Source organism: Pan paniscus, chromosome 4 (genome assembly GCF_029289425.2).
Source record: "Pan paniscus chromosome 4, NHGRI_mPanPan1-v2.0_pri, whole genome shotgun sequence".
Classification (NCBI taxonomy): Eukaryota; Metazoa; Chordata; class Mammalia; order Primates; family Hominidae; genus Pan; species Pan paniscus.
In genome coordinates, this window is record NC_073253.2 from 86,819,937 (window position 1) to 86,964,115 (window position 144,179).

General features: G+C 37.0%; 1 protein-coding gene across 5 annotated transcripts; it reads right to left on the reverse strand.

Moving 5' to 3' along the window:
- Positions 1 to 2,076: 2,076 nt before the first annotated feature.
- PRDM9 (PR/SET domain 9) lies at positions 2,077 to 89,558 on the reverse strand. 5 transcript variants are annotated; one of them, XM_055112484.2, is made up of 13 exons: positions 85,984 to 89,558; positions 66,805 to 66,939; positions 35,950 to 36,094; positions 20,116 to 20,239; positions 19,682 to 19,789; positions 11,807 to 11,856; positions 8,561 to 8,717; positions 7,333 to 7,434; positions 6,853 to 7,124; positions 6,380 to 6,447; positions 5,207 to 5,400; positions 4,369 to 4,452; positions 2,077 to 3,501 (listed from the first exon to the last, which is right to left on the reverse strand). In XM_055112484.2, the coding sequence occupies exons 1-13, from the start codon at positions 86,022 to 86,024 to the stop codon at positions 2,486 to 2,488; spliced, it is 2,496 nt and encodes an 831-aa protein (XP_054968459.1). In that variant the 5' UTR covers positions 86,025 to 89,558; the 3' UTR covers positions 2,077 to 2,485. The 5 variants fall into 5 exon arrangements, with proteins under 5 accessions (XP_054968459.1, XP_054968462.1, XP_054968461.1 ...); XM_055112487.2 differs by lacking the exons at positions 35,950 to 36,094; positions 66,805 to 66,939; positions 85,984 to 89,558 and adding exons at positions 20,607 to 20,759; positions 22,072 to 22,211; XM_055112486.2 differs by lacking the exons at positions 35,950 to 36,094; positions 66,805 to 66,939; positions 85,984 to 89,558 and adding exons at positions 20,607 to 20,759; positions 21,997 to 22,211.
- Between the last annotated feature and the right edge of the window lie 54,621 nt (positions 89,559 to 144,179).

Sequence of the window (144,179 nt, forward strand, 5' to 3'; positions counted from 1 at the left end):
TTTAAGCTTTTCCCCATTCTCTCCCCGTTCATCTGCATCTCGTTATTGGGCTGTGAGAACAAGCAGCCCGACCCTCGGTTTGATCCGGGAACATAGTCATGGCTTAGATCACTGCAGTGGAACAGAAAATATCATTATATTTAACTATAATGATAGTTAAATATAGATCTGAAGCTGCTTCACTTGAAATGCCTCTGAACTAGCTGATATGTAGGACAATCCTTTACATGTTCTAGATTGTAAAAGAAGACAAGAAAAGAAAAATAGCTCAGAGCAGTCTGAGCTATGGGAGGTGTGCAAATTTTATCGGGCCCAGAGTGACATAAGTGTGGGACTTCAATCATGATCTCTACACCTACGCCTGGGGGCAATTGTTTAAAGGCATCTAGAAATCCTCTCCACTGACTGCCCTGTGGACTCAGAAACTGAGTTTCCAACTATTAGCCTTTGTTTTTGTTTATTTTCATAGAAATGTCCTCTCATTAAATGCCTGATGGCTAGTACCATCTAGCAGATACCACCTACTACCAAGTCCCAACTGAGGATTCTGCTGGCTTTAACTGAATGAGAAAAGGGACTTAGATTGTTCAAAGCGGGGAACTGACTCGATTTTGAGCACTCCATTTCCCCTCTTGACTCTACATGCCCTGGGGACATTTTGGTCTGAGAACCCTTCTCTCACCTCAAGAATCAGATTCAGAATCAAAGGCTGAGCTTGTTCAAGGCAGCAAAGCTGATGGCCCGTGTATCTGGGGCACTTCCTGCTTCTCTGCACCACCCCTGTTCAACTTTCTTCTGAGGGAAACTTCAGCACATTTCAGTCATGTGTCTGCTGGGATGTATACGGAGGCTTGATTCCGAAGCCCTTCCAGGAGGACAGGAAGGCTTCTTCCTAGGCCTGCAGGGATGGTCTGTCTTCCCTCCTCGAGCTTGGCTGGGTCTTGACAGACAGTGTGGATCTTAATTTTTTAAAAAAAAAAAATCCCTTTATTTATTTTCATAATCTTTTGTTAAAAAAGAGTAAGGTGTTTGTTTTTACATTTTTGTTGCTCTGTGGAAAGAGAATGAGGATCTAGGATTCCCCTGGAAGAAGCAGGGGCATTCCTTCTCTGATTGGTGCCCTCAACTGGACACACACATGCACACACAAGTACCTGCACATACGTGTGCAGATACACACACATGCACACACACCTGTGGGATATGATGAGGTTTCTCTTCAAATAATCTGATCAATCTTTTATTCTTTAATTCATAGTACCCCCCCTCCTTTCTCCTTTTTCTTCTCTTTTCCTTTCTGCCTTTGTTAGATGCCCAGGCACACCACAGTACTAGGCGTTATGAGTACCACCAGCTCACATTCCTTTCCTTATTTGGAAAGAGGACTAACTTCCTAGCTCATTACAGACACCCCTTCCCCTTCGTCTCCATTTTTTTTTTTAACTTGCCCACCTTATCTAAAAAAATCAAATCTTTAGCCAACTGGGATTAGTTTAGATTGTACGACCCGACCCCAGCCAATGGAAAAAGGTACAGGGGCAGGACTTGTGTCAGGAATAAAGGCTCTCCTGCCTCTTTGTTCAGGTGTGCTGTCATGGCGACTGGCCAAGGAGGCACCCCTCTGCACAGAAGTAAAATTGCTTTGCTAAGAATCCTTTGTTCGAGTGTTCAATTTCCTTAGGATTTTGAGCGTTGTTCCTAACACACACTTGAAACCCCCCACACTCACACAGTTACCTACACGGAGGGCACATACCCCCACACCCGAACACATATATACACACACGCGTGTTCTTGTCTGGCTTTCACATCTTGGGCTACAGAGATTGGAGGAGATCAGGAGAGGAGACTGGGGAGCCAAGGGAGAGTATGGCAGCAGAGGAGAGGGGTCCATTAGGAGAAGAGGCCACACTTCCCAGGAGACCAGGGAACTCCCTTTCCTGCTGCGACTTTCTAGAATCTTACATTTCTCTTCCTGGACTTGGGAATTGATTCTCCAATAATTAAACCAGACGGACTCCAAGTTTATGTCTTTCTGGGGGTTGAATTCCTGTGGAGTCTTGAGCTGAACACATGAGTTCTCTGTGGCCCTTCTGGACTCTTCTTGCCTTCAGTGATAAGGGAATAATGAGGTACACACTTGGGGTTCAGATTTGTATGGAGACAAAATTTATTAGAACAGGAGCAAAAAACAAACAAAAAATGGAGGGGATCGGTGCGGGAAAGAACCACACATGCTGATGTCCCCCGAACACTTACAGAACTATCCCCTGTTCTTCCTCATCTCTAGTCATGAAAGTGGCGGATTTGTTTAATTAGTTATTTCCGATCTCTTTATACTCTCGGTGAATATAAGGGGTCAGCAGACTTCCGCTGAAGCCACCTCACAGCTGGGGTGTGCAAGTGTGTGGTGACCACATTTGTCTTCTTGTGGCTATTGAGATGAGGTTTTATTACTAATGACTTACTCATCCTCCCTGCAGACCTAGGGCTTCTCCCCTGTGTGTGTCCTCTGGTGAATGAGGAGGGCTGACTGCCGGCTAAAGCCCCGCCCACACTCCCTGCAGACATAGGGCTTCTCCCCTGTGTGTGTCCTCTGGTGTCTGAGGAGGTGTGACTGCTGGCTAAAGCCCCGCTCACACTCCCTGCAGACATAGGGCTTCTCCCCTGTGTGTGTCCTCTGGTGACTGAGGAGGCTTGACTTAACGCTAAAGCCCCGCCCACACTCCCTGCAGACATAGGGCTTCTCCCCTGTGTGTGTCCTCTGGTGACTGAGGAGGCTTGACTTAACGCTAAAGCCCCGCCCACACTCCCTGCAGACATAGGGCTTCTCCCCTGTGTGTGTCCTCTGGTGACTGAGGAGGCTTGACTTAACGCTAAAGCCCCGCCCACACTCCCTGCATACGTAGGGCTTCTCCCCTGTGTGTGTCCTCTGGTGACTGAGGAGGTGTGACTTCCAGCTAAAGCCCCGCCCACACTCCCTGCAGACATAGGGCTTCTCCCCTGTATGTGTCCTTTGGTGTGTAATAACATCTGATTTAACACTGAAACCTTGCCCACACTCTCCATACTTGACTTTTGCAATTCTTGAGATTCCTACCCCCACAAATAATTTGCCTGTGTTCCCTGGATTCACTTTCTGGCCTGTTCTGGACTCTTCTTCCATTATTCTTTTTCCCACTCTACAGCTCCCCATTTGTCCTTTGGGTGGGCTAGAAAAGGCCCTTGAAATCTCCCTCTGCCATGTCCTTTTATTCAAGAGTTTGGACCTTTCTTTGATCTCTTGACCTTTGGTTTTGTCATTACGGCTGCGTGGATCAGGATATTGCTGCTCCTGATTCTGATCCCCTGGGCAGGGATTCTCTGGTTGGAGGAGTTTTCTTGCAGATGGTCCTGGGAAGTTCTGAGAGGAGTGATTGCGTTCTACATGTTGACTGAGAAATTTCTGACTTGAAAAGGCCAGACAGCATGAGGGACATGGATGGATCTCTGGCTTTGGTTCTGAAAGAGGAAGTTTTTGGTCAGGGTAGATGTTTTGTTCAGGCCTTACCACATATGCAGGTATGAAGATCAAATGAAGAAACAATCATTCTTCATATGTTAACAATGCAAGCTGTTTCCCACCAAGTGCTGGATGGACCTTTACAGTCCATTTTTCCATTCCACTTTTATTCACTACATCTTAAAAAATCCAGAAATCCCACATCTTGGGCCTTTTCTACATATCTGCCAGACTAGGTAACCTCAACCAGCATCAGGGCAGTGTCACTCCTTACATAGATGGAACTGCAGTGACCTTTTCCCCACATTGCAGGTATTTTCCAAGTCCTATAAAGCCTTCCCTGATCACCCTCTGCCACATCCTCCCTCCCTGGTCCCTGGGCACTTTTGCTGACATGAGGTCTTCAGCTATTTTATTCTATTGAGAAATAACACTCTTGATGACTTAGGTGAGATTGTCCTTAGTGACTTCCTAAGAGGGGAAAAGGATCTATTAACAGCCCTCAGTCTGGAGATCCACAAATGTGGTTAAAGAGAAGATGTGCGAGCAAATCTGAATTTGAGTCTCCTCATTCAAAAGGACATATTTAATTGAGGACTGTTATGTGCCTGGTTCTCCATCAGGAAGTGGGATTCAGGTTGGCCAACACAGAGTGGTCCAGGTCCCACTGACTAAAGGACTCTGGGTCCTGCTACCCCAACTAGGTGCATGGATTCCATTTCAGATTCCACAAATCATGAAATGAGAATATGTTCTCTCTCAGGCTGCCCATCAAGTATTCATTTTTGACATATTTCATTCAGTCTGAGCCCATTTCAAATACAATAGGAAGTCTTGTTTCAAAATATATCCCTACTCAGACTTACCTCTGTGCTCCCCACCTTCATCCTGCCAACCATTCTCTCTCATCTGGAAACCGGAGCAGCTCTGAGGGGATGACCCACTGCAGCCTATTTTCCAAAAATGAACCAAAGCTGAACTCTTTCTGGCCTTAGGACCATTGCACTAGCTGCGCCCTGTGCCTGGAACCCTTGGCCCACAGGCACTTGCACTTCTCAAATGCTGTCTCCTAAGAGAAATCTTCCCTGACAATCCCCTGCAACACTCTACTCTCACCTCACAGGGATCCCCAGGTATTCTTTCTGGATTCATTTTCTTCAAAGCACTAATCACTGTCTGATATTACACGTATGTCTGTATGTAATCATATGGTTCCCTAATTCACATGTCAAGAGCAGTTTTTCTGATTGTCTTGATCAATCTGTATTTACACTTCCTGCAACATGGTCTGGCACTGAGTAGGAATTCACATGACAGCTAATTGAGGTAATTAATGAATGAATAACAACACATGCATATCATTAGGAAATATCAAGGAAATGCCAGAAGAAACTACCTTGTTGGGAGAGCTGGTAGGTATTTGAGAACTTGATTTTTCTCTTTAAGTCTTTCAGCACTATATGCTGTTATATACTTTGTGCATGAAGTACTTAGAATATAAAATCAGAACAAAGATTTAAAAATATAAAAATTGTTCCAAAGAGGCAAAGGTATATAACGTGAATGTTTAATTTTGGAAGCCACTGATTTGAAATCTTACTGACTTTAGATGGCATTTTACTGTACTTAAGAGTTAAACCATGAAAATTCTCTAGGATAATTCTTTCTTTCCTGTCCTTTTAAAAGAGTAATAGTGATGCCTACCTCTCCCTGCCATGAGCTCTTTCTTCCACTTGCTGCCCCACTTGATGCCCAGTTCCTGGCCATATTCATCCCCATACCAGACCAGCAGTTCACAGCCTGGCCTAATGACTCGGCAGGTTCTATAGAAGATCTGCCTGTGGTACTGGAAGGCCACCAGGTTCTGCTCTTCATCATCCCGGGCACAGTTCACATACCTGGGGTCAAGGCAGGCAAAGGGAAAGAAAAGAGGCAGTGAGTTCCCAGTATCTGTCAGATCCAGGTCTGGCCCATCACCTGCTGGTCTAGGCCTCCATGGTCTAGTGCTGACCACTCCCCCACCACTCCTCCGGGAACCTTCTGCTCATTCCTAAATCTCTTTCACAATGTCATATGAACTTGCACTTCTGACTACAGTGTTCATCCTGCCTAGAATGTTTCCCTGCCATGCCTAATCAACCATTTTTTCAAAGCCCAACTCCAGACTTACCTCCACCTTGACTGGCCATAAAACACATTGACTTCTAGCTTCTTTAAACTCTAAATTAATTCTGTTTTATACCACAGAACTTGGTGCTTGATCATGTACTCTGCTTCTAGATTAGTGCACATCATTCTATACTCAGCCCAAGTCCATCTTTCTTTGACAGGCCTTCCTCTAATCACCCTACAGTTCATTCAGGTGCCATTCACCTGACTTCCCCAGAATCCCAGAGAAACTTAGAAGTCTCTTTCTCTCGGCCCAATAACATAGAACAGTAATAGTTGATTCATTTTTCTATTCTCTGATAGAACGAGAGCCCATTGTGGAAAGGGGCTGAGTCATCCTGCAGCTCACTTCTGTTCAAGTAGTGAACCTCACTTCCTAACCTGGAACATACAAAGTGCTTAATAAACGTGGATTACATAAATTAAAGCATGAATTCAGAGTCCCCCGTGAATCTAGGCTTCTCAAGGTTTATCTTGGTGCCTCAATTTTGTCTAGCATACATATTTATGTTTTGATACCAATAAATCATAATATCTATATTTTTATTTTTTATTTCTAAATGTTGATAGTATAAAACAGCATTATATGGAGAAAAATAGAAATAGGCAATGTGAAAATCATTGAGGGAGGCATAATGATAAGGAAGGAAATCCAGCTTTGTGAGAGATGAAGGTTCTCTCTGAAACTCAGAGAGCTACTGGCCTTACCTCATCCAGTTGGCCCAGGATTTATCTTTTCCGTCCACATACTCATAGCAGTTTCTCCCCTTGGTGATCTGAGTTTCAGAAAAATAAGGCAAAGGCTTTTTAGAGGGTAAAAATCAGAAGAATTATTTTACTCCACTGTCATCAATGGCCTTTGGGCCTGCATAGCTTCAGCTGCCAATTGAGACCACATGGTATGTACCTTAGTCATCATCTATCTACACATCTGAGTTGGTTTGTCCAATCAGAGCAGAAGCTCCACAGGGAGCATGCACTTCTTTGTCTTTGTACCACTCTGCTCCCATGTAACCTCTGATCTCTAAATAGGAGTTCCACGTTCATGCAAAGACCCTTGAGTACACAGAGCTAACCATGTTATCCTTACCTATATACTAACATGTAGAAGATTATGTCCCACCAAAGGCACAGAAGGGATGTGGGAAGACAGAACAGGGGAAATGGCAGGCTCTTCTTACCAGCCAGGAGTATCCATTGTTGGCCGCCTCTTCGTCTTCTGTAATTCGGCCCTTATAGGGGCCAAAGTGCAGACCCAGCGGCAGATCAGATGCCTCATTCCATACTCCAAGCCCAGCCTGAGGGATGCCTGATGGCCCAATTCTCAGCCCTGGGGGCAGACTGAGGGCTGAACGGTTGGGGTGCCGCTTGTCCACTGCACTGTCCTTTACAAATGTAGGGGGCCCATGGGCAGCACAGCTGTCAATGAAGAAGTTCTGACACATCTCACAATCTGGAAGTGAGGGAAGCAGAGATTAGGAAAGTTGTAATGCATGTTCCTTGATATAAGAGCTTCAGAAAGAGCTTGGCATTCACATTATTTAGCCCTAATCCTGTACTCTAATTCATTAGAGTAAGGGAATGATTTGTGGGCCAAATGATGAAATTATTGCACCAGGACATAACAGCAAGCTGTGTGAGTGGCCAAAAGTGTCACTTACAGAGGTAATCATCATCCTGCGGCTCGCTGACCTCTTTGTATGCATGACCCTTTCTTTCTCTCAGGCTATACATTTTTCCTTCAGTCTCCTTCTTCCTGAGTTCTAGGTTGGAGAAGAGTAGATGGGTAAAATTGGGAATCTGGGGTGTTTGTCCTTGTTTCATAAGAAAATGTGAAATCTACCATCAAATTAGCATCTACCTTTCTACATACTCTAGTGTCCCCCTCTTTAACTACTGCTTCAGAGAGACTTAGACCCCATACCCACACTGACTGCAGATGCCTATTTAATATTAGTTTCTGGCTGTTCTCATTATACCATTAACTTCCCAACATTCCTACTTACAAAATGGTTCATTCATGCATTTATTCATTTGGAAGATATTTCTTGAGGTCACATTACATCTTAGGCATTGAACAAAGGCCTGGACATACAACACTAAGATAAAGTATGATCTCTATAGGGGATCTTCTACAAACTAGTAGACATGTGATGGAAGAGGAAATGTAGAAATGCACAAAAGAATATCTATTATCAGAGAGGTACTTATTGGACACCTTGCATGTATCGGTTCATTTATATTTAATTTAATGCTTTCAAACAATATACTTGGTCTATATATACTTGGTCTCATTTTACAGATTACCATTCAGGAGCTCAGAGAATTTATAAGATTTGCCCAAGGCCCCAGTGCTTCTATGTAGATTATAACCCAAGTGAATGACTTCAAAGTTAATGTTCTTACATGCTATTCAATACTGTATCCAAGGCTGGGCATGGTGGCTCAAGTCTGTAATCCCAGCATTTTGGGAGGCTGAAGTGAGCAGATCTCTTGAGGCCAGGAGTTTGAGACCAGCCTGGTCAACAAGGTGAAACCCTGTCTCTACTAAAAATACAAAAATCAGCCGGGCACAGTGGCGCACGCCTATAATCCCAGCTACTCGGGTGACTGAGGCAAGAAAACATCTATTTTCATGGAGGCAGAGGTTGCAGTGAACCGAGATTGCGCCACTGCACTCCAGCCTGGGCAACAGAGTTGAGACTCTGTCTCAGTGAACAAATAAATAAATAATTTTAACAAAATACTGCATCTACCTTCTGGTCTCACAGTTGAGTCCAGCTTAAGCCCAGGCCTATGCAAAGTCCACCCCACATAGGTAGACCATACTCATCAACCTTTCTAGAGGACATAGAGGGACTAAAGTCCCCCCCAAATATTTTTTCTTACCCAGTTTTAGTCTTGAGTGCTGTCCAGAGGTACTTGCTTCTCCAGGAGGGGACACTGGTTTCTGAGCCTGCTCTGAGCCACTTGCATTCAGTAAATTTGCTGTTCTTGACAATTCTTTCAAACTAGATTCATTACTGAATGATGCCTTGGGCATTCCCTTTAATGTGAGAGTCACATATTAAAAGACAACATGAATTTCTTTAGTTCTTTACGGCTTGCAACATGTTTTCATATGCATGACTCTAGTTAATGTTCAAACCTTGAAAATACCTAGAGTGTCTAAATACTAGAGGGAAAAGAGAAGGTCTAAGTGAGTAGTGAATCTGGGACTCTAACCCATGTCTTAAGGCTCTTTCTTTCAACTTTCTCTAAAATGTTCTGTGTAAGTCAAAGGGAAGGAGGAGGAATACTTGGGAAGACTAGCTGGAGAATCAACAAGATCTGTGAAAGAAGGGGGTAAGGGCTTACAAAGAGAAGGAGGGAATCTTCCATAAACTAGTAGACTTTTGATGGAAGGGGAAATGTAGAAAAGCACAGAGGGACAAAGCACATCTGGAAAATGAGGTAATAGAGCAGTAAGATTGGGAACAGAACAAAGAGACAATTGGCAAAAATATATCTAGACAACCAAGAAAATGATGTCAAAGTTGCATGTTGCCATATCCTGGAAAGAATATTTGGCTTTGGAATTAGATTAATTAGTTCCTGTACCAATTCTGCTTGTCTGCTTGAATAGGGGTGTATTGTTAGCTAATTCTCTTTAGTTTCCTGATCCAGAAATTGGCATACATGTTTTTTGTTTGTTTGTTTGTTTGTTTGTTTTTAGAAGGAGTCTCGCTCTGTTGCCTAGGCTGAAGTGCAGTGGCACGATATCAGCTCACTGCAGCCTCCACCTCCCAAGTTCAAGAGATTCTTCTACCTCAGCCTCCCGAGAAGCTAGGATTACAGGCATGTGCCACCATACCCAGCTAATTTTTGTATATTTATTAGAGATGGGGTTTCACTAGGTTGGCCAGGATGGTCTCGAACTCCTCACCTCAAGTGATCCACCCACCTCAACCTCCCAAAGTGCTGGGATTATAGGCATGAGCCCCCGCACTCAGACCATGCTAATTCTTTTTTTTTTTTGAGAGGGAGTCTCACTTTGTTGCCTAAGCTCTAGTGCAGTGGCACGATCTCAGCTCACTGCAGCCTCCACCTCCCAGGTTCAAGCAATTCTCCTGCTTCAGCCTCCCGAGTAGTTGGGATTACAGGTGTCCACCACCATGCCCAGCTGATTTTTGTAGTTTTAGTAGAGATGGGGTTTCACCATGTTGGCCAGGCTGGTCTCGAACTCCTGACTTTGGGTGATCTGCCCACCTCCACCTCTCAAAGTGCTGGGATTACAGGTGTAAGCCACTGCCCCTGGCGCTAATTCTTAATATTGTAGTGAACATGAAAGATAATAATGTTCACCAAAGTGTTTTTTGAACTACTTACTACAGTATGAATGTGAGATTAATAATTTTTCTCACCAGGTGCAGTGGCTCACACCTGTAATCCCAGCACTTTGGGAGGCCAAGGCAGGTGGATCACCTGAGGTCAGGAGTTTCAGACCAGTCTAGCCAACCCCGTATCTACAAAAAATACAAAAAACTAGCCAGGTGTGGTGGCAGGTGCCTGTAATCCCAGCTACTTGGGAGGCTGAGGCAGGAGAACAACTTGAACCCAGGAGGTGGAGGTTAAAGTGAGCCGAGATCACGCCACTGCACTCCAGCCTGGGTGACAAGAGTGAAACTCTGTCTCAAAAAAAGAAAAGAAAAAATAATTTTTCTCACAGACTGGGTGCAATGGTTCAGATCTGTAATCCCAGCACTTTGGGAGGCCAAGGTGGGAGGATGGCTTGAGCCCAGAAGTTCAAGACCAGCCTGAGCTACATGGCAAAACCCTGTCTCTACAAAAAATGTAAAAATGAGCCGGGCATGGTGGTGCATGCCTATGGTCCCAGCTACTCAGGAGGCTGAGGCAGGAGGATCGCACTAATCTAGGAGATGGAGGCTGCAGTAAGCCGAGATTGAGTCATTGCACTCCAGCCTGGGCGAAAGAGCCAGACTCTGTCTCAAATCACCCCCCTACCACCCAGAAAAATAACAAACAAATGAAAATTATCTCATAGTCCTGATAACATCTCTACAGTTGAAATCTAACTCAAAGATATTTTCAGCATTCCTTGACCCTGTTACTTATCGTTTAATTCATAAACTTGGAATCAGTCATTCAGAAAACACTAAGGAGGCTCTCAGAGGCCCTGATCTGGGCTTGGGAGTTCTGAGAAGAATCAGATATGGACCAGACTCCTGAAGAGCTCACAATGAAGAGGCAGCAGGCAGGCTAAACAAATAATTCCAAACAACATGACAGTTCCCTAATTGGAGCCCAGAGGAAGGAGCTGTTACTGCCTTCTGTAGGAATGAGCATTTGAAATCAGTTCCAGAAGAATATATTTTTACTTAATAGGATGTAACCTATATGAAGTCCTAAACCATTTTCTTATTTGTTGTTTCTCAGTCTTCAAACCTGAAACTCCTCAGGGCTGGAAGCTGTTTCCTCTGATCAGAATGGGTCCCTTATGAGGGTAGGGACCCTATCTCCTTCTGGGACCAAACACAGTATGAACTGTGTATTTACCTGGAAGCTTCCCTTAATCAGAGTGTTTTAGTGCAAATCTCACTTTACCATAACAGAGAAAAACTGAGGTTGAAAAGTCAGTTGGACGAATGATGTAACACATATGGGTAAGACAGCATAAACTTTATAAAACTATGAAACTTTTAATGATCTTGTGTTAATGATCTTGTAAGTGCTTTAGAAAGGAGTTTTGGATTAGACTGCACCAACATTGAATGTGAACCCAGGGATATAACTGAACATTTTTATACCTCAGTTTTCTCATCTGTAAAATGGCTATAGTTACAACATCTACTTAATAGGTACTATATATAAAGTTGAATAGGAACTATATGTAAAGTTTATTCATGTAAAATGCTTAAAATAAAGTCTGAAAATACTGAGAAAATAACACCATGGTAGCAATTATTGTTGCTGTTCTTATTAACTCTTAAAATAATGATGATGTCAGACACTGTGCTAAAGAGATCAGGAAAAGAAGGCATTAGTTCCTATGATAGTCTGTACATTCTCCTCCTCTTACCTGTGTTTGGATCCATGAGGAAGGTTTCTTGTCAATAGGATTTGGGAAATACTTACCTTCTGGTGTTTACGCTGTTCCACTCTTAAGGCCATCCAAGGAGGTTTGACTAAAAGGTGATGAGAAATCAGTGGTTTGGTTGGTAAATGTTTCCAAACACTAGAGATTCTCTCTTCTATTTTTTATTTTTATTTTTTATTTTTGAGACGGAGTCTCCCTCTGTCGCCCAGGCTGGAGTGCAGTGGCTCAATCTCCACTCACTGCAACCTCCCTCTCCCGGATTCAAGCGATTCTCCTGCCTCAGCCTTGCGAGTTGTTGGGAACTACAGGTGTACGCCACCACACCCGGCTAATTTTTGTATTTTTAGTAGAGACAGGGTTTCTCCATGTTGGCGATGCTGGTCTCAAACTCCTGACCTCAGGTGATCCACCTGCCTCCGCCTCCCAAAGTGCTGAGATTACAGGCGTGAGCCACCATGCCGGGCCTAACTCTGGAGTTTCTCATTAGAGACAGAGAATTCTGAATCAGAGAGTGATGATTCCAAGTATTATCCAAAGGCGATTTGGAAATGTTTTCTGAAGTATCATTAAGGCCTATGTTTCTATTAGAGGCATTGCTAATTTTCTTAAGACTTAAAAAAATAGATAAAACTTCATCTTTGTTTCATCCTGTCTATTAAGGTATACCTAATAAGGTATCTATTACATTAATTTTTAAAATGTAAATTGACCTTTCACGACAAACACACTGAACAAACTAGGAATAGAAGGAAATCACTTTAACATAAAAAGGTCATAAAAGAAAAGCCCCCCCAACCTTTTTTTTTTTTGAGACGGAGTCTCGCTCTGTCGCCCAGGCTGGAGTGCAGTGGTGCAATCTTGGCTCACTGCAAGCTCCGCCTCGTGGGTTCATGCCATTCTCCTGCCTCAGCCTCCTGAGTAGCTAGGACTACAGGCGCCCACCACCATGCCCAGCTAATTTTTTAAATTTTTAAATTTTTTATTTTTAGTAGAGACAGGGTTTCACCATGTTAGCCAGGATGGTCTTGATCTCCTGACCTCGTGATCTGCCCATCTTGGCCTCCCAAAGTGCTAGGATTACAGGTGTGGTGGGCGCCTGTAGTCCCAGCTACTTGGGAGGCTGAGGCAGGAGAATCACTTGAATCTGGGAGGCAGAGGTTGCAGTGAACCAAGATCGTGCCACTGCACTCCAGCCTGGGCAACAGAGCAAGACCCCATCTTAAAAATAAAAAAAAGAAAACTATAAAGATTTTTACCAAAAAATTGTTAGAAGTAATACATGAATTCGGGCCGAGCATGGTGGCTCATGCCTGTAATCTCAGCACTTTGGGAGGTTGAGGTGCGCAGATCACGAGGTCAGGAGATCGAGACCATCCTGGCTAACACGGTGAAACCCCGTCTCTACTAAAAATACAAACAATTATCCAGGCATGGTGGCGGGTGCCTGTAGTCCCAGCTACTCGGGAGGCTGAGGCAGGAGAATGGCGTGAACCAGGGAAGTGGAGCTTGCGGTGAGCCAATATCACACCACTGCACTCCAGCCTGGGCAACAGAGCCAGATTCCGTCTAAAAAAAAAAAAAATAATACATGAATTCACCATACAAGATCAACACCCCAAATCAGTTGTGTTTCTATTTAGTAACAATGAGCAATCCACAAAGGAAATTAAGAAAAATATCCCAACCACAATAGCATCAAAAAGAATAGAATAATTACAAATAAACTTAACCAAGGAGGCAAAAAACTTGAACACTAAAAACTACAAAACGGTGCCGACAGAAATTTAAGGAGACACAAATAAATGGAAGGACATCTTGTGTTCATGGATTTGAAGACTTAATATTGTTAACATGTTCATACTATCAAAATGATCTATAGATTCAATGCCATCTCTATCAAAATGCCAATGCCATTATTTTCAGAAATGGAAAAATATCCAAAAATTCATATAGAATCTCTAAGGACTCAGAATAGCTGAACCAATCTTGAAAAAGAAGAATAAAGTTAAAGGCCTCATAGTTCCTGATTTCAAAGCGTATTACAAAGCTACAGCAATCAGAAAAGTGTGGTACTGGTATAAAGACAGATATATAGACCAATGGAACAGAATAGAGAGGCCAGAAATAAACCCTTGTGTATACGGTCAAATGATCTTCAGCAAGGATGCCAAGACTACACAATGGAGGAAAGGACAGTCTGCAAGAAATGGTGTTGGGAAAATTGGATATACATATGCAAAAGAGAAGACAGACTCTTACCACATATCTCATATAAAAATTAACTCAAAATAGATTAAAGACTGAAATGTAAAACCTATAAGTACAGAACCTCAAGAAGAAAACACAGAGGAAAAGCTTATGACATTGAAATGAACAATAACTTCTTGTATATGACACCAAAAGCATAAGCAATAAAAGCAAAAATAGACAAATAAGACTACATCAAATTTAAAAACTTCTGTGTAGCAAAGAAAACATTCAACAGAGTGGGAAGGCATCCTGCAGAGTGGAAGAAAATATATATGCAAACCATATATTTGATAAAGGGTTAATGTTGCTGAGTGCAGTGGCACATGACTATAGTTCAGCTATTCAGAGGCTCAGGTGGGAGGATAACTTGAACCCAGGAGTTCGAGACCAGCCAGAGCAACATAGTGAGACCTCTGACTCAAAAAAAGAAGATAAAGAGTTAATATCCAGGCCAGGCGCTGTGGCTCTTGCCTGTAATCCCAGCACTTTGGGTGGCCGAGGCAGATGGATCACTTGAGGTCAGGAGTTCATGACCAGCCTGGCCAACATGGTGAAACCCTGCCTCTACTAAAAATACAAAAAATTAGCTGGGCGTGGTGGTATGTGCCTGTAATCCCAGCTACTCGGGAGGCTGAGGCAGAATAATCGGTGGAACCTGGGAGGTGGAGGTTGCAGTGAGCTGAGATCGCTCCATTGCACTCCAGCCTGGGCGACAGGAGCGAAACTCTGTCCCAAAAAAAAAAAAAAAAAAAGAGTTAATATTCAGAATATATGAAGAGCTCCTATAATACAACAACAACAAAACAAATAATTAAATAATGAGTGCTATGGACTGAATTTTGTTTCCCCCAAATTCATATGCAGAAGCATATTTAATACCTCAATATGATGGTATTTAAAGATGGAGCCACTGGTAGGTAATTAGGGATAGGTGATGTCATGAGGGTGGGACCCTTAGGATGACATTAGTGCTTTTGGCCTGGCGCAGTGGCTCATGCCTATAATCCCAGCACTTTGGGAGGCCGAGGAGGTGGGCAGATAATTTGAGGCCAGGAGTTTGAGACCAGCCTGGTCAACATGGTAAAACCCCATCTCTACTGAAAATACAAAAATTAGCTGGTGTGCCCCTGTAGTCCCAGCTACGTGGGGGGCTGAGGCAGGAGAATTGCTTGAACCCAGGAGGTGGAGTTTGCAGTGAGCTGAGATCGCACTACTGAACTCCAGCCTGGGGCAACAGCGTGAGGCTGTCTAAAAAAAAAAATCTTCTAGTAGATATTATTGCTTTTATAAGAAGAGGAAGAAATTCCTTCTCCTTCCTGATGTGGGAACACAAATAATTCACGTAAATACACAGTGAGATGGAGGTTGCCCACAAGTCAGGAAGAGACCCCTCACCAGAACCCAACCATGCTGGCACTCTGATTTTTTACTTCCAGGCTTCAGAAATGTCAGAAAATAAATTTCTGTTGTTTAAGCCACCCAGTGTGTGGTATTTTCTTGTGGCAGCCTGGGCTGACTAATACAATGGGCAAAAAACTCGAATAGACCTTTCTCAAAAGAAGATATGCAAATGGCTAAGAAGCATATAAAAATATGCTTAACATCACTAATCATCAGGGAAATGAAAATTAAAACCACAGCGAGATGTCACTTATCCTGTTATGATAGCCTCTGTCAAAAAAACAGAAAATAGCAAGTGTTGGCGAAGATGCGGAAAAATTTAGAACACTTGCTTATTGTTGGTAGGTGGCTTAGTCTGTTTTCTGCTGCTTTCCTAGAATGTAACAGAGTGGGTAATTTATGTGTGTGTGTGGTTTTTTTTGTTTTTGTTTTGACACGGCATCTCGTTCTGTTGCCCAGGCTGCAGTACAGTGGTGTGATCTCGGCTCACTGAAACCTCTGCCTCCCGGGTTCAAGTGATTCTTCTACTTCAGCCTACCGAGTAGCTGGGATTATAGGTGCATGCCACCATGCCCGGCTAATTTTGTATTTTTAGTAGAGATGGGGTTTCATCAAGCTGGCCAGGCTGGTCTCGAACTCCTGACCTCATGATCCACCTGCCTCGGCCTACCAAAGTGCTAGGATTACAGGCATGAGCCACCATGCCTGGCCCAGAGTGGGTAATTTATAAGGAGAAGAATTATTTGGCTTGTGGTTCTGGAGGCTGGGAAGTTGAAGAGCATGGCCCTGGCATCTTGCAAGGGGCTTCAAACCGCATCATGACATGGTGGAAGGGTAAGTGTGCTTGTGAGACAGAGAGAAAGACAGGGAAGGGCCCAACTCATCCTTTTCATCAGGAACCCACTCCTGCAATAACTAACCCACTCCTGTGATAGTGTCATTAATCCATTCATGAGGTTGGAGCTATCATTACCTAATTCACCTCTTAAAGGCTCCACCTCTTAATACTGTTACAATGGCAATTAAGTTTCCCATACATGAACTTCCACACATTCAAACCATAGTAGTGGGAATGTAAAATGGTGCAGACACTGTAAAATACAGTATAGCACTTCCGCAAAAAATTAAAACCAGAACTACCTTATGATCCAGAAATTCCACTTCTGGGTATACAATATATTAAAAAGAATTAAAAACAGGATCTCAAAGAGATATTTGCACACTGATAGTTATTACAGCATTACTCACAATAGACAAGAGGTGAAGCAACCTAATATCCATTGACAAATGAATGGATTTTAAAAATGTGGTATATACATGGAGTGGAATATTATTCAGCCTTAAAAAAGAAGAAAATCTTGTCACATGCTATGACATGGGTGAATCTTGGGGACATTATGCTAAGTTATTAAATAAGCCAGTCACAAAAAGACAAATATTTAATGGCTGATTCCATGTATATGAGGTATCTAAAGTAATCAAATTTATAGAAACAGAATTGCAGTTGCCAGGAGCTGCAGGGAGGAGGAAATGGGGTGTTATTGTTCAATGGGTATAGGGTTTTAGTCATGCAAGATAAAAAGTTCTAGGGATCTATTTCACAACAATGTGCATATAATTAATAAAGTTGTACACTTAAAAATTGTTGGAAGAGTAAATATATGTTATATGATTTCTTATCACAGTAAAAAATAAATTAACTTAAATTGGGGATTTTAACTGAGTTCAGATAAAGATGTATAGATGTGTGGTAAACCACGGGAGATAGATTCCCTCTAAAGAGCCATTCTTTTCATGTCAAAACATTGGCAGAAAAGCAAACACTGGCCTTTCATACCTCTTACACCATTTTTAGGTCCTAAGGAATCTAAAATCCATAGATGGGGAAATCGTAGACCCAATCCAAGTTGCTTTCTCTAGTTTGGGCAGATTGACTCTTTTTACTTCTAAACTCTCCTAACCAAGCAGTAGAAGAGGAAATGAGCTTCACACTTCTATTTTATAATTATGATACATTATTTTATTTACCTGATGCTGTCTCTGGTCAGTGACATATGGGAAAGATCAGGGAAACTAAACAGCTCTCTCAAACTCGCTCCAGAATCGAGACAAAGAAGTAGATTCATTTTGGTATAAGAGGATTATATAGTATGATTAAATGTACATAAATGATATATCTTTACTTAATATTATTTCTTCTTCTAAGAAATTTAAATCAATAACTAAACTATTATGAGATTGGTATTAGAAGGCTTTTTCGTGGATTTACAGTTTAATTAAGTTTGCTTTCATTGTTCTATGATGTATTAACAATGTTTAGCAAAAACAATTTTAAAAAATGACAAATTTTAAACATATAGAAAACAATGGAGAATGGTACTGGAAAACCTATACATCCATCACCATTCAGTCCAATGTCAACATTCTGTCACAATTGTTTCAGATCTTTTTATGTTTATTTCAAAATTTAAAAACAAAAATAAAAACATATAAAAAAACTAACCAAGCCACAGTGAAGCCACCTGCCAGCCCTTCCTTCTTTTGTTGTGATGATAAATGTTCTGAATTTGGCACTCTTATTCACATTTAGGTTTTATACATTTACCACTTATTATTGTATCTATAAATACTATATATATTTTACAAGTTTTAAAACTTTATATGAGGCCAGGTGTGGTGGCTCATGTCTGTAATTCCAGCACTTTGGGAGACCAAGGCGGGTGGACTGAGGTGGGTAAGGAGTTAAAGACCAGCCTGGCTAATATGGCAAAACCCCATCTCCACCAAAAATACAAAAATTAGCCTGGCGCGGTGGCACATGCCTGTAGTCCCAGCTATTCAGGAGACTGAGACAGGAAAATCGCTTGAACTTGGGAGGTGGAGGTTGCAGTGAGCTGATATTGTGCCACTGCACTCCAGCCTGGGCAACAGAATGAGACTCTATCTCAAAAACAAAAACAAAAACAAAAAACAAACAAACAAACAACGTTATATGAATAACCTCTTACTGTATATACTGTCTTGCATTTTGCTTGTTTGTTGAACATTTATGCTTTTGAGGGAAGATTCTTTTTCCTTTGTTAAATTCTGAAATGTAGCTGAGACCTAAACCCAGGCTGGTTTCAGGAGGTCACTATTTTTCCCCGCCCTGAGATGGAGTCTTCTCATTCTGTTGCCCAGGCTGGAGGGTGGTGGCACAATTTAGGCACACTGCCACCTCTGCCTCACGGGTTCAAGCTATTCCCCAGCCTCAGCCTCCTGAGTAGTTGGGGTTATAGGCACCCACCACCACACCCGGCTAATTTTTTTTTTTTTCTGTATTTTTAGTGCAGACGGGGTTTCACCATATTGGCCAGGCTTGTCTCAAATGCCAGACCTCAAGTGATACGACCACCTTGGCCTCCCAAAGTGCTGGGATTACAGGTGTGAGCCACGGTGCCTGGCCAGGAGGTCACTTCTAATTCTTCCTGGGGGCTATGCACGGTGCCTCATGCCTGTAATCCTAGCACTTTGGGAAGCTGAGGTGGGAGGATCGCTTAAGCCCAGGAGTTTGAGGCTGCAGTGAGTTATGACTGCACCACTGCACTCCAGCCTGGGTGACAGAGTGAGACCTTGTCTGTAATAATAGTAACAATCATCATCATCATCATCATCATCCCAGCACTTTGGGAGGCCAAGGCAGGCGGATCACTTGAGGCCAGGAATTCGAGACCAGCCTGGCCAACATGGTGAAACCCCATCTCTACAAAAAATACAAAAATTAGCTGGGCATGGTGGTGCACATCTGTAGTCCCAGCTACTCGAGAAGCTGAGGTGGGAGAATTGTTTAACCCGGAAGGCAGAGGCTGCAGTGAGCCGAGATTGCACCACTGTACTCCAGCCTGGATAACAGAGGGAGACCCTGGTCTCAAAAAAATAAAAAATAAAAATAGGCCAGGTGTGGTGGCTCATGGCTGTAATCCCAGCACCTTGGAAGGCCAAGATGGGTAGATCACCTGAGGTCAGGAGTTCGAGACCAGCTTGACCAACACGGAGAAACCCCATCTCTACTAAAAAAAATTTACAAAAAATTAGCTGGGCGTAGTGGTGGATGCTTGTAATCCCAGTTACTTGGGAGGCTGAGGCAGGAGAATCGCTTGAACCTGGGAGGTGGAGACTGCAGTGAGCCAAGATCACGCCATTGCACCCCAGCCTGGGCAAAAAGAGCAAAACTCCATCTCAAAAAAAAAAAAAAAAAAAATCCTACTTCCCTTCCCTCTTACCTTGCTGCCTAGGGGTCCATTCTTCATCAGAATCTTCTGTGTCATCCACCTGGAGTTTGATGGCCTGCCTTCGGTGACACATGAAAGCTGGTCGAGTGGCTCTGAGACCTGAAAAGAAGCAAAAATTTTGTTCTAAAATGGAAGAGCTGGGAGAAGGAACAAAGGGCAGTGACAATGGAAAGCACCACAAAGCCAGTGCTGCTCAGTCTGATGAGCTGGGAGAGTCTTGAACAAGGTCAAGATGTGACCTCTGCATGGTCAATATCCACACTCAGCCCCACACTGATGCAAAATAACAAAATTTCCCTCCAGATTTGTCTACATGGAAAAGGGAATTGTGGGCAGATGCCGCCACCTGAGAACTAAAATAATATAGGGACCAAAGACCTGTTTTATGTCTCCCAGGCTGGTCTGTTCCCAGCACTTCCTGTTACCTATAGTAATCAGTGCATTATAGTTCCTTTTCACATTCCTATAGCGAGTTTTCTCCCAGTCTCCCATCTCTGCCCATTCTTCCTTGGTGAAGTATATGGAAATGTCTTTGAAGGCATCTTTGACCTAGAGGAAGTAACAGATTCCATCAGTGATTTACTAGTACACATCAAGATGGTCCTTTTCCTCTACCCTGTGTGTAGGACATAGCCTGGGGCCTCTGGGAGTCTCTGTGAAACATAAAGATCTTCCCTCCTTCTCCAGATTGTGTCCCGTTTAACTGAGCAGACCCTGAGCATTTTCCTAGCTCTCTGCTGACACAGAGCAGTTGCTGATGCTAGTGTTCTTTTCTCCCCCATGTCCTGGCCAGGACCAGCTGCCCCCATTCCATGCACATTCAGATAGGGTCCCCCAAGGGTACAGGCCAGGAGTCTGCAGCACTCCAGAGATCAGCTCCTGCTAGGAGTCCAGCTTCGCCTCCTCCACTTCTCACCATGGGCTTCCGCTCTGTTCTCTCTGTGTCTTCTTCTGGGCTCTCCTCTTGGGACCTTTCAGGGCTCATGGTGCTGGGACTGTCTCGAAGGCCCTGCTCCAATTCTGAGTGTGAGAAGGGCCCTGAGTCTCCCAGCTCCTAGGCCAAAGGCTCCTGTGGAAGGAGAAGGTGCTGAGAGGGGGCAACAGCCCTGAGCACTACCCAGAACCAGGCTCTGTCTTCTCCATCTGGCTGGGTGTTCAGAGCAGGAAGATGTGGGTTCCTGGTGAGGTCTCGAGCACCCCAAGGAGATTTGAGGGTACTGATGGGATGGGAAGGCCTCCACTGGCCATGAGCTACCACCTAATGTAAGCTGGATTTTGTTCTTTTAGTTCCCCTGCAGCTAGGCTTATTTGGAGAAGGGTGGCACAGGTGCCTGGAGGGTTGTAGCTACCGGTGTTTGAGGGGAGTCCTGAGGTGTGAGAGCCAGAGGAGTCCCAAGGAGACCTTGAGGCCCCCCGACTGCTGAGACTTGGGTCAGACTGAGGGGCAGAGTTCTGTTTCAGCGAGGCAAAATGAACATTTCGCATAGACAGGATTTGGGGACCTCTACCTGAGGATTCTAGAAAAATCCAGGAGTAAAGCAGTCTGCATCTCTAAGGGGAAGTTATTTCTCAGGTTGAGATTTGGGGTCCCTCAGGCTGAGGGGATTTGAGATGTCTTAGACTAAAGAAATTGGGGTTTCTCAGGTTGAGGGAATTTGGGGTATCTCGAGCTGAGGAGCTTTGGTATCCCTCAGGCTGATAGTATCTGTGGTTTTTTCAGGATGAGATTTGGGGTCTTTTAAGCTGAAGAGATTTGGAGTGCTCAAGCTGACAGGATTTGAGATTCCTCAGGTTAAGGGGATTTGGGGTTCCTCAGGATGAAAGGATTTGGGATCTTTGAGGCTGAGGAAATTCTGGGTCTCAGGTAAAGGAGATTTGGATCTCTCATTAAGGGGTTTTAGGGTCTTTGACACTGAGGTTATTTGCTCCTTGAAGCTGAAGGGATTGAGTTTTCAGGCTATTTAGGTTATCTGAGGTTGGGGAAATTTGGTCTGTCTGTGGGTGAGATATTTAGGGTTCCTCAGGGTGAGGGATTTGGGTTGCCTTAGGGTGAGGGGAATTGCGGCTTCTCAGGCTCAGAATATTTGGTGCTCTAAGCATTAGGAGATTCGCTGTTCCCCTGGGTGAAGGGATTTGGAGTCTCTGAAGCTGAGGTACTTTGGCGGTTTCATGCTGAGGGGATTTTAAATCCCTCAAGGTGGCAGGATTTGGGGTCTCTTGAGGCTGAGAGGATTTGGAGCTTCCCAGGGTGAGGGGATCTGGGGTCTCCCAAGCTAAAATTTGAAGGTCTCGGGATGAGGGTTTACAAGGGTTTCACGCTGAACGCCAAAGGCTCCCCATGCTCTTCACAGTCTCCCGTGCTCTCCTGCCGCGGTATTCACCCTGGCCGGGCGTCCTCTCAGAGTCCCTCACGAGGTGAGATGTGGTGGAGGGCGAAGTGCCAGGCTGTACAGCTGCCAGCCAATCAGCACGGAGACCAAGGCGAGCCCGCCATTCGGCAGTCAGGAGGCGCTAAATGGGCGGGGAGTAGGGCGGAGCCTTGCCTGTCAGTCACGGGCACAACCCGGTTTTGGGCTCAGGAGGTGGGGGAGGGGCCTGGCTCTTCCCGCTCCTGAGGAAGGTCCCTCGCCTCCCAGAGGGGATTGCGTGTAACCCTCCGGCGCGCAGGCGCAGTTTCGAGGGTTTTATTACTTGGTTTTCCCCAACTCCGGTGTTTGCGACTGAGTCGGGAGTCGGGGCTGCTCCTTACGTCCCTCCGCAGGCCTGGGTCTTCTAAGGGGACACTGCGTCTTTTTGAATTGCCAGAGTTCTTGCACTGATTCTCATCTGGGAGGGTTGGTGTTCCTTTAACTGTGCTGTAAGTTGGGTATTGTCAGCTGCCTTCGTTTCTGGATGCTTCATAGGGCCAGGGTTCTGTACAGGACCCTTACGTGTGGGTGAATTGTGCTTGGTTTCACAGATGTTGTATTAGCTGGCCAATTTTGGTGTTGTAGTTAGGGCTGTGATCCAATAGATGGTGCTTAAGAGGAACGGCTGCTATCTCCGGTAGCAAGGCTCTTTTGTACTTTGCGTTCGCAGGCGTGCTTTGCGGTGAGACGGGAGAGCAATAGCCCTTTACCAGCTCCTGGGCCTTGGGGGAGCCTCCTGTGATCACTGGCGGCTGCCTGCGTTTCTTTTGTTAGGTGTTCTGGGCTGCGGGGCTCCCTCGGGCAGAGGCTGCATAGGTCGCCCCTTTTCTGGACTGGCCCTCTGGAGGGAGGCATGCCTCGCTCCCTCGCTGCCCAGTGTCCCAAATGTCTCACCTCTCTCAGTGCTCTGAGAGTGGGGGCTCCTCCCCCGTTCAAGTGCTAGCCACAGATCTCCCCCCCCCCGCCCCCGGTATCCCTAGCTACGTGCCACAGCCCTGGGGACACCAAGAAGTATGGCTTGAGGTTGGGCTCTCGCTGTGCTGGGGAATCCAATGTACTCCTGGGTCACGGGGAAGGTACTCAGGTGGAGCGATGCACTCAGGCTGGGCTGCAGAGGCTGCACTGTGTGTGCACCTGCTCTTGCAGAGTGGCTAGGCATGGGCCCTGGGAGGGGCCAGTGGGCAGGAGGACTTGCAGAACAGAGGCACCCAAGTCCCACAGGGAAGCTGCCCCTGCTGTCTCCTGGGTCAGAGGTCAGCTAATGCCAGAGTCTCCTGCAAGGAGATGCAGAGCCTGGGGGATTGGCATCTGTATTAGTCCGTTCTCGCACTGCTATAAAGAAATACCTAAGACTGTAATTTCTAATGAAAATAGATTTAATTGGCTTATTGTTCGGCAGGCTGTACAGGAAGCATGATGCTGGCTCCTGCTTGGCTTCTTGGGAGACTTACACTCATGGCGGAAGGTGAAAGGGGAGTCAGCACTTCACGTGGCCAGAGCAGGAGGAAGAGAGAAAGGCGGGGAGGTGCTATACACTTTTAAACAACCAGATCTCACTATACAGTTCCAAAGAGGGATGGTGCTAAACCATTCATAAGAAGTTTGTCCTGTGATCCAATCACCTCCCACCAGGCCCCACCTCCAACACTGGCGATTACATTTCAGCATAAGATTTGGACAGGGACACAGATCCAAACCATATCATTCCATTATATGGAATGCTACCGTATGATGCATTATCTATTATCATTAACTCAAAATAAATTAAAGACTGAAATCTAAGACCTAAAAGTACAGAACTCCAAGAAGAAAAAAAGTAAAATCTTTATAACATTGGAATGAGCAATTACTTCCTGGATATGACACCAAAAGCATAAGCAACCAAAGCAAAATTAGATAGATGGGAGTACGTCAAACTTAACGTCTGTGTAGCAAAGGAAACAATCAACAGTGACAAGGCAACCTATATAGAACGGGAGAAAACATTTGCAAATCATATAACTGATAAGGAGTTAATATCCAGAAACTTATAAAAAAAGTCTTAAAGCTCAACAACAAAAAATAACTTGATTAAAACATCAAAGGTGGGATGCAGTGACTTATGCCTGTAATTCCAACACTTTGGGAGGCCAAGGAGGGAGGACTCTTTGAGGCCAGGAGTTTCAGATTAGCCTGGGCAACATATTGAGGCCCATCTCTACCAAATTATGTTTTTTTAATTAGCTGGGTGTTGTGGTCCGTGCCTTAAGTCCAAGCTACATGGGAGGCTGAGGTGGGAGGGTCACTTGAGCCCAGGAGTTCAAGACTAGCCTGGGCAACATAGGGAGATCCCGACTACAAAAAATTAAAAAATTAGCTGGGAGTGAGACTCCATCTCAAAACAAAACAAAAAACAAAACCAAACAAAAAACCCCCCAAAACCTAGGAGTGCCTCTATGGTGAGAGTATGTTTAACTTTAATAAAAACTGCCATATTGTTTTCTGAAGTTGCTGTATCATTATGCATTCCACTAGCATTGAACGAGAGTTCCTGTTGCAACTTATTTTAATTTTATTTATTTATTTGTTTTTTTGAGAGAGAGTCTTGCTCTGTAGCCCAGGCTGAGTGCAGTGGTGCGAACACTGCTCACTGCTGCCTCTACCTTCCAGGATCAAGCAATTCTCCCACCTCAGCTGGGATTACAGGTGTGTGCCACCAGGGCTGGTTAATTTTATTTTATTTTTTAATTTTTGGTAAAGATGGGGGTCTCACATGTTGCCCAGGCTGGTCTTGAACTCCTGGTTTCAAGTGATCCTCCCAACTTTGCTTCTCAAAGTGATGGGATTACAGGGATGAGCCACTGTTCCCAGCCTCCTGTTGTAATTTTTATTACATTAAAAAAAGGTTTTAGTCACATTAGTAGATGCTCAGTGGTATACCATTGTTGCATTAATTTGCTTTTCCCTATGACAAGTGCCATGAGCATTCTTTTGGATGCTTGTTTGTTGTCTTATCTTTTTTAGTGAGGTGTCTACCTTTTAATTGTGTTGTCTTCTTGCTGAGCATTAGAATTTCTTTGTATATTTTGCATATAAATCCCTTTCAGGTTTGTTTTATAAATATTTTCTCTCAGTCTGTGGCTTGGTTTTTCATTCTCGTAGCAGGATGTTTCAGAGTAGACATTTCAAATTTTAATAAAGTCCACATCATCAATTTTTTTTCTTTTATGGACTTGCTTTTGCTATTGTATCTAAAAATTTATCACCAACCCAAATCCATGTAGGTTTTCTTCTATAACTTTTACAATTTTATATTTGGAAATTTAAGTCTATAGATTATCTTGAGTGATTTTTTGGTTGAGCCATGAAGTTTGTGTCTTTGTGGGTAATTTATAAAGAAAAGAGGTTTAATTGGCTCATGGTTCTGCAGGCTGTCCAGAAAGCATGGCTTGGGAGGCCTCAGGAAATTTACAATCACGGTGAAAGGCAAAGAGGAAGGAGGCATGTCTTACATGGCTGGAGCAGGAGGAAGAGGGTGAAGGCACAAGTTCTACCCATTTTTAAACAACCAGATCTAATGGGAACTTATTATCACAAGGACAGCAAGAGAGAATTTACCACCATGATGTAATTACCTGCCAACAGGTCCCTCCTTCAACATACGGGATTACAATACGACATGAGATTTGGGCAGGGACACCAATCCAAACCATATCACAAGCATAAGAGAAATGTGTTATCTTTCATTGCTTCAAGTATGTATGTGTGTGTTTCTTTGTAAAAAAAAAAAAAACATTTTTATCTCTTGCCATGTCAGTGGGGGAATCTATACAGCTACAATTATAGACCATACTTTAAAAGAGTTAGTTGTAAGTTTAAGATGAATAAAACCTGAAGCAAATGAAAATCCATACTTTCTCCAGGATTTTATAAAGTGTTAGAGGATAGTGGTTTCATATCAGTCTCTTTAAGTGCAAACCGTATGCCAATTTTGTAAAAACCTGCATTAATAAAGCATTATTTTAAGGATCATTGGGGAGATGAAAAATAAAGGATAAATTATCTTATTTCTTAATGCACAATTTAGTAGATGAAAAGACATACTTCAATAAATTGGTATTTGTACTTTTTAGTTTGCTAATTTTATCTTTATTTTTCCAAATGAAGAGTAACCATGCTTTTTAATGTGTTAAACAAAACTGCTATTACCTTATATGTGAGATTCAAGTTCTAAAGATTCAAAAGCTTTAACTCAAATTTCAATAATGTTTGAAAATATCTTGCTGAACTTTAAAGAAATGTGTGCAATCAATAACAGTGTGGCAAACTTACTTTGCATATTGCTTTTTTTTTTTTTTTTTAGATGGAGTCTCACTCAGTTGCCAGGCTGGAGTCCAGTGGCACAATCTCGGCTCACTGCAATCTCTGCCTCCTGGGTTCAAGTGATTCTCCTGCCTCAGCCTCCCGAGTAGCTGGGATTACAGGCACACACTACCACACTCAGCTAATTTGTGTATTTTTAGTACAGACGAGGTTTCACCATGTTGGCCAGGATGGTCTCAATCTCCTGACCTCGTGATCCGCCTACCTTGGCTTCCCAAAGTGCTGGGATTACAGGCGTGAACCACTATGCCTGGCCCACATACTGCTTTTATGTAACTTTGTTTTATATCAGTAAACTTCTGGTTTATTTCTCCTACAACCCACCATGAAAAACATCAATGAGATAACTAGAATATCTGCTTTTCCTTATGACCAATTAGTGTGTGTCCTAGAAGGATTAATCCTCCTGCAAAAACAAAGCCACACTAATGACCTTACCAGGTTCCACTTGAAAGAAAGAATAGGCAATACACAGAAGGGAGATTCAAGACCGTTCTTTTTTTTATCTCTTTCCCTGTCGTATACTCAGGCGACCAAAGAGCATATGAAGACATGATTAAATATCCTTTTGGTCATCAGCTTCCAAACCTTCCTGCCAGCCAAAGCTGGAATTTCCTTCTAAAAAGGAGGAGAAAATTATACTCTCAGACCTAAATATTAAAAAGTTGAAATTGCAAATGGTATACTGGGGGGGCATCTTGAGTACCTTCAGGAAATAAAATTATCACTGCCCTAACTAAGGCATGAATGAAGCCACCAAAGGATGAATAATTACGGGTGAGTTTGGAGGGTCACATCAAAAGATGTAAGATAGAAGAATCAAAAGAACTTGGAGACCAATTAGGTATGGAATTTGAAGAGGAAGGTGTAATCAAGTATAATTCACATTTTCCATCATAGCTATTCACTAAGATGATGTTTCTTCAAAACAAATTTTAAAAGACATACATAAGTATTATTTATTTTAAACACTTGCATAGTAAGTCTTTTAGTACATAGTTGCACATACAGGAAGACAGGGACCATTTATTTATTTAAAGCTTGTCAAGAATTCAGCCATATATTTCCCAAATATTTACTGAAGGCAACTATGTACCAGGCACTGGTTTTGGTTTGGATATAAAACGGGCAACTAAGTTACAGTTTCTCTTTTACTTATAGTGTTGTATTTTACTTAATACTACATTCTCAATCAAATTGTTACCCAAATAAATTTGTGTTAAATTCTATGAAGGAAGAATGTGTATTGTGCTAAAAGTTCATAACTGAAGGATCCTCTGCTAGTGGGGCAGGATAAAGGGTACAGGAAGCAACATTAGAACCAGGGTCTGAAAGATGACAATACACTAGCCTACAGGGTAAAATCAGTCTGATGGGAAGAGGAAGAGAAGGTGAAAGTATTTCACATGGCACCAATGTCATGGAAAATGTAAAAAAAGATGAAGATAAAAATGCAAGTGGGAGATAGACCATATGGGTACATATAAATTTTATTCTCAGTTGTATTACAAGTAGTGTTTTGACTGGCAGTATAATACGCATAACCACAGCTTATGAATGTCAGAAACTGTACACTTGGCTATAAACAACCATATGCCAACAAATCGAAAAGCCTGAAGAAAATGGGTAAGTTTCTAGACACATTCAACCTGCCAAAAATGAACCAAGAAGAAATAACAAACCTGAATAGATGAATAAGTTGTAACAAGTTTGTGTCAGTAATAAAAAGTTTCCCAACAAAAAAAAAGCCCAGGACCTGATGGCTTTACTTCTGAATTCTATCAAACTTTTAAAGAACTAACACCAATCCTCAAACTATTCAAAAATATTGAAGAGGAGGGAATTCTTCCTAATTCATCCTATGAGGCCAGCATTATCCTGATACCAAAACTAAACAAGGACACAAAAACAACAAAAGCTAAAGGCTAATATCCATGATTAACATAGAAGTAAACATCCTTAACAAGATACTAGTAAACAAAATTCAACAGCACATCAACAAGACAATATACCAGGATCAAGATAATTTATTCTAGGGATGCAAGGATTCTTCAATATACACAAATAAATAAATACGATACACCATGTCAAAAGAATAAAGGACAAAAGCCGTAAGATCATCTCAATAGAAGCATGAAGAGCATTTGATAAAGTGCAAGACCTATTCATGAAAAAAACTCTCAATAAATTAGTTATAGAATAAACATACCTCAACACAGAGTGCAAAGTTTGGAATATGTGCAGTCTGGCAAAGTGGTAGGGAAAAAAATAAATTTCTGCAGAAGAATTCAAGCCAGATGCTGAAATCTGTGTAAGTAAAAAGTAGCCAAATGTTGATAACAAAGATAATGGAGAAAACGGGCATTTTAGAGACCTTCATGGCAGCTCCTCCCATTAGAGGCCTGGAGGCCTAGGAAGGAAGAAAGATTTCATGGGTCCAGGGCCCCACTGTTCTGTGAAGCCCCGGAACATGTGCCCTACAGCCCAGGCACACCAACTTTAGTCATTACTAAAAGGCCCCAGATACATCTCAGCCTGAAGCTCCAGAAGATGTAAACAATAAGCCTTGGTGGCTTCCAGGTGGTGCTAAGCCTATAGGTGCAGAGAGGGAAAGAGTTGAAGCTTGGGAGCCTCTGCTTAGGTTTCAGAAGATGTATGGAAATGCCTGGATGTCCAGGCAGAAGACTACTGCAGGGGTAGAGCCTTCATTAAGAACCTACTTCAGCAGTTCAGAGGGGAATTGTGGGGATGGAGCCACCACACAGAATCCCCAATGGGGCACTGACTAGTGGAGCTGTCAGAAGTAGGCCACCATCTGCCAGATCCCAGAATGGTAGATTCATCATCAGCTTGCATAATGTGCCTGGGAAAGCCACAGGCAGTCAATGTCAGCCCGTAAAAGCAGCTGAGGAAGCTATACCCTGCAGAGCCCAAGGGGCAGAGCTGCCCAAGGTTTGGAATCTCACCCTTATATCACTGTGGCCGGGTGTGAAACATGGAGTCAAAGGAGATCATTTTGGAGTTTTAAGATTTAATTACTGCTCTGCTAGTTTTCAGACTTGCATGGAGCCTGTATCCATTTTGTTTGGCTGATTTCTCTCCTTTGGAATGGGTGTATTTACCCAATGCTTGTAATCCCATTGTATCTTGGAAGGAAGTAATTTGTTATTGATTTTACAGGCTCATAGGTGGAAGAAACTTTCCTTGCTTCAGATGAGATTCTGGATTGTGGAGTTTTGAGTTAATGCTGAACTGGGATAAGACTTGGAGGACTGTTCAGAAGGGATAAATGTATTTTGCAATGTGAGAAGGACATGAGATTTGAGAGGGGCTAGGGTCAGGATGATATGGTTTAGATTTGTTTCCCACTCAAATCTCATGTCAAGTTTTATTCCCCAGTGTTGGAGGAGAAGCCTTCTGGGAGGTGATTGGATTATGGGGATGGATTTCTCCCTTGCTGTTCTCATAATAGTGAGTGAGTTCTCCTGAGATCTGGTTGTTTGAAAGTCTGTAACACTTTACCTTTTGCCTCTTCCTCCTGCTTCAGCCATGTAAAACGTGCCTTGAACTGTGAGTCAATTAAACTTCTTTTCTTTATAAATTGCCCCATCTCAAGTAGTTCTTTATAGCAATGCAAGAACAGACTAATACAGCTTACTTATGTGTTATAATATATCTTGTATGTAAGGCTAATGTGTTGGGCCCTATTAACATGTTGAATAATCCGTTACTCAAAATCCCCCCAATGAACAAGCATATGTCATGTGAAACAAGCATATGTCCTGGGTCCATGTTATTTGACATGTAGATTATGAAAGATGGTAAGTTAAAACAACAAATCTTTGACTCTTCTTTGCCACATCTATTGTTTTTTCCTTTGGCCAGCTTGTTTATTTACAAAAAAATACCACATCAACCTCTCTACACACATATACCTTTCTGATTGAAAAATGTTATGAAGAAGAAAATTATTTCTTGAGGCTAAGAAGACGATTGTATGTTTCTCATATCTTAAGGACTCATTTAAGGGTTGCAAGTAAAGAACAATGTGCATAATCACATTCCAGTTGTCCGAAATCTAGCTGAAGTTAGGAATCATGTTTCCTTAATTTTTTTAAGGCTATGCTATTAATATTTTGAGTAAGTGCATTAATTTTTTAAAATTTATTAAAGACTGAGATTGTCATCTGTATTTAATAAAATAAACATTTAAATACTGATCAGTTTATAATTTGTATCATTATTTCTATTTTTATACCTACTTAAAGTATATATTTATATTATCTCTTTGGAGCATCTCTTTTACTAGCAGATTTTTTACTCAGTTTAAATTTCACAAACCAAATGGAGGATTTGTTGTGCTCCCTGTGTTGCCTCATAACTCTTAATTAAAGATTTATGCGTAGTCCATGGAAAGTAGAAAGCCTGTCATTAAAATTAAGAATCATCACCCTCCATTGAATTTTGTCAGGTGCATAATGTGTCACTGAGAAAGCATTCTGATTCTTATCAATGCAAATTTGCAAAGCTGAGAAATAACCAGGGGAAAAGAGAACATTCTTGAATAAAGAGCAAATATAGCAATCTTTGTTTTATCTAGATTAGCAAAAAATTACATTAAATAACCCATATAGATAATTACTAAATTCAGCACCCCAAAACATTTTGTCAGATTGAGTAACTAGCTTTAAGGTGGTCCTTTACTTCTTTTTTCTTTACCAATTCTAGAAAAAAGATTAAAGAATATTGATAGAAAAATTTCTGGTAGCATGGGGAAACCATAAATGAGTTATAATAATGCCCTGGTTCCAAAGGACCCAATTTTTTTCTCCCCATTATTCATCACCATGTCCTAAGCCTTTAAAGCATTACCTGAATCATACTAGATTCCCATAAATATCTCTCTCATTGTTGGACCATCTGTTTATTTGGAGTATTTTTCTAAAATGCAAAATACGCTTTCTCGAACATAAGCACAATTTACATTGTAATATAAAAAGAAGCATAAGCAGAGAAGTTATGTCCTTGACTTTCCCTCTTCCTGTCTCTGCCAAATCACTGTCATGTGTATGCTATTTATTATTTTCTTTATTTTTCTCAAATATTTTAAGCAAATGAAATTATATTTTTATCTGTATACCTTTTGGAATAAAGGAGAACACTATATATAATATTTAGAAGCTGATCTTTCAGTTTATCAACATATCCTGGTGAGTTTTTCCTAGTAAAAATAAATTCCTATATTCATTTTTTTCTGCCTTTTTTTTCTTTTAGAGGACTATAACCCATTTTCTATTAATAAGCTCATGGAATCTTTATTGTATTTTTCTATTATAAACACTTCTACAATAATTGTGCCTGCATAAGATTTATTCTATATTTATACTGCTGTATTTCTGAAATGGAATTCCAAAATTCATAATTTTGTCAGGTACTGCCAGATATTCCTCAATAAATGCTGTTCTATTTTCTACCCACACAATGAATGCATTAAAATGCTGTCTCCCTAGAGTGTTACAGGTGTGAATTGCTGGGTTTTACTTGCATTTATCTTACCATGAGGCAACTTGACCACTTTTTCATATATATCAATGCTGTTGCTACTTTTTCTGCTTTCCTGTGCCTTCAGCCCATTATTTTTAAATCAGCATGTTGGTCAGTTTCTTCTGAATTGTAGGTGTTCTGTGCAATGTGGGAATATTACTCCTTTATTTGTAGTATGAATTGCGAATATTTTTCTAGTTTGTTATTTTTACCTATCTCTTTTTTGCTCGTGATGTTTTTAACAGCTTCTACATTGAAACAGATATTACATATTTCATTATTGTAAAAATGTCGCAATACTTTTTATACTTTATGGTTTAATGTTTTACAAGTAAGTTCTTAACTATTTGACATTTATCTTATAATGTAGAAAGAAAAATTCTGAATCTAAATTACCTTCCAGTTATCTCAATATCTTTTACTAGGAAGTCATTTTACAAACTCACTGATATTAAATACTTTCTTTGTCTTATATAAATTGTCTATTTATGAATATATACATTTAAAAATATATGTATTAATTGTATTATATGAAATAGACATGTACTCTGTTCATGTTTCAATATCATAATGGCTTAAATATTGGTAAATTATACCATGTTTTAATTATTGAAGGTCTAATACTTCCCACCAACCACTTAACATTTTTTTTGTGCTAGAAAATTTCTAGAAAGTTTTCCTTGTTTACTTCTGCATGTGTCAGTGTCAGCTTGTCTACTTACAAAAACAGAGATTAATTAAATTAGATTTAATTTAAATTAAATTAATTTAAATGAATGAATTCAAATTAAATTCATGAAATAATTAAATTAAATTAAATTAAAATTTAATTCATTAATTTATATTTGACTAATTTTAAATTATGTTATAGACCATTTCTTTATATACATTTTACATATATTTTGTAGTTTTTACTTGTTCTTGTTAATATTGATGATGTAACATAGATCTCCTTTATACTTTAAAGCCAGTTCTTGCTTGCATGCATGTGTATATCTGTGCATGTGTGTGCACTCACACGTTTGTAAAGTCTATTCATATTTATATGTAAAATCTATTGTTTATATTTTATCTATATATGTATGTATATATGATATATAAAAATCATATATGTGAAAATAACATTTATATAGTTTATTGATGCTAGTATATTTGTTTTATATCTCACTAATAAAACATTTCTTGTCATTTTAATTTGGTCTTATAGAACTTCCACTTTTATTTTCATATGATCTAAAAGAAAGATATAATTTTATATTTTTCTAATTCTTTAATTGCAACTTTAATATCTATAAGTTGTTTATTGCATTCATTCTCTAACACTTCCATTATAGTCATGAATACATTACTTTTGAAAGCCTATCTCAAATAATCCTTTATTGATAAGAAAACTTGATTTTGAGATATACATATATATTTGGGTATACATGTATACACATATATATGTTACAGATATAGATATATGAAATAATGATTTAAAAGAATTTTCATTAACTTATATTGATGTAATAATTATGACTCAACAGTTTTGGATATTGCCAAGTGACTTTTCAGTATATTAGGTAATATTTATGTGATTTTTTTTCCTCCTGGGATCTCTTAGTGTGATAAAGTATATTAAAACATTTTCAAATGTTGAGTTATCCTTTTGTTCCCAGACTAAATCCCACTTTAATATCATGCTGTATTGTTTCATCTACATGTAAGTGAGATGTACTTAACAGATTTTTAAGAACCAGTTAACAGAGTTTGTATAAATAGCACATTCACTTCTTATAAAGCTTTTAAATATTTATCTTTCTCTGTCTATCTCTTTCAACAAGATCTGGAATTCTTAATAGCACTGAGAAAATCTTCTCTTAAACTTTGATAGTGTATATTATAATCTAGTAAATATAAATGAGCCAGGCACATGGAGAAGGAAGCCTGTTCTAGGGATAGTAGTATTTGAAAAATATTATTTATTTATTCTAGATATTTTTCCCATATACATTTTGTCTCTTGTTCAACATTACGAAATTTATATTTTTCTAAAAATTATCTATTTTTTGCATATAGCTGTGCAAAGTATCTGATAATTTTTTAAATTTCCTCTATTTTCTTGATTAATTTTCTCTTCTCATTTTTATGAATGATGTGTATGTTTGTATACCCTTCCCCTTTAAGGCTGCCTAGATTAGCTTGTGATAGAACCATTTTGCAGAGTTTTCAAAGGACAAGCTTTATAATGTATTCACTTTACTTTTTTCTAGGTCTTTAATTTCTTCCTCATTCTTCATTAAATCTTTTGTCTTTTCTTTGGTTTGTTTTTTCTGTTTGTTATTGAAATTATGAAATTTTAAAATCATTTTTTACATTTTGCTTTATATTGATCTAAGATTTCAAGCTACAGGTTTTTTTCTGAATGAATTTTGTCTAAATACACTGTGTTTTCATTATCCCTGGCTTAGAGAAATGTAACACTTTCAGTTTGAATTTCTATTTTGACCTAAAATGATCTGTTTAATAAAAGCATTTAAAAATTTGCATTAAAAAGTCTGAATTTTTTGAATATATATGTGGTAATATCCTGTTTTGATTTTCATTTCTACTTATTCTCTGTGTATTTTTGAGATAGTAGTATAGAGGTCGTAAGCTTAAATAAAGATGGAATGTGTTAAGAACTGCACCCTCACTCCCCAGGACAGCACCAGTAATATTGCTGGTACTGAATAAATGTTTTCTGATTCAATATTGACAAAGCAAATTACATTTTCTTCTGAACTTTCACCAATCATGTTAGCTTCCTAAGGGAAGAAATTTTGAATTCTGCATATATAGAATATTATTACTTTCTTTATCTCTATGTAAATATTGTTATACTTTACACACACACACACACACACACAAACAAGAAAAAGCAAATAACAGTATTACTTAGAGGGATAGAATTCATTTTACCACAATATCTTTTCCATCATTGTTTGCTTTTTTCTTGTATTTTCTAAACTAACATAAGTCAGACTACTAATTATGTACGAAGAAATAAAAATTGTCAGAGAAGGAATAAATACAGGTAAAATAAATGTTTTTTTAAAATATTAATTAACCGACCCATTAACCACTAAAAAATAACATTTGCTTAAAGCAGTGATAATAACAATGTATTATGTAAGCATATAATGTGAATAAGTAAAATGAAAGGTACAATGTCAAAAGGATGGGAGGTAAGAATTAGAAACACTGTGTCATAGTGTCCCTGCACTATATGTGAAACGGTATTTTTATTTGAAAGTAGACTTATACGGATTACAAATCTATACCGTCAACTGTAGGGTAGCCACTAAAAATTAAAAAATAAATACGTATATGTGATCTACTAAGAAAGAAGATAAAATAGAATCACATAAAATGCTCAACTGAAATTATTCAAGTCAGGAAAAGAAAAATAACAAAGAACAAATGCCACAAGTAGACAACAGTTACAAAAATAGATCTATTAATCCAATTTCATCAATATTGTGAATGATCAAAATATACCAATCAAGATAAAAAGATTGTAAGAGTGGACCAAAAAACAAAAAGACCCAATTGTGCTGTTACAAGAAACTCACTTTTCTATAATTACTCAAATAAGTTAAAAGTAGAGTTGAAGCCAATGGCAACTAGCACACATAGTGACCCATATTTTGATTTCCAACACTATTCTATGACAAAAAGACCCAGAGCTCCTTGGTGAAATGATTGATACCAGGTTTGAGTCAGGAAATATACAAGATAAGCATAGATCATAGTGTACCATCAGTAATTACACGATGCTGGTGGGGGTGGAGAAGATTATGATATGTCAAAAGGATACTGAGCACTTTGGAAAGCTGAGATGAGAGGTTTGTTTGAGGCCAAGAGTTCAAGACAAACCTGGGCAACATAGAAAGTCCCCATCTCAACAGAAGATATACAAATTACCTGGGTATGGTGGCATGTGTCTGTAGTTTCAGCTATTCGGGAGGCTGCAGCGGGAGATTCACTTGAGCCCAGAGGTCGAGGCTGCAGTGAGCCATGATGGTGCCAATGTGATCCAGCTCTGGCAACAGAGCAGCAGACACTGTCTCTTAAAAATAAAATAAAAAATGGTATAAAAGACATCTGAAAGACACCCCTGACCACCACCACCAATGGCCAAGCATTCTGAACAACATAAATAAAGTAGGTTGGCTTAAAACCTAAAATGTAAAACAAATATTAACAGAATCATTCTAATATTAATAAATGATTGAATAAAAAATTGATGGGAAAATAATCAAATATACTATGTAAAATTCCAAATAATTTATGAAAACACTCCCGTGGCAAGGAGGTAGAGAATAAATCCCCACTATTTAAGTGGGCTGTGCACAGTGCTTTTCTTCCAGCGAATACAGCACAGAAAGGGAAGAAAAACACAAAAGCAATTTCACATTGGGGAAAAATGAAAAATACTACCTCAAGCCAAATATAAGGTTCACATCAAAGTGATGTCATATGAAAAGTGTTGATCCCTGAGAAACCAGGAGCCAAGATGGCTGACTAGATGCAGCAAGGACAAATAGCTGTCCAAAGGAGACCAGGACATTGGGAAGACTAGTACACTCTAGACATATTCATGTAAGATGGACAGAGGACACCGTCGCTGATCTAGAGAGGAAGGAAGCTGGGAACCCTGCATGGGGCTACCAAGCATCAGGACTTGTTCCTGGCTCCCAGAGATTCCTGACGAAGGGGTGAATTGAACAGGCAAGGAGTGACTCACTCTTGTCACAGCCTTCCAGGATCCTGGCATCAGGGGACTCCACAACCCCAACAGACACCTGAGCTGCTACAAAGAACTGTTTGTCTAGGTGGTAGGGGTAGGACCGCACCCTTTGTGGAGCCCAGAGTGTTTGGTGCAGGAGTGTCTGCTATGGAGCACAGGCAGGGACACCCATCCCCCCAAGGCTTATCATGCTCCTCTAGGAAGGTTTAGTTTTGGAATGACTGTTGAACCTGAACAGGGCAGTAGAGGTCTTGCCCATGGGATGGGGCCAGTCTGATCTGAGGACGCCCCCATCTGCTGTCCACTCCTGGGGCCTCAGCCTAGCTGCTTCCATGTGCAGTGCATCCTAGGACATCTAACCAGGGTGTTTCTTGGGGGCCCTCATCATAACTCGTTGGCTGGTAAACCACGCTTGACCATTGGAAAGCTCCAGCAGAGTGGCCCCTGCCAATGTTCACCAGGCCACCCACACTCTCCCTCCACAACAACCTCCCCCACACCTTGCTGGCACACACTCGCCCAAGGCCATCACCCACTGATATTACCCATGCCTGCATACACACACATGCAATTAGCTTCCTCTCACCAGTGGGCACACAAGCGCCACTCTGCACAACTCCTGCCACTACGAGATGATCACATCCCAAAGAGCCCCTACTCCATGACATGTGGGGACCCAGCAATGCTGCCATAGCTGGTACCAACAGGGAACAAACCCTAAAAATTCTGCCTCACTTGTGCTGACATGCAGCTGCAGCAAAGTGTGCACAGACACTGGCAACCCTGTCCTCACCTGCACCGTGCCCCCACCACACCACCAGTGCAAGCACACGGGAACACTGCAGCTCTGCTTCCCAGGTGACCACCCACCCAGTCAACACACATGCACAACTGCTGCACTGCTGTGGCTGCTGGCATGCGCAAGTGAGAACAGATCCCACTGCCAGTGGGTGACAAAGCCCTTTAGCCATCACCACCCATCAGACTGCTGTGGCCAGCAGATTGGAAACACCTCGGATCTTCCAGTGCAGCATGTTTTTAAATTCAAGGGGCCAGATAACAAAGCTGGGACTCCGTGCCAATCCCCGAGAGTTAGAGTACATATTCCAGGAGTGCTGTGCTGAATCTTGGCCCCCTAAAATCTTTCAGAAATGGGGCCAGTCAACTGAACCCACCATATACCACAATCAAACCTCCAAGTGCACCAAAGAAGATAAAAGAAAAAAAAAACACACTCAAAGGACAACATAAAAGACTGAAGGAACACCAGGCCACAAAGATGAGAAAGAAACAGTATAAGAACTCTGAAAACTCGCAAAGCCAGACTGTCTTCTCACCTCCAGGCAACGACACTAGTTCCTCAGCAATGGTCCTTAACAATTAAAATGAATGAAGCAATAGAAATAGAATTCATAATATAAACAGAAAAAAGCTCATCAAGAATCAGGATGAAGTCTAAACTCAATCCAAAGACTTTAAGAATATAATAAAATGATCAGGAGATGAAAGAGAAAATGGTCATTTTTCAGAAAGAACCAAACTGATCTGATACTGCTTACAAACTTACTTCAAGAATTGCATAACACAATTGCAAGCATTAACAGCAGAATTGACCAAGCTGAGGAACTTCAGAGCTAGAAGACCGGTTGTCCAAAATAACTCAGACCAAAATAAAGAAAAAGCAATGAAGAAGAAAGAAAAACCTTCAAGAAATATGGAATTACGTAAAGAGACCAAATCTATGACATTGGCATCTCTGAAAGAGAGAGAAAGCAAGCAACTTGGAAAAAAGACTTTTAGGAAATTGTCCATGAAAATTTCGCTAACCTTACTAGAGAGGCCAACATTCAAATTTAGGAAATGCAGACAACACCTGAGAGATGCCATTCAAGATGGCCATACCCAAGACATATTGGCATGAAATTTTTCACATTTGAAATTTAAAAAAAAAATGTTATGTGAAGCTAGAGAAAAGAGGCAGGTCACTTTCAAAAGGAACCCCTCTAGGCTAACAGCAGAACTTTCAGTAGAAACCCTACAAGCCAGAAGAGATTGAGACCCTACATTTAGCTTATTAAAAAAATAAATTCCACCCAAGAATTTCATATCCAGTCATACAAGCTTAATAATCAAAGAAGAAATATAATCCTTTTCAGACAGGTAGATTTTGAAATAATTCATTACCATTCAACCTGTCTTACAAGAGGTCCTTAAGGAAGTGCTAAATATGGAAAGACCATTATTGACCACCACAAAAATGCGCTTACATACATAGAGCATTGCCACTATAAAGCAACCCCACAATCAAGTCTGCACAAAAACCAGCTAACAACATAATGACAAGATCAAATCTGCATATGTTAATATTAACCTTGAATGTAAATGGGATATATGCTTCAATTAAAAGGCACAGAGTAGCATATTGGATAAAGAAGCAAGACTCAAGAGATCCATTTCACATGCAATGATACCCATAGGCTCAAAGTAAAGGGATGAAGAAAAATCTGCCAACCAAACAGAAAACAGAAAAGAGCAGAAGTTGATATTCTAATTTTAGAAAAAAACCAGACTTTTAGCCATGATCAAAAAAGACAAAAAGAGGAGCATTACATAAAAGTGAAGTGTTCAACTGAACAGTAAGATCTAAATATCCTAAATATATATTCACCCAACACAGGAGCACCCAGATTCATAAAGTAAGTTCTTAGAGACCTATGAAGAGACTTATATAACCGCATAATAATAGTGGGAGACTTCACCACCACACTGACAATATTAGACAGATCATATAGGCAGAAAGCTAACAAAGATAGCTGGGACCTAAACTTGATATTTGACCAAAGGGACTTAGGAGACATCTACAGAACTCTCTATTCAAAACCAACACATTACATACGTTCTTCTTTTTTCGCATATAGAAAATACTCTAAAGTCCACCACACAATCAAACATAAAACAATTCTCTAAAAATTAAAAAAAAAAAACTAAAATAACACCAAACAAACTCTCAGACCACAGTGCAACAAAAATAGAAATCAATACTAAGAAAATTGCTCAAAACCATTGCGTTGCATGGAAATCAAACAACCTGCCCCTGAATAACTTCTCAGTAAGTAATGAAATTGAGGGAGAAATCAAGAAGTTATCTGAAACTAATGAGAACAAAGATACAACATACCAGAATCTCTAGGACACAGGTAAAGCAGTGTTTAGAGGGAAACATTTAACTCTAAACACACACATCAAAAAGTTAGAAAGATCCCGGCCGGGCGCGGTGGCTCACGCCTGTAATCCCAGCACTTTGGGAGGCTAAGGCGGGCGGATCAGGACATCAGGAGATCGAGACCACCCTGGCTAACATGGTGAAACCCCGTCTCTACTAAAAATACAAAAAACTTAGCCGGGCGTCTTGGCGGGCTCCTGCAGTCCCAGCTACTTGGGAGGCTGAGGCGGGAGAATGGCGTGAACCCGGGAGGCGGAGCTTGCAGTGAGCCGAGATCGCGCCACTGCACTCCAGCCTGGGCGGCAGAGTGAGACTCCTTCTCAAAAAAAAAAAAAAAAAAGTTAGAAAGATCCCAAATTACCAACTTAACATTAAAACTAGAGAAACTGGAGAAACAAGAGCAACCCAGCCCCAAAGCTAGTAGGAGAAAAGAAATAACCTAAATCAGAACTGAAGTGAAGGAAATTGTGATATGAAAGAAAAACCATAAGAAAGGTCAATGAATCCAGTAGTTGGTTCTTTGAACGACTAATACGATAGATAGACCACTAGCTAGACTAATAAAGAAAAGACAAAGCAAGACTCCATCTCAAAAAAAAAAAAAAAAAAGAAAAAGAAAAACAGAATAACCAAATAAACACAATCATAAATGACAAAGGGCACATTACCATCAACCCCATAGAAATAAAAACACCCTCAGAGGCTACTATGAGCACCTCTTTGTACACAAACTAGAAAACCTAGAAGAGGTGGATACATTCCTCAAAATGTACAACCTTCCATGATCGAACCAGCAGGAAACTGAATCCCTGAATAGACCAACAACAAGTTCTGAAATTGAATCAGTAATAACAAGCCTACGGACCAGAAAAAGCTCAGGACCACATGGGTTTATAGCTTAATTCTTCAAAACATAAAGAGCTAGTATCATTCACACTGAAACTATTCCAAAAAATTGAGAAGATACTCCTCTGTAATTCATTCATTGACGCCAACATCACCTTGATACCAAAACTTGGCAAAGACACAAGAAAAAGAAAAAAAACTTAAGGCCAATAACCCTGAGGAACACTGATGCAAAAATCCTCAACAAAATACTTGCAACCAGAATCCAGCAGCACATCAAAAAGCTAATCCACTAAAATTAAGTAGTCTTTATCCTGAGATTCAACATTGTTTTAACTCACATAAGTCTATAGACATGATATATCACACAAACAGAACTAAAAACAAAAACTACCTGATAACTTCAATAGACTTAAAAAAGCCTTTTGATAAAATTTAGCATCCCTTCATATTAAAAACCCTCAATGAACTAAGCATTGAAGGAACATACCTCAACATAGCAACAATCATCTATAACAAACCCACAGCCAACATCAAACTGAATGTGAAAAAGCTGGAAGCATTCCCCTTGAGAACAGGAACAATCCAAGGATGCCCAGTCTCACCACTCCCATAAAATATATACTGGAAATCCTAGCCAGAGCAATCAGGCAAGAGAAAGAAATAAAAGTTATCCAAAATAGAAAGAGAGAAAGTCAAACTGTCTCTGTTTTTACACAATATGATTTCATACTTAGAAAACTGAATAGTTTCTGCCCAAAAGCTCATAGATTTGATAAACAAGTTCAGCAAAGTTTTGGGATATAAATCAATATACAAAAATTAGCATTTCTATACACCAACAACATCCAAGCTGAAAGTAAAATCAAGACTGTAATCTGGTTCACTATAGCCACAAAAAGAATAAAATAGCTAGGGATACAACTAACTAAGGAGGAGAAAGATCTCTATAATGGGAATTATAAAATGTTGCTCAAAGAAATCAGAGCTAACATAAATAAATGGAAAAATATTTAATGCTCATGGATAGGAATAATCAACATTGTTAAAATGGCCATACTGCCCAAAGCAATTTACAGATTCAATGTTTTTCCTCTCAAACTACCAGTGATATTTTTCATAGAATTAGGAAAAAAATATTTTAAAATGTATATCAAACCAAATAAGATCCTGGATACACAAGGCAATCCTAAGCAAAAAGAAAAAAGCTGGAGCCATCATGCTACCTGACTTCAAACTATACCACAAGGCTACAGTAACCAAGACAGCATGGTACTGGTACAAACACAGACACATAAATCAATGGAATAGAATAGAAAGCCCAGAAATAATGTTATACACCTACAACCATCTGATTTTCTACAACATTGACAAAAACAAGCAATGGGGAAAAGAATCCCTATTCAATAAATGATGTTGGGATAACTGGCTAAACATATGCAGAAGATTGAAACTGAATCCCTTCCTTACACCATATACAAAAAACAAAACAAACAAAACCACAAGATGGATTAGAGACTTAATAGTAAAATCTAAATCTATAAAAACCCTGGAAGGTAATCTTTGAAATATTATTCTAGACATAGGCCCTAGCAAAAATTTTATGATGAAGATACCAGAAGCAATTGCTACAAAAACAAAAATTGACAAAAGGGACCGAATTAAACTAAAGAGTTTCAGCAGATCAAAAGAAACTAACAGAGTAAACAGGCAATCTGTATGATGGGAGAAAATATTTTCAAATTATGCCTCTCACAAAGGTGTAATATCCAGAATCTACGGGAACTTAAATAAATTAACTAGCAAAAACAATCCCATTAAAAAGTGGACAAAGAGCACAGACACTTTTCTTTTTTTTTTTTTTGAGACAGAGTCAGTCCATGACCCAAGCTGAAGTGCAGTGGCTTGATATCGACTCACTGCACTGCAACCTCAGCCTCCTGGGTTCAAGCAATTCTCCTGACTCAGCCTCCTGAGTAGCTAGGATTACAGGCACACGCCACCACACTCGGCTCTTCTTTTGTTTTTTGTAATTTTTTTTGTTTTTTATTTGTAGTAGAGACGGGGTTTACCCATGTTAGCCAGGCTGGTCTCAAACTCCTGACCTCAAGTGATCCACCCGCCTTGGCCTCCCAAAATGCTGGGATTATAGGCATGAGCCACCATGCCCAGCCAGGAACAGATGCTTTTCAAAAGAAGACATACACATGGCCAACAAGCACATGAAACAATGTTCAACATCACTAGTCATCAGAGCAACACAAATGAAAACCACAATGAGATACCATCTCATACTAGTCAGAATGACTATTATTAAAATGTCAAAAAATTACAGATGGCAAGTTTATGGGAATAAGGAATGCTTATACTGCTGGTGGGAATGTAAATTAGTTTAGCCATTGTAGAAAGCAGTTTTTGGAGATTTCTCAAAGAACTTAAAACAGAACTACTATTTGACCCAGCAATCATATACCCAAAGGACCATAAATTGTTCTACCATCAAGACATGCATGCATATGTGCATCACAGCACTAGTCACAATAGTGAAGACATGGAATCAACCTAGATTCCCATCAACAGTGGAATGGTTAAAGAAAATGTCATACCATATACATCATGGAATACTATACGGCCAGGAAAATAATGAAATCATGTTCTTGGAAGCCATACAAATGGCGCTAGAGGCCATTATCCTAAGTGAATTAATGCAGAAACAGTAAATCAAATACTGCATGCTCTCACTTATAAGTGGGATTTTAACCTTGAGTACACATGGACCCAAAGAAGAGATCAACAGACACTGGGTTGACTTGAGTGGAGGGTGTTAGAGGGTAAGGATCAAGAAACTACCTATTGGGTACTATGCTTATTGCCTGGGTGATAAAATAGTCTGTACACCAAACCTCCATTACATGCAATTTACCTATGTAACAAACGTACACGTATACCCCTGAACCTAAAATAAAAGTTAGAGACAAAAAAGATTATGTAGCCTTGATATAATGTGGTGAAAATACCACTTTATCTCTGTGGTCTTCCTCTGGAAAACACATTATTGCAGTGTATAGTTTCCCAGGGCGGCTAAATTCCTAAGAATTGAGTGTTTTAAAATAAGAGGAACTTATTCTCTTACAATTCTGGAGGCTAGATGTTTCAATAAGTTTTACTGGATTGAAATCCAGGTGTCCATAGGGCAGTACTTTCTTCAGGAGCCTAGTAGATAATCTGTTTTTTGCCTCTTTCATCTTCTGGTGGCTGCAGCATTCCTTTGCTTGTGGCTACACAACTCCTATCTCTGCCTCTGTCTCCTCGTCTTCTATGTGTATAATGTCTCCATCTTATCTCTCCTAAAGAACATTTGTTATTGGATTTAGGTCCAAATAAATAATTCAGGATAATCTCCTTATGTCAGTGTTCTTAACTAAATGATATCTTTAAAAACTTTTTGTAGGAAGGTAATATTTTTATGTTCCAGTCATTGGAAACTGATATCTTTTGGTTTTTTTTTTTTTTTTTTTGAGACAGCATCTCACTCTGTCACCCAGGCTAGAGTGCAGTAGTGCAATCCTGACTCACTGCAGCCTCCAACTCCTAGGATCAGGTGATCCTTCCACTTCAGCCTCCCAAGGATCTTGTACTACAAGTGTCACTATGCTTGGCAAATTTTTGTAGAGATGGGGTTTTGCCATGTTGCCCAGGCTGGTCTCGAACTCCTGAACTCAAGTGATGTGCCCATCTCAGCCTTTCAAGTGCTAGAATTACAGGCATGGACCACCAATGCATGGCCTGGGTGGTCATTATTAAATCTACTACCAAAAGTCTAACATGAGTGAAACATTTAAAAGATCTCAACTGAAAACACTCTCAGTAATCTACCAGTCATCAAGGTCATCAAAAATAAGAAAAGTCTGTGAAACTGTCACAACCAAGAGGAGACTGAGGACACACGACTACTAGATATAATGTAATATCCTGATTGTGATCTTGAAAAAATAACAACAAAAAAAGACATTAGGAAAAATGTGAAAATTCTGATTAAAATATGGATTTTAGTTAACAATGATGTAGAAATATTGTTTCATTGTTTATGACAAATTTACTATAATTATTTAAATAATTATAAAAAACTGGGTATGGATATATGAAAACTATACTATTTTTGTAATTATTCTGCAAATATAAAAATGTTCTAGTAATACTTATTAAAATAAAAAATTGTATTTAAATTTTCAAAAATTGAATCAGCATTTACAAGTATACTGGCTGTTTCTTGCAGGACTGCTATGAAACTATGTAGAACAGTAGCATGTGTTAGATGCCCTGCTTCTCTTTTGCCTTCTTTCCGCTGCAGCCCGCTCTCAGTGTGACAGCAGGAATTGTGACTAGTATGGTCTTACTGACTCACCATTGCCCCATATAGCCTTGTGTACAGAGGTGAAACATAATAATAAATGACAGGGAAAAGAAGTGAGAGTAGCTAAGAGAATGCAATTTTCTCAAATTGGATTACTAACCAGTGATAAATGAAGACATATGGACATTTTTTCCATCAACATAAATTGTGTCATCCTTTTAAATATAGGCCTTATAAATATAATATGTAGAATAAAATTATCAAATTTAAATGTAAAACTCTTGGTTGTAAAATAGTGATGATGCACTGCACATATATACATAAAATGAAAATGGGTACTGTTTATATGTTTCTTAATATTGTTATAGAAATAGATATTATAAATAAAATTTTCTCAAGATTCATAAAGGGGTTGAGATTTATTTGTATCTGCAAACTAATGAGTGAGCCACCTACAATAACAGTATTATGAATGCTGACAGAAGACACGGGACTCACGGGTCAGAGATAAATGAATTTATCATTCTTTACAATAGCAGTAGCCAGAGTATTAGTATTTGTACCAGTTCCTCAAGATTTAGTTTCCTCAGTTTCTCCCACTGATATGAAGAGAACAAAATGATAACAGAATGAATATAGTTACATATATTCAGAGAGACAGAGAGAAAAAAATTTTTGTAAGGACTTTGCTTACATTATTATGGAAACTGACAGATCCCAAGAACTGCAGGGTGCATTGGAAGGCTTGAGATTCAGGAGAAATGGTGTAGTTCTATCCCAAAAACTGGCAGGATCAATACTCAAGACGAGCCAATGTTTCAGTTCAAGTCAAAGGCAGAGAAAAAGCTGATGTCCCAATTCAAAGGTAGCTAGAGAATTTTCCTCTTAAACATCATTTTAGTTCTATTTAGTGCCTCAACTGATGAGATGAAGTGTTCCCACATTAGGGAGGGCAATCTACTTTACTCAGTCTATCAATTCAAATGTTAATCTCAGCCGGAAATACTCTCACGGACACACCCAGAATAATGTTTAATCAGATACAGTCATGGATAGCATAGCGATGTTTCAGTCTAGGATGAATTGCACATCCAACAGTGGTCCCGTAAGTTTATAAGACCATATTTTTACCAGAACTTTTCTGTGTTTAGACACACAAATATTTATAAATGTGTTACAATTGCCTACAGTATTGACTGCAGTAACACGCTGTTCAGATTTGTAGCCCAGGAGCAATAGGCTATACCATATAGGCCAGGTGTGCCGTAGGCTGCACCATCTAGGTTTGGTGATTATACTCTATAATGTTCACACAAAAATGGAATTGCCTAACAATGCATTTCTCAGAAGGTATCTCCATCATTAAATGGTGCATGACTGTATCTGGACACCCCATGGCACCGCTGAGTTGACATATAAAATTAACTGTCACAGGCTGTCAGCCTTCCTGAATTTGGCTCCAAAGGAGATATTAAGCTAATTTGACAAGTAAGCCTGTTATTGCCTCTAGTGGAGACAGGATCTCTAATTTCAAGGCAGCTGTTGCCAAACACATCCTTGAAATGATGGTCTAGACCAAAGGCAGGCACTATCTCTGCTCACAAGACATGCAAAAATACAAGAGATTATGGAGAATTGTTTACCAACAAATTTGAGATCTTCTTGTCTCCATAACTAAAAATATCCAAATGGACAAGTATTTTATACGTGTAATGGAATGCTTTTGGCATTTGATTTGATGAGGTTAGAAGTACAAACTTACATACGTAGGAGAGATTGGGGAAAGTGCTTCCCAAACTACATATGCACGTAATGATATAAGTTGTAAAAGTTTTAAAATTTGCCAGCAATTCCACACATAAACGTGAATATAGAACCATGGCTATGAAGAAGTGATTTGCCAGAACGTTACAGAACTTAATTTTGAAACCCAGTTTTAGGTAAATTGTTCCCATAGTGTGGTATAAAAATACTTCATCATTTTTACTTGTACATAGTTTAATAGAAAGAATATCCAGTTAATATTACATAAATATTTTATGTTTCACTTGTATTAGATAATGAACAAATTAGGTCAGGTTGATGAATGTGTTCATTTTTCCAAATTATCTTCCTGAAAAATAAAAACAACAAACCAATAAGCCTTCTTCTAATAATACCTAAATTAAAAATATTGAAGATTTCTTCACATCTTTAAGGGATATTTATTTATGTCTTTAAAGAATACCAGTCTCTCAACAGGTTTTGAAAGATCCATCAGCAAATTCACAATAGAGCAACATTTTTGTTAGAATTTATTTGAAGTTAATTTTCAAATTAACATTTTACTTTCTTACATACAGTATATTGCCTGCCAACTCTAAATTATAAAAACATTATTTTATTTTTATATAAATATATTCTCCAATACTATTGGCAATAAAAATAAATATACTAACTATAATGAAACATATTTCATTATTACCTGAGGTCAACATTTTTTTAAGGAAAAACCATCCAATTTACTACATAAAGCATGATAAAAACCTTCATGAAGACATCCCCAAAGTTATTTTCTTTTACACATTTATGAGCCATTACTCCTTGCTTTTTATTATGACTTTTTATATATGCGTGAAATCATAGTAAAATAGGATTATGGTTTGTATATTTGGAACATTGCATAATTGTATAATCCTGTATGTACACAGTACTGTGTACCAAGAAAGTGTATTGCAACTAATATTTTTAACCCAAAATTATATTGTAGATATATCTTTGATGAAGAAAACAGCTGCAATCCATTCATTTTCATTGTTACATGAATTCACCTCATTATATGAATCTATTCTTCTGACAACAGACATTTGGTATGGTTCTACTACCTGTCATAACAAATGACATCTCTAAAAACATACTTGTATGCATATTAATGCACACGAGCAGTGATTTCTCTAGAGCTTATACCTAGGATACTCATTGCAGAGAATTAATTTACATGCATCTTTAATTTTACAAGCTAAATTCAAAGTGATCTCCAGATAGTTCTAACAATTTACCAGCAGGGAACAAGCATTTCCATATTCCTATATTCTTTCCAGTACCTAGAATTGCCTGGATTTTTTAAAATCTTTAACCAAGCTGTTGTGCTCAACTTTTATATTTTATTTGCCATTTTTAATTCTTTTCTAAAACAATTGTTAGTTGTTTCTTAAACTTAACTCTCCAGGGCCGAAATAAAACATTTCTACTGTAACATGATGTTTTTCTCTCTCTAGAATGCTTTATGAGGATTTTTAAGTTATTTGTTAAATATATGATACTAGTATTATGCATGCATCGAAACTTTCATATTTTGAGAAATTTTATTTCATATTTTAAGAAGAATGATAATACTATTATTCATCATTCAGATTTAAATACTTTAAATATGTCCTAAAAAATTATGGAACAAGGCTGGGCATGGTGGCTCATGCCTGTAATCCTAGCAATTTGGCAGACCAAGGCTTGAGGATCATTTGAAGTCAAGAGTTTCAGAACAGCCGGGATGGCAAAGTAAGACAACTCTACAAAAAAAAAAAAAAAAACTAATTAAAAAAATAAAAATTAGGTGGGCATTGTGTCACATGCCTGTAGTCCTAGCTTCTTGGGAGGCAGAGGCGGGAGAATCACTTGAGCCCAGAAGTTTGATACTACAATGAGGTATGATGGCTTCACTGCACTCCAGCCGAGGGAGTGTGCTATTCTATTTCATTATTTCCTTATATACCAATCTAATTTATCCATTCATAGCCTATTCTGATTACTTGTTCATATGAGGTCCTCCTCTTGTTTTATTTTGTATTTTTATTTTTGTTCTTACGTTTCCAACATTTACTCAATCTTCATGCTATAAATACTGAACTTGACAGTATCTTTGCAAATTATGTAGTATTCCCTTTAAAATAAAAATAATCTACAGCAATAGTCCATCATCTACTTCTGAATATTTCCCAACCCTACTCTTTTACTATTTTTGTGATTCACCCATGTGATATGCTTTCCTCTATCTGTCCAATCTATCTCTATCTATGTATCTCTATCTCTCCATCTATCTACCTATGTATCTATTTAGATATTAAAAAAAGAGAGAGAGAAAGAGATAGTTTGTAAATCTTACAATTATCTCCAATTCCTTGTCTTGCAAAATATGTTACAATAAAATAATCCTGTATTTCTCCTTATGAGAATTTTCTAGGATATGTATTAGAGATCAGTACATCTGGATCAAATGGCAAAAATACATTTTATTTTATTAGAATAAATGAAACATCAACCCACATTCCATTCATACACTAAATATTTATAAGTACCCTACTATGTTCCAGGCATAATTATTAGTGCTAGGAATACTTCTGGAACAAATATTCTTAAAAAGAAAGAAACTGCTTTAGGAAGACTCACATATTAATAAGTGTATAAAAACATTAAACATAATTAAGTTTCAATATTTATTATAATGTTACAAGAGCCATAAAAAGTAGTAGAGAAGGTTTTGGAAGTCCTGGAATATAAGAGGAAGGGTGTTCATATTATGCCTCCTATAGTTTGACCGGAGACTTGATGGATTCATGCTGATATATGGAAGGGGAACATTCCTGGCACATGGAACAGACATTTCAAAAGCCCTGTGGTGGAAATATAGCTTAATGTTCAAATGACAGATATAAGCTGATGTGGCTGAAGCAGAGTGACCCAATGTAGAAGTGAAATACAAGAATACTGGAGAAGGCGGAAGAATGTGTGGAGCCTTGTAGGCTTTTACTTAGAAAGACATGAAGAGTCACTGGTGGAGTTCGAGCAGAAAAGTTACATCTTCTGACTCTTCTATCAACATCAATAAAGCTGCTGTGTTGAGAATATGTTGTACAATGAAGATGGTGGATATAGGAGAATGCAATAGGAGGCCATTTTAATAGTAGAGGAATAAAATCATTGTAGCATGGAAAGTATGATTTTAGTAGAAAATGGAAAGTGATTAAATTCTAAATATATTTCAAAATTTGATCCAAGAGAATCTTCGAAAGATGTAATGTGGGGTATCAGAAAAATATGACTCGAATATTTTTGAGCAGTAACTAAAGAAAGACCAATGAATAGTGCATATATTGCAGAGTGTGTGAAGAGGGTTGAAGAAGTTAACTTTTGGGTATGCTAGCTTTGAGATTACTGCAGATGCCCCTTCATTTATAATGGGATTATTTCTCAAAAAGTCTATCGTAAGTTGAAAATATCATAAGTGGAAAATACATTTAACACACCTAACCTAACGAACACTATAGCCTAGCCTAGCCTAAATTGAACATACTCAGAACACGTCTATTAGTCTACAGTTAGACAATATTATCTACCACAAACCTATTTTCTAATAAACTGTTGAGTAGCTCATGTAATTTATTGAATACTGTACTAAAAGCAAAAAACAGAATGGTTATGGGTACCCATAGCACAAGTTCTACTGAACATGTATCACTTTCACACCATCATAAAATCAAAACATCATAAACTGAACAGTTGTAAATCTCTACTAGCCATACACATAGAGATCTAAAGTTAGAAAGTGAATATATATATATATATATATATATATCCTGAATTCAGGAGGCGATCCCATAGATCATTTAAATATGTGAGCCATTAGTAAAAAGACAGTACTTAAAGCAAAGGATTAGATGAGATTACAGAGGCAAAGTACCTAGATAGAGAATACAGGAGGTCCAAAGATTGAACATTGAGATAATCCCAAATGAAAAGGATGAAGTTTGCCAGCAAACAAAACAGCCATTGAGACTGAAAGAAAAGTAAGTGTGTGTTGTCTTGGACACACTTTAACAAAAAACTGCTGATAAATAGAGTAAAACATGGACTAAGAAACAATGACTGGATTAAGAATGTGCATCAGCAGTACACATGAATTTGCATTGCCCTACATTCTCACAAGCATATTGTGGACAATCTGATTTTTAAAAATTATTTAGTGCTGTTTATAATCGTGATCTTTCATTGCTAATGAGTTTGATAATTTTTTCATAATGTCATAAGATCATTTCCCTCATTCTGGCACAGAAACCCTAAATTTTGATTTAATTGATTATATCAATATATACCTTCTATTTCACACTTTTTGCGTCTTGTATTTTTTTAAAAAATGCTGTCCAAAATTTATTTTATCTGTTGTATTAGTTTGTTTTCATGCTGCTGATAAAGACATACCCAAGACTGGGTAATTTATAACAAAAAAGAGATTTAACGGACTCATGCTTCCACATAACTGAAGAGGCCTCACAATCATGGCGGAAAGTGAAAGGCATGTCTTACACGGAGGCAGGCAAAGAGAGAATGAGAGCCAAGCAAAAGTAGAAACCCTTTATAAAATCATCAGCTATTGTGCGACTTATTCACTACCACGAGAACAGTGTAGGGGAAACCACCTCTGTGATTCAATTAGCTCCCTCTGGATTCCTCCTATGACACATGGGAATTATGGGACACATTAATTTGAAATGAGATTTGGGTGGGGACACAGCCAAACCATATTACCTGTCATATTTAATTATTATTACACTAGTAACCCAACCTTCATTTGAGGTGTAAAATCCAACCTACTTTTCTCTTTACTGAGAACCATTTTTGATAATGACATCTCTTAAATAATTCACTCTTATTAATTTGTGCACTTTTAATTTTATGTTAGAGTCTCACATATGCATAGTTTTCTTTGGTATTCTCTATTCTGTTCTGTTGGTCTATTTTTCTTTTCCTGTGCCAATACCACATTGTTTTTCATTGATATACTTTTATAGTATTTCTTAATATCTTATATACAGACTCCACAATTTTTGCTCTATTTCAAAATTGACTTAACTATTCATAGACGTTTCCTCAAATATAATTTTGTACCAAGTTCCCAGGGTTAATTTTGGTGACATGTATATTGTTTATGGACCAATACTGTGACAGAAAATAGAATCTTGGGACCCCAAACTCACTATGCCAAAGGGAAAGTTAAGCTTGGGAACTGAGTCATGCAACACTGCCTTCCTTTTCTTCCCAAATAGCTGTAATTTTACAACCCTGTGTCACAGCCCCATCCATAAGCCATGTTCCCACAACACAGAAGGCCACATAACTCCTCAGATGGGCTCCCTCACAAATTGCTTGGAAGGAAATGCCTCGAACTTTGCTTAAATCAACCTCTATCAATTAAGACACCTGCTCCAGTCATTTTTTGGTTAACACTACAAACAGATTTTAATACCTTTAAAATGCTAGGTCATTTTGTCTGTGTTCATATTGTACGTTTGATTTTTCATATGTTCTGTTATATCTTTCATAGATGTTTGTATTTTTTGTATGAGGCCTACGCATTACTTACCATTAACTTTCAGCTAATTTATAGAGCTTCTTTGCTACTATAAATATATATTAATTTATATTACATTTTCTAGTAGGTTTTGCTGAGATGAAAACATCACTGCTGACTTTTTATAATTAATTTTGTATCTGAAATAATTGCTGAGCTTGTCATTTATTTCAATATTTTGTAAGTTAATCATGTTGGGATTTCTGAATAGATGATTATATCATCCTCCCCTTAAATCTCTCTCTCTTAGTTTTTATAATGTCCACCAAAATCTCCAGTGCCGTACTAAGTCGCCTTCACATTTTCCCTTTTTTTTCTGCTGCTCAATATTTAATGTTGATGAAAATGTGGAGAAAAGGGATCCCTTGTACACTGCAGGTGGGAATGTAAACTTGGTATAGCCACTATGGAAAACAATACAGTGATTACTCAAAAAATTAAAAATGTAATTTCCATGCGAAGAGAAAGAAAGAAAGACTTCTGTCTACCTGATGAGGCCGGAATCATAACTCACTTCATCCACCAGGAAGTTTCTCAAAGCGTGCATGTATGTGTGTGTGTGCATGTGCATGTACATTCCCTCAGACTCAATTTCCCTGTTACATCTGTCAGAGTTGCCTAGCCATATTATTTGGTTATCTTGTCTGCATCATGATACAAAATGTTAGCTCTGAAATTATTTGATAATACTGAAGCCCTTTTTAGTCTATTCATATTTTATACTATTTACGTTTAATAAAAATATAAAGACTAATTCCAGGTACATCTCTATACATTTTCTAAATTTAAAAGAGAAATACGTAGTTTCCAATTTTTCTAACAAGTCATAAAGTTGAAAGTTTTCAATGCCCTTTCCTCCAGTTGGCATGCTGATTTACTTCTCTTAAGCAACAAATACAATAGTATATAAATGAGTGTAGTAAATAAGTAACGATTTTAAGGATTTAAAACTATATCTATAGATGTACAGTAAAATACTGCAAGTAAAATAACTCTACATTTTGTAGAAATCTGCATACAAATCACAATTATGCAAATAAATCAGAAGTTGTGAACTTTCCTTGCAATGCTTAAAGTTAAAAATAGGTTCCAGATCTAAAAAACAAATCGTATTGATTTTCTTCAATGATTTTGTTTCCATACTGATACGGCATTCAAAGCAAAAAGTAAAACAAGAAATGACGATGCCAAAAGACCATTTGAAAGGCAATCTTAGAAAAGAGGCAAGCAGAAAAAAAGCAATGTAATTGCTCAACATCAATGTTACTGCTATTTAATTCATGAGACTCTATTCTCTAGCAATGACTGAGAAACATGCTTATGTCCTTCATATTTGTTCATACAAAGAACAGAAGACTAGAGCATTTACCCATCTACTACAGCACATATCAATTGAGGCTTATCGCTAAAAATATTGTCTTACATAGTCTCAAGTTGTGCCTCAGTAGGCTTGCATTGTTTCAAGGAAAGCCCTGTGACTGAAAATGAGACACATAGTGTGTATTCCAGGTGACATTATCAATATAAGGCAGAAATGTTATGGAATTGACCAGCTACAGCTAAAATTAGGTTAAGCCAAATGGATATGACTATGGTTTACCAAAAGAAAGAGCTATATAATCCATCAATTACACTAAATTTACTATGACTTTATTTTATTATTTTGACACAGGGTCTCACTCTGCCACCCAGGCTGGACTATGGCGGCACAATCATGGCTCACTGCAGATTCCACCTGCTAGGCCCAAATGAATGTCTCACCTCAGCCTCCTGAGTAGCTGGGACTATATACTACCACTTTAAATTCACTTTGTCATTGGGTCTTCAAGACAATGTTTACAACAAATTAAAAAAAAAAACTTCATAAAGAAAGGTTATAACAGTCTCTGCTCTCATGAAAATTAGATGGATATGCAGGTAAGAATTACATATATACCCACACACACAATGTGTCATTCTGATAGTAGATGAGAATAAGCATGATAATGAATATGCAGTAAGTATAAGGACAAAAAAATAGTGTTGATATTTGTGTGGCTGTTCATAAGATTTAGTAATTCCAGCCCCCTTAAAAGACTAGCTTATTTAATGCTAGGTTTGACTTAATACTCAGTCTCTAGGTCTAGAATATCTTCTAATGAAAACCTCAATAAATGTATATTGCCTAAAGAGGTTAGGATATAATAAAACCCATTTTGGATTATGGAAATAACAAGTCATCAGTGCATTCTGAAGAAGGTATATTTATCTTAAGCAAATGCATACTGACATTTTCATTTTTAGTTTAGAAAATTTATGTATATAGTTCTTGCTGAAGGAAAAGAAGCAGAAAATTCACTATGTATTTACACTTGATCATCTGTTAGCAGAGCTGAAAAATATGTAAATAGAATGAGTTTGTTGCATATATTACAACCTCTTCTTATGATTCCACTTTCATTTCACCATAAAACTGAGAAGCTTCTGAGAATTGAAAGATCTCAGCTTGCTCTTGGTTACTTACTTTCATCGTTGATGAAGCACTTAGATTACAAAACACCTGCATATTTTTGAAACGTTTTGCTTTACAGTTTGCAATAGACTGTAAGAATGTGTGCATATGTTTATGGCCACAGGTAACAAGATGCAATAATGAGAAGGAGAATAATGCAATAAAATATTATTAGTGATCTCTCAGCAGAATTTCATATAGATGATAGCATATATTCTGTCACTACAGACAAGAGTATCTAGAAATCAACTACAGAACAGTGGTTAACAGTTTATTTAATACCTGAAGTGTTTTCAGTAGCACTTTGGAAAGACACTGTTCTGAGTGAATGATAAGGCAGCTTTCATCTAGATAACCTTAGGGAAATAATGGTTTTCACTGCACACATAAATTTTTCTCACATCAATGAAGTGTTCTTAACACAGCTAAGAAATTGTCAGTTTTTAAAATAAATTGAGTAACTTTCTGTTATCTATTAAATAAGTGAAATTACTCATCTGAAGTAAATAACAATTTACCATTTGTGACTGATCAAGAATAGAAATTTCAGTCTTGCCATCTGTGCCAAAATCAAAGTCAAATACAAAATAAAAATGAGCTTAGGAAGCAGCACCAAAGACAAACAGTAGATGTAATATGGCAACGTAAGGATAGATTGTACAGTACATATTGGCATATACACTGGCTTCAGGCCATCAGTTGATAGGCACTGTCATTTATTTTTGTGGCTAACAGAAGTCAGTTAAATTAAGGTTGGGCAATTCCCATGGAGAAATACACATAATTAGAGACAAGAAGAGGAATGAAGCATGTGTACGGTGATGAATTAATCAGTGTGAACCTGCCTCAGAATTCACTTATCTGGCTCTACCTTTTAAAACAATCCTGTATCTCTAGTCCAGGTGTTTACAAATTATACTTTCTGTTTTTAATTTTAACACTGTTTTGGAAACTGATACTACTTTTATATGATGATCTTTTCATAGCAAACTATCTCTGTTTTTTGAGGGTTTCTATCATTTGTACTCTCTGCTATTAATTATTGAAAATGATGAGACTCAGGCTGGGCATGGTGGCTCACGCCTGTAATCCCAGCACTTTGGGAGTCCAAGGTGGGTGGACACAAGGTCAGGAGATCTAGACCATCCTGGCCAACATGGTGAAACTCTGTCTCTACTTTAGATCTACTAAAAACGCATAATTAGCCAGGTGTGGTGGTGCACGCCTGTAGTCCCAGCTACTCAGGAGGCTGAGGCAGGAAAATCGCTTAAACCCTGGAGGCAGAGGTTGCAGTGAGCAAAGATCGCACCACTGTACTCCAGCCCGGGGAACAGTGTGAGATTCCATCTAAAAAAAAAAAAGAAAAAGAAAAGAAAAGAAAATGATTTGACTCTCACACTCCTTCTGAAATTAGATATATTTACTTTTAATATATTAAATTATATATATACTTATGTATTCAATCTATATTTATTTATTAAACTTCTGTGAGTTAGTCTTTTTCCCTTTCACCCTCTCAAAGCCAGTTTTTGAGAAAGTAGCCTCCATAGAAGTATGACTAGATTCTTTAAAGTTTTCCCCTAACTGGATACGTGGTTTACAAATATTTTCTGGCAATCTGTAGACTTTTTGTTTTGACTGTTTCCTTTGACTTGCAAAGTTATCTTGATGTATTATCACTGGTTTTATTTTTTTTGTTTTGTTGCTTATGCTTTGGGTGAAGTAGCCAAAGAAATCGTCTCCCAGATCAACGTCGAGGAGCTTTTTCCCTATGTTTCCTTCTAGGAATATATTCCAAGTCTTATGTTCAGGACTTTAATTATTTTGAGTTCATTTTTTGTGCTTGGTGTAAGATATGTATTCAATTTTATTCTTTTGTGGGTGAATATTCAGTTTTCCCAGCACCATTTACTGAAGAGACTATTATTTCCATATCGTGTTTCCTTGGGCCCTTGCTGTAAATTAGTAGACTGTATAATAAGCTTATGTTTATTTGGGGGCTATTATTCTGTTCCATTTTTCTAGTGTCTTTTTTTAATGTCAGTGCCATATTATATTGATTACTGTAACTGTGTAATATTATATTGATTACTGTAACTGTGTAATATAACCTGAAATCAGAAAGTGTGATAACTCCAACTTTTTTCTTTTTTCTTAAAATAGTATTGGCTACTCAGGGTCTTTTGTGGCTCCATGTAACTTTTAAATTTATTTAAATTAAAAACTGTCATTGGAATTTTGATAGAGATTGCTTTGGGTAGTATGAACTTTCAAGAATATTAATCTTTTTAACCCATGAATATAAGAGACCTTTCCATTTATTTGTGTATTCTCCGATTTTTAATTAATGTTTTAAAGCAATAAAAACCTCAAAAATTGTGCAAAAAATCAGAATAGACTTTTTTTAAAGAAGGCATAAAAATGGCCAACAGACAGATGAAAATCTGTTCAACATTACAAATCACCAAAGAAATGCAAACAAAAGTACATGAGATGTCGTGTTACATCTGTTAACATGGCTATTACTTTTAAAAAGCCCTATAAATTAATGTTGGCAAGAGTGTGGGGAAAAGGGTACCCTTGTACACTCATGAAAAATAATATGAAGGTTTCTTACAAAATAAAAAATAAAACTAACATGTGAACCAGTAATCCGTTTTCTGGGTACACATTCAAAGGAAATGAGATCAGTACTTTGTGGAGATTTCTAAGTTCCCATGTTCATTGCAACATTATTCACAATAGCCAAGATACAGAATCAACCTAAGTGTACATCAACTAATAAATACAGAAAGAAAATGTGGTGTGTGTGTGTGTGTGTATATATATATATGTGTATATATATGTGTGTGTGTGTATACATATATATATATATATATATATATAATGGGATACTAGTCAGCCTTTACAAAGAAAGAAATGCTGTCATTTGCAAAAACATAGATCAAACTAGAGAACATTATGTTAATTGAAATAACACAGGTACAGAAAGACAAAAACTACATGATCTCACTTATATGGTATCTAAAAGTATCCAATCCATAGAAACAGACAGAGAGTGGAACCATGGTTAATAAGTGACATGCTATGAATATGTCCCTTAAAGTTCATGTGTAGGAAACTTAATCCTCAATGCTGTTAAGAGGTGGGATTTTAGGGGTGATTAGATCACAGAGTCTTTGTCCTCATTAACAGATTACTACCATTGTTGCAGAACTGAATTTTTTATCTCAAGAGTAAGGTCCTTATGAAGGATAAATGCAGCCCCCTTTCTCCATCTCTTGCTATGTGTACCATCAGCAATGATATAATGTAGCAAGAAGGCCCTGTCAGATGCAAGCCCTCAATCTTGGACTTTCCAGTCTCCAGAGTTGCAAACCAATAAATTTCTGGTCTTTATAAATTACCTACTGTCAGGTATTCTGTTACAGAAATACAGAACAGACTAAGACACCAGGAGTAAAGAGAAGGAGGAAATGAGGAGACACAGGCCAAAGGATCCAAAATTGCAGTTACGTATGATGAATAAGTTGAGTAATCGAAGGTACAGCATGATGGCTGTAGTTAAGAATAGTGCATTGTGTACCAATGAATTCCTAGGAGAGTAGATTTCAGGTGTGCTACCACCAAAATAAATGGTGGTAATTGTGAAGAGATGGATATGTTAATTCACTTGACTATAGTAATAATTTCACTATGGGTATGTATATTAAAGCATCATGCTGTACACCATCAATATTTACAATAAAATATAAAAGAAATGTGAATAACCTGTGTCCACCATGATGTGAGAAGCACAAGGACATGGAGGATAGATGGAATATCGGATATTGTGTGGACAGAAATATTAGCCAAGAGACTAGATATGTCAATAAAGAAGCAATTTTTGATGTCAGATCTCTAACATCAACCACCCTCTGCCTGCTTCAGAACCCTGACGGGTACACACCCCATGTGATGCCAGGTAGATAACAGATGAATGATGAAATGAGCCCATCCAAAATTCCTGACATATTGTGAGCAGCATTAAATCACTGTTTTAACCCATTATATTTACAGACAGGTTAGCATGGAGTAACATATAAGCAGACATTACTGATCTGATACAATTATCATACACAAATTTTGTTGCCACATGTTTCACTATATTCATTTATTTTCTAGTTTATTCACGATACAGAGGCCACTTTCTCCTTGAGTAGCTCATCAAAACATAAGTCCTAGGTCTGCACAATGATTCTGAAAAGTCTTGTCCCTATAATGACAAAATAAAGTATTTGACTCTATTTAACCCAGATCCTTAGTGTTGAATTTAATATCCGGGCCCGAAAGTCAGAGGCCAATCTTTAATTGTTATGAACATAAAATTCTAAGTTCTAGCTTTTGCTGTTCTTGGAACCCTAGCATTGCTAAAGGTTCTCCATGGTTCAATCTTAAGCCCCTTGATGGAAACTATTAAGTACATTGTTGACAGATGGTGTTCCCTGTGTAAGACTTTTGAAAACTCTGACTTAAATGTTCTAATGGTACTTCAAATTCAGCATTTTCTAACTGAAAAAAAAACCTCTATATATTCACTTAATATTTTCTAACTTTTTCTTTTTTATTGCAGTTGCCTTGATTATTCAGTAACTATCAAATTTGTTACTGTTTTCCATATATTTTTCTTCTAAATATTTGTTTAATGCACTCTTTCTTCTCCATTACCACTGACTTCTTTCTGAGACATACAAGACATATTTATGTCTGTGTTACCATATAATCTATAGATTTTTATAGTTTTCAGTAGTCTATCTTTATGTAAACATGCCCAGCTATTTCAATTGTACAATTTTTATTATATTATATGTAGGTTGAAAGTCCATTCATAGTTACACTCTAACATTGACAGTTCAAACTTCATTAAATCAAACTAAAAAAACCAGCACGTGTCAGAATAACATCTCTTATGGATTGAATGTCCGTGTCCCCTGAAAACTAATAGGCTAACATTTCAATCCACAATATGCTGACATTAGAAGATGTGGCCTTTGGGACGTGATTAGGTGATTAGGTCATGAGGGGAGAATCCTCATGAATGGGACTAGTGCTCCATACAAGGAGGAATAAGAGCTCTCTCTTCTCCCCTGAACACCTCCTCTCCTGCCATGTGAGAATTCAATGAGAATTTATCAGTCTGCAATCCAGGAGAGGGCACTCAACTGAACTTGACCATTGTGGCCCCCTAATCTCAGATTTCCAACCTTCAAAATTGTGAAAAATAATTTTCTATTGTTTGTGAGGCACCTTCAAGTTTATGGTTTTTTTGTTATACCAGCCTGAACTGACTGAGGTCACATCTAAAAACATTACTACTGCTTATGGCAACAACCACATATTTTTTGAAAAGTTTACCAGGCCTTTTATAATCTGCTCTTAGTTTATTTTTCCTCTCTCACATTATTTTCTTTGACTTGTTTGATCAACTCAAAGAAAAGTTTGTAATTCCTTAATCTTATCAAGTTCATCCACAGCTTCAGATCTTTGCATACCACGTTCTCTTGGCCTGGAGCATCCCTAGTTCTCTTCAACGCCTCTGTTTTTGACTTTGTAAATGTTATTCAGTCAGTGTGGGTTTAGCTCCCATTTCATGAAGAAAGCCTTCTCAGGTTTCCTGCATTTTGGTTTATTGCTCATCTAATGTATTATTTACTGTTAAGTAATCACAATAAAAATGGGAGTGACTTTATTTATTAATGTATCTTTATCTTCTAGCCTCTGTAGTAAATTTTCAAAAAATATTTGCTAAAGCACAGAATGAGTAAATTAATTGACTACTCTCTAAATTTTTTGAATGATTAATGTTCCAATAAGTAAATGAATTAATCTACTAATCAAAACTTGGAAAGTGCTCACCTCTTTTAAACTTGGCAATAGTTCTCTCTCTCTCTCTGTGTCTTTCTTTCTTTTTTTTTTTTTTGTTAGCTCTTACAGCGAAGGATAAATCTCTACAACTTTAAGGGATTTGGATATACTTAGCACGAAAACACCTCTTTATGCCTAGAGAAGTTAAATCTTTTGCCTAAGGCCATGTAACATATTAAAAGCAAACTGTATCACAACATTCCAGGGGGATTTCTCCACTGAAAGACATTGGTGCATTAGTGGGTGCATTAGTGCTGTCTTGATGCTTCACAAATCACCACAAACTTAAGAGCTGAAAGCAACATGTATTTACTGTCAGGCCTCTGAGCCCAAGCTAAGCCATCATATCCCTTGTGACCTGCATGTATACATCCAGATGGCCTGAAGCAACTGAAGATCCACAAAAGAAGTGAAAATACCCTTAACTGATGACATTCCACCAATGCGATTTGTTCCTGCCCCACCCTAACTGATACAATATATTCTCCCCTGCCTTAAGAAGGTACTTTGTAATATTCTCCCCCGGCCCCATTAAGAAGGTACTTTGTAATAATATTCTCCTATTCTCCCCCGCCCTTAAGAAGGTATTTTGCAATATTCTCCCTGCCCTTGAGATTGTACTTTGTATGTCTATCCCAAACCTGTAAGAACTAATGATAGTCCCAGCACCCTTTGCTGACCCCTTTTTCGGACTCAGCCCACCTGCACCCACGTGAAATAAACAGCCTTGTTGCTCACACAAAGCCTGTTTGGTGGTCTGTTTACATGGACGCGCGTCACATTTACTATCTTACAAGTTCCATAGTCCTGTGCTTAGGATCTCACAAGGATGTATTCAGGGTGTCAGCTGGGGCTGAGGTCTTATCTTAGGCTCAAGATACTCTTTTAAGTTCACAAGGTTGTTGGCAGTACTCAGTTCCTTGGTTAGAAACTGATGACTTGTTTCTTTAATACCAGCAGAAGAGCACTTCTGTTCCTTCCAGGCTCTACACTTTAAAGGGTTCAACTCATTAGGAGGTGAGATCTACTCTGGATGATATTCCTTTTTGGGGGGAAGTAGGAGAGACCTGAGAATATAATGGGATATCACTTCCACTATTTTTTATCTTATATGTAAAGAGATTTTGCAGATGGAATTAATATCCTTAATTAGTTAAGTATTCTACTTGACTAATTTTAGTCAAGTCAGGTCTCTCCTACTTGCCAGGGAAGGGGATTACACTAGGGCAGGAATCACTGGGCTTACAAGAGAGGTAATAGAGTTTTCTTTTAAATATTTTTAATAAAACTTCTGTTAATTTCATTTGTTTAATGAAAGAGAATATTGATATTAAAGTTGATACACTTTTTGACCACCTATTTCTAGTAGCATTTGCCTTCACTCACACTGAGACAACCACTATCACAAATTTGATAGATATGCACAGCAGCTTTATATATGAACAAATGATGGATAATAATATTACTTGTAATTATCTTAAATTATACAAAAAATACCATTTACTTTATGTTATTGTAATAGCCCAACTGGTTTATCTTGCGCATTGCCCAGAAAAGTTAATGCACTGAGAACAGCAGGTTTTTGCAGCAAAGAGAGTTTAATTAACACAGCACTAGCCAAGTGAAAGACAGAGTTTGTTATTCAAATTAGCCTCCCCAAGAATTCAGAGGTTAGGTTTTTTAATGGATAATTTGTCAGACAAGGGGCTAGGGAATGGGTGCTACTGATTGGTTGAGGATGAAATCATAGGGGTGTGGAAAACAGTGCTTATGCCCCGAATCAGACTGTGGGTGGAGGTCATGAGATTGATTGAATTATGAATCCCAGGTCCAGGATTGAGTCATAAATCACAAGTCCAGGCAGAGTCAGTGTGTAACCAGTTCAAAAAAAATTGCAAAATACCAATCTTGGGTTTTACAATGGTGATATTATCCATAGGAACAAGTGGGGAAGTTACAAAGTTTTTGACCTATGGTGTGGTAAGTAATTATGTAAAGGCAAGCTGTGCATGCATTCTGCTCTACCTGCCCAGTAATCCTAACATGTGGCCTTTCATTAGTCTTACAAAGGCAGTTTCAGTCCCTGAACAAGGAGTGAGTCAGTTTAGGGAGGGCCTACTATCATCCTTGCTTCAAAGGTAAGCTATAATGTAAATTCCTGCCATGGTTAGCTTGGCTTAACGCCCAGGAATGTGAGAGGAAAGCCAGCTTGCGAGGCTAGAAGCGATATGGAGTAAGCCATGCTAGACTCTTTCACTGTCATAATATTTGCAAAGGTGGTTTCATTATGTTGCTTTAAAATTGGTCTTTTTCCAAAAAATGTATATTTTAGGATAGTCTCTAGTGTATGTAAATTAAAATTATCTATGAAGTATTAGCTCAATGTTTTAATCTGGTGCATAGAAATTTTCTGCATTCCTAATGATTTCATAACTGCCTAACTGCTAACTTTCTTTTAAATAAGAGTTTTTTCAACATATCTGCAAATTTGTAACCTTCTGGTTTTTTGTTTGTTTGTTTGTTTTTGAGTCTTGCTGTGTTGCCCAGGCTGGAGTACAGTAGTGAGATCTTGGCTCACTCCAACATCTGCCTCCTGGGTTCAAACAATTCTACTCCCTCCTGAGTAGTTGGGATTACAAGCAGCTGTCACCTCACCTGGCTAATTTTTTGTATTTTTAGTAGAGATTAGGTTTCACCATGTTGGCCAGGCTGGTCTTGAACTCCTGATCTCAAATGATCCTCCTGCCTTGGCCTCCCAAAGTGCTGGATTACAAGGTGTGAGCCACCACACCTGGCAACTCCTAGTATTTTGCTGTGTTTTTCTAATTTCGTATTTTGCCTCTGGAGTTAGGTGCACATACATTCATGGTTTCCACTTTTTAATTACTGTTTCTTTGTTAAATATGAAATTCTGTTGATCCATATGTATTCACAGATTTTGTATTTGCAAAATTCTCTACATGCTAAAATTTATCTGCAAACTCAAAATAAATTCTGATGACACTTTTTGTTCTTATCTGTAGACATGCTGAGAGTGACACAAAATGTTAGTCTTCTGATGTGTCCATTCCTAGCTGAAGTCAAACAAAGTGATACTGTGCCTTCTTTTTTCAGCTCTCTGATGAGTTGACCAGAGTGTGGAGACTGTCCAATCAGGGTGCCGTAGTGTGACAAGCTCCAGCTCTGGGAACCAGTGGGATGGGGTTTGGATCCCAACTCTGACATCTGCTAATAGGATGTATTTATTTGTCAAACATATCTACCATTTTAATAGGCAACATATATTCCTTTATTTTCATTGCAATTACTGATATTTTTGTATAATTTCCACATGCTTATTTTTTCCAGTGATTAATATTTGCTACTTCTTCACGTTATTTTTATTTTTCTTCGTGTTTTTCCTAACCTGGTGAATGCTTTCTGCCCTTTTTCTGCTTCTTTCAAGTTAGAAATTTTTTTATATTCCCACTTTAAAAAAGTGCTACTATGTATTTTACTAATTATTGCTTGAGCAATTTAGTGCCATGGGAGGGAGGTGCAGGATGCATTTAAAGTTACTTTTTGTATTTTATTTGCAAATAAAGAATATTTGTATATCAATAAATATTGTACATATAAGTATAAAAACTGACAATGACAGTGATGCCAAAAGCATGCATAGAAAGGCTATAATTAGCTTTATCCCTGGATGACATATTTTAACTGGAAACAACTCTAGATATTACAGGTAAAAGAGATGAGGAGTTTATTTAATTTCTTTTTTAAAAAAATTTTATTATTATTATACTTTAAGTTTTAGGGTACATGTGCACAATGTGCAGGTTAGTTACATATGTATACATGTGCCATGCTGGTGTGCTGCACCCATTAACTCGTCATCCCTCCCCCCTCCCCCCTCCCCCTCCCACCATTCCACAACAGTCCCCGGAGTGTGATGTTCCCCTTCCTGTGCCCATGTGTTCTCATTGTTCAATTCTCACCTATGAGTGAGAACATGTGGTGTTTGGTTTTTTGTCCTTGCGATAGTTTACTGAGAATGATGATTTCCAATTTCATCCATGTCCCTACAAAGGACATGAACTCATCATTTTTTATGGCTGCATAGTATTCCATGGTGTATATGTGCCACATTTTCTTAATCCAGTCTATCATCGTTGGACATTTGGGTTGGTTCCAAGTCTTTGCTATTGCGAATAGTGCCGCAGTAAACATACATGTGCATGTGTCTTTATAGCAGCATGATTTATAGTCCTTTTCTTATCACTTCAATACCTTTAATCGTTGGCTACAAATATTGATGTCTTTTATATGAACTGTATAGATGTTAACAATCACTTTTATCACAGTCAGAAAGTGATTGGAGTTTAGCATGAATTGTTACTTCAGCTTTTAATGCTTTTTTTAGTAATTTATGCAATTATTTGGGTCAACTATAAGAATCTTTACTTTTCTTCTGATCTTAGTCATAACAAAATTTTGTTTATATCTCAAATAAATCATGAAAGTCATTAGGTATTTTATCAGGAATACTTTATAAGAAAGTAACATAATTTAGAAACATTATAATTTATTTATCTATGTGTCAAGGCAATTCAATATAATTTATTTTAATAAGGTAAAGCCGAGTATTTGAGAAAAATCAATTATTAGTTTTAGGGGATTGGAAAATAAAAAATATTATGCTCAATTTTCTGTAATTATTTTAATAACTATGCTTTTTTACAACTCTCAGCCTTCTAAATTGGAAATTTAATTGGGTTTAAATGTTAAAAATCAAACACTTTCCAGTTATTTATTTATTTATTTTTATTTTATTTATTTTTTTGAGATGGTATTTCACTCTTGTTGCCCAGGCTGGAGTACAATGGCGCGATCTCAGCTCACCACAAACTCCGCCTCCTGGGTTCAGGCAATTCTCTTGCCACAGCCTCCCCCGAGTAGCTGGGATTACAGGCATGCACCACCATGCCCGGCTAATTTTGTATTTTTAGTAGAGATGGGGTTTCTCCATGTTGGTCAGGCTGGTCTTGAACTCATGACCTCAAGTGATCCCCCTGCCTCGGCCTCCCAGAGTGCTGGGATTATAGGTGTGAGCCACCGTGCCCAGCCACTCTCCAGTTATTAAGAAAATCTTAGAGATATATAAATTCTATAATATGAAATTTGGGACATATTTTCAAAATTATTTTTTTCAAATATTACCTTTTACTCTTCCTGCCACACATACATTGATAATAAAAGCATACAGCCTTCCCTTTCTTACACAAACAATATTTGAATCTTAAACTTCATACAGTTTATTGACCACTCCAGCAGTATAGTGCTGCCACAGGTTGTTTAAATGTAACGCTTATAATGTTGGTCATTTATTTTCTTGCCTCTTAAAATCTTTAATTTTCATTTGTTAGTCACTATAGTAATGAAGCTGCAAAATGCTGTACTTACTCAGAATGATCTCTAAGTGAATTTAAAAGCATATGTTCTCATCTTAATTAGACATTCTGTTTCAATGAGATATATTGATGAAAAATGTCATTATGTAACATGTTGTCTTTATATTCTAGAAGAACATAATGTAGCATTGTATTTGGGAGTTAATTTTCATTTGCTTTCTCTAGGTTATGTTCAACTTTCTCTACTCTGCTCTACCTCGAAAGATACCTTGACTCCGCCAGAGAGCATCAGCCCAAATGTGCTTGATCTCTGGCTTCGTCTTGGGTTCAGTCAATCAGAGTTACAGATCAGAGACAAAGGCAAGAACTATTAGAACCATCTCCTCTCCAATTCTCCTATCTTCATAGACCACCTCAGGATCTATATCATTACTTACCTTACTTCACGATCTAGTAACAAGATGTTTGCTTCCTGCCTCTGCAGGCCTAAGGGTGGTATAAAAAGCTTCACATTTTTATATGCCCTGGATATTTCAACATTCTTGTGAGTCCTCTTGATACTGTCCAGATCTCTGTAAACAGACAGAGATCTTAGTCATAACAAAATTTTGTTTGTGTCTCTCAAACAAATCGGGCCAGGCGCGGTGGCTCACGCCTGTAATCCCAGCACTTCGGGAGGCCGAGATGGCAGGATCACGAGGTCAGGAGATCAAGACCATCCTGGCTAACACGGTGAAACCCCGTTCCTACTAAGAAAACAAAAAAAATTAGCTGGGCTTCGTGGCGGGCCCCTGTAGTCGCAGCTACTCGGGAGGCTGAGGCAGGAGAATGGCATGAACTCGGTAGGCGGAGCTTGCAGTGAACCGAGATCGCGCCACTGCACTGCAGCCTGGGTGACAGAGCGAGAAAAAAAAAAATCACAAAAGTTATTGAATACTGGATCATGAGGAATAATCTACTAGAAAGTAAATTAAATTTTGCTCAAATTCTACCCAGTCTGCATCCTGCTATTTGCCAAAAACCAGATTTAATTGATTTGGTAGGTATCCTCTCATGCTTCCCATCCCCTGCAATCAGAATAAAATAATCTCAGCCACGTCTTGGCACCTGATGTTCTTAGAAGTAAATAATTACATTAAATTTTATACAATTTGTCTTTAATCGAAATATGTTTTACACTTTAAATATAGGTCAAATCAAAAACTAATTTATAATAGGTCTAAAGTGTTTGAAAGTTAATGTGAACACATAATTGTCATGCCACTGTTAGCAATGCTTTTATTAAGTGCCTAATTTTTCGCTGTGCTTCATCAAATGCTTAATATGGAAAATATTTAGTAACAATTTATGTTATTTCCATAACTTATGATGTTATCCTGTTTCCCTACTTTTTTCCCAATGTACATATTATGCAATCTCTTATGTGATTGTTTCTACAGCTCAATGAATTACAAATGATTAACTCCAGTCTCTGAGGAAGGTCATAGTCCTTGTTATGTCATTTGGCATTACTTTAATATGGGAGGACACTACAAAACCAATACAAACTGTTCTAACTGGATTAGCTCATTCAGTTAATCTGTCTTAAAAGATGTTCTTCAAAATATATGTGCTCAAAATCTCAAACCCAGAGAGATCACTATTCCTCTAGATAGAGGTCCAAAGTAGTAGGAGTTGGAAATTAAAATATAAACACACACACACACACACAAACACATGCACTTTAACTAAAAATATTAATAAGATGTATGTACTCTTGTGATTTTTTTTAACTTACATTTCTCTCCACTCAATATAAGTCTCCAACTGAAGAAACAGTTACTGAACAATGCATCAATATGGAGATCAGATTTTCATTAAGATGACAGTATGTTACTATGAAGATTAAAGAACAAATTGGAGCCTTTCACTCAAAACATGTAAAATCTATTCAAACTGCTGAGTTCTACTTCATCCTCCCCTGCCTCAACACTACATCATTGTCAGATCTTTTTCTTATTCAAGCAACTAAAGAGGGAATTGCTGTGTCTGAAATTAGATTGTCATAGTAATAGCATTAATCTTAATCTCAACTGTTTAAGAATGCTCTTCAAATTTTGATTTTCAACGTATATGAAGAATGAAATAATTTTTTACTGTTTGAAAAATCATGACAAAGACCACATAACATAAACTTTACCTTCTGAACTATTTTTGAGTGTACAGTTCAGTAATGGTAACTATATTAACGTTGTCGTGCAAAAGAGCTCTAGAACTTTTCCCTCTTGCAAAACTGAAACTCTATGTCCATTATAACAACTCCCATTCTTTCTCTCCTCTCAGCCCCAGAAGCTAAAATTCTGTTTTCTGTTTTGATGAGTTTGACTATTGTAGACACACTACAGCATTATTCACAATAGCCAAAGTGACAACAACCCAAATGTCTATCAACTGATACATTGATAAGGAAAATGTTTTCACACATTTTAGGTAAGAAAATGGCAGTTAGAGAGACGCCCCAACATATTTGTTCTTTCAAATGTACCTTAAAATCCCTTAATATTTTTCCTTACAAGATCCTTTTTGAAATTGTACAACTAAACAAATAATTAAATCCCTATGAAACTGGCTCCTTGACCTTGACCCTCTGTGGCAACTATTCAAATGTTGCATCCCATTCCAAAGAAAGTAGACACAAGATTTTCATTCATTCTTAAGTGTTCAATTCAAAATCTGCAGATATATTTTTCTATTTAAACACAAACTCCCACCAAGCATGCATGCATGCATGCATGCATGCAGAAAAACACCTATACAGATAACACCACTTCATAAACTAAGACACAAACCAACAAACCAAAGGCAAATGAGAAAAGCAATCTCTATACATGTTTTTCTTGAATAGTCTCCTTGGCCATTATTTAATTTATATTTCCACTATTTCAGTATTTTAGCTCAAATTTCTCCAAAATTGTTCCTGACACCCTACACCAATCAAAACCACTTCATGTCTATAATTTGGCCAGAAAAAATATTAAAATTGTTATAGGCTATTATTTTCACACAATAAACATATACACAAAAAGAGAGAAAATCAATCATGAGCTTTGAAAACTTTTATTGATGACTATATTTTCCATGCCAGTGTTCTAATTCATCCTTAAAATAATTCATAGAGGCATCATGTATAATGCGGCTAAACACTCCCAACTGACTGCCTCCTCTACCCAAGACGATTACGTTAAATGTATTCTTTCCTCACACAAAGAACAGAGGATAAGATTTTTTTTCCTGTTAATGAAACTGTAACTATAATGACAATAAACTTAATTTTAGATAAATCACTGAATAAATACAGGCTACTTCTGACTAGTACTCATTTTTTAATTAAGCTAAGAAATATAACAAATAATAGGTGCAGATGATTATTTTATTCTATAGGATTTGTTACATTTTTGTACCCTGATGCGAGTACATAAACACAACCTTTTCCAGTAGTCTCAAAAAATGCACTGCTCTAAAGAATGTGTTCTTCTTGGAGAAATTTATTTTTTAAGCATGATTAACAGTATTGAAATACCTTATAAATTACTGAAATTAGAATAATCTGTAGAAGATGTCGCTTTGAAGAGTAAAGTCATACCAGTAGAATACCATTTTCAAATTTTACTTGTTCCTTGAACTTCAGCACAGCTACTAGGAGGTTGGGTATGGTCATTAATTTGTGTTCAGTAGTGATATGGTTTGGCTCTGTGTCCCCACCTAAGTTTCATGTTGAATTGAAATCCCCATTGTTGGAGGTGGGGCCTGGTAGGAGGTGATTGAATCATAGGGGTGGTTTCTAATGGTTTAACATCATACCCCTCCAGCAATCTCGTGATAGAGGTCTCAGGAGATCTGGTTGTTTGAAAAGGTTTAGCATCTCCCTTTTCACTCTCTCTCTCTCTCAACTGACAGCTATGTGGGTATGTGCTTGCTTCCCCTTCACCATCCACCATGATTGTAAGTTTCCTGAGAGATCCCCAAAAGCAGATCCTTACAGAACAGTAAGCCAATGAAACCTCTTTTCTTTATAAATTAAGCAGTCTCAGGTAGTTCTTTTTTAGCAGTGTGAGAACAGACTAATAAAAGCAATATCAATGTACAAGGACTGACATAAAAGACCATCATTTTTGTAGAATTTTTATGTAAACACAGAGAAATTTTCTTTAATGGGGTCCATCCTGTAGAGTTGCCAAAAGAAAAAAAAAAAAGGAATTTCCAAGTGCAAAAGCCACAAGCCTGGTAAGCCTCTCACAATTTCATCAACTTTCAGTTTCTAAAATATAGTTTCATTCACCTATATTTTTGAGGAAAATTATAAAATTAATGTCACTGTTATTTATACTTTTACTACTACAGATATTATTAATGGTAACTATTCATGTAACATTGATTCTTGTGATGGAGTGATCATTATCCCTTAATATTCTTTATAGCCTTTTCCTAACTTTACAAAAATCTAGAGTTTCAGGTTGTCATCAGATCACTCAGAATAAATATTACATTTCCAAGCCTTTCTTGAAGCTAAGTGTCCCCAGATGTCCCAGTTTCACTCAGTAGGATATAATATAGGTGTCCTATGGCAGCTTCCAGGAATCTTTCTTAAGAAATAACTAATATTTGCCTTTCTCTTCCTTTTTGGATGCCAATACTTAGAATGAGTATGTCATAGCTATAGCCTGATCCCAAATTATATAATAAAGGCCCCCTAGAAAAAGCTGAAACCTGAGGAAGTGGGAATCCTCTGTTACAACACAGAGAAAATACTTTACTTTCCCACCAAAGTAATTATAGAATAATTAAGCTTATGAAGGAAGTTACCAGCTTACCTCTCTTGTATACAAGCACTTTTATTAAAATTCATTGATATAAATGTATGCTAATTTCACACTTAGACCTTGGTTGGTGAATTGTACTTTAAAAAATTCATTCAGCTGTGGATATTTGTGTCACACACACATAGATCTTCAGCTACATTTGGACACAGGATGCTTCTTTGTGTCCTAGCTGACTGAACATACCACAGGTGGAGTTTACCATATCTAAAGTTTTCTGAGAAAAGGTTCTTTCCCCAAATGCCAAGGTCTCAAGAAGCAGATCAGGCTTGGTTACTGACTAGACCAAGATAAACAATGGGGCCTAGAAAACCACAAGGTCTGGAATAATTGGTCTGTTTGGGAAGGATCATGGTAATTAGCTCAGCTGATGAGATAAACTTTTTCTTTAACTAGAAAGTAAGACGAATTGCTTGTTCTAAATGAGTGAATACGACAGTAAAGTCCTCTAGAGAAACAGAACTGCTTAGTGAGAGAGAGAGAAGGAAGAATCAGGTAGGTCCTCAAGTTGGTTTATTAGGTTGATGCAAAAGTTATTGTGGGTTTGTCATTACTCTTAATGGCAAAACACGTAATTACTTTTCTACTAACAAAATAGGTCCTGAATGACTTTTCATTCTCAGAATAAGTGATATATTTTTACATATTTTAAAATAAATATTTACTTTTTCTTATAACTAAAGGAAAGTCACACAGGGGACTGAGTAGAGTGATTATTGTAAATAAATATGGCACTAGCTGTGGTTTCAAGGCAGGGCATGACTCAATGAATAAATCTTCATTCTTATATGGCAAATGTAGTTTATACTGATGAAGGTGGTAATTAATCAGGTGTTTGTTATCACCTGGGACCAGAAAATCAGCCTGTTAATGGTGAGAATGGAAAAATGTTGTCTCTGCCTTTCATAAACACTAAAAGAATAAGGAGTAAAAATATCCTATCTAATGGCTTCTTCTCAGAGCAAAAGGCAATTAATAGCGAAATAAAGAAAAATTCCCAAACAGCTTGCCTGCTTACAAAGATAAGGGAATTCAGTATCACTTTGTGAGCAAAGCAGTATTCTTCTCTGTGACCTCATACAATAAGAAGAGAATATTACCCAAAGTCCAGGACATCACTTGTCTGATTGTCATTACCATTCACGCCACTGCCTACTTTTGTGACACAGAGTTGTTCCTTGTGAGGCACCATGAACAGAAAATAAACCCAGAGGTAATTCTTCTCTCAGAGAGCAAAATCAGCTATCTTCCTGACTTTGGTCATGTCATACCAGTAGACTAAACAAGTCTTGACACCAAAAAAACCTTTTGACTTTTTCTGGCTGTAAGTTTCTTCCAAGTTTTTCACTGAAACTTCTCAACAATTTCCAGTGACCTCTGCAACTAATCTTATTTACAGAGATGTTTTCTCATTATTTATAAAGAGAAATATGAATAGGGCAGAAATATGAATAGGCAGATACGCGGCATAGATCTGAGTAGTTGTGCACCAGTTTCTACTAGCAATGTTTCTTCTGGTTTCTTGTGGTAATGTCAAATGCCTTCAATTCCTCCAGCTGGCTCTGCAGATGATTAGTGCTCCCTTGGAGGAACTGAATGGTTTGAGAAAGACTAAGAACATTTCGCTGTGAAGTATTGTTGCCAGTCAACAAGGTTTGCTTATCTTTCTTCCAGCTACCTTGCTAGGACATCTAATTGTAGGTATAACTTTGTGAGTGGTCCATTTATATGCCACAGAATCTCAGCTTTTTAAATCAATTACTCAGTGTCCTGGAAGTGCTCGGAATTGGTTGTGAACCTCTGAAAAGAATCCTACAACTCAAGATCTAATTCAGTAAGATGTTTCCGCAGACTGTCAAGCTGCAAATTTTGTTGGAGGTTGTGCTGGGAGTGGTCACACCAGTGCTTTTCCTCTATCTCAAGTGCCTTCCCCACCTGCCAGGTCCATCACCATGTCAGTTGCATCTTCCAGGGAAGCAGGCTCCCAGTACTTTAGTCAGCCCCAGTGGCTGCCCCATGTTTCCCAACAGGCTCTTCCATGTCAGGTGAGAACTGATTTCGGAGGCCCTTCTCTATCTAAGCTATGCCTCATAGGTGTAAGTACCACATCTCTCCCCACAGCCTGGAAATTACCAATTGCAAGTGGTTTTGCAAACTATTTACCACAATCCTATTAGAAAAACATCAAAAATTAACTGCATCAGAAAAATTATAGAAAGTGGTTACTATGTAGAACAATGGCCTGTGCCAGCTTGAGAAGTGATTGAAATCACTTCTCATATATATGTCACTCATGTCACTGCATTCCTGGTTCCAGGTAGTTTGGTGGACAACCTAAGGAGGGAATGAACATTTGCTCTTCCTCTCTCCATAATCCCTTTGCTGATGTTGTGTGTCTCATAAATCTTCTGCTTATTCTCCAAACCAAACAGCATACAAGTGAGTTTATAATTGTAGTTTAGAATATTTTCATAACAAGTAATAAATGTGTACTTTTATTCATATTGGATTACACTTTCTTTCATAAAATCATCTCCAGGAATTTATGAAGTGGTAAAAAGGAAAATGATTTGTAAGAATCTCTGGTCTTTTAAGTTAATTGACATCAAATAGCACTAAAAATCACCACAACTTGTAATCTATTGTAATCTACTGCATAGCCTTAGTAGGCTGAGTGAGGAGAATCAGAGACTGTGATAGGTGAAATTAAAAAGATAGATAGTTTTGTGACTAGAAGAGCTTTCTTAATACTTAAAACTGAGCGGGGAAGTGCCTAGTTTTGACTGATATTTAGACATTTTTCCTGCGAATGTCCTCAAAGAATTTAAATTTTTAATACAAAAATACTTCTCACAAACTTCAGAAAGAAAAAATTTTGCTAGATTCAGGAAAATCTTGCCTGAAGCTTTTAAGTTTTTTGTTTGTTTGTTTTTGTTTTTTCTCTAATGGAGATGGAACTAGGAGAGTAGAACTGAGAAGAGTTTTAAGAGATTTTGGTCATCTAGGTGGCTGGAAGCTAAAAATTGCCTGCATGTCTATTTATCTTATCTTAACCAAAATTTTACTTGTTTTCCTTCTTAATTTGACTTTATTTTCAGCCTAAGGAAAGAATATCTTCTGTAGATAAAGCCGGGTAAGAAGAAGAAGGAAAAAATATAATATTAGTGCATATTTGCAATTAACTTGCTGTCGTGAAGGTTAATTAATAATCAGGGAATTAAAAGCTGAGGAGAAGCAAGATTTTGTCAAGAAGCATATGGCAAAAAGCATGTGACATACAGGGTGTCTTAAAAGATAGCATCCTGGGAATTACCATCAGCAATAGAATAGAGTTAAAGAAAACTTCATTGCTTTACTTAACATGCATTTAGTAAAGTCCACCTCATTTAAGTCAAGGTTACTCAACCTTTGTGTCATTGACATTCTGGGTCAAATAATTCTTTTTTTGTGGGGGTTGTTCTGTGCATTTCAGGATGCTGAACCACATTCCTGGCCTCTACTCAAGAGTTACCAATGTTTCCCTCCCTCATACCCCTCTAGTAGAGACAATCAAAAACTGACTTAAACATGACCGTATGTTCCCTTTGGTACAAAATCACTCCATTTGAGAACTTTTAGTAAAAAATAATATGTGTTTTTCTCCAATTGGGTTTCTGCACATACAGAAGGAAAATTTGAAAGTATCGAGAAATCTACTTGCAGGAAAATTGACCAATCATTTTTATTTGTATAACCTTTTACGGAAGTATAATATACATACAAAAAAGTACATATATCCTCAATGAACAGACCAGTGAATTTTAACACACTGAGCACACCTGGGAAACTAGCACTGAGATCAAGAAATAGAACATAACCCACAACAGTTGGTTCACCTTGTGCCCTTTCCCACATTCTACCTTCCAGGGGTAACGATTTTCCTGACCTCTAACAGCCCAGATTGATTTTGCCTGCCTTTGTCCTTTCTGTGAATGAAATCAGAGGGTCAGTAGTCTTATGTCTGGGTGTTTTTCCTCTCAATATTGTTTTTATAAGATTCATTCTCCATGTGGTTTTACATTATTTTCATTAATGCTTAGTGTCAGATTCTATAAAGTAGCTCTATCTACATGCTATAAATAAGCATTTGAGTAGCTTTCTTTTCTTTGTTTATCATGAATGGAGCTGCGATAAATACATTTAGACAATGTTGTGTGTATGTGTGGGTGTGCATGTGCTGTGTGTATGTATAAATATGCTTCCATTTCTATTTAGCATTCACTCAGGAGTAGAACTGCTAGACAATCAGAAATGTGTTTGTCCACATTCATAGCCAATATACCTAACACAATGTACCAAAAAGATTGGCTTTTCCCCACTGTAACAGTGTTGTCTTTTTGATAAATCAGGTAAACACATGTATATTGATCTATTTATAGACTTTCAATTCTTTTCCATTATTCAGTTTGATATTTGTTATTGTGAGTCTTTCTGCTTTGTTCTTCTTTGAGGCTGCCATGAAAATGTTTGCCTTCTAAAACACCATACAAATTTAGGAATCAGCTCGTCAATTTACACACAGACATACAAACTGTAGATTTCTGGCATTTTGATAATGATTGCATATACTGTACTCTAATTTATAGATCGTTTCCATCTTTAAAATATCAAGTCTTTCCATCTATTTGTGTGATATATACTCAATTTCTTTAAGTATTCTTATATTTGTTGAGTTTTATAGTTCTCAAGATAGAGCCCTAAATATGTTTTCTTGGATTTATTTCTCAGCATGTTATATTTTTGATGCTGCTATAAATATATCTTTTCAATTTGTATTCAATTTAATTGGTCTGTTCTTATCTTTATTATTTATTTTCTTCTACTTTCTATAAACATGTTTTGCTGTTTTTTGCTTAGTTTCTTATGGTGAAATCTTAAGTAATTTAATTTTAGCCTATGTTTTTTGAAAATATATAGCATTTATGGCCATGAATTTTTCCATAAGCACTTCTTTAGCTTTATGCCATTTATTTCAGTACATTATTTTTACTATAATCCACTTAAGAATATTTTCTAATTTTTGTTTTAGTATTTCAGCCATTCTTTATTTAGAAATGTGCATTTTGTCATATGGTCATTATGCCAGCAACCCTAGAAAATTCACTTTCGGATTCTAACATTTGTCTTTAGATTATTTTGAATTTTACATAGTGTACCATCACATACTCTGTGATTAATAACAGTTTTTACCCTTCTTTTCCAATTCTTATGTTTTTCTCCCCCTATTGTTCACACTACAATGGCTAGGACCTTAACTGTTAGGCAATACAATCTAGTTATCATTCCAATCCCATCAAATATGGAGCTGGATTGGAATGGATTGCAGGCTTAGTAAGAATTTTCTGGCTTGCTGTTCTTTCTAGAGTGGTACCCACCTAGACTTTTGACTGTGAGTATGAAGGCACCCTCACCTCAGCCACGAAGGAAGATTCAGTGATACCCTGTGATATTCCCAGGCCATTTCTCCGCTTGTCACCACACACTGCTGCAAATTCCAGCAAATATTTTACAAGGGATACAACGGTGAATATGTTGGAAGCACCACTCTTAGCATGTCTTTGTTTTCTGGGCATCTAATGACTACTGGAGATTTTATTCTGCCAGTTTGAAAGATTGGCCAGTCTTAAGTCTTCTCTGTGCTCCAGAACTCAGGAAACTACCACTGATAATCTTGGTAGTATGCTTGAAAGTCCTTGAGATTTTAGTTTTTTTTCTCCAGCCCTCCTCTAACACTTACAGCTTTGCTGGCATCTGTTCCCTGGGAATGGACCTCTGCCTCAACTAAGCTAGACCTTTAGCTCCTGCCCAGGTGTGACCAGCGTCCCCTGGTTGGAAAAACTAGCCAATAACAATTAGCTCAATCCAGAAAGTTTCTTTTTCTTTGTAATTTTAGTTCAACAAGTCATCATAGTTTCTACAGATCTTGGATACCACAAAAAAAACCACAATTCTTGTCATTTATGTGACATAGTTTTCTGGTTCTTGCAACAAATATTGGCCTTCATCTTCCTACAGTACTCTTCTTTGGTAGCAGAAATCTCCCAATCACTTTTTTCTTAAATATTTCTGTCACTAAAGTGAAATTAATATAACAAAACCTATGAAAGAACACAATTTAGTGGCACTTATTTTCAGAATGGTGTGCAACTAGCACTTTTAATACTCCAAAAACGTTTTTATCACCTAAAAAGAAAATCTACTTATTAAGCACTCATTCCCACTTTCTCCCTCTTCACTCAAGCTCTGAGGACTACCAATCTGTCTAAAGATTAATGTACTCTGGATACCTCATGTCAAAGGAATTGTGAAAGGAAAATAAATCTTGGGGCCCCAAAATCACTAAGTTAAAAGGAAAAGTCAAGCTGGGAACTGCTTAGGGCAAACCTGCCTCCCGTTCTATTCAAAGTCACCCCTCTGCTCACTGAGATCAACGCATATCTGATTGCCTCCTTTGCAGTGGATAATCAGAAACTCAAAAGAAGGCAACCATTTGTCTCTTATCTACCTATGACCTGGAAGCCTCCTCCCTGTTTCAAGTCTTCCAGCCTTTGCTTCAAGTTGTCCCATCTTGATTGATGTCTCATGTCTCCCTAAAATGTATAAAATCAAACTGTGCTCTAACCACCTTGGGCACATGTCATCAGGACATCCTGAGGCTATGTCACAGGCGCACGTCTTCAGCCTTGGCAAAATAAAGTGTGTAAATTAACTGAGTCCTGTCTTAAATTTTGGGGGTTCACATACAAGTGACCTTTTTACTTATTTTATTAGCATAATGTTTTCATTGTTCACCCATGTTGTATCAAGTATCAGAACTTCATTCCTTTTTGTAGTTGAATTTCATTGTATGTATATGCCAAATTATTATTCTTCTAATGATGGACATGAGTTACTTCCACTATTTTGCTATTGTAAATAATGCTGCCATAAACATCTTTGTACAAGTACTTCTTTGAATACCTGTTTTTGATTCTTTTGGGTTGATACATAGGAGTGATTCATAGGAGTGATACATAGAAGTAATGGGTCATGTGGTAAGTCTATGTGTAACTTTTGAAGAGCAGGCATATTTTTTTGTTTAACTTTTTTAAGGAAATAGTTGATTTGAAGTCTTTATCTAGTAAGTCCAAAGTCTGTGCTTCTGCAGGGACGTTTTCTATTAATTTATCCTGTGAAAGGATCATTTTATCTTGCTTCTTCAAACACTTTGCATTTTGTTGTTTTTGTTAAGAAAGAGGACTTTCTAAACAGTGTAATGTGCTAACTCTGGAAATCAAAATGATCCCCTTGTCCAGTGTTTTGCTGTTGTTTTTACCCTTTGGCCTGGGATGTAGTTGTTTGCTTGTTTAGTTATTTTTATAACTGTTAAAATGACCGTATTCCTCACATACGGTCTCTAAAATCTGTTTCTTTAGCTTGTGGACAAATAGTGTTTGCTCAGAGATTTCTTTGAACATCGGAGACAATAATAATAATGATGATTTAAAAAACAGTGTTGGGATACGTTTTCAGCTTTCAGCCAGGGCCTCTACATACCTGTCTTAGCCTTTGCTTCCTGCTTGCATTGAGCCTAAAGATCTGCCACAAATGAAAGCCTAGGTCTTTTCTAAGTATGTATGCTTTCCTAGGCTCTCTGTGGTTTACTAAATTTTTAGTATAGAAGAGTGCTTTATAACGCCCTAATTCTAAGAGTCTTTCATCCTCCTCCCACGTTTTCAGCATATCTCATTTGGCTCCGTAGTAACCATTTGCCCCAGGCAGCAGCAAATTGTTCATTTCCCTTTCACTATTTTTGAGTGATGCCCTCTGCCTAGTAGCTAGTTTTCTGCTCTGAGAGACTTCCAAATTAGGTGAAACAAAGACGAGCTTCTTGCTTCTGTCTTTCCGGTAGCCCCAAAACTGGTCAAAACAAATATGCAATTCTCTGAGAACAAGGTCTGCTCTGCTCCCTCTGGAACCACGGACTGGAAACACAGATCGCTGTATTCAAGGCTACTGCCAAGCTGGGGTTGGGGGCAGCGACAAAGGAAAGCTAAACTGCTGCAAAACTTATTTTCTAAATCCACTGATTCTTGATTCAGCACTTGCTTGCTCTAAACCTTTGAACTTTTTGACTATTTTTCAGTTTCAACAAAGCTGATTGACAGTTTTTGATTTTTGCTTTTTGTGTGTGTGTGCATGTTTTTTCTGTGATGGGACAAGTTCTTGGAACTACCTGCTCTGCCATTTTCAGTGACTGCACTTCCTATTTTTGTTTCACCCAACTTCAAAGTCTTTGCCCTAGAGAGCTACTATTAACTTCTTATGAATCACTGCCCATTACTGACATGCAGTACCAAGGTTACTGTCTCCTAGCTCTCTCCTGATCCTTTCAGAATTCTCTAACAAATTTAAAGTGGTTAGTTGCATCTCCTCCCAACCATTTTTGAGTGCACAACTGGTACATACCAAACCGAATGACATAGTCTTACGACTTGGAAATGATATGGAAACATATATACCTATATATCTATATGGAAATTATGTATACACACAGACATATACACTCTCACACACACAGTACACACATACTTGGACTTTAATTATGACTGGAATACATACATGGAAATTATATATGACTGGCAGCAAGGAGAGTTGGTACATGCTATATTACTAAATATTTTAAAAAGTTGTCTCAAATAAGATGATACTCTTAGCTGTCCTATTTATTCTTTGTAACTTTAGAGGACTGGGACATGAAAAGGTTTAATTGGTAACATATGCAGCAATTCCAACTAACTTTATTCAGTTTCTGAATCCCTGAAGGAGATTTGACTGTCAAATCTGTAGTAGTTTAAGAAGGAAACTTGAGTCACTCTTTCTCTTCCTCGTAGAGCAATGGCTGAGTTCAATCTGTAGAGATTAAGAAGGTTTAATAAAAAGAATAAAGATGCTGTACTTTGCATAATTTTTATTTAGGACATTCCAAAAATGGAGAAAAATTTTACATTGATTAAGATATCTCTATGAGAACTTTAATGAAGGGAAGAAATTTATATTTAATCTGGGGTAGAGCTCAATTTACTGTCTGGGCTTTGCTATCATGAAGGAATCTATATATGACTTCTTCCTTCATATTAGTCTCTATATGAGTGGTTAGGTTGTTCAGTGTAAGTAAATAAACAAAAGAATGCTCTCATGATATCAATAAGGCACCAAATAATTGTGTACATTTCTAATATAGTGACATCTGCACAGTAATGTTTAACAAACTTTTTGGAAAAAGATAATGCAAAGATGTCTAAAATTAGCAGCTTCTTTGCATAGAATGTAAATGCAAACCTAAAATTTTAGCAAAAACAATGAATTGTCATTACAAGTTTAGTATCAAAAAGCTAGCTGTTACTTTTGTTAGAAGAAACACTTTAGACAAATTTAATTTAACAATTTAATTGCATAAAGAATGATTTGCAAATTGGGTAGCCCTTCAACCAGAAGAGAGTCAAAGCTACTCTGGCACTGGTGTCATAAGCATTTGAACCAGAATGACACCATCTTGAATAAGGCCTGGGTGAAATAAGGCTGAGACCTACTGGGCTGCACTTCCAGGAGGTTAGGCATTCTAAGTCACAGGATGAGATAGGAGGTCAGCACAAAATACACATCATAAAGACCTTGCTGATAAGACAGATTGCACTAAAGAAGCCAGGTAAATCCCACCAAAACCATGATGGCAAGGAAAGTCACTTCTGGTCATCCTTATTGCCCATTATATGCTAATTATAATGCATCAGCATGGGAAAAGACACTCCCACCAGCACCATGACGGTTTACAAATGCCATGACAAGGTCAGGAAGCTACACAGTATGGTTTAAAAAGGGGAGGAACCCACAGTTCCAGGAATTGCCCACCCCTTTCCCAGAAAACTCATGAGTAATTTACCCCTTGTTTAACATATAATCAAGAACTAAGTATAAATATCCTTAGTCCAGCAGCCCAAGCTACTGCTCTGCCTATGGAGCAGCCAATCTTTTATTCCTTTAATTTCTGAATAAACTTGCTTTCACTTTATGGATTCTCCTCCAAATTTTTTCTTGCATGAGATCCAATAACCCTCTTTTGGGGTCTGGATCAGGACCCCTTTCCAGTAACACTGATGCTGAGTCAAAGAGGATTTATGGATAAAAAAAGAAAAATGATGTAAATAAATGGAAATGAGATACAGAAACAGCTGGATTGGTTACAACTTGGCGTTTGCCTTATTTGAACTTGGTTTAAACAGTTGGCTTCCTTTAATTGCCTGAAACTTGGTAATTGCTACAAGAATAGGGTACAGGTTGTTTGTACATTCAGATTGGCTATAGTTTGCTTTTACAAAGAAATCTTTATGTCAATCTTAAAATATATAAGGAAGCAACTTTAGGCTAAATTCAATTTAACACTTTTTATAGCTTAATATTAAATGTGGCAAAGTTAATATCCTTAAGTCTATCAACTTCTAGATTGTTCTTCTGATCACTATATTGAAAATACATAATAATAAATAGAAATTCACATTCATCTGAGTATGATGGAGGAAAAAACAAAATTTGGCTAGCTTTGCCCATACAGAGGCATCAACTTATAAGATTACTTTTATTTCTGATAACAGTAGGATCAAAGACAGACAGCTTCCCCTTTGTTCTATGAAGACTCACCAAAAATGAAGTGGCAATAGGCAGATTAATAGGAGAAAAGATATGCAAAATATATTTACCAAACATAACATGGAGGAATTACATGAGTATAATTACCCAATAACCCAATGAGGTCCAGATGTTTATCGGTTCTTCTTCTTAGGACAAGGGAACAGGAGAGGTATAGAAGTAAACGTATTTTAGGGAAAAAAGAATGAGCTCAAAGAATAATGACCTGGGACAAAGTTTCCCTGAGGTCTGGGGGAGGTGGCAGGAAGGTGAGTGGCAGAACTTTGCTTTGAACAAAGGTCGTCTTATTGTGAAAATAAAGGCCCTCAAGTAAACCCTTGGAGCAGCCCTTAGAGGAAGAGATGAAAAGTCTCTCTGGTCATGGTGAGGACTCCTAGCTTCTTCTCTTTGCTGTGGTAACTCTTTCCTGATTATTTGATGAGATTACTAGGAAAAGGGTCTTAAGACAATTGCATTTCTTTTATAGATAGGCTTTTTTTAGTCAGATAAGAAATTTATTTTTCCAGAAAGAATTCCTCCATGTGCTTCAGGAAAGAAAGGATCAGAGATGGGAAGGGGAAGGTCTTAGACTTTGGTTCTGAGGCATATTTCTGAAGCCTTTTAATTTTCTTTAATTCTAACACTTAAAATGCCAAAGCATTGTATTTTGAGGTATCATTTTCTGTGCCCCAACATAATCAAATTAAATCCTTACACCCTCAGCTTCAGGACTTGTAGTGGGTAAGGTGTTAGGGTTCTACCCTTGAAGCAATCAAAAGCAGTGTACAATACTTGATGAAGGTGCTTTTACGATATTATCAGAAACAGGCCTGAGATGGTTATAATCACATTGCAGAAGTTTTAAATATGGCCCTAAGGTTCTTCTCCACTCTTCACATTGAGAGAGGGGTTTTATATCTTCCCCGTCAGTCTAGGCCTCTATGGCCAATAGAATATGGGAGAAGTGACACTGTGCTGTGTCAATTTCCTGTCCAGACATTAAAAAAGCAAAACAGACAAACAACCCAGCAGTTTCAACTTTCTAAGTCTAAGGAATTTGTTCTTGGAATCCAGCCATGATGCTGTAAGAAGGCCAAGCTTCCCATGAGAAGTCCACATGGAGAGAAACCAAAAGCTATCACAAACTTGCCGGCTATGGTCACAACATGTGGAGGAGAGATGAGCTATCCCCATTAAGCCTTGCCCAGATGACAGATTGCTAAGCAAAATAAACAGTTATTGTTTTAAGATACAAGATATAGATTGTTTGTTACGGAGCAATAGATAACAAGAGCACACCTACACATACGCACACACATAAATTTCTTATTATGTCTCAAACATATGTTGCTAAGCAAATTTACTTGAGAAAAAAATATGTTCTTATAAACTTAAATCTGAAAATGTCACCATAAAGAAATGCACTAAACTTGCAAGATAAATCACAAAATTCTACTAAATTTCTAACTGAATATTATTTTCCATTGAAATTAATGTACAAAAAACATTAATTTCAACATATTATCTGCATAAGAAAGACCTTTATATCAAGTATCATGTAGAAAACCCTTGTACACTCAAAGAATGTTTATTTGGTATATTATTGAGATGGTTTTTCAAGTTAAAAACAAATCTACTTTCCTTGCAAGTTAACATTGGTTGTCTTTAAGTTTGGTTGAGAATTATTTGCAAGCATGTCATAGTTGTATTTTGTTGTTTCATTTGAACGTCTTCAGTGACAGCAGGATTCTCAGATCTCTTGTGTGACATCTTGTTTTTATTTGGCTGGAGAGTAATAATAAATGTAGCTAATAATTTCCTTTTCATAGCCAGTATTTGTAACACACTGCTCTGTGCTACAATTACTTTTGAAGCACACAATTGGAAGGTAAGAACAACTAATCACCCCTAGATTGCATCATATTTGTTCTATTTTCAATGAAAATCACATGACACATTTCTGTACCAATTCTTTAAATGCCTTTCCTACCAAATTCTCTGTTTATAACCATTTGCAACCTGATATATGTATCAGCAAATAATGCAAGTGGAAAGGTAGTTACATTATTATTAACACACTCTTATTCAACATTCAAAAGAAACTTGGCTTGTCTATTCATGTTCATTTTCATGCTTCATCTGATATTCATGATACAGAATAATAAATTTAATATCAGTGAACATATTTTTGCCTAAAAGAATAAAAATCAGAAGAAATTGCTCACTAATATATATTCTAGAAGTAATTCTATATCTAGTCCCAAGAGCTTGAGGAAAATGAAAGCAAATTTTTATTTTCAATAGTGACAATGAAACAATCATTTGAACAAACTTACTGATCAGATTTTAAATTTCATGTGCTCTTCCATAGATTTCACAGTTTAAACATTCTTCTAATTCTTCAGTGAAGATAGATGACAAATTTAATAGCATATTTTCCTTTTTTATTAAAAAATTATTGTACATGCTGCAATAAATAGCAACATTGATTCAGTGAAATGAAAATGCAATATATAAAATATCTTATTTTTATTGAAAGCTGTAGTAGTTATATTTGACATACAATGTAACACATATATTTAAAATTACAGCTTGAATTTTTTTTTTTTTTTTTGAGAAGGAGTCTCACTCTGTCGCCCAGGCTGGAGTGTAGTGATGCCATCTCAGTTCACTGCAACCTCCGCCTCCTGGGTTCAAGCGTTTCTCCTGCCTCAGCCTCCTGAGTAGCTGGAATTACAGGCGTGAGACACCCGCCCGGCCACATCTTAACATTTTTTTACACATGTATACACAGGTGAAACAATTATTCCCATCAAAATAATAAACATAGCAACCATCTACAAACTTTTCCTCCTACCCTTTTATTACTTCCTTCGTACTTCATTCCAGATTCCTCCAGATAACTAATAGATCTGCTTTCAACCACTATAACTATGTTTCATTATCTAAAACACATAGTTTATTTTATTTATTTATTTTTGTGATGGAGTCTTGCACTGTCGCCCAGGCTGGAGTGCAGTGGCACAATCTCGGCTCACTGCAACCTCCGCCTCCTAGGTTCAAGCGATTCTCCTGCCTCAGCCTCCCGAGTAGCTGGGATTACAAACGCATGCCACCACACCCAGCTAATTTTTTGTATTTTTACTGGAGAAGGGGTTTCACTATGTTGGCCAGGCTAGTCTTGAACTGACACCGTGATCCGCCCACCTCGGCGTCCCAAAGTCCTGGGGTTACAGGCCTGAGCCACCACACCTGGCCTAAGTATAGTTTATAAGAATCGAATTGTACAGGATACACTTTCTTCACATATTTGTCTTTTTAAAAACTTGTAGCTATCTTAGTGCGTGTGTGTATATGTATAAATGCTGGTATCGAACTCTGGGTCTACATTTTTCAAATGACTAATGACGTTGAGGAACTTTGCACATGCATATTTAATAGTCATCCATAGATCTACTCTGGTGAAGTGCTTGTTGAAATCTTTGGCCAGTTTTTCATTTGGTTGTTTATTTTCTTATTGTTGATCTTTGAGTCTTTTATGTATTCTGGATACAAATCTTTTGTCAGATATATACTTTGTAAAGATAATTTCCCAGGACATGGCTTGCATTTTTATTATCTTAAATTTTTACTTTTGATATGTGTTTTAGTCCATTTTCACACTGCTATAAAGATACTACTGAGGCTGAGCGCAGTGGCTCATGCCTGTTATCCCAGCACTTTGGGAGGCCGAGGGGAGTGGATTGCTTGAGGTCAGGGGTTGAAGACCAGCCTGACCAACATTGTGAAACCCCCTCTCTACTAAAAATACAAAAATATCTGGGCGTGGTGGCGGGCGCCTGTAGTCCCAGTTACTCACGAGGCTGAGGCAGGAGAATCGTTTGAACCTGGGAGGAGGAAGTTTCAGTGAGCCAAGATCGCGCCACTGCACTCTAGCCTGGGCGACAAGGCAAGACTCGGTTTCAAAAAAAAAAGAAAAGAAAAAAGAAAAGAAAAAAGAAAAAGATGCTACTGAGACAGGGTAATTTATAAAGGAAAGAGATTAAATGGACTCACAGTTCTGCATGGCTGGGAGACCTCAGGAAACTTCCAGTCATGGCGGAAGGCAAAGGGGAAGCAACTACTGTCTTCACAAGGCAGCAGGAGAAAGAGAGAGAGCAGGAAAAACTGCCACTTTTAAACCATCAGATCTCCTGAGAACTCCCTATCACGAGAACTCCCTATCACGAGAACAGCATGGGGGAACCGCCCCCATGATTCAGTCACCTCCCACCAGGTCCCTCCCTTAACACCTGGGGATTACAATTCCAGATAAGATTTCAGTGGCGACACAGAGCCAAACCATATCCATGTGTATGATTTATCAACATTTTCCTTTCATGGATCTTGTTTTTGTTGACATATATGAAAATTCTACTTAACCAAAAGCCATAGGATTTTTTCACCTATGTTCTCTTATGTATTTTTTATAGTTTTATCATTGACATCTAGCTCTGTGATTAATTTTGAGTTTTTTTAATGTAAGTTTTGGTTTTGGTTTCTGTATTGTTTGTATTTTTTGCTTATTTGCCTATAGACATCTAATTTTCCCAGCACAAATTTTTTGTAATGTCTATTTTTTTTTTTTTTTTTTTTTTGCCCTTAAATTAACTTGGCATCTTTGTAGAAAATCAATTGACTGAAAAGGTAAGCCTTTATTTCTGGACTCTCAGTTATACTCATGGACCTATTTGATTATAATTTTGGTAATAACATGCTACCTTTATTATCCAAATTGTACAGTGTATTCAGACTTAAGGTGGTATAAGTCCTCCAATTTTTTTTTTTTCAAAGTGGTTTTGGCTAGGCTCAATCTTTTACATTTCCACACAATTTTTAAAATCACCTTGTCATTTTCTATTATAAAATAACGTGCTGAGATTTTGATAGGAAGTTCGTGTAATCTACAGAACAGTTTGAGAAGAGTTCTCATCTTAACAATTCTGAGTCATTCCATGAACATGAGATACCTCATCATTTACTTAGGTCTTCTGTACTTTCAGCAATACTTTGTAGTTTTTAATTGTTGTCTTAAATATATTTTTATTGTAGCTTCTAATGTAAATGTGAATAAAGCTTTTTTCTGAGATTTTATTTTTATGTCTCTTATTGCTAGAATTCCACAGTGCATTATTGTACATTAATCTTGTATCCTGTGATTTTTGCAAACTGTATTTCTTTGTTTTCTTTCTGAGTGTATGTATTCCTTAGGATTTTCTATCTATAGGATTATGTCATTTGCAAATAATAACTCTCTTACTCCTCCTTATTACTATGCATGCTTGTTATTTAAGTTCATTTTTATCATTTTATTTTTGCCATATAACACTGGCTAGACCCATAGCATGACATTTAATAGAATGGGAGGAGAAGACATTTTTTACTTTTTCTCTATAATAGGAAAAGGAGTGTTCAACCTTTCACAACTAAACATGATATTAATTGTCATTTTTTTGTTTGTTTGTGGTATGTGTCCTTTATCTAGTTGAGAAAGTTCACTTCCATTTCTTAACTTTGAGAGTTTTTACTATGAAGCAGTGTTAGATTTTCTTCATTTATCATTTTTTATGTCTTTTAAGATGATTATGTGTATTTTTGTGCTTCACTCTCTTAATATACTACTAATAAATTTATAGATATTAAATTACCTGTTCAGTTCTTGAATTAACCCCATTTGGTATAGTATATAATTCTTTATTTGTTTCTTTTTTTTTTTTTTTTGACAGAGTCTTGCTCTGTCACCAGGCTGGAGTGCAGCGGCGCGATCTCAGCTCACTGCAACCTCTCCCTCCTGGGTTCAAGTGATTCTCCTGCCTCAGCCGCCCGGTAGCTGGGACTACAGGCACATGCCACCATGCCCAGCTAATTTTTTTGTATTTTTAGTAGAGACGAGATTTCACCATGTTAGCTAGGATGGTCTCAATCTCCTGACCTGGTGATCCGCCCACCTCAGCCCCCAAAAGTGCTGGGATTACAGGCATGAGCTACCACGCCCGGCCAGTATAGTATATCATTCTTATATTATGCTGAATATAATTGGCTAATATCTTAAGATTTTACGCATTTATGTTTATAAGGTTATTGCACTATGAATTACTTTTCTTGTGATTTTTTGTTTGGTTTTGGAATACACTAACCTCTTGGAAATGTGATTAACACTGTCCCCTTCTGTTCTCTAGAAGTGTTTGAGTAGATATGGTATTTTTTCTTCTTTAAATATTTGATGAAATTTACCAGAGAAGCCATCTGGGCTGGCATTATGTTTTGTTGTTGTTGTTGTTGTTGTTGCTGTTGTTCTTTTCTTGAGAGGTTGGTTATGCTTTGGAAAAGATTTTTAATTTCAAACTTTTTTACGGATGTAAGTTTTATTCAGGTTTTCTATTTTTTCTTGAATTAGTTTTGGTAACTTCTAACTTTGTCAGACTTCGGGTGGATTAGACTCGGTATTGGTTAGAACCTAATAAAACCTTGCTGCAGTTTCATTAGAGGTCCACTCATGGTTTGTCCTGAAAGTTGGGAGAGGAGAAATTCTCCTAATGAGCAAATCTTTGGTAGTTCACGTTATATGGAAAGAGAAGCAGACTAGTGACAGAATGTATGCAGAATCATGGGGTGTGGCAAATAGCTTAGCAGGTTTTTGGAAAGTCTGCAAAAAAAAAAATGAGACTAAGAACAAGAATGTCTGGAGAACCACATGTCAATTAACCTACAGGAGTGGACATGATATATGATCTTTGTAGTATATGATAATACCCAACAAAAGGCATGTGCCATTGACAATGCACTAAACAACCAGACAGAAACAATGACTCAGCCATTTGATGTAAGAAAGTCTCAATGGCCCCTTTAGTCCTGAAAGGATAAGTGCATAATAATAAAGTTGCTATAGTGGCAAGGGTGGTCATGAATGAACCTAGTGACATAGATTCCAACTCACTAAGGCTGACCTAGCTACTATGGCTTCAGAATGTCCAATATTCAAACATAAAAGCCCAATTCAGAACCCATGATATGCCCTCATACATGAAGAGACCACATGTACTCTACAGTAGCAAGTTAATTACAGTGGAGTCCTTTGACACCAGAGGTGAAAGCATCAAAACCTATCCCAGGTACAGTTCCTGCCTTCAGGGTCTCAATTAGCATCATCATTCAAGGAATTACAAATTGATATAGGACTAGCACAGCCTCAGAACCTACTTTAGAGCAAAACAGTGTATCAGTGTACAGTTTACTGTGGCATCAACTACTTCTGTTATGCACACATACGCACACACACACACACGCACATGCACCCCACCCAGAAGCTGTTAATCAGAGAGAGAAATATAAATGTAACAGTCTATGAAAAGCACAACTAATGTGCCTGTTTAAGGATAATACTCTGATAAGGTAGAACACTGTATTTCAAAATGCAATATATCCCCTAAATCAATAGCTCTCATATGGTGCTAGGATAAAAAAGTTGAGATATATGGATTTGATAGCTGAGAGTGGTTCTCAGTAAGTAACTGAACTTATTTTTATTTCCAGCTACCCATTTAAGAGGTTTTTACTTATTTCTTTTTTTTTTTTTCCTCAGAGATCTGGGTTCCTGTGGAAGAAGACTTTCACCAGAGTACACAGCAAGAGTCCCTTTAAACTTCAATCCTTGGCTGTTGTACGTATACTTCAGGACTTGTTGTCAAAATACCAATAATCAAGAGAAGGTGTCACAATCTAAGTAGTAGTAATTATCTTGATCATCATAAAGAGATAGAAATGTTATGCAGTGAGGTCAGAAAACAACATGCTTGATACTGATGTCCTCCCTGAGATATCTCTTGACATTTTCTTACCCAATTTTATTGTTTAATGCTCATGTACAGTAGGCTGAGGGAAGCATGAAGACCTGGAGTTCAAACCCCCTTGGGAGTGAATAACTTCTTGGTCAACATACGAATAAGACCCTAAGCCAGTGAAGATGCTAGTTAAAATTGACGGGAATCTAGAACTGGTTTTTAAAAAAGAAAAAAAAAGAGAGAGAGAAGCAAATTATGTCTTCAAGACCAGCTACAGTGGTGATGTTGAAGTTTTTTCCACTAAACTTCCTGTTGCAATTTACCCCAAGAAATATGAACAGTGCAAATCTTGAATGAAGAGTTTCCAAAATGTATTACATAAAGTATGTGGAGCTGAAGAAAGCAAAAGGTTGGACTATAATGGATGCTCTTTTGTGCCTCCAAGATACACCCTTCAGTTCTGAGGCTTTCATTTGTCCGCCCCCTGAGATTATTGCTGCCTGATGTCTTTCTCCTGAGCCTTGAGACTTATGAATTGTCCTTGGGCAAAGGGAGCTGCCTTACCAGAAGAAACCCTCTTTCTCTAGGACACTACTTATCAAATGGCTATTGATATGATAGTGTAAATGCTTGTGCCCCTATATAAAAGCAGAATTCTAAAGAACCATTGTAGCAGAGCTGCCCAAGAGATTGGCCAAGGCCTCCTTGAGACTGTTTCACAGTTCAAGTTCTTTTTCTCGATCTTAATTTTTTTATTTCTCAATAGGTATTAATCCTGAGAACTCTCCTTAATAAAATTATTATGTGCAAATTTTCATCTCCAGATCTGTTTACTGAGAAACTTTGCTATATCTGAACACAGCACATAACGAAATCATCACTCTATTCTAATCAATAAACAGAAAATAACAATGGACTATTTCCTCTGCTAGCATATCTGATAGGGCAATAGTGTATTCGGGTTAAAATATTATAAATTTAGACATAATAGGTCTAAATTTTAGATAAATTATAGGGTCTATTTATTCAAAATAAGAGGTTCAATACACTTGTGATTCTGTAATCATTATCCTACTTCATAATGTGGCTCACTAATGTTGATCACGTGGGGACAGTGGGCAAGAGTAAGCAAGACGTGTGCATTTTTATTGGCACTACTGGAAAGTAATCAAAAAGGTTATATATTAATGTTTTATGTCTCGTGGAAAAGTTACACATACGTTTTTGAGAGAAAATTTAAAGGGCAAACATGGTAAAAATAATTTAAGAAACAGAAACACTGTGGGAAATATGAGTTGCTGTATGTATTTAAAAATATAATTGTACAAACAAATATGTAATCACCCAAGGGGTTCTTCCTGCACACTGCACAAAAATCAATTGACTGAGACTGTAGTATTGCAGAAAATAAAGAATTTAATAGATGCAAGGACAGCCATGCAGGAGAACTAGAGCTATCACTCACATCAGTCTCCTCAAAGGCTCAGATGTTAGGGTTTTTCAAGGATAATTTGATGGGCAGAGGGCTAGGGAATGGGGAATGTTAATTGTTAGCGTAGGGGATACATTCACTGGGGGTCAAAGTGGGTTTTTCTTTCTGCTTTCGGTTCCTGGGTAGGATCACAGAACTAATTGAACCAGTTTATCAATCTGGGTGGTGCCAGCTGGTCCATCAGAATGCAGGGCCTGATGAATGTCTCTAACAACAATCTTAGGTTTTACAATAGTGATGTTATCCACAGGAGCAGTTGAGGAGGTTAGGAATCTTGTGGCCTCTGGCTGCGTGACTCCTGATCCATCATTTTTAATCTTGTGGCTAACCTGTTAGCCTTACGAAGGTGGTCTGGTCCCCAGCAAAGAGAGGGTTCATTTCAGGAAGGGGCTATCATCTTAGTTTCAAAGTTAAACTATAAGGTAAATTCCTACTATGGTAAGCTCAACCTACACCCAAGAATGAACAAGAGCAGCTTTTAGGTTAGAAGCAAGATGGGGTCAGTTAGGTCAGATTTCATTCACTGTCGTAATTTTCCTATGTTTTTTTCAGTGTCATAATTTTTGCAAAGGTGTTTTCAAATACACTTTTCTTTCTTCAACTCATAAATAGCAACTGGACAGCTAAGTAAATGCACTAGGATTCTCCAATTAACTAATCCCTTTACATGGTCCATTCCCTGCCAAAAAGCTCAAGTTTTCTTATATAAAATAATTCTCCCAGAGTTTTTGAGATTATTCTAATAAAAATTGTAAATAAAAAATTATTGTAAACGATAAAATTGAAAGTCGATATCTCATCCCTTTAATCCCACTTAATCAATTTTTTTAAAGTTTCAAAAATCATTTGCTAACTATGACTTAATATTATTGTTTTTATTTACTAAAAAGTTTTCAGGTTGTGCTTCAGTCAAAAAAATACAACCTACTGATAATACACTTACTGAATTCGTAAGTATTAGAGTCTAGGTCATTCACGTAGCTATACTAATAAATAGTATGGATTTGATAGAGAAAATGCTAAGCAATTTATTCTGGTGGGGGAAAAAAAAGAAGTCTTTGGTTATGGAGCATTGAGATAATTAGGGTGGAATTGGCAATACAGGGGATGATGCTTCAACTTCAAGTCCCTTGAGTGCAGAGCACAGATTGAACAGCTGTTGGCCAGAATCCAGGAGGTCAAAACTGGCCAGCTGTATCTTTGGCCAGCAGTGTTGAGTGGTACTCCATTTCCCCAAGCACAAAGGGCAAGAAAAGGTGAGGAAGTCTTAGCTTTTCAGCTGAAATGCATGCGGAAATTTCCCCAGTGGATGATACCTTCCTCTAGATGTTAAAGCTCAGGGCAGGCAGATGGTGGTTCTGTCAAATAGCTTGCATTAGAGACTCCATTCTTTTGAGAAAAATACAAACTTAAATTTTAGAGACATAGTACTTGATATAGGTTACCACTACATTAAATGACTGCATGATTTAGAGATGTTTGATGTCAAAGCATTTTAAAAATAAAACCATAAATTATACAATCTTTTACAAAGTGAGTTAGAAGCTTTATTTATGAGGATTGTGGTAATTAAAACAACTGAATTACAAGGAATTGCATCGAAGGAATTTTTCTGTGTTGCTTTTTAGCTTGTTTTCTGGCAGGTGTTATGAGATGGTCAGATAAATGCTCTAGTATATTATTCAATAATTATTAAAACATGTACTACATGACAAAAATAATAAAAGGAAGCTCTGAACACCTATGAGTTAGTGTAAAAAGTAATATTGGTCAGCAGGAGTGGTTACTCAAAGCAAAGCAGCGATGTACACTCAAGCAATATTTAACAATAGGGAAACCTGAGAAATGTATCGTTAGGCAATTTTGTCCTTGTGTGAACATAATAGATTGTACTTATACAACCTAGACAATATAGCTTACAACACACCTGGCATATACGGTATAGCATATTGCTTCCAGACTACAAACCTGTATGGTATGTTACTGTACTGAAGACTGTAGGTAATTGTAGCACAGTGGTGAGTATTTGTGTATCTCAACATAGAAAAGGTACAGTAAAAATCATAGTAAAACAGATAGAGAAACATACACCTGTACAGGGCACTTACTGTGAATGGAGCTTGCAGGACTGCCAGTTGCTCTAGTGCATAAGAGAGTGGCAGGTAGATATGAAGGCCTGAAATTCTATGGTAGATGTCATTAACAGTGTACACTCAGGGTACACTGGATTATCAAGAAATATTTCTTCAATAATAAATTAACCTTATCTTACTGCTATGTTTTTACATCATAAGCTTTTAAAGTTTTTAACTTTTTGACTCTTTTTAGTAACATTTAGCTTAAAACATAAACACATTGTATAGCTCTACAAAATATTTTCTTTATATCCTTATTCTACAAGCATTTTTCTATTTTTTAAAATTTTTAGTTTATTTTTTCCTTTTTTTTTTTGTTAAAAACTAAGAAACACACACACATTAACCTTGCCCTACACTGGGTCAGGCTCTTCAATATTACTGCCTTTTACCTCCATATCTTGCCCCACTAAAAGGTCTTCAGTCACAATAACAAGCGTGTAATGATTATCTCCTATGATAAAAATGTCTTCTGAAATACTTCCTGAAGGACCTGCCTGAGGCTGTTTTATAGTTAACTTATTTATACTCTAAAATAACAATGAAATGTATAGTATATTAAATACATAAACCAATAGTATAGTTAGTTCTTATCATATCAACTATTAAGTATTGTACATAATTGTAAGTACTATATACTTTTATATGCCTGGCAGTTCAGTAGTTTTTTCTTACAGCAACATCACCGCAAACATAAGAGTAATTCATTGCACTGTGATGTTACAAGGACTATGATGCTACTAGGTGATAGGAATTTTTCAGCTCCATTATAATCTTAGGAGATTATGCAGTCAGTCATTTACTGAAACGTGGTTACATGGCACACGACTGCATTTCAAGCCAAGACCACAGCTCATCACAGGCAGCTGTGGAGTATGAATTACCCATCGTAATTGTTCTGTCTAAAGGCAAATATGCTGGGAGTTTATATCTTTTCATTCTCCAGTCATTGGATATGGGCAGTTGCCTAAAAACTGGCATGACTTTGGGCAAGGTTGCTCTCTTGGGCTAAAAGAAGCTTATTGGAGAGCGTTTCATCTGAGACGTGTCATTGACCAATGTTCTCCAGGTCCAGGTCCAGTAGTCTTATAAACCCAGAGAATCTATCGTGCCAGCTTCAAAATAACTTAAAATACAATATAAAAGTTTAAGTACCACTGTGACATGAATTATAAAAATATTGATATAACCCTTTGATTATTTAGTATAGATATTTTGCAATTTAACAATATACTGTTTGATGTATTTTTTTAATTTGCCAAGAATACTTAATGTAATGAGTATGAGCAAAATTTTTCCATTTTCTCTCAGTGCTGAAAGTCTATTTTCTGTTGCATTAGAAGAATATCACATTTTACGTGCTTTTTTTTTTTTTTTTTTTTTTTGAGACAGAGTCTCGCTCTGTTGCCCAGGCTGGAATGCAGTGGCGTGATCTCGGCTCACTGCAAGCTCCACCTCCCGGGTTCAGGCCACTCTCCTGCCTCAGCCTCCCAAGTAGCTGCAACTACAGGCACCCACCACCACGCCCGGCTAATTTTTTGTATTTTTAGTAGAGACAGGGTTTCACCGTGTTAGTCAGGATCTTCTGACCTCGTGATCCGCCCTCCTCGGCCTCCCAAAGTGCTGGGATTACAGGCATGAGCCACCGCGCCTGGCTTTTACGTGCTATTTATTTGTCATCAACAAATACAAGTGGAAGACTACATAGCAAAGTGGGAATCAGTATTGGAAATATATTTGCAAATAGATAATGGAATCCATGAGAGTAAATATTCAATAGGAATAAAATATATTATGAGAAAACGTTGTAATCCAAAGCTTGGTGGATATTTCACAGCTGGTAAAGGAAAAACAAAACAAAACAAAATACATCAGAAGCAACAACAAAGAAAAATAGACTCATAAGTGGCCAAAGGTATAATTAAGCTAGCAAAAAAATAATGGTTTTGTGAAAACCAAGAGAGAAGAAATTTATATAGTTTATCAATAACATCAAAAATTACAGTGATGTCAAGTAGAATTCTTACTGAAAAAAAGACCTTAAATGTGCAGATTACAAGGATACTCATCCCAAATATTCAGGGTCACTCTGAAAGTGGTAGTGCTGATGTGACAAAATAGGGCTAAATTCAGATATGTCTCGGACGTATTTTACTATCTTCTAGGAGGTAAGCAAAATTCAAAAAATGGCCCCCACCACATTTTTTATCATTATTATTGGGAATGCCAATATAATGAAAATCACGCTATTGAATATGTTAACATACAAGGCCACAGGGACTTAGAGAATGTAATTAAGTGTACTAATCAGTTGACACTTATGATCGGGTAATGACCATGGTCCAATGTAATCACACGCGCATTTGAAAAGCAGAGTTGCCAGCTGGTAGCAGAAGAGGAATTCAGAAAGATTAAAGTGTGAGAAAGACAAAACACATGGTTGTGGACTTTGAAGACAGAGAAGGTGACGTGAGAAGTACAGGTGGTCACTGCTTGCAGAGAGGCAATAAGGAAAGTGGAACCTCTAGATCTCCAACTGCATAGAACTGGATTCTGCCACTGATCTGAAAGAATCTGGAAGTGGATTCTTTTCCAATGTCTCTAGATAAAAGTTTAGCCTGATTAACACCATAATTTCAGCTTTGTGATAACCCCAACATAGAATTCAGTTGAGGTCACCCAGACTTGTGACCTGCAGGACTGTGAGCTAATGAATGGGTGTTGTTTGAAGTTATTAAATCTGTGGAAATTTGTTTTGCAGCAAAAGAAAAGAAATATACCCCTCTTACTTAAGGAATAAAACTATCCCAAATTTGTGAGTAGCATCCCCACCAACACACACATGATTTTTCTGGAAGTAGATATTAGAAATTATTCTTTCAAGAAAAATGAACATTTTCTTAATGAGACACAGATATATAACCATTAAAGTCAGCACATGATTGAGGGATGGAATGAATCACATTCTGAACTATTGCTTCTGATGAGCATGTGTATTTATGTATACTTATGCACAACTACATTCAAAGCCTAAATTCTCATTCATTTCTCATATTAAAAATTGGTGTGATCTCTCACTCCTGGAACTTCATCTGGATTTATTTCTGACCCTTGTTATTTTATATTATATATTACACACATTTGCTTAATTGGAATTCTAAAAACCTGAATTCAAATTTCAGTTTCAATAGCTATCAACTATACACACTTCAAGTTACTAATTTGTATCCTCACTGTATACCAGGTTGCTTATTTACGTTATTCAAAGGGTAAGTGAGACAATATATCAAAGACCACTTAGCCTAGTGTTTAACACTTGATGTATGCAAATATTATTAGTAGAATCTGAACTGTGTCAAAGATAAGAATAATGATTTAGTCATTACTGTTTCCTCTATAATATTTGCCAGATTTTATTACAGAAATGAAAAGTTCACATATTTTTATCTCAGAATGTTTGGCAAAAACAATATTCTTATAAAGTTTTCATATATAGAAAATAGTCTGACTTACATGAAAATGCAAAACCTTTAAAGAATGTACATGTAATAAGTTCATATATATTTGTATATGTAGTTATACAAAACTTGAAGAGACTAGAGAAACTTGGAAACAATATATTTGGATTCCGGCTGGAGAAAAATATCTATAAATGACTGTTTATTGACAAATTGTTGAAATTTGAATATTGAGTACAGATTATTTTTTAGTTTCTGATTTTGTTAACTATACTGTAGCTATTTAAGATAATAAGCTTACTCTTAGGCTGAGCACACTGAAGTATTTAGGGGTTAAGGGTAACACTATCTCCAACTTACTCTCAAATGATTTAAGAAGAAAAATAATATACGTATATGTATAAATAAATAGATAAATAGAACAAAACACAGAGAGAGAGGGGATGATAAAACAAGTGAGACAAAAATATAAGCAGCTAGTAAATTTAGGTAAGAGTATCTTGGAGATTCTTGTACTAATCTTGCAACTTTTCTGTAAGGTGAAAATATTATAAAATAATGATATATTTCATAAAAACAGAGTAGTATGCAATAAATATATAACTTTCTAATGTATAATGATAATTGATATGAAATTTCAAAAGAACTTACTAAGGTATAATGGTAATTGATATGAAATTTTAAAAGACTCATTATTACAAACATTTCACTTAGTAAAATATTATAAATATGATGATTAATACAAAATATAAAAATTTTAAATGCTGAAGACATCTGTTACAATATACAGTTATGCTGTAATAAAATGTGATAAAACCCATAAAACCTCATAGCATTTTATTAATGCCTTAAAGCTTCTATCATTTAAGATGTATAATTATTTGATGGGGTAAATCAATATGAAGTCCTCGCTGCACTAGTAGTCATTTTGGAGAAGTTGCATTAATAGTGCTACACCTCCTAGTCTGCCAGCCACGATAATTTTTTTGTTGTTGATGTGAGACAGAGTCTCATTCTGTCTCCCAGGCTGGAGTGCGTTGGTGAGATCTCCACTCACTGCAACTTCCACCTCCCGTGTTCAAGCAATTCTCCTGCCTCAGCCTCCTAAGTAGCTGGGATTACAGGCGCGTGCCACCACACCAGGCTGGTTTTGAATTCCCGACCTCAAGTGATCCTCCTGCCTCGGCCTTCCAAAGTGCTAGGATTACAGCCTTGAGCCACCATGCCCAGCCCAGCCAAGATAGTTCTAAAGTCATAGAGGAACTTAGAAAACTAGTCAGTTAAGTTACATTACATCAATTTTATCTGCCACTTAACAATACCTTTCATACTTAAGTTTCATAGATAAATGTTCTTAATTCTTAACCCAAATTTTTCAATAACAAATGTATTTTCCAAGGATATAACAGAACTATCTAATGTCAATGACTATGAAAGGTTTCTAAGGAGCAAGAGTTGAAAGGGGTGGCAATAATAATTACTTCCAAAATATTAATTATAATCCTTTTGTAGATATTTCATCTTAAAGTTGAATTATGCCAGCCATTAGACACTGAAGTATGATATTAAACTTTTTTTTTGGTCATTGGCTTAACAGTATTGTACCTTCAATTTGTATCGCATTGCTATTTGAAACTAGTCTTGCACATTAAGAGAAGCATTTTACTGTTTTCATTCAGCACTTCACATGAAAAAACATACTGTGCTAAATTTGTAAAAGCCTTATTTTTTATTTTTTCTTTGGATACTCACCAGAATAATCAGATCTGATTTTGACACATGCTTTCATTAACAGAGTATACATTTAAAATGTGTATTGCTCCATGCACATGAACCTCTGCTTTCTTTTTACTCATTTTTAATTTTTTCTTTACTAATTTTGTAACTATCTTATTTCATGGCGACTGCATGTAGTTTTGTAAGCTCTATAAAATCTGTTTTTTAAAGAGATGAAGCAGGCTGGGCACAGTGACTCACCCTGTAATCCCAGCACTTCGGGAGGCAGAGGTGGGTGGATGCTTTAGGCCAGGAGTTTGAGATCAGCCTTGGTAAGATGGTGAAACCTCATTTTAGTCTCTACTACAGTTAAAAAATTAGCTGGACATGGTGGCACACACCTGTAATCCTAGCTAGTTGGGAAGCTAAGGCAGGAGAATTTCTTGAACCCAGGAGGCACAGGTTGCAGTGAGCCAAGATCGCACCACTGCACTCCAAGCTGGGCAACAGAGCAAGACTCTGTCTCAAAAAAAAAAAAAAAAAAAAAAAAAAAAAAAAAAAAAAAAAAGAAACGAAATGAAGTGTAATGGAAATAAAGCCTACCACTACGTGTCTCGGTATATACCAAGAAGCCATTTTGCCATAGTTCATCAGCAATGAAACTTTTCAGATATAGTGAGTTCTCATCTGACTACAGTCACCTTCCTCATTAAATTATCAGGTTTCCTTAATTCCTGCTTCTGCACCCATAATACCTGTATCATTTGGTACATATTTCCAAGAAAAGTGCATTCAATGCATGCATAGCTTCTTCATCGTATTAATAATAGAAAGAAGTTATTCTGCACAGCAAAAGTTAGGTTATGAATATTAAGCATAACCTAGAACATTTACAGACAAACAGCACATCAAAGTGTAATCACTTTTTGTATTGCAATCTTCATGTTTCTTCTTTGAATCGGTAATCAAATATGTTTCACATTACTCAATCTACTGATAGTTGGGTACTATCTCCTTTTCTTAAGAGTCAAAATCCTTTATAAATTTAAATTTCATCATCCCCCACAATAGAAAGGAAAACATAAGTATATAAAAAGCACTATTTATCCTTGTTATTTATATGACTAATGCACTGGCAAGAGGACATGTAAGAATCGGTGCTGGCTCTCTGAAACCAATGGAAGAATCACTTGGCCCTATGCAGAAGTTTATTATAATCATAAGTAGGTATGACTCCGCAATTTTCCTTGTATTTAGAGCACTGATAGGAAGTGAAAGATTATCCTCATTTACCATTCCAATATTCTTGGCAAAGTGGCTTTAAAACTGCTATGCTTTGTGACAGAAATGCCTTCAATGTTGAAAGCATTGACTTGGAGATGGTTCACTACAGCTGATTTAATTAGTTTTGAAATAGAATAGTGATTCAAGTCTAGTTCTGAACTCAGTGAGACTTCACAATTTTGTAAATGTATCAGTGTATTTTAATATCTCATTAATTAAATCATCTGTAAGTAATTATCCCAGTTTGTCTCACAATTAAACTATTTTAGTATATCTACCATATCATTAACAATCCTTTAATGAATAATTTTGGTATCACACAATACAACAATAAAATAAAAATGTGCTCTGTTTTAAGATTTTAAAGAGCACTAAAATCCTTGTACCCTAAAACAAGATAAGTGAATTTAGCAGGACCCTTTGTGTCCTCCTTAGAAGAATGGAATTGTATCGTTGCTCTTTCTTTTAAAAGATAAACACTTTAGCAGGATATAACACTGTTTTGAGCAAGCTGCTGTCATTTTATTGTGCACATTTGGGTTTCATAAATGCTAACTTTAATGATGCAGTATTTCCTTTGTAAAATTATCTTTTATGGTGAATGAAGTAGTCATTAATTTCACCGTAGAGATATAATTTGTACATTTTAATATATTTTTCAACTAATCTATTTGTGTGAGTGTAGCAGCTGGTAGCTCCCAAAAGAAGACAAGACAGTAAAAACCCTACCTGAGTTCTATAATATCTTTGATTCCTCTTCCCTACCACATAAAACCAAGCTTTAAAGTTTTATTTCTCTGTTATGCTGGTATCATAGCTATTTTGTACACAAGTATATCCACGGTATATGAGGGTTGCATGGGTAGAGCAATTACACCAGATTGCACAATAGTTTGTTAATGCTCTATTACTTTTACATGCAAATAGCTAAACTAAATAGTCTGGGACTCAGTCATTTTAGTTGTTCATCTCCAATTTAATATGCTGTTTTTAAAAGTCTGCTCATCCAAATTTTTACTACACATATTTCCCATTTTTTTTTCTATTTTCTCTTCACAGGTATAATTGAATATTTCTGAACCCACTGGTTTGTGGGTATATAAGAAAACACATAATGTACTATTTTTTTCTCCAGCAGGACAAAAAGGTTAAAATACTCTAGAGTTTCATTGTAAATCCTATAAATGGATTTAAATTAAAAAAAAATTTTAATATATATTGGAGCAAAAATAACAAAAATAGCAAATGTGTGACAGGTATGTAACAAAAGCAAGTCAACTAAATGCAACACCTTCCAAAGAGAGTGCATGCTGGATAAAAGAAAGTCGAATTACTTATAAATTCAAGACTACTATCTACTTTTGTCTTGAGTAGTTCTCTCATAAGCAAAGCAAATTAATGCAAGTTATTTACTTAAATTTGTTTGGAAAAAAATGATTCTCATTTTAAGTTCAATATTTAGTTAGCTGCCTTTTAACAGAATTAAAACAAAAAAAGTAACCAAAACAGTCCACATCAAGTTGAGGAAAAAAAAAATCTATAATATCATATGACAATGCTTCTTGATGAATTCAAGAATACACATTTATCAGCAGTTTAATCATGCTAAGTACTTTGGTGTCTTAATTCACTGGATGTTATCAAATTGCATTGATGAGGAACATTTCTGGGTACAAAGCTTTACTACTTACTAAAGAAAAGATGACATCTTCAAAGATCAAAATTTTTAAAAAATTGTTTTAATTGGTAAGATAAGAACTGATTTGTATTTCTTTTAAGTAAATGTCCTTGATAATCTAAATGTATTTATGAACAGTAGAAAAGGAAAGTTTAAAAACTACTGATAAAACTTAATCATCCTCTTGTTGCCCTCGGCTCTTGCCCCTTTGTGCCTTCTTGGTAAAATTGTAATTCGGATACTGCTAATTACTCTACTGCAGTTTCCCTGGGCTGTGGATGGCAGAATGCAGATTGATGTTAGAGAAGAAGTATTATAACACTGCATAAGGCAGGCTTTTTAAATCATAGAGCCCAAGCAGAACTGGACTCTACCACTGAAATAAGGTAGGGAACTCACTAAAACAAAGAGTATATTTATCCAGAAATAATGTCAGACATGGCAGATGGCACACAGATACAGAATACCCAGACAGAGAGGGAAAAACATGTTGCCTTTAACAGTCAGTGAAAACGCACAGAAACAGATGACAAGAGCTTGGGAAAGAGGAAATGCGGCTTGTATATACATAAAGGCTTTTCAACTCCTTACCATCTCCTTTGCAAAATTAAGTTGTTTGAAAACCCATTCATTGTTCACAGTATTTGCGTATGTATGCCTAAATTATTTATAAACATGTGCTTTTAATCTGGTTTCAATCTTTATTTTCTTCCAAAATTTTAAGGTAAATACATTAAGGCATCCAGGCAAGAAGAAAAATCTTGCACATGCTAGTCCTCCACACTCATATCCATCACAACTGCCAAAAAGGGCAAAAATGTAAAGGTAAGGAGTCAGTTGATGGACATTCCCAACTTTGGAAAACAAAACAGGTAGGAAGGACAGGCTCATTCTTGCCTCTTAAGCTGAGCAGTGCTGGAATTGCATCAGCAGCAAGAGAAGAAATAACTTTCTCCTTGTCTTAATCTGTTTTTTGCTGCTACAACCGAATAGCTGAGATTGGTTAATTTATAAAGAACAGAAAGTTATTTTGTGCGGTTCTGGAGGCTGAGAAGTCCAAGATCGAGGTGCCCATATCTGGCTAGGGGCTTCTTACTATATCATTCCATGGTGGAAGGCAGAAACACAAGAATTTTTGCAGGTGAGATGAGAACAAAAGAGGAAGGCACCCAAATTCATTCATTAGGAACTCAACTCCCACAATAACACGATTAATCTTTTCATGTGGGCAGTGGCTTCATGGGCTAATCGACTCCCAAACGTGTTACCTCTCAAAACTGTTGCCTTGGGGATTAAATTTCCAACACATAACATTTAGGGGACACATTTAAATCATTGCACTTCACAGACAAATACTTATACCAAGTAGGAACTAGAGCACTGTAAGAGAAGAAATATTTAGTTATAGCTGTGAATTGTATTGATTGGGTAGAGATGAAACTCACCAATCTGATTCTAGCTACAATTAGGACTTTCTCTCAAATCTCTTCAGGTGTCTGGATTTCCAAGGGGAACTTTAATCTATTTGTTTCTTGGTATTTTAAGTCACAGTTTCCCCTTAAGCAGCCTCCTCAAATGTCACCCTGTTATTACAAACCATTTATTAAAAGCTCCTCTGTTTTCACTCACAGTTGTTGAATGAGAGAAGACCTAATAGCTTATATGACCTGGTCTCAGAAGTGATATGCAATCACTTCTGTTGTGTTCCACTGGTCACACAGACAGTCCCAGATATAATGCGGGATACTGCACAAGGTCATGAGTACCAGGAGGTAAGAATCACATGGGGCTATCTTAAAGCCTTGCTACCAAAAACTCCTTAATATTTTTGTTCCCTAGGAAAAGATGTGGACCTTTATGACTATTTTTTCTATAATGAAATGAGTAATGCTAAATGCATGTTATCAGCATATTTTTTATAGTTGGCTAATTTATCACTACAAGATTGATCTTGCCTGTTGTTAATTGTTATCACATCTCTTCTACTGACCTCTTGGCTGCAAATCAAAAAATTAATTTTTGGAGGAAAATAAGTCATTTTATGATACACTCATTATGATGGTTAATTTTGTTTGTCAACTTGACTGGGCTACAAGGTGCCATTTGGTCCTACACTCAATTTTCTGGATGTGTCTTTAAGGGTGTTTCGGAGTGAAGTTAACATTTGAATCTATAGAGTGAGGGAAGTATATTGGCCTCCTTAATGGACCGATGGGCTTCATCAATTCAGTTGAATGTCTGAATAAAACAAAAAAACTGATCCTTCTGGGAGTAAGAAGGAACTCCTCCTGCCTGACTGCCTTTCAGCTGAGACATTATGTTTTTCCTGCTCTCAGGTGTGAACTGAAGCATTGAATCTTCCCTCTAGGTCTCAGTTCTAATGGCTTTCAGACTGAAACTTATGCCATTGGCTCAGTTGGGTCTCCACCTTGCTGACTGCAGATCTTGGGATCTGTCAGCCTCCATAATTATACGAGCCAATTCCTTATGTCAGGTTGTCACTGAGGTCCAAGGGGGGTCTCTGGGCAAGTGGCAGATAGCTGGAAAAACACTCTAGGAATCGTAAACAGTTTCAACATGGCTTTTACTCTCTCTGTGGGTGCAAGGGAGCCATGAATGGCAGCAAGCTGTGGGTGCAAACAAGCCATGGGCACAAGCAATCCATGGACACATGCAAACTGTATGTACAGCATTAGCAGGGTAATTACACCTTTTACAGACAATAGTGACTCTGAGCCAAGCGCGAGTGCACGTGAGTGGTTACTTAATGCACCTCGTGTGGTGTGGTTACCTAATATGTGGGGTTGTGTACCTGTGCTCCAAACTTGCTGAGTCATGCTGGACCAGATGTCTGCCTCGGCCTATTCTGGACAGCAGTACATTCATTTTCCTTACACTCCACTTCCTAGGCTGAGGGAGACATAGGCCTTGGACACACAGATCTGACATATAGGCCTTATACATAGCTTTTGGGCACACAGGTCCAACAAAGGCTGGAAACATAAGCCTAACAAATAGGCTCTGGGCACACAGGCCTGATACATACACACAGGCCTGTCACACAGACTTAACACATAAGCTCTGGGAACACCAGCCTGATACACAGGCTTGACTTATAGGTCTTGGCACACAGGTCTGATACAGAGGCTTGGCACACAGGCCCCTGACACACAGGTCCAACACATGTGGGCAACCACCCCATGGTTACATTACCCCAATGTTACTTTATACATTAAGCCAGGTTTTTTGTTCCCCTACCCTTTTTGTTCCCCTACCCTTAGGGACACTGGGGCGGGAAGCAACAGGTTACCGTTCATTCCCATAGCTGGTTGGAGGAGGTCATCCTTCTTCCTATAGGTTTTGCCACATGGGTTGGCCCTATATGGGCCAGTGACTAACTAGTCAATTCTGTAACTTCCAAGTTAACCTCCTTGGTGATCACCATCCATACTGCTCTAAATTTAGCCAATTGGCTACTTTGTCCACACCTGGTTTCAAACCATATGGTGTCAGTACTAGGTTGGACTGCAACAGTGGTTCAGGCAGCAGTAGGACCTTGGCTGGACCCATCTGTGTACCATGCCCCATCAGGAATGGAGGGACGCCCTTTCTTAAATGGCGATGGCTCAGGCTCTAGGGATGCCTCAGGCCCAATGGCCTTCTCTTGCATTAGGACTACAGGTCCCAAACTTCTTGCAACTCTGGTGCTAAAGGACTTGAACTCAGCATACTCCACTGTTCTCAGTAATCGCCCCACTTTGCTAAAGTGGATGTCTGTGCTGTCCGAATCCAGGGGTTCATTACCTATGAATGTATCCACCCCAATATTGGGTAAGTCATCCTCATAATCACTGTAGCCCATCTTGCCATGCTCTTATAAGCCTAAAGGGCAGCATATGAAGTTACTAAGTGCTTCTCTATTGGTGAATACCAGAGCTCTTCTCACTCCCACAGTTGGGACAAAAAGCCAACTGGCATTCTCGAGTGCTTCATGCACTGCCACAGGCCCCAACCAAAACCATCTGTGGTCATGTGCACATCCAGCTCAAACAGGTGCCCCTGGTCAACTACCTGTAAGGCTTGGCCCTGCTGAATAGCCTGCTTGGCTGTCAGGAAGGATGTCTCAGCTGCATCATCTTAATTCTAGGCAAAAGGAGCACTGGCACTTCTAAATCGGCAAGAAAATCAGAAGTTAGCATAATATCATTAGCAAGACCACAACACATGGTGAGACTATGCACACAGCCCTGCAGCAACACTGTGAAAACCCATTGTTGCCCTCCCATGAAGGCAAACCATTCCTGGCTCTCTAGAGCAATGTCGATTGAGAAGAATGCATTGGCCAAATCTACCACATAGTGGCACCATCCCAATTCTGTAGTCAAATGGTCCATCAAATCCATGACAGATGGCACAGCTGCCAAGCTATGTAAAATATCCAACTCCCAGAATGTATTCAGGTATGGAAGAGACATACACAGTAGGTAAGCATGAAGCCAAACAGCCTATGCCAAGGTTCAAAAATACAGGTTTTACTTTCATTGACCAGCTTTCATAACTGTCTATGTATGCAGCTTTGCCCAGAAAATTATTTGGGTGCAGGGACTAGTGGATTGCTAAGTCCACATGTTGCCTCCGGTCATCTGGTGTCCCCCAAACCTGGGCACCTCAGCCACTTCCCTAATCAAGTAGAAAAGGCTCTACATTTCCTCCTGGCTGCAGCAAGTAGCCTTTGAGTTGAAGCATCCAGGCAGGACCAGGTCACATAGCAATGTCTTTCTCCCCCTTGGGCATTTTCTGAAATTTCTGGTCCACAGACAGCTGTCTCCATAAAGTTAAGAGTACTTCATTGGGCTGCTTATTGATTTTCTCTTAGTCAACCCCAGCCAAAACCAAATCTATCCACATCTGTGAGCATGTCACTCGTTGGGGCTCCCTTTTTACCCATGGTGGGGTGGCCCTGCAGGCAAGGCATCTTCCCCTTCTTTAAGGCATAGACCCCTTGGTCCTGCCAACAGCCTTCTGCTTCCCTGATAGCCACCATATCAGTGGTCACTTTACATATGTGGTGCCGTACATACAGGAGAGGACAGTAACTAGAGAGACAAAAGTGCTCGGGCGCACAGAGCCCAACATGAGATCCTTCATGTGGGAGGTGAAACGTCCATCAGCTGGCCCCGGGTATTCAGGTCAAATACAGCCTGTTGCATACCCATCTCCTGGATGACTTGCACCAAATCTGCATACAACTGCGAGTTTCAGGTATTTCACCAGCATCATTCCACACACTCCATATGACTGCCCACAGCCACTCGATCAGGGTGTGGTCACCTTGCCCTTATGCCAACCACCTACTTACTTGCAGCTGCTGATGGAGAGAGGAGTGAGTCTTGATAGCTGCCAGCTTCTCCATCTCAGAGGTGGAACAGGATATATTATCTGCTGCCTCATCCCAGCAATAGCCAATTCTCTGTCTGACAGTCATGCTAATTATTATTTTTTAAACTATAAATAATACAAACACACTTCTCTGTTTCCTGTCTCACAGGTGATCCTTTGGATGTTTTTTAGGGCTCATGGCCCTATGTGATACCTTCTACTTGTACCCACAAGCACACACTCCTCCTGACTGTACTCTTCTCATATAGCTCTCTTGCTCCATTCTTTTGCTCCAGTTATACCGGCTTTAATAATATTCCTCAATGCACCAACAGCATCCCTGCTTTGGAGTATTCTCTTGCTGCTCCCACTGCCTGGAATTGTTTCTGCCATTATGCATTGTTCTGTCATTTTATTTTTTTGCCTTTGTCCAACATAACAGTAGCAGAGAGGCTCTCTCTAACCACCCCATCTTAAATCGCACTTCATTCCCTCATCACTTTCTTTCCCCTTGCCCTTGATTGTCCTTCTTCCTAAACCCTTTGGCTTCCAGACCTATTATATATTTATTTTCTGATTTAATTATTTGTATCTCTTTAATAGATGCTATGCTTCATAAAAGCAGGAGCTTTTGTGGGACTTTTTCTTCCCAGAAGCAAGAGCGGTGTTTTCAGTCCTTCACTTTCTGTTCAGCCTTCAAGCAAAGCAATACAACGCTTGTCTTCTAAAGTCTGTGATAGTTCTCATTGAGAGAAAAGCTGGAGTGATGGCAGAGACTGATGTCAGAGTGTGCTTTTCTGATCTGTACCTCTCTCCTGCCCCAACCAGTTATTTAAAAGGCAAAAAAAAAAAAAAAAAAAAAAGTCAGATATCAGAGAGAACAGAGAACTGTTAGCTATTAGACATACATTTCTATTTAAATATGTATTTTATTTTGTAACTGTCATACGCGCCCATGTGAAGAGACCACCAAACAGGCTTTGTGTGAGCAATAAAGCTTTTCAATCACCTGGGTGCAGGTGGGCTGAGTCCAAAAAGAGAGTCAGCGAAGGGAGATAGGGGTGGGGCCATTTTATAGGATTTGGGTAGGTAGTGGAAAATTACAATCAAATGGGTTGTTTTGTGGCCAGCAGGGGCAGGAGTCACAAGGTGCTCAGTGGGGGAGCTTCTGACCCAGGAGAAGGAATTTCACAAGGTAATGTCATCAGTTAAGGCAGGAACTGACCGGTTTCACTTCTTTTGTGATTCTTCAGTTGCTTCAGGCCATCTGGATGTATATGGGCAAGTCACAGGGGATACGATGGCTTATCTTGGACTCAGAGGCCTGACAGTAACTCCATATGTAATTTTGCAGTTATAATAATTATTTTTCTTAAGGCCCTAAAACTGAGTATAAGTAGTTTGATTTTTGGTGGTTATATTTTTGAAGCATAGAAATAAATCGGGCATGCTACTCTATTTCACTAAAGAATCCTCTTCCAAAATGTGGTTCTCTAGGAAATACATTTTTAATTAGGACCTTTTGTGATTTATTTTTTAAATCTAGATTTGCTTTTATATCATTTACTTAATGTAGTATTTGGTTCTAATAATACTAAAAAAAGTAATCACATAACACCATGCTGTAGGCTGAAACAGAAGAGAGTTTTGGAAGCTATCATGTATAATTTTGGATCTTTCCAGTTTAGCTTTTGATTCTAATTTAATTTTCAATTTATGCCTAATGTGCTTCTTAATAGGTAAGTAGATTTTTCTCCCTATAGTGCTGTTTGACTAGCTAAATATTTAGGTTCAGTTAAATCTTCCTAAAAAAGTTTTACCTAGGCAGACCTCTCTGTTATCTGCAGTTAAATTTGTTTCCATTGAAGTGATCTTCAGTTCTCAACATTTGTTATTTATGGGCTTTGTTTTCATAGTTCTCTACCCTGGCAGAACATGCTTTCTTTGAAGGCAGTTAGAGTTGGTATCATCTCAAGTATAAATGTAGGTGGAACATGACAAAGTTTGAGTAAACATTAGATATTAATTTCCACATTTGTTTAATAGAGAAGAACCCTGACTTTAATAGGCTCACTGTCTAGTAGTGACTATAAACATATACAACAGTTTACATTTAACTATTTGTAAAATAGTTATTAAAAAATACAAAAAGCTAATAACAATGTATGCCAATGAGGGAAGAGAGAGACCCTCTCATATTGTTTTATATTGTTTTATACTCAGTACCTGTTTTAAGAAAAAAACAAGGAAGTGAAATCAAAGACAGGCAGCCCCGCACGAGGCCCAAAACCAGGCCTGGGACTGCCTGGCCTAAACCCAGTAGCTAAAAATCAACTCATAACCTAGAAACTGATGTTATTCAGAGATTCCAGACACTGTATAGAAGAACATTGTGAAACTCCCTGCCCTGTTCTGTTTCTCTCTGATCACCAGTGCATGCAGCCCGTCATGTACCCTTTGCTTGCTCAAATCAATCACGACTCTTTCATGTGAAATCTTTAGTGTTGTCAGCCCTTAAAAGGGACAGAAATTGTGCACTCGGGGAGCTCGGATTTTAAGGCAGTAGCTTGCCGATGCTCCCAGCTGAATAAAGCCCTTCCTTCTACAACTCAGTGTCTGAGAGGATTTGTCTGTGGCTCATCCTGCTACACCAGATCCCTAGCATTCATCAGAAATTGTCTCGCTTTTAAGAACAGATTGTTCTCCAGTCAGTAACTGGAGAAAATGCATAATAAAATATTTAAATGCAGCATTTATTTTATATAAATATGAATAGATAATACCCCAAGGGTTGTTTTTCCTCAATCAATAATTAATTAATTAAATAACCCACTATCTAGCACTTAAGCACTAGCTAAAATGAGGGGCATATGAAAGAAAAAAAGTGGTCATTCTACAGACCTTATTATAATTTCTATTTTTCACAAGAAATGGAAATATACTAACTTAAAGTACAAGACTGACACGATAATCATAATAGTAACACAAAGCTGAGATTTTAAAATTTCTGCAAGATGGTAAATTTACAAGGTTACAGTTCCTCTCAAATGAAATCAACTATTAAACATAACATTTGGTCAGAGGAGGTCATCTTCTTCCCATAGGTTTTGCCACATGGCTTGGCCCTATATGGCCAACACAGCATTGGGAATTTACAAATTTGAATTTATTGTTAAACAACAATAGCAAAAATTGTGGCAACACAGCATTGGGAATTTGTTGGTTCTGAAAGATGGTTGATTTAATCTGGAGCAGAGGTATCCAGGAAGAATTTTTTGACAAATTAGAATAAAAGAATACATCTCCCTGGAAAAACACATGCTCACACCAAATTGCATAAATCAGCAGCATTAGCAAAAACTTTTATTCCAGACCAGTAACTCAGCAGTCTTGCTCTGTTCAAGTGTTGAGTAAACAGTTCGGTGATTAACTGCCCTGGGGCATTCACTCCCATGCACTTTCTCTTTTCAACCCCCCGGAGTAGTTCAGAGCTCACCCACCAAGCCATTTAACCTGAGGAGCTGGAGAGAATGTTCTGTCTCAAGGAATATTTGCTAGCCTTTTAGCAAATGAAAATGAGTCAGAGTTTTTTTCTGATGTCTAGGGTTTTGGTATCACTTTGTAGTTGCATACTCAAATAACAAGACATCTGAGGAGGCAAACTAATTTAAAACAAACAAAACGTGAAACAAAACAGGAACAACAATGATCAAAAGGAAAAATTTGATTACAGATACCACTAGATGTAGAAGTGTTCCATTATAGGCATCGATGATAAAATAATGAAAATATATCATCAATTTAAAGCAAAATATATGTCATTTTACAAATGGGGTTGTTTGTATACAAAATTATGTATAGTTGAAATTTGTTTACAAGATGGCAAAAATAGTGAAGCAAATGTATCTGAATACTAAATTATGGGTTAGAAAAACAAATGTAAGTTCTTTGTAGAAAAGGTTTCAATAAATTAAAAACACAAATTAAAATTAAGTAGAATAGATGTAGAAAAATTAATAACAGGGTAAAAAATTCAAAGATCTAAAAAAAATAAAATGGAAATATTTAAATAAATAACAGAGATAAATTATCTTGAAACAAAAGCACATAGGATGCCAAATAACAAAAATATGAAAAATTGTCACTGGAAAACATTTTAGTGAAATTTAAGACTATCAAGGACAATAAGAAAATTATAACAACTTTCAAGGTATGTTCCTATCACTTAGAAAAAATAGCAAGAATTAACATAATATTCACAGCAAAAACTTAAGATATGAAGCAATTGCAATTATATATAACATTATATATGAAGAATTATATAACATAAATAAATATAAAATATATAATTTGTATGTATAGAATATATATTATATATGTGTATATATGGCAGAATATAATATATCATATATCATATATTGTATATACATTTATAACATTATATATGATATATATTATGTAATTATGTATATATACCACACCTAAGATATATTTTATACAAATGAATTATATTTTTTATATTTATTTATATATATTAAACATTGTATGCATGAAAAAGAAAAATATGGTTGGGAGACTGAATCTAGCAGATATTTTGACATCTTATAAACATCACTCATCAAAGTAGTTTTGTGTGGATACAATAAAGATTTTGAAGCAGCAGTTGATATACATAATATCTTGCTATATGAGAGATCAGTGTAAAAGAGAGAATATTCCATAAATAATGTTGGAAAAATGTGTTATCTTGTATCAAAAAATAAAAATGGATTTCAAAAATTCATTCCATCTCACATATGCAAATTAAAGAGTGAAATGGGGATGTCAACATTAAAAATTTTAAATTGTAAAATAATACTTTATGACCTAGTGCTAAAGAAGTATTTTAAAACACACATGAAAATGTAAATAATGATATATTTGAGGACATTAACATTTCCTAAAAATGTGTCATGACTAGACAAGCCAAAGAATAGGAGAAAATAATTAGAATATGTTATTATATTTATGTTAAAATTGATTTTAACTTGTTCATTCAAGTTAACTAGGTATAAAGTTGAACTGTATAAAATGACTTAAAATCATCTGGGTGCGGTGGATCACGCCTGTAATTCTAGCACTTTGGGAGGCTGAGGCAGGCAGATCACAAGGTCAGGAGTTCAAGACCAGACTGGCCAATATGATTAAATCCCGTCTCTACTAAAAATACAAAAATTAGCCTGGCATGGTGGCAGGCACTTGTAGTCCCAGCTACTCAGGAGGCTGAGGCAGGAGAATCCCTTGAACCCAGGAGGTGGAGGTTGCAGTGAGCTGAGATCGCACCACTGCACCCCAGCCTGGGCGACAGAGTGAGACTCCATCTGAAATAAATAAATAAATAAAATACATAAAAACACTTAAAATTACTTCAAATATTTTAGGATAATAAATGATCAAATATTGTAAATTCTCCGTGCTTTAAATATATATATACTCTATGATCTGAGGATTTCTCTTCTAGGTATTTGCCAAAGAGAAATCCATGTGTGTGCACGCCCACCAGTCCATGAACAGAAATTGTCTTAGTATTAATATTTACAAATAAAATGCTAGGAATAACTCCTTTACAGATCAACAATAGAATGAATAAATACATTTTGCTATTTGTTTAACCAAGGTTATATATCAGGAAAACAAATTAACTCCAATACCATATAAGAAAATTGCATAAAACTGTTATGAAATTTTTAGAAAATCCACAGGAGAGTATGCAAGTATGACTTCATCAGTGCAGACAAAACCTGATAAAAATGACAAATGAAAGCAAGACATTTTTTAGAGGCTTGTAAATTTGTGATAAGGATATAATGATATGCAAGAGGATTATTAACGTGATAGTTGTTTTCTGCAGGAAACAGTATAGCCAGTGGTGTAAATTGGGAAGCATTTTCAAAGGCTTCAATGGCTCTCTTTTAGGTTGAGTGGTGGTCACTTTTATTTGTATGTATATTTTGTGTTTTTTTATATTTAAAATAGGTAAATGTGATTGATAAGCAGGGTTTATTATTTCAGGTGAAAAGAGTGCTTTGCGGGGGGGTCAAAATTAGATAAAGGAATAAAAAAGGGACAGTGTGGCATCATAGATAAGAAATATAAGAAATTGAATTGTACTAGACCTTAGGCATCTTGTGAGTAGTAATAAAGAATTTACAGAGTTTAGATTTTACTCTAATCATAAAAGAGAGCAATAAACCAATTTCGATTTTTTAAAAATATGTCAATCTGGCTGCTGTATGGAAAAGTTTGTGTTTTGTTCTTCTCCAGAGTAAATAGTAGATGTGAAAATACCAATTTGGGAATTCTTACAGTAACCCATGTGGCAGATGTTGGCTTAGATTCATTTGATTGTCACAGGGTTGAAGGGAAATAGACGGCTTTGAGATATATATAGGAGCTATAATTTACAAGACTTCATGATGGATTGGATCTAGTGGTTTAAGCAGAAGCAGCTGTTGAACAATGTTTCAATGTCTTCAGCTTGAGTGACTGAAGGAAGGACAATCTATTAATGTAGAGAAACTAATAGGAATAATTGAATTGTGAATAGGGCTAGATTAAGATTTTCAGTTTGTATATGTTATATTTGGGCATATTATGTTGTGTTTAAATACTGACATGCTACTTTCTGTGAACTAGCTGAATGGAAAGATTAAGTAATCAGTTTGAATTATGTATCTGGAGAGCAGGAAAGAAACATAGCCTAAAAACAGAGTCATGGCTTGGAGAGACCCATGAAGGCCTGGGAATGAATGAAATCACCTAGAGAGAGGGCGAGGAAAGAAAGAAGTCAAAGTCTGAGGTGGTGATACTTAAGCAAGATGAAGTGGAAGAATTAGAAACAAAGAGAATGAGAAGGAATGGCCTGAGAAGTAAAAGAAACTAAATATGAAAACATAGTGTCAGAGAAGTCAAGAGAAAAGTATTTTCAAAAAGAATAATCTTGGACAAGTGCTACAGTGAAATTGGGATAAAGGAAGACTAGTAAGTGTCTACTAGATTTGGCAAATGCAAGTCACTGGTGGCAGTAATAAAGAAAAGTTTGAGTGGTACAGTCAGTGTGGAGTACTGAAGAGTGGATGATAGTTAAGGGAGAGAAGATGATGTGTGCAGTTAACCCTGTAAAGAAGCTTGAGTTTGAACCCCAGGTGGAAAACTTGACAGCTTGTTATACAATTGTGCAATGGAAAATCAGGTTTACTTTTTCTTTTTCACTATTTTTTTTCTCATGAATCCTAACCTTGCTGGATAGCATGGAGTAAAAAAGCCTTAAAATTCACAAGCTTTGTCTGGTTTAGGCAACCTGTTTCTGGTAGTTTATTTTCTTTTAAATAAATGTGTTCAGCAAATATTCTCTCCCCTCTTTACTTCCTTCCAAAGATGGAACATGAAAATCCGGGACTGTGTCCTGGTTGGGGGTAGTGGTTATAGCTACCTGCCCCTAGGGTAGAGGAAAAAGGACTCTTGGATTTGTATGTAAGCAGCATTTATTTTGTCTTCTGGGTCCATCATGTTGATACATCATGACAAAGCTAGATTCTGTCTGTGCACCTACCAGGCATTTCTGTGTAAAGTCTACAGCTGGAATTCACAGCTACTTTGATCAATAAAGTCTTAGACAAGGGTGTCAAATATAGATAAAATAGCTATGATTAGTACATGGAGGATAATTAATAAAATAATTGTGGAAATTAGAAGTAAATTAATTTTCTGCCAATGTTTGTTACATGCTTTTAATTGTCAACCAAAACCCAGCTCTATCTATACAAGCCCAACCTTTGGTCAGTATCTTGTCAACAAGCAAACACTACTACTTTTTTTTTTTTTTTTTTTTTGAGACAGAGTCTTACTCTGTTGCCCAGGCTGTAGTGCAGTGGCGTGATCTTGGCTCACTGCAAGCTCCACCTCCCAGGTTCAATCGATTCTCCTGCCTCAGCCTCCCAAGTAGCTGGCACTACAGGCACCCACCACCACGCCTGGCGAATTTTTGTATTTTTAGTACAGACAGGGTTTCACCATATTGGCTAGGCTGGTCTTGAACTCCTGACCTTGTGATCTGCCTGCCTCGGCCTCCCAAAGTGCTGGGATTACAAGCATGAGCTGCCGCACCTGACTTACTACATTTTTTTATGTGATGATAATAACCAAGCCTAATACACACAAACGCAATGTGCTTATTTTCTATGTATTCATTCATTCCTTGATTGATGCTTTTACTAAAAAATTTGGAAATCTAATATTGCTGAACTCCATACTAACTGATAATGACTGAAAAATGAGTAACAGTGGCCCTCTACAACAGAATGTTACAGAATGTAACACAAACAACAACAACAACAACAAACACTGAATGAATGAGTGCAGACTAGAAGAGAAACACTTACAAAATTTTAAGTTTGCTATAATGTATAAAACCACAAAATTGCCTGGAAATAACTAATACTATATGTCACCATATATTAATCCACTACCTGGTAATTCAATCACTTAGTAATTTGGATCACTGTGGATTGGTTTACGTTTAATTAATCTTTTCATTTACACTCCATGTATGAAAGTAAGTAGTATTTTATCAATGATAGGAAGTCACTAGCAAACCCACCGGCAGGCAAAGATCCTTATAGACACACACACACTGCTCTCAAAGCTTGACGTCTCTCTTAAAAATTAATTAGGAAAAAAGAACTCCAACTTAAAAGAGCTCATAGTCTCAATTTCAAGAAGCAGTTTCTGTCTCTTTAGCTAAATACATGGTGGGATGAAACTGCAGGGGAGATCAAATGCTGTTCCTAATGTTTTGGGATCTGTAATCCTATCCAATATTAAACAAGTCTCCATCAATGAGTGTATTAGTTTCCTAGGGCTACCATAGCTAAACAGTACACATGTGGAGGAGAGGAGTAGGTATAAGAAGAGAAATATATTGTTTCACAGTTCTAGATATCAATAGTCCAAAATCAGTCAAGATATTGGCAGGGCCTTATTCCTTCTGAAATTTGTAGAGGACAATTCCTACCTTGCCACTGCCTAGTTTAGAGTGGTTTGCCAGTAACCTCTGCATCTTTTGGCTTGCAGCTGCAACACTTCAATGTAAGCCTCTGTTGTCACATGGCATCTCTCCTATGTGCCTCTGTCATCACAAGGAGTCTTTATCTTCCTAGAAGGATGCCTGCCGGCTGGATGGTCCCTGGATGGCCTTGGCTGACCAGTTTCTCCCCTTTTTAATTCCTGCCTGTAATTCTCAGAATAATTGTAGAATGCACTGGGAGTACAATATCCTGAGATAAGGAGGAACTGCCTGGGGAAGGCTACGTTTTGATTCTCTCTCCTCTGGAAGGAAGATGTTCTTCCGAGCAACGCCCAGTGACTTCCGTGGACCCTGAGGTATGTAATCTGGGGTGGGCTACTTTCAGGGTTCCTCAGCTATGGTGCAATGGAGACTCCCTCTGCTTCCTTGGGGAGCTTCTTTCTTGAGCCTAAAGGAATGACTTACAATGGATTCTAGGCTTCCTTTGTCCCCTGCTGTCTCTGTAAGAAATAAATGTGCTTCATTTAACTTGTTGTGTGTGAGTGTGTTCTGTCTCACCAGACTCAGGCAATTGATAAAACTGCAGCCAGAATGTGGTGGAGGTGTTTGGACTCCTATTCTCAGTGGTTGGCTTAATGATAATCTTTGCCATCCCCCAGGCTGTGAGTCCTCCTTTGGGACCAATTATTAGTGAACCTTCTTCACACGGTCATATTAGATTAGAACCAATCTCTAATGACCTCTTCTTAACTTTATTACATCTGCAAAAATCCCAATTTCCTAATAAGGTAAAAATCTGAGATGGTGAGGACTTCAACGTATGTTTCTGAGGGACACTAATCGGCCCATAAGAATCCACATTGACATGAAAAGATAGAAGGAGTGACAGGGAGGTTATCAATGTGAACAGATCTGTTCTCTTTTTCTGATAGACAGATCTGTAACTGGGGAAAGAAAAGTCCTTTCTTCACTGGTAGTTTTTCTTTCTCTTCCGCTTACTAATCATCAAAGGCTGCAAAATGAGTGTGTATGAATGTGTGTGTGTGTGTGTGTGTGTGTGTGTGGAGAGAGAGAGAGCAAGCGAGCAACCCTCATGTCTCCTTAGGCGCTTTTACTCTCTTTCTGTCTCTTCCCCTCCCTCTTTCTCTGTATACATACATATGATACTATAGGAGAGGAATGTTAGTGTTTGATTAAGCAATGTTTCTGGATACAGATGACTATTCAAATTAAAAAGTCACTTTCCTGTTTGTCCACTTAGAAGTGATTTTGATCTTGCCACATCATTTACCATGAAGCCAACACTCCAATTCAAGAAGAATTGTTTTAAAAATGAAAAACATAACATTTTTACCTCCCTGAGCCTGGGAAAAAATTGCCAGGGTCAGTGCCTTGTGGACTTAGCTACAAAACCTTATTCCTTTTTCTTTTTGGTGAAAGGAGGGAGCCATCAATTCTTCTGAAATTGTTGCTGTCAGTAGCTTGCGGTTAAGATGTTTATATCTTAATCCAGAGGTTACTAACTATCAAATGTGAGTTACTTGCAAAGACATAAATGCTAGGAGATCATTAGAATATTTAACTAAAGTAACTGTGCTTAGAAATTTCGTTTCTAAATATTGAATTATTTACTATACAAAAAAAGAAAATGAAACTGACCTATGGTGGCAGGGCTTTTTGGTAGGTTCTATTGTTACCCGCGGGTCTCTGCTCCCAGAGCTCCCAAGATGGTGGCAAGCCTCTTGCTCTCTGACCTGGGGTTCTTGGCTTCAGGGATTCCAAGGAATGGAACCTTGGGCCTTGCGGTGAGTGTTATAGCTCTATTAGAAGCCGTGGGTCACTGAAGAGAACTGTGGAACCCAGCGTCTAGTGTTCGGCTCAATTAGGACTAACCTGGGCACTTAGCTGCGCAGGAACAATGGAGAGCCTCTAGCCCTATCCGGAGAGGCAATGGGCGCCTCCCTGGATCAGAAGCTCAGCGGACACCCTGCTGGATCCGGAGGGGTGGAAGTCAGTGATGGGTCTGCGACGACGGCGATCAGCAGTGGTGGACGGTGAGCAAAAGCTCAGCTCCAGCCAGAACAAACACGGAGGGGAAGAGCATACAGCTGCAACATTTAATAGAGTGAAAACAGAGCTCCCATAAAATAGGAGGGGGCCCAAAGGGGTACCCCGATTGGGCTCGAATGCCTGGGTTTATATCCCGATCATTGTCCCTCCCCCTGTGCTCTCAGGCGATACATGATTTGATTATTTCTTTACCCCCTGTTTTTAGCCTAATTTGTATTTTAGTGAGCCCTCTTTACTACCTGATTGGCCTGGTGTGTGCTTAGTTACAAGCCCTGTGTTTAAAGGTGGGTGCGGTCACCTTCCCCAGCTAGGCTTAGGAATTCTTAGTCAGCCTAGGAAATCCAGCTAGTCCTGTCTCTTACTATGACATCTGCTCCTACCTATAATTGAAATGAGCCAGGAAATTTAAAAACAATTTTTAAAGAATTCAGCTAAATAAAGCTAAACCATCTTATGATGAAGGTTTATGCAAGGCAGGCAATATTTGTAACAAATTATGATTAGATGTTAAATATATTGAAGAGATAACACTTAAAATTAGTGCTTTTTATGTTCTCACTTATAAGTGGGAGCTGAACAAAGATAACACATGGACACAGGGAGGGGAACAACACACACTGGGGCCTGTTAGGGGCTGGCAGGGGGAGGGAGAGCATTAGGAAATATAGCTAATGCATGCTGGGCTTAATAATTTGGTGATGAGTTTATAGGTGCAGCAAACCACCATGGCACATGTTTACCTATGTAACAAACCTGCACATTAAAATGAAAATTAAAGTTAAAAAAATAAATAAGTGCTTTTACATTTGTCTGTAAATGAAATGCATATAGAGGATGTAGCCCCTTCTTTTAAGTCAAAGCTATCTATGCAAAACTTCCCCAATTCCTAAATAAATATTCCTGAACCACAGAGGCTTCTCCTATTATGCGTCATGAGAGTTTTCATGAAAAAGATCCATGAGATATCAGAATCTTTCTTTGAAGGCTCTATGTACAGAATTATTTTTGCTATGAATACACTACAGGTACTAAATGCTGGAATTGGAAAAAGTGAAAGATGAAACAATTCATATTATATCACTCTATTTGCTGTTCTTTAATCATGTGAAACATTACAGTATTTCCAGCTAGAAATTCCATTTGTGCTTATCTGCTCAACCCTACAATTTTGCAGATAAGTCAACTGAAATAGATATGTTTACTTTTTCTATCTAAGTGGATTGTAAAATACGAAATGTCAAAGAATGCATTTTACATGTTTTATAGTTTGGTAGAAAGAGTGCTGAACTGGGAATTAAGTAGAATAAGAAATGTATTTTTCAGTAAAATATGGGAAGTTTTTTCATTGTACTGTGAAATTTCCAGAAATGATTCTTATTTGCCTTCAATTTCTAACCTCATTGTAGTATCTCTTCTGAGATTTCTTTACTAACTGTTTATAAAATGATTACATGAATAATAACAGATTTCGGGCGTTATATAAGCACTTATTTATACACAAATTATAATGAAAATATTCCATTTATTTTTAAAATAAAATTGAATTTTAGAATAGTTAGACTTAAAGCATAGCTGTGACAATAGTCAGAGAGTTTCCATATAGTCACACCTGATTTCTCTTATTATTAACATCTTAATACAATGCATGGTACAATTGTCACAATTAATAAATCTTATTACTAACTTATACATTAATAATTTATATAAATCTTAATAATATTATTAACTCAAGGCTACTCTTCATTCAGATTTCCTATTTAATGTCCTTTTCTCTTCTAGAATTCCATAAATGATATGACATTACATTTAATTTTCATGACTCCTTAGACTTCTCATGGCTGTAGAACATCAAGTCAATTTCTCAGATTTTCCATGTTTTTTGTAACTTTGACAGTTTTGAGCAGCACTGTATTAGTCCGCTGGGTAGGACTGCCCTAATATTATACCATAAACTGGGTAGCTTAAATAAAATAAATTTATTTTCTCCCAGTTCTGGAGGCTGGAAAGTACAAGGTCAAGGTGTCAGCTGATTCAGTTTCTGGCAAAAGCTCTACTTTTTGCTTGTATACAGGTACTGTTTTTTCGTATAGTGAAGAGACAGAGAGAGCCCCTCTCTCTTCATCTGCTTAGAAGCTCACAGTCTTATCAGATTAAAGCCTTGCCCTTATAACGTCATTCAACCTTAATTAGCTCCCAAAGTTCCTTTCTCTAGATACAGTCGTATTGGGGGTTACGGCTTCAACATATGAAATTGTAAAGGGGGCAGAAGTCTATATCACTTATTGATCAAGTATTGTGTTTAATATTCCTTGATTGTGGTTTGCTTGATATTTTTCTCATTATTAGAGTGAGGTTACGTGTTTTGCAGAGGAAGAATAAGAAAGGAGAAGTGCCACTCTCATTATACCATATCAAGGGCACATGCTATGGACCTGACTCATTAATGTTGCTACTAACCTTGCCCATCTGGGGTACATAGCGTTTGTCATGTTTCTTCACTGTAAGTGTACTCATTTCTCCAGTTTCCATATTCTGTGCTTTGGAAGTAAGTATCTATGAGCAGCTCACGCTCAAGGAATGGGAGTCATGCTTTATCTTTTTGAAGGCAAAATATCCACAATAGTTATTTGGAATTCTTTTGTACAGAAAATTAGCCAACTTTCCATTTATTTACTTACTCATTTATTCACTAATTTGTTTTTCTCAGTTGGGATTCATGTATGTTTATTTTTTTAGTTGGGTTATAATTCAATATTACTTTATACTGTTGCTCAAACTGTTTCATTTATGGTCATTGAAAGTTTTTTCAAATGGGATTTGAGTTCTTTATCTCTTCACATATTTTTATTGTTTCATGGTGTGTGTGTGTGTGTGTCTGCATGTGCATGTTTGCACATCAGCACTTACTAACTTTCTGGCTTTATAAGATAATCTGGGCTCATTTTGCTTATTTATTGCTCCAATTCTAGAACCCACTAATTCTCTAAGGAGACTTGGTTTCTTTTCATAGAGAATGGTATTAAAAATAAATATCTAAATGTAAGTTGATTCTATTAAATTTCGATGTAAATTTTACAAATTAGAAATGAACTCAGTTGTTACTTTGCATATTGAAAGTATTTTTAAAACACGTGTTATTCAAATACTGCTTTTGTCAAATTTTAATATTTTATTAACATTATGTCTTTCCCAATTTGTGTCAAACTGATAATTTTTCTATATATTTTAAAAAGCCGTCAGAATAAGACATACATTTCCTTAAAGTATACCATTTGATATATAAAGTATAAAGCATTAGGAAAAAATTAACTGGAACTTCCAGTTTTAACTCCAAAAGAAAAAAGTTAGAAGTAATTAATCTTTTCCTTAAAAAAAAGTGGGACGAACTTAAAATCAATGACTTCTCTTTGATCCATCAGAGAAAGTAAGTCAAAGGTGAAAATGCCACCTTGAAATCTGGATACATAGGTGCAGAAAGTTACACCAAGTGCTGTTTTCCAGAAACATAAGCCACCGAAGCCATAAGCAGATAAGTATACGTAAGGGATAATTTTTGGCAATTCACTAATAATTTTGATAATTTACCAGAGGCTGGGTGTAGTGTAGATTTTTATGAAAGCAAGAAACTTGTGGGTGCACCAACCTTTTTCTCTAGGAATCTCACGAGGTTCTCTCAGTGAAGAAGTAAAGATCCCAGAACTACTCACTTCCCTACTTTTGACATGGGGAGCAAAAGAATAAACATGTTTAAATATGCCTAGAACCTTTTCCAAAACAAATCCTTACGCTTTAGGAGCAAAGACTTCTCCAGGGCCTTGTCCCAGCTGGGAGAAAGGCATTCTTCCCACTTCACCATTCTTCAGCCTTCCTGTCTTACCTAAAGAGGAAAAATGTCAACAGGAGTCAACTGTTCAAAGAAATTGTTTAGAACCACTGTACCAGATAATTGATTAGGTGGCAAGGAAAATAAAAAGCTATACCCCTGTAGAAAAATTTGAATTTCACAAGTGCAAGAAAGAGGCCACTAAAAAGCTAAAATGTAATCAGAGGATTATGAAATGTTCCCCTGCCCTACATCTTGTCACTAAAGCAGGACTCCACTGTAATGGCATGTAATAGGGTTACATCAGAAAGAGCTTCAAGAGATACTATCTGAGAAACAATACATTAAGAAGTTCATTAATCAAAAGAGAAGACAAAAACAGGGAAGCCAGAAGAATTTTTAACCTCTAATACCTACATTTATAGCAAATATTAAGCACAGTTCAACCGTAAGACAGATGGCCATAACTTCCCACATTTACTTCATTTTCTGTTACTCAGTACAACCTGTTCAGTTTTCAACAAATAATTAAAAGATACAGCAAAGGGCAGGCAAAAACTGTCTGAAGGGACAATTATCAGAACCAGATTCAGATATAACATTGATGTTGAAATTATGAGGCAGGAAATTTGAAATAACTATGGCTAATACATTAATGGTCCTGTCTAAAAACAGACAACATGCAAGAATAGATAGGTAGTAAAGTCATACATGAAAAATCAAATAAACAATGGAAGTAAAGGTTCAAAATAAAAAACACTGTAATAGAAAGTAACACTGACTTTGATGGGCTCATCAGTAGACGTGACACTGCTGAGGAAAGAATCAGTGAACCTGAAGATAGGTCAATAGAAATTTTCCAAATTGAAATGCAAAGAGATTAATGTGTATTTTGATAAGCTCCTTAGCTTTGAATATTTTATGAGAACGTCTTTCAGTGCTATTTCTTCCAAAGTCTAAATTGAGAAAGACTGTATTAAAATTGAATCTGTTGTGATTTGTTTTAACTACTCAATTTTATCCTAAGATATTCAATAAGGTATAAAATGATTGCATAATTGTCACCCTGTTTCATTTAATTTGTCAAAAAATTACTAAATTCATGCATAATAAAATGGCACCAACCAATATCAGACAGCTCTTTAGTGTCAAACTTTCTACCAGTTAAATTAAAGGTGAGTAAATTAACTAAGTTTATCTTTTCCTTTTTATTTAAAGTAAAAAACTCAAAAACTATAATATAACCATGGTCCCAAAATAATTCCTATGCACCGAATAATGTAGAAGAGGATTTAAAGTGCATAAATCTATAAATAATTTTAGAAAGTTTTAATAGGTGTTATAAAACATGAATAAAATGGTCATCAAAACAAAAGCATCCTGAAGTGATAAAAATGCTAATAAGAGCCCACACGGAATACATACTAAAAGCTCTTCTTTTCATAATTTGCCCATCACATTGTATGAGGCTTTTTTTCTATGATATTTTACCTGAACATTAGAAGCTATTTAGTCAATGATGTATTGTATGTAGAATAACACTGTTGCTATGTTTGCTTCATACCCCCAGGAGGCATCATGCTTCTTTTCCTGGATGAAAATCCCCAAGTTTAGACAATAAGTTATATAGTCATTCTGATTTTATTGCTTATGGTCAATCACTGACACATAATTTTTAGGTCATGGAATCAATATCTTCTTATATTAATGTGAAAACCACAGTACTCATTCTACCTTTGGTTGTATATATTGCCTTTTTACTATTGCCATCAGCTCATGGTTGGTTTTCCCATTTTCAAGTTACTTTTTAAAATTATAATCTAATCAAATTCTTATTACAGTCCATCTCTCATTTAGTAAAGGGTACTGTATCAGCTTTAGTCATCCTTTTCATTCTTAATTTTGTTATTCTTGCTTAACAATTCCACTCCTTTCTTATTTCCCAATGTGTGGTCACAGGCTGAATCAGAAACGATACCGTCTCTGAAACCAGGCATTTATTGCTTGATTTCTCAAGACTTCAACAACTCAGCAATTATTTGAATAAAAACAACTCCTTTTACTTTATTTCACTTTTTAAGTAATATTACATTGAAATATAATGCATTTAAAGAAAAATGCTTACAAGAATGAAACCCAGAATAAGAAATTATATAAATTAAATGACCCTGTGTCAAGTAGAATGTGTCTAATACCCCAGAGCCTCTGCATTTTTTACATTTCTTTTCCTATCCATTAATCATTCTCCTTCTCCCTTCTCTTCCTTTCTCTCTCTCTTCATATATATATTGACCCTTGAACAACATGACCCTTAAGCAATATATATGCTGACCCTTGAACAAAATGGTTTTAACTGAGTGAGGCCACTTACATGAACATTAAAAAATATGTTGAAAACATTTTGGGGGATTTGCACCAATTTGAAAAATACTCGAAGATGAAATGTATAGCTTAGAAATATTTTTTAAATTAAGTAAAATTGGGTATGTGATGAATACATAAAATACATGTAGATTCATCTATTTTATTGTTTAATACCAAAAAATTTAAACAAAGCCATCAGAAAAACTTTAAATTGAACAAAACTTTTGCACACAAACACTTAAGGACCATACATGGCACCATTTGCCTTCATGAGAAATGTAAACAAATATAAAGATGATGTATTAAATGATAACTGCATAAAATTAACCACAGTGCATACTGTACTACTATAATAATTTTTAACCACCTCCTATTGTTATTACAGAGGGCTTAAGTGTTGTGAATATCTGCTTAAAATGCCATGTGATGCTATTCATCTCCCTTATGAACCGTTTCTTCCTCCAGTAACTTGTGTATCACAGTGAAGAGTGATCTAGTGCTGTTATTGCATATTTTTCATTGTGTTTAGTGCAATATCGTAAACCTTGAATCACACCATGGAACCCATAGGAAGTGCTGCTAATGATGCTCAGAGTGTTCCCAAGAAGCAGAGGAATGCTATGACATTACAACAAGAAGCTGAATTGCTTGATAGGTACCATTGATTAAGGTCTACAGCTGTGATTACCTATCATTTCAAGATAAATGAATCCAATGGAAGGTCCATTGTAAAAAGATAATAAAATGAAAATAAATAAAAAGGGAAAAAATCCATGAAGCTATCATTATAACTACACCAGCAGCATGAAAATCTTGAACATTTTGTGAAATACCTTTTTATCTTGTATTTAAAAAGCAGCTTTTATTTGGGAATAGGATTGCTATAAGAAAGGCATACTGATAGACTCATATAATTTAAGAAAATGCAAAGTCATTATATGAAAATGCAAAGCAAAGGAATGTGGAGAATTTAAAACTAGAGAATTTAATGCCAATGAAAGGATGGTTTGATAATTTTAGAATGAGGTTTGGCTCTTGAAATATCAAAATAACAAGAGAAGTGGCTTCTGCTGACCAAGAAGCAGCAGACGAGTTCCCAGAGGCAACTAAGAAAATCATTGAGAGAAAGGATATCTACTTGAACAAGTTTTTAATGCATAAAAAAGTGTCCTGTTCTGAAAAAAAAAAATAGACTATCACAAAGGACATTTATTAGTACAAAAGAGAAGTTAGCCTCAGGATTTAAGGCAAGAAGAAATAGGCTAACTCCACTGTTTTGTGCAAATGCATTTGGTGTTATGATCAGGACTGTCCTTATGTATAAAGCTGCTAACGCTGAGCATTGTAGAGAAAAGAGAAAAAACAGCTACTAGTTTTTTGGTTGTACAAGAAGGCCTGGACAAGGAGAATCTTTTTTCTGGATTGGTTGCATTGATGCTTTGTTCCTGATTTCGGGAAGTAACTTGTCAGTAAGGAACTGCCTTTTAAAGTTTCTTTTATTCTTTAATTGGACAATGCCCTGGCCACTCAGAACCCCATGAGTTCAACAACAAAGCTGTCAAAGGGGTCTATTTGTCCCCAAATACAATGTCTTTAATTCAGCTTCTATATCATGGGGTCACAAGGACCTTTAAGGTTCATTACACTGAGTACTCTATGGAAAGGATTGCATGGCTATGAAAGAGAACCTAGATAGAACATCATGAAAGTCTGGAACAATTACATCATTGAAGATGCTGTAGTTATTATAGAAAAAGTCTTGAAAGCCAGCAAGCCAGAAATAATAAATTCTTGCTGGAGGAAACTGTGTGCAGATGTTGTACAGGACTTCACAGAATTTACAAAAGAGCCAATCAAGGAAATTATGAAACACTGTAAATATGGCAGAAAAAGGTGACTAGTGAAGGCCTTCAAGGTGTGGACTTTGGAAAAGTTCAAGAGCTAGTAGATGCCACACCAGATATATAAACAGAAGATGACTTGACAGAAATGAGTGCTTTCCAACCAGTGCCTGATGATTAGGAAGAAGACATAGAAGAAACAGCATTTATTTCTCTTGCATATGTTTGCAGAACTCCAGGAGTGGTAATGACTCAGACCTTGCATCTTCTGGTCTTCTTGGAGTTCTGCTACAGTCTGCAGATCAGCTGAATTAACTTTGTTCCATGTTTCTCATTCTCCAACTGTGGCTTGTGATACAACTGCTATGTTATCTTTTCAGAAAAGGCCTCTAAACCAATATATTAAGCACAACTTTATAAGCATAAGCTAATAATTGGTGTCATTTACAGCCACCAAAATCCCATTGGTCAATATAATCACATGGTTAAAACTGAAACCTAGGTAATCCCAAAGACGTAGATATTAAATACTAGTAAAATAAAGTGAAAAATTAGAAAAATAATTCAATGTAATACAACAAGCATGTGCATATACTTAAACAGGAAAGATCTAGGCTATAGAGGTAGCTGGTGATATTAGTGACGTACAAAGGGAAGTGGGAGATCTCATTCCCTTTTCAATCAGTTTTATCATTACTTCCTTCCCTTTCCAAGTGAAAATGTGCTTTCCAAAAATAATTACCTTAGACTTTTATTATTGGAAGAGTTTTTTTCGTTAGTATCTTCTTTAAAATATCTGTAGAATTTTGTATAGCTTTCAAACTTTCTTCCTTGAAGCTCTTGGTTCTCTTGGTTCTTTTCATATGACAGGCTTCTATTTTTGCCTCTTATTTTTCTCAGTTGTCTCATCTCACCTTTGATTTTTCTCCTGTTTTATCTGATATTTAAAGACAGGAGTACCTTTTATTACAACCCTATTGCAGCATTTTTCTTCTTTGTGTATTTTATCTCTACTTTATTTAAGTCCCATGTATTAAATGTAAATTATATAAAAGAAGCAACAATCTCTGGTCTAGTCTAGGCCTCACTTATTAGATCTAGATATGCATCCAACCGTATATATGACCCCATCACAATCTCTCTAATTTTACTATCTGTATCTCCTTCTTCTGGCCAGGTAAGCTCGATACATACTCGTCTTAAGTTATTTCAAAACAGAAAGGCCTGTTCTGCCAGAGTCTTTGTGTATATGTTGTTTTCTTTGTTAATGGTGTCTTTACTTACAGTCTGGACATATTTGTGTTGTTCTTATTCCTCTAGTCTCTTATAAAATGTCAACTTCTTAAGTAAAACTTCTCTCAGCATCAAATCAAAAGAGATATTCTTTCACCTTCCACCACTAGTTTTGCTTTCTCAAATTCCAAAAGAAAAAAAAATCAATAGTACTTGTTAAGGCGTGGTAAGAAATGTTTTACACAGGACCATCATGATCATTCTTTTGGGAGACAGGCCAAGCTAATCTGACATCCTGGGGGATGGTGGAAAGTAAAACTTCGATAAGATATTGAGGATGATCAGATATCGAGGATGAAGGAGTTTCTTGCTAAACTGAGTTAGGAAGTTTCTGTGTTAAAACTAAATTTTACAAATAAGTGCACAGATGGGCCTAGCAGAAGATTCAGAATCCTGTCTGAAGTTTGGCCAAGTGGAGAATCTTTGTCATTCTCTCTTGCTCAAGGAAAGAGAAACATTCTTTCTTCCTTTGAACAACGTAACTCCATTTTCTTGTTTATTAAGGATCAATTAAATCATCTGTTGGGACTTGGTAGTACAGGATATCTCCTGGATGGTGTGAACTATCAAACCTTTAATCCTGATCGACTAATTTATATTACTTTTAGTTTTTTTTTAAAAAAAGCAAATATTAATATTTGAAATAATCTGTAGACTCAGTTTCTGAGTCTAAAGGGCAGCCAGTTGAAAAGATTTCTAGACGCCGACCCTGAAGTTTCTTTAGTTGAAATGAGGATAGGCAGTGGCCATCTGACAGATTTCCTGTGTTTGCAATTTGGACATCATAAAGGTTGTTCTTGCATAAGCTGTTGTGGAGGTTTCTCTGAGTATTACATCAGGTCATCCAGCTTCAGCTTGCAGGGCATCAGAAAAAAAGCAGTTTGTATTATACCGTGTTGTTCAGCTTTAGCTTTCTTCCAGAGTTTCTGGAAAAGAGCAGTGATTCCAACCAAAAAGGATGGAAGAAAATTGAAAATGTTTGTATGAAAAGTCATAGTCAGATATAGAAGTAAACTAGAATTACTGAGACTGCAGTCCAGATTATAGATACTTAATAAAACCTCAAACAAGACAAACATGACTAAAATCTATTATTGAGTGTGCTGTAGTTTCTTTCTAAAACATAATTTTTGTCTCTATAGCCACTTCCATTTCTACCAAAGATAAAGTAAGATATTTGCAAAATAATTTGTTTTATTAAACTTTGCCTGATTATTTACACAAGTGCAGCAAGAGTAGTGATTGACCATATAGGCTCTTTTTATGTTTGTTTCACTAGAACTTTTCATTAAAAAATTTCAGATTCGAGTTGTAAAAGCCTCTTGAAGCTCTAAAGACAAGCCCAGGACCTGCCATCAGGATGTATCTGTAACACTTATATATTTTGGTGAATTCCTTTCTTATTGAGGTACCCAAAATATCCTGCGGTTCCTAGACCTACAAGGAAATGACATTCTTGATATAGCTAGGGCTGTGTCCCCACCCAAATATTTTGAATTGTAGCTCCCATAATTCGCACGTGTCGTGGGAGGGACCCGGTGGGAGATAATTGAATCATGGGGGCAATTTCCTCTATACTGTTCTTGTGGTAGTGAACAAGTCTCATGAGATCTGATGGTTCTATAAGGAGTTTTCCCTTTCACTGGGCAATCTTAGTCTCTCTTGTCTGCCACCATTGAAGACGTGCCTTTCACCTACTATGATTGTGAGGCCTCCACAGCCACGTGGAACTGTGAGTCCATCAAGCCTCTTTTTCTTTATAAAAGCTGGGAATACTCAGGCTGGTTTTCCAAAGGGGGCTTTATTGCCATCAAGTAAATCTTAGTTTCTTGAAGCTCTTTGGTCATATCTGAAAATGTGACATTCCAGTGAAAGTCTTAGTAATGTATCAGTTTTTTCAATTATGTCCTGTTATGAAGAAAGTATATTATTATTGAACTTATGCAAATTACTATCTTGACATAAAAATAAGAATAAAAATAGTTGCCAAATTCTGGAGTAAATATATAAGAAGAAAAAGTATTTCCTTTATTGATCCCAAACTACGCTTTACTGAGTTGCTGAAAGCAATTAGCTTAAAAGAAAAAGGTTTTCTTAAATCTGGACAACAAAACATTTAAGGAATGAACAATGTTTCAAACAAAGAATCATTAAAAATTATCCTTGTTAGTTCATTTAGTGTCATATTGTTAATTCTTGACCTTGGTTAGCAGCTTTATTAAACCTCAAGTTTCTTCTTTAGAGTTTTGGAAATTCTTATCCAGTGCAATGGCATGATCTCAAAGTTACCAGAAACCTATATTCCAGAGCACATGTTAGAGTATTTTTAATAAATGTCCTGAAAGAAGAGCGACTGTTAGACTGTAGCTGATTGCCTGCTTTTTGGGAAGAATTAAAGTAAAACAATAGCTGTCTATGGAAACAAAGACTTGAAATTATTATGGGTAAAATTCTTCTGAGTGTACATGTGTAATAATGACACAACTGACAAGGATATTTGGTTGTTTTAGTGGCATACAACATTTTAACATAATAAACAAAATTATAACTAACTGAGAACATGTTAGATTTCTAGAGATCTCACAGTATATTTGGAACAATGATATCAATAATATATCCACAAATACAATTTTTAAATTTTTTAAAAAAAATTAAGCATCATTTATTTGACAATGCTTGTCATATAATTTAACATATAAATAAGCATAGTTAGTTGAATATCTCTCTTCTACAAGGTTCGAGACATGTTCTTTGAGTTTTGAAGGTGACCAACTAGAAAATCCCAAAGTTAATTCAAAGTGAAAAGGCTTAAAACTTTATTTTGAGAAGTTTGTCAAAAGTGCCAAATGGTTTGAAACACTTAAATAAGTATGATTTTAGTTATCTATTTGTTCTAAGTGACAAGAAGAGATTTTAAAGAAATATACACAAAGTTACATAGTTGTAAACAAAATTAATATTGAGAAGAATCATGTTGCTTAAGTAATCAAAGACCTAATAAAAGACAAAATGAGGCACAAGAATCTATCCTGATAAAATGCAAAGCCTTTATTTTATAGGCCAGATGCCTAAGAGGTAAAGAAAAATCTTCCACAATTTTCTGTTAAGAACAGATAAATATTTTCTAAATACTGTTGTTTTGACAGAAAAGGCTAAATTTTACTTTTACTGACTATTAAAACTAATTTTAATAAAATTGTATACATAAATTTATCCAATCTCAGTCAGCTTTGCCAACACAAGTTAAGATTTTTACAACCCTTTTATCTCTCTCTTTTTTTTAACTTACGTGCAGCAAGCAATCAACAATTTATTTTCAGTCTTCATTCTACATTCTGCTCTCAGATTGGACTTATAATTTTGCAAGTGAAAACACCTAGCACAGAAAACACAAAGTTTTCTGACTAGCAAACCCAGGCAAAAATGCATGTCTATATTATATTTAATGCTCGCAATTCTGAAAACTTCCATATTTTTATTTTACACACAATTTTATACCTAGTTTTTATTTATCCCAGATTATGTTAACTTAAAAAAAATTTAGGTCAGTTTTCTTTTTTTCTGAGCATTTTATGAATGCTTAATTTGTTTTAGTGCTCATTTATCCCTCAACCAATTTGGGTATTTTAGCTTGGTAATATCACTGGGGATAGAAAAATATTTTATATAAATAACACATAAATACAGAGAGATACATATACAAATACATAAAGGCACAAACAAATGAAACCAGATACTTAAAAAAATAAATCTTTAAAATTTGTAGTAATGAAGCAGTAAAAGACTCACTGATTTATCTTTATGTGAAAATAAATTCTGTTTATCTTCACTCTATATGAAGATAAATTCTGTTTAACCTTTACTCCATGTGAAGATAAATTCTGTTTTTGATGAAAATAAGATAAGTTGAGTTTACCTACTCAATAAAAGCTAAAGCTTTTTAATGATATTTGTGAAGAAGGCGACTAAGATTTTTCATTTGCCCACTTTCCAAATAGTGTCCTGCTCTTGTCTCTTTTCAGCCACAGACGCTTGCCTTTGAGGAGACTACGCATCCCTTGACAACTCTCAATGGAGGCTACAGGACTCAAAGTTCCAGTGTTTGATGGGTTGGAGTGGGAGGGAAAATTGTCTCACAGGGGTAAATCGAGTTTGCAGAGCATATAATCAGCAGGTGTTTAAGAAGAAGGGTTTTCTGTAATCCCAGCACTTCGGGAGGCTGAGGCGGGTGGATCACGAGGTCAGGAGATCGAGACCATCCTGGTTAACACGGTGAAACCCTGTCTCTACTAAAAAAATTACAAAAAATTAGCCAGGCGTGGTGGCGGGCGCCTGTAGTCCCAGCTACTGGGGAGGCTGAGGCAGGAGAATGGTGTGAACCCGGGGGGCGGAGCTTGCAGTGAGCCGAGATTGCGCCACTGCACTCGGGCCTGGGCGAAAGAGCCAGACTCCGTCTCAAAAAAAAAAAAAAAAAGAAGAAGAAGGGTTTTAGGTGACAGAGAATTTCCCATGGGAGAGACAGGGCCCAACAGAATAAAGAAGTCTCGCGGAGAGCCAGAAAGAAGGACTTTTAGCCCAGGGAGTCAGGGAATAATCTCTACTCAAAAATAGAGAGCCAAAAAAAAAAAAAAGATAATTACAGCCCATCAATTCAGGGAATGGTTCCCACTCAGAACAAGGAGCCAAGAAAAGACCTTACATCCCACGGGGTATGTTTCAAAAAAGCCTGGGATTTTAATCCAGCTTTGGAGAGTATCCTCATATCTTAAGAATCAAAATTTGTTTTTACCAGCTGTAGCTGATGTTTGTCTGGGGCAACGTTTCAGGAGTCTGACTCTCCAGTTGATTCTCACTCAGCCAGAAATGAAGACAAAAGCTTCAAAGGAGTGTACTTAGGGTCCTGGGTGAGAGACCTAGGAATCTAATGATAAATCTGGTCCTATCTGTCATCACACTATAACTGTTAAAGAATGATTAAATGATACTTGTTAAAGCACAATTTAAAAAGACTATAATCCAAACCATTATATTTGTTTTAGGGACCACTTGTAGTGTGGGAAGAGATATTGGACTCAATTCTAAATACAACATGGAGAAGTGGAAATGTATACCCATGAAACAGTGTACATATCAGTAGATAGAAAATTACTAACAGAAAACATCAGGGGTAAGAAAGATTCTGGCTAAACTGCTCAAACATGACGCTTGCTGAAGACAGGCCAAGGTGATCAGACAGCATTGAGAGGATAGTGAAGGATGAGAGATCTGATCTGCTGTCAAGGAGTGGGAGAGGAGAAGTGCTTGCTAAACTGACTTAGCAGGGTTCTTTGCTAAAACTGGAATTTGCAAGGAACTGCACAGATGGGCCTAGCAGAAGATTAAAAAGCCTGGCTACCATTTGGTTAAGAAAAAAATACTTGTCAAAATATTTTATTTCTTCGGTTTCTTAACAATCTTCCCACTTTGAAACCATACTTCCATTTGTTTCTTTATTTATGGTTATTCTCTTCCAGTAGCTGCAGGCTACATAAGGAGAACATAACTGATTGCTGTTCCATTCCATGCATAACGATTAGTAGAATAGTTAAAACTTAATAAACTATCAATATTTGTAGAATGTCTTAATGAGTTATTTTATATGACCTTTACTACTTAAAATGTTGAAGTAAAATATTTATCAGAGGTTAAAAAGTATGGCAATTAAAAAAATTGAAATAATATTCAATAATACTACTACTAACATTTGGAAATATCAATTTCCAGATATTAAAGGATGGACTATCAATGTAATTTATTTTATGACTGAAATGAGCACAATTATTAAATTGATCCAAATAAATATGGTGTCTTCAATCGATAAGAAACCAAGAAATGTACCTACTTTGACAAAATGTTTGCATAATATAGATATATTTTATTTAAGACATGGATAAAAATATGGAAAGTTTATAATGCTGAAATTACTCAGAATAGTTTTTATTTAAGTAATTATACTATGTTATGGGCAGGAGTTATGTAACATCAAAAATATGTCTGTCAAAACATTCTAATCTGTGTTTACATACTGGCACTACCACTTTCTACTTGTAGGAATGTAATCAAACTACAAAAATGATTTTGATTGTTAATTCATCAACGTATTAATTAAAAAGAACTGATAAAATATTATGCACAATAAACAGATGTAAGAATTACAGTTACATTTTTGACAAATATAGAACTCAGTGAATAAAGTTATTGTTTTTAATATTTTTTTATTACTGGGAACATTGCCTTTATTATTTTCCATTCTAAATGATGATAATTTTATAGTAATTTTATCATTAAGCAAATGAAAAAAGAAAATATGCAATAAGTAATGTTAATCTTCAGTGTATCAGATAGTTTATACTATTTTTGTCTCTTTATTACATAAGAAAGAATTAGAAAGATAAGACAACTTGTTCATAGACTCACAACAATGGGAGAATTAGGGCAGAACTAATGCTTAAGGGCCAAGGTAAAGCTTTTCCTCTACTCTCTAAAGATTCACTGAAAATGAACTAAAACTGGACAGATGAATAGGCTAAAAAGCATGTGCAATACTTATTTAATGTGTATAGCATGGAGGAATAACAGGAGAATGATTACTCAATAACCGAATAGGTCCAGATGCTTATATACGCTTCTTAATAGGGGGAAGGGAGATGAAAGATAGAAGAAAATTATTTTCAAAGGAGATGAATAAGCCAAAAGTACAATGTTCTGGAACAAAGTTCTTCTGAGCTATGAGGGGAAGTGGCAGGAAGGTGAGATGTGAAACTTCAGTGTGAACAATGTTAGTCTTATTATGTAAATAAAGTATTCCAGATAATCTCTTAAAGCTGCCTTCAGAATAAATAATAAGTATGTCTGGACATGGCGAAGACTCCCAACTTACGGAGAAGTTCTTAAGACAATTATATTTCTTCTGGAAATAAGTTTTCTTAGATAAAGAAATTCCATAGAGAGTCTGTCCTGTTTGCTTCAGAAAAGTGGATAAGAGAACAGGAAAGCAGGGGAAGGTCAGAAACCTTGAGGCTTCTTTAGTCCAGCATGTCAAAGTGCCACATTTTAGAGTATCATTTTCTAAATTTTCTAAGTCCCAATAATACATACAGGAAAATAGTGAATTCAAAAGTAAGATTTGCATTGTCATATGTAGCATGTATACAAAGCTACCTTGATTAATGGAACATAAATAATTAGATACTGACTTTACTTTGAGGAAATCCTAATTTATGTAAATCTCCATGGTAGTATTAAAGATTCCTCTCATTGTACCCAGTAGGTTCTTCTTGCCCACTGCACAGAAAAGCCAATACACTGAGACAAAAGGATTGCAGCAGAGGATGAGTTTAATAATCGCAAGGCAGCAGAGCCACAGGACACTAGATATTTCTCAAGTCCACCTCTCTCAGAACACATAGGCTAGAGTTTTTAAGGATAATTTGGCAGGCAGGGGCTAGGGAATGGGTGCTGCTGATGCGCTGGGGATAAAATCATAGGGATATCTAAACTATCATTGCGCACTGAGTCAGTTTCTGAGTGAAGGTCACATGATTGGTTGGGTTAATTCCTTGGTATAAGTCATGAGTCTGGACAGAGTCATTGGTAGCCATGATGCAAAAGTCTAAAAAACATCTCAAAAAACAGTCTTAGGTTTTACAGTAGTTATGTTATCTATAGAGACAGTTGGGGAAGTTACAAATCTGGCTACCTCAGGCTACAAGACCCCTGAGCAGTAAGCAGCTGTTAAAAGATTAGTTATAAAACAATCACTAGTTACAGTTTACCTATACCTAAATCCTAACAGAATTCAAGCCCCTAAAAGAATCCAACCTTGTGGTCAATTTATTAGTTTTAAAAAGGCGATTTTGACCCCTCAGCAAGGATGGAGTTACTTTGGGGAAGGAATGTTTTCATTGTTGTTTTCAAGTTAAACTTTAAATTTCCCTCATAATTAGCTTGGTCCATGCTCAGGAATGCGCAAGTAGAGTTAGGTTGTCAGGTGGAAGCAAGATGGAGTCAGCCATATTAGCTTTCTCTCACTGTCATAATTTTTGCAAAGGTGGTTTCACCATCAAAGAACCCAACACAATTGTTTATTTTTAAGAACAGACATTATAATATAAATGTGTGTGTGACTATTATGTCTAATATACTATAATAAGAATGAATAACTAAATATATAAATATGTCTTTAACATGTACATAAAGTGAAACCCATGCAGCTTGCATCCTATATTTTGTTTAGAAATGATTCTACATTTTTCACTGTATGAGTACATAGTAGTATGTATGTTAAATGAAGTTTGTTCTATTAGAAAAATATTGAGGCTTACCAAATAAGCTTTCTTGGGAATTTATATACCTACAACTTGTTAAATTAGGGAAATTAAATCAGTGAAAAAGCAGAGATTATTGCAGATATTCTACTGTCTTGGGAAAAGAGCATAGACTAGTTATTATCGACTGGAATATGATTTTTTTTTAAAAAAGAATAATCTAGGGAACTCATGTCAACTTATTTATTAAATATTTTTTGGAGAATGGATTTAAATTGTCTTACAATCTTTATATTCTGCCAGTCAACAAATAATCATAATACCTTCCATAGCTTATTAATATTGGTGAGCAGACATAGCCCAAGAGTTTCCATGGAAATTTTGGGGAGTCATAATTTTCATTTTCATTAAAGTCTTGCTTTACCAGAGGATATGTTACATTCTCAGTTGATTTGCATAAATTTGTGAATAACAATCCTTCTTTGGACAATAAAATATGGTTTTACTGAAGACAAAACGCATTTCTTCATACAAAATGTAAACCACAAATGATTTACACAATAAAAATTGAACTCAGTTATTAACTATATTTTAACATATTATATGTAAAATTATCCTCTGTGGAACAAATTGTTTTATACCTGTGCAAACTACCTCTTTCTGGTGTTCTATTTAGACAAACTAGCCTCCATTTTCAAGAGATTTATAGAGCAATTCATTGCCCATAATTGTTCAGATTTATCTCCATTCCTCTGCGTCAAAACACTACACATGGATGTGCTTTCTGAAATAATTTAAACATTTTTTCAAAGCTTTTAATAATTTTTACAGCATAACTTTAACATTTGAATTTTGAAAGTGCTTCTAAATTAAAGCACCTTTAAAATGCTTCTAATTTAAAATATACATTTTTTGCCCTGAATACAAATATTATTATATTAAAAATAAAAAAGTATGAAAACCACAATTCCATGCATATGTTTAATGTAAGATTAGTTGGACTCTAAAATTAAAAATGTAAAAAGAACCATACATGTGACATTAAATGTTAATGCTTTGGTATCTAATCAAGTGAGGCATAATGGGATTATATAAGTCAGAACATTTTTAAAAGAAATAGATTAGTAAATATTGAGAGAAATAAAAAATTGAGACCCTTGCATTGGTTATAACCAAGATGTTTAATTCTTGATAATATAAAATAGACTTGTACTTTTCAATAGTAGGTTTAATTGGTTGGGTTCCTTAATATTTAAGGAACTAGAAATAAACATTTACATATTAGTTGAATAGAAACTTCTAAAATTAATTATTAAAATATCTATTTGAATAGTGGGTAAATATTTCAAATATAAAGTAAAATGCTTTATATTTTATTTTATTTTATTTTATTGTTTGAGACAGAATCTCACTCTGTCACCCAGGCTGGAGTGCAGTGTGGCAATCAGCTCATTGTAACCTCTGCCTCCAGGTTCAAGTGATTCTCCTGCCTCGGCTTCCCAAGTAGCTGGGACTCCAGGTACACACCACCATTCCTGGCTAATTTTTAAAGAAATATTTGTAGAAACAGGGTTTCACCATATTGTCCAGGCTGGTGACAAACTTAATTTATAATTAAATACAGAAAAATATTTTTTTTCATAAATTTAGTACAACCAAGTATACGGTGTTCATAAAGTGAACAATAGTGTGTGGTAATGTCTTAGGCTTTCGTATTCAGTCACCATTGACTCACTGGCTCACCCAGAGCAATTTCCAGCCTTGTAAGCTCTATTCATAGTAAGTGCCTTATACAGGTGTACAATTTTTTATTTTTTATACTGTATTTTTAATTGTTCATCTTCTATGTTTTCGTATATTTAGGTTACAAATACCTCTCATTGTGTTCCAGTTGACTACACTATTCTGTACAGTAACTTACTGTACAGATTTATAGTTTAGGAGCAACATGCTATACTTTATAGCTTAGATGTGTGGTAGCCTATATATATACATACATATATATATATGTAGTACAGGTATATAGTCTATGGTATTTGCACAATGACGAAATTGTTTAAGGATGCATTTCTCAGAAAGTATCACAGTGGTTAGGTGAAGCATGACTGTAGATTAATGTTTTTTGTTGAGTTCAGGAATGATATAATGGGATTTATTACAATGTAAATATACATTAGTCCTTCGGTCCCTCACACTGCTAACTGGTCCCTTAATTTGTAATTAACACAGATTTGATTGGAATATTACCCATAAATTAATTCATCAGATAAAAATAGTCAATGCAGACTTGTAGAGATATTTTGATTTTTTCACTATTTAGGTTCATTATATGGAGCCTCAGTTTTGCAGTAAATAAACTTATTTACTTACTTTCCTTTGTTATCTTTAATTTTATTTTTGAATACAACTATTTTTAAGTAAGATAATCAATTTCTTATTTTTAATTACATATTTAGGAAAAATACCACGTTCATAAATTAGCGATAATCTAATGGATTAGACAGACTGCTAAATTCACAATGAAAATAAATGTGAAGCTGTGAAAGAAGCATACTTGAATATGGATGTTGCAGAGTCTGTGGGCTTTACTGATCCATACTTCTGTATATAATTATAGATGTTTCAAATCAAGGTTTAGAAATTTCATAATGCTAACTGCTATAATTTGTATATTTGGTCTCTCCAAATCTCCTGTTGAAGTGTAATCCCCATTGTTTGACATGGGGCCTGGTAGGAGGTGTTGGGATAATGGGGATGCATCCCTCATGAATGGTTTTTTGCCCTTCCTAAGGTAATAGGGATGTTCTTGCTCTGTTAGTTCATGTGAGATCTGGTTGTTTAAAAAATGGTGGCACCTCCCCTTCTGTCTCCTGCTTTCTCCCTCACCATGTGATACACTGGATTCCCCGTCACCTTCTGCCATGATTGTAATCTTCCTACAGGCCTCACCAGAAGCCAAGTAGTTTTTTGTTTGTTTGTTTGTTTGTTTGTCTTGAGAAGGGGTCTCACTCTTTCACCCAGGCTGGAGTGCAGAAGGTGAAGGGGAATCCAGTGTGTCACATGGTGAGGGAGAAAACTTAAAAATGGAATGTTATTGTGTGATTCATTTTTAGTACATAAACATTATTGACTTTAGTGTAATTGAAATAACAATGTTACTCATTATTTTTCAGTAAGAATGTTGTTAGAATTATCATTTTTCCATTTTATGCGTATTTTACTCAAATATAAGAGTGTATGTATTTATATCTATCGAAAACAAGGCTCACAATTTGGAAGAATGCTCCACCTGACTGAACACATTTTCATCTTTACCTAGGAATCCTCCTTTTTATTTCAAGAACGAAGCAAAGTTAATTATCTCTAAGTCTTTTATCTGCAAAATTTACAATGTAAACATTTAGTTTTGTATTATTTTATATATTTTTTATTTCAGGGCTTTTCAGCTAACAGTTGAGCTCAGACATATTTTAGTTCCAGGCTTCAGGCTTCCAGCTAAGCCAAATCTATTTGTGCTAACAATCTCCAACAGCTGCACTCTGTATTATCTGAGACTTCTGGGAGGTCTTCCAAGGGAACTCCAAATAGAGCATATTGCAGTGATCTAGTCTGGAGTGCTGAAAATAATGTTCCACCTGCAATAATTTCTGTGCCACAGAAAACTTGCGGTAGCTACATAGTACTCTGGAGAGAGAGAGAGAGAGAGAGAGAGAGAGAGAGAGAGGACAGAGACAAGACAGAGAGAGGGTGGCCTACTACTATTTGTTTCCAAAAGTTTATTCATCCTATTTATCCTCCTTTTGTCTATCCCTTGGCTTATTAAGGATAATGAGCTGTTACCTCAATCACTCCCACCCACCAGGGGTCCCATTCTCTTTCCACATTCTCCCTCCTTCCTTTTATTGCTTCCTATGATGTGAGCAACAGCCCAGGGAAAGAACTGGAGTGAACCATATAACATCATTGCTATTAATGAGCTCAAAAAGCACAGTCCATGAAAGTACACTAGTTCTGTAGAAGAAAAAAGAGTGGAGATTTTACCACCCATTATTCAAATGATGAATGAACACACTGTGCTATTTCTGTGAGACAGATGAACAGTTAGAGATGGAGAGGGTTGTTCAGAGGGACTGCGTCAGTAAAGCCACCACTTATGAAAAATGACTGCAGCGCTGTGCTTTATCGGCATTAATGGTGCTTAAAATGCACTCTTGAGCATACACATATGCTTACACTAGTACAGAGGTATGACAGCATTTGCTCTTCCTAGATATTTTTTAACCAACGGATGAGTGAAAGTGATTTCTAAAGTTCAGCTTCATAACTTTTCTAATAAAAAATGAGAAACTTTTGTTACAGCTTGATAAATGATTCTACCTGGAGAAAATTCTCAGAACCATAACCATTTTTTACATTGAGATGTGCCAAAATGCTTGAAAATGAGTTAGGCAGCGGACAGACTATTTTATTTGCTAGTTCAAGATATGGTCTTTAGGCATTTGCTTCTCTTCCTTCCATCTGAATACCTTAGTCAGGAAATTACTCTTACAGTGATATAGAATTCCATATGAATTCATGTCCAGTATAATTATAGAAAACCAGTGTCAGAAAGTTGAGTTTTTTAAAGCTTTAGCCCAGTAGATAAATTTTTCTGTGGTTTACATGAGTAAATGTTAATTTATGAAGAAGATAAAGTGTGTGAAATGTTAACATATGCCATATTTTGGTCCTAGCAGTGTTTCCAAAATTGATCTAAAAGGATAATTTTAAATTCACATTTCAGTATGATTTTAGCCAGTTGTACAATTCTCAATATGTATTTCTATTTATTCTACACATAATATTTTGAAGAAAATCAGTATTATTTCTTATATTACTTAAAGTGACAAATTCCCTGAACTATACAAAATAATTTTATTTGTACTTAGAAAAGAGTGACAAAGAATTTTTATACCATTATTACTAGCCTGACACCAAGGTTTTGAGCAACTGGCCCAGGAGGAAATTCTTCTGCTTCATTAAGTTGATAACACTGGCTATAATGATAAGCGGTTACAAATGTAGAGCAAATTAGCTCTTACACTCAGATTTAATGTTTTGACAATTTCATTCTGAGTATTCGTAGAGATGTATTAAAAAAAAAAACAAACATTCCACAAGATGTTTCTGAATATAAATGTAAATGTATAGGGGGGAAATGATGTTAAACTTTAAATCATGTGTTTATGGTATTAGTTATAATCAATAAAAGTGTTTTGCATCTGACTTTTATACCCTCAATTCTGCCTACCAGTCTTCCTTTCACAAAGGTCACATTTAATGTCCAAATTGCCAGTTCCACGGACTTTTAAAATGCTCATCTCAATTACCTCTCTATATCACTTGTCCATTCTCTTGCTGGACTTTGTTTCTGCATTATTAACTGTTTCCGAGTCTCCTTCTGTCTTTAGGATTACTCTTGGCTGGCTTGTCCTATTTTAAACTCACTGATCCAGGCTTGCTGTCATTCTCTCCTATTGTTACTGGACCAAACTTGGGTCCGCCTGCCTGGTGCTGCAAAGCTGAACCCTGACATTGGGACTGCTGTGAAAGAAAGTGAGATATTTATTGCAGAGCACTACACAAGGAGAACTGGGCAAGTCATGCCTATGACTCAAATTCCCAGAGGGTTTACAGGTAAGGAATTTTAAAGATGGATAGCCAGAGGTTCTAGGCAAAGTCATATGAACACATGGAGGCCATCCATTGGTTTGGCATAAACAGGCAGGCTCTAAGCAGAGCCCCACAAGTCCTAAGTGGATTCAGAGACTTTCTGATTTGGGATTGGTTAGAAGCTTCATCTAAAGATTTGAATCAGCACAAAAGAATGTTATCTCTGCCCTGTGGGTGTGACCTCCTCCAGGACCCTCAGGAAGAAACTTAGAACAAACAACGGTGGTCCACGTTCAGTCCTCACTTTGCCCTTCCCTGTGGTCCACATGCCGGTGGATCCACTTGGTGCGGGTCTCGGTTTCTAAAAACAACTCAAAGACATATATTAAAATGTTATATTTAGTTTTTTATAGAGAACAAAAGATCTTGTGACTCTAACTCCTTTGACTTTTGTTTTAAGCTATTATTACCTCCTGCTTATCAAGTTGCTCATTTATTTCTCAGGGCTTGCCTGGAATTTCTCTTGAAGAAACTCAAAATCTTCCTTTATTTCCGTGCTGAGGGGGGCCCAGACAGGCCCTTAAGAGAGGTCCCTGTGCTATCTTTCTATCCCCTGAGTGACCAAAGCTTCAGCTAGAGCCTGTAGAGTAGGACTTTCATGATGACATTTCCCCTGGGTTCCAGATATATTATTTCTAGTCATGGATATCTCATGCAATTGGGGACATTCAAGAAAGAATTCTCACCAACTCGTAAATATATTTTATGCATACTATCTGTCTCGATGACTAGATGGTAAAGCCTCTGAGGGCAGAGACTATGTATCTTTCTTTCCATTTTAAAATTACTTTTCTTATTGCTATCTGGCAGAGTCCTCCCTTCCCTGAACCACTCTGCCGCAGCCCTCCCCTCATCTCTTCAAATGACACAATCATCTGGAAAGGGGCTGTTTCACAGAGGTCTGAGTTCAGAATCCTTTCCTACATGTTGCTGGGTTCTAAAACCCTAACCTCATGTGTTATTGTCCCAGCCATAAAAATGATTAGTGCTTCCTAAAATCACTACAACTGTGGTCCCTTAGTATCCACTCTTCCTTTGTGTTCAGACCTCCAGCATTTTTTCCAAATTCTCTAATTTAAATTCTCTCATTAAAAAACACCGCAATTTTAACTTTTCTGTTTTGATCCTGAACAGTCACAAATGTGTTACCAATAGTTTCTCACATTATGCCTCCCCATTACACTTTCTTAATAGAGGCTTTGATGTATCAAAGTTTTTACTTATAATGAAGTCAATTTATCTATTCATTTTTTTCAACAATAATAGTTTTTTTTGTGCATACGTAACAAATGTTTTCTTGCTCCAAAGTAAGGTATCCATTCTCTCATATTAACCTTTGGGGAATTTATCTTCTCAAACGTTTAACTGATTTTTTTTTTTTTTTTTTTTGGTATACGGTTTGAAAAGAAATAATTCTTTTTTTTTTTTTTTTTTTTTACCCCTTAGCATATGCATAACAATTACTCAGGATAGTTTTCTTGAAATACCATTCTTTCCTCATTGTCATTTCAGATAGCTCTGTTTTATATCCATTTCTACATGCATGTTTTTTCTCTGAAGTCTTCATCATGGTCCACTGGTCTCGTTTCTATCCAGCTACCAAAGCTTCACTTTTTTAATTACTGTAGTTGTATCCAGTAACAAGCTCCCATCTTGTTTTTCTAAAGATTAGGGAAAAGCCATAGCCTTTTTAGTATAAATGTGAATGCATTTTAGTTTTAAAAAAAATGACCCTGGAATTACATTCACTCCATAGATTAATTTAGAGAGAGTTAACATCTTTATGGTATATGTGAACACCATTGAGTTTTAATCTTTTTAAAGGACCAACTTTAAATTTTATTGATTTTCTCTTTTTTCTTGTTTTCAATTTGATTTACTTCTGTTCTAATTTTTATCTTTGCTTTTATCATTCTTGCTTTTGACTTAAATTATTCTTTCTTCTTTAGTTTCCAAGTGTGAAAGTTACGTTATTGATTATAGATATTTATAGTTTTCCAATAAATTAATTTGATTGTATATATTTAACTGTAAGCACGACTTGTGCTGCACCTCAAAAATTTTGATAAGCTATATTTTTTAATTTGGTACAAATATATCTTACTATTCTGGAAATAAATTCTTGACTCATGGGTTAGTCAAAGCTATGTTTTGTAATTTCCAAATATTTTCAAAATTTCTAGTTATCATTTTGTTATTAATATCTAGTTTAATTCTGTGTGTTTTGAGAATGTTATGGGTTAAATTGGGCCTTCCCTCCAAAAAACATGTGGAAGACTTCAACACAAGTGTCTCATAATGTGACCCTATTAATAAATAGAGTAATTACAGATGCATTTAATTAAATTAAAAGAAAGTCATACTGGAGTAGGGTAGGCCCCTAATCACATATGACTAGTATCCTTCTATGAAGATGACCATGAAAAGACTGTTAAAAGAAACACCTTAGCGAAATTAAATTTAACACAGTTTAATTGAACAAATGACAATTTACAAATCAGCCATCTTCCTGAAGCAGAGTAGGTTCATACAGACTCCAGTGAAGCCATGTGGTGGAAGATTTATGGAAAGAAAAAGGAAAGTAACATACAGGAAACATGAAACCAATCTATGTCCTGACCACCTTGGGCACATGTTTCAGGATCTCCTAGGCTGTGTCATGGGACATTAGTCACTCACATTTGGCTCAGAGCAAATGAATATTTTATAGAATTCAACTCTTCTGTCGATATAGTACAAGCTTTACTTGATAAATGCTAGAGCTGAATTTTCTGTGTTTTTTTTATGTTCAATGAATGGTCAGTGTATTGGAAGACG

Excerpts from the sequence above, each read along its gene's own strand:
- PRDM9 (XM_055112484.2), bottom strand. The coding sequence starts at position 86,024 with ATGACTGGAAGTTTCCTGAGGTCTCCCAGCCATGCAGAACT. Across the intron at positions 7,125-7,332 it reads GCAGGATGATGATTACCTCT|ATTGTGAGATGTGTCAGAAC; the intron begins GTAAGTGACACT and ends CCTCACTTCCAG. Across the intron at positions 5,401-6,379 it reads TCCTGGGCCAACTGGATGAG|GTATGTGAACTGTGCCCGGG; the intron begins GTAAGGCCAGTA and ends CCTTGACCCCAG.